Here is a 144,179-nt window from a genome sequence, read left to right as displayed (position 1 = left end):
CAGCACTAGATCAAGAGTATGCCCTGGTCTTGAAACCTTCCGTTATTCTTCGCATCTTTTCTGAGAATTTTCGAGCAGTACCTCCGTCGGCAAGTTCCTCAAGTTTCCTACTTTTTTTGTTCCCCCCTCGCTTATGTTATGGTCGACCGACACATTGCAAAGTAAGCTGTCTGCTTTCTCTCAGAAACACATGGTTTGTCAGCAAAATGAGGCTTCACAAATTATTTGTGTTTGGGAATGAAACTTGGGAAGATACCAGCCACCCAGCAAAGATCCGCTCAGTGCAGCCCAAATGACTTTTAGATATCTATTGAAGAAAATAAACTGTTCGAAAGTACTTTATTATCCTCATCTGACCATTTTTTCACACATCAATCTCATACTTCAAATTAAATTTGTTTGATCCTTAATGATATATTATTTACAACTACCGTTACAAAGTTACTATTGCACAACAATAAGCCACATTGCATTCAACATAACATTTAAGGCAAAGGTTGGCAAGTTTATGCCTCTGGTAATAAAACATAATAAAATAAAGAAACTCAACTACTGCGCAATTTACTGAAATTGATTTGAAGAAATTGTAGAAAAAAGGAAAAATACACATGTTTGGAATAATCACGTGTAACCACACAGAAACCATTCGCGTTCGCGCACTTATTTTATTTATTATGTGTCCCTGCATGGATCGTGAGAAATTTATTTTTTCTGTGGTCAACACTTGACAGTGAAGTTTCGCTCTTGATGCTGATGCCAATGAAGGTATTGATATTGTCAGTGGTCGTGTTGCTGGCATTGTTGCGCGACGCAAGCAGTTAAAGTGGCTGACTTTGCCCTTGACAAAGACCAAGAATGGTCGAAAGAGTCAAGTCAATTCAAGACGAGCGCTGCCAAACCGAAACCGAACCAAGTCAAGTCGCTCCAAGCCGAGCCGAACTGAGCTCTGGCGGTAATAAACCAAACGTTGCCGTTGTCGATGACGTTGGCGATATTGACTTGGCAGCGCAACAACAGTCAAACCAATTGGCGCGGAGCAAGCAAAACAACTGAAGGAAAAGAAAAGGAGAAAAGCAAATACACAAAGGTAGGTAGGTAACTGCACCAGGTACTAATGTGTGTAAATGCATAGAGTTGGAGCTCGGGCGCTGCCTTTTACCTCAGAATTATGGGCCAACAGGGTTAAAAAACACTTGGCGCACCTGAGAATGTTGATAGCCTCACGTACCAATAGCGTCGGCAACAAACACACTTGACAATATTGCAACAACAACAATAAGTGCAACAAGCAACAGGCAATTGCCGAGGTAGAAGTGAGTAAGAGGAGTAACAACAACATGCAACGTAAGCGCGGCACGGCCGTTGTGCCAATGTGGCGAACATTTTGTTTGGACAACGCTGGAAGCAGCAATGCCAACAAAGATAACGCGCAGCGGCAGACACTATAAAAGGGTTCTTTAGCACTTGGCGAACACACACACGCATACACACTTGCAACATGAGCGCATCTCCACGTCCACGACTTCACTTCACTTGACTTGACTTGACTCGATTTGACTCCATTCAATACTCGTGTGCATTGCGTTACGAAGCACGACATTGAATTGCTCGCGTTGTTGCCGATTACACACGCAAAAACAAGAACAACAGCGAACGTTTACAATAATTACTACGAAAATGTACAATTTCTATACACGCGCACCATGAAATCGAAAACCGCAAAGGGCAAAGTGTTGCAGACGTTTAGGGCCAAAGGTGAGCCGATCACGCGAAGGAAGCGAATGTGCGCAAGGAAGGCCATTAGGGTCCGCGCAACGCAGGATTCAACATCAATATGCGGCGCATTGTGTATGGTGGCATTTAAGGTTATGTTTGTATGTGCAGACGTGCCTCATTGTTGCAATTGCGTTCCACGTGTTTCGGCTTATTACTGGTCGTGACAAAATCAATGTAGCTTGAAGCTTTTGTCGCGTCGCGTTAAGAGCATAAATCCGCGATGTCGACAGTGACAGTGTCGCAATGTGGCGAAGATTGAACTTAATACGAGGAAGCTATTGTATTTTTTACTTTTCTTGGAATGAATTTATTAAAAGTGAGCTCACGATTATAGAGCTGCATAGCCTAGCGAAACTAGCCTAGGAATATCTTTAAAACTAAAAATATTAACTCCCGCACTCACTAATTTAAATAAAATTTAAACTGCAGCTATTGTTATCGGGTCCCTCGACCTAGAGATCCTCGAAGGAACAGACTTTTTAATAATATTGGAATACGTTTTTATCACAGCTTCCATGAGCTATGTGACTGGATTGTTCTGAAATCAGCACTAATGATTTTCAAGATATTCACCATATGGGAGGTCCAAATGTGAACTGTCATTATTTAAAGTTTTGATGCCGCAAAATTGCATTTCCTAAGTGATCAATTGGTATCACTGTAATGACTAATGTCTCACAATGTCCCGTCATTCTTCTAAAATCATTCAGCTCAAAGATTAAATTTAAACCTAAAATAAAACTCTTTGCTGCTCGTCGCACTCCCGACTTGGCTCTTACGTCACTCTTTGACGTCGTAGATAATTTCATCTATCTTGGAACCAGTTTTAACATCGACAACAATGTCAGCCTCGAAATCCAACTCAGAATAACTCTAGCCAACAGGTGCTTCTTCGGACTGAGTACGTAATTGAAAAGTAAAGTCCTCTCTCGACAAACAAGGACTAAACTCTACAAGTCCCTCATCAATCCTGTCCTGCTAAATGGTGCGGAGGCATGGACAATGAGATCATCTGATGAGTCAACATTACGAGTTTTCGAGAGAAACCTTTCTGCGGAAGACTTATGGTCCTTTGTGTATTGGCAATGGTGAATACAGCAGTCGATGGAACGATGAGCTGTACGTGATATGCGGCTAATTAACTTAGTTCAGCGAAACAAGAGACAGCGGCTGCGCTGACTAGCTCCATCTTTGAAGGTTTTCGATTCAGTACCCGCTGGTGGAAGCAAAACTCCGTTGTAGAGATCAGGTGGAGAAGGATCTGGCTGCATTTCGAATCTCTAATTGGCGCCAAATAGCGAAGAAGATTTTAAAGCAAAATAGGTCTAAGAAGCTTTCTAAATATACACCAAACTGTCAAGTTTTGAAGATCCGTTCTTTCAACGATCTTACAATCGTATTATTCGACCACCAATTGCATCTATTTTAACAAGATGGAGTAGCCCTTCCTTAGAAAGAGAGATTTTTCTACCGAAATCGTGATTCTACGCCCAAAGTGATCAGTGGTAATTAACCGGATCGCCTGCTTTAAGTTTCCATCAGGCGGGTGGGTTAAAAAGCAAGCTCAGTGATGTTTCGGTATTCTTCGGACAGAGTTTTATAAGTGTATATTAAAGATATTATCAACTAATCGGATGATATACGTTTTTTTTGAGTAAACAATTCAGACTACTCTCTCAAATTTCCATTAGAGAGGATTACACTAAGTGAATTATTATAAATTTTCGTAAGAAATGTGGTGACAAAAGCAGCAGGCAAAATATAGAAACATTTTGGGACATGAGAATGGAGGCTTTAGTCCACCGTAGCTGAAATCCGCCATCAGTGCGCTGGCATGTCCCGACAACGGACAGTGATTCATGGTTTATTAAGCGCATTATGCTGCGGGACACTTGCAACGCAGCGGCGACGACCACGACGACGACGGCGATGATGCCGATAACAATAATGACAGGAGCCAGAAGGAAAAAAGTTGCAAACGAACGACCGAAGAAATGTTACACGTGCAGTTGCAGCGAAAAAAATGGCAAGCACTACAAATTAAAAGAAATAAACTCACACAGCAATTGCTTGGTGACTCAAGGAAGTGCACGTACTAAAAACAACAAACAACAAAAGTGGCAAGAAGCATACGAACGCTCCGACAAAAGCGCGGCTGAGCACACGTGTGCGCCAACACACCAGCGTGCAGCGTGGTAAGAGACAGATGACGCTGCCACAAGTGGAGCCGAGGCCGCGGCGCATGCACACAAATAAAGCAACAACAAAAATTGCACAAACACACATATTTATGACCAAATTGGCAATGCAGCAATAAAACATTGACGACGTTGATGGCGTCTCTGACGTGTCGTCATACTCATTGTCGTCGTTGTTGCAAGTGTTGCCGGCATTGTTACGGCCATTGCCACACCGCTAAGCACTTGCTTTGCCACTTGCATGGCGGCAACAAATATTGACTGCCAAATGCTGGAATTCATGGCAATTGATTACTTAACATGTTGCAGACGAACGCAGCGGTATGTGGCCGACGACGAGCGTCGGAATGTGGCGTTAAGTTGCGGAACGGCGTCGTCGGGCAACGGGCGTCAGACGCCGCAAAATCTCTTAGTGGTGTGCTAAATGCATGTGCTAAGTAACCATCTGTCTTAGTGAGTACTTGCCACAAGTGCGCGTTCACAAATCACAGACATTTGCGGCTGACTTGGAAAGATGCCGTGACGCGCCGCAATGCATTTGCAGCTGCTGCACTTCGCGCTTCGTTGTTGTTGCTTGTGTAGATTTTCAAATGGTATTGAAACAAATCGTTTTATAATTTCCGCAAATGTAAATCTATTTATTTTGCCACGACAAACAGACAAACAGTCGAAGTGGCGAGAGACAACAGCGCATATATAATATATATACATATGAACCACATGCTTCCTTGACATAACTACAATCACTGATTTTACGAACTTCACCGCGCAGAAGCTCCCGCAGCTGCATGGCGCACAGTAGCTTGACTTGCCGCCCCTCCGTGCGGTCTACTACAGTCAAACTACCCACCCAAACCAGGTCAACTTCACCTCTTCACTAATCCGCCATAAACTCAATGCACCCTGTCACCTCTCCCTGCGCGCCTACTCTACATTTTTTGCACCCAATCAGCAACCAACTTCCCGCTCTAGCTCTAACACTCTATTGCCTTACCTTGCAGCCGGATAATTTAAAGCGTCGGTCTATTATTTTCACCTGTCAGGCCACAAATCTTTCCAGTGAGCGCGCATGCGCACCAACAAACTGGCAGCACAACAGCTCGTGTGCACCCAGAGACCCGTTCGCATAAAAAAAAACATACCTGTACACAGCTAGTGGCTTACAAAGTTGCCGGCGCTTGCTTCCTGCGCCAATTGCACGACACAGTGAGTCTACTCTGCCATAGACGCTCTTAGCGTTGCATACATAGTTATTCGCACTTTTTCTTTGCCTATTTATTGTGGCTTCTTGCTGCCTGCTCTGATTTTATGCCCCGCCAATTGGTTTTTAATCACATTTGCTGCTTTTGCCACTAATTTATGTATTACCGCGGCTCACTTGAAAGCTTTCGGTGCCTCTTGGTTCGGTGGTGGCATGGTAGCATTTGCTCGTGCCCATGCACCGTCGCCTGGCGCGCTCTCGCCACTGCAGGCAGCGTAGACATATGCGCGTCGCACAGCATTCGGCTTGAAATCTGAGCGGCCTTTATTGGCCTATAAAACATGTTGCTTGTTGATGCAAATTGTTGGTTAGCAAATGGCAAATGAATTTGTTAAATGACGCTATTTAAATAAATTATTACAATTGATTCATAATACTTGTTTAAAGTAAAGTGAAAATTATTATTTTTTACGAATTTTGTTTTATCTTAAATTACTTAATCAAATGAGGTAGGGAATTGTTGTGAGTAGAAGGAGTACTTGTAGGGGGTATCAGCATATTCTGCCCTAAAGTTGTTGGTGTCAGAAATATAGAATTTTTCCGAAAAGCTGATTGATAGTTCCTTGAATAGAGTTTTGACATAAAAGAATTGATCGCTTCATACTATATTTCCTGGAAAAAAGTTATATATAAAGTGCTTTAATATTCTCTTTAAGCATACTATTTTTATGAGCTGATGTGCGCATAATGCAAACATTGACTATGACAATTTTGGTGAGCTTTGGATTAAATGTGATCTACGAATAGTGCAGTGATCCCCAAGGAATATGGTGAGAGGATTTGCAAGTTCTCAGCGCTGAGGAAAACTTTCAATCTTGAGAGGATAGAGGTGAGGTTAGATCGTAGCGTTCATCGTCGCGGAAATGGCAGCAAAACCTAAAACCAGAATTACCAGAAACTCTTTACAAATGGATCACCAGATCACCATAAATCGACGAACCATTTTGAGCTTACCACAAATTTGTTAAAGCAATTAATATTAATCTGCACCACTTCACTTAGTTTGCTGAAGATTTGCTTTCCGAGATATTTCAATGTCAAAAAAACATTCAACAAAATATTCAGCAGCACTGCTTTTGAGTCTGTCGGACCGTTTCCAGTTAGAACACCTACAATTGCGGTACGATTGACTTTCCTTAAAGCAATTAGCTCAGAGGACTAATTGCCGTTTGTTGTGAGCCAGTAATACGTATCTTGCAGCCACTCAAGTTCTGGTTGTTGACCAGCGCTTGCCGAGCTCGTAGGAGATCAATACTTGTAGAAGCAGCACTAGAGCTTAAGTGTTGGAAAGATAAAGATAAATTTAGTCAGATCGGATAGATTAGTGATGTTAGAGGGTATATAAAACATTTCCCAAAATAGTTTTGTGGCATGTTGCTTTGTTGAAAGTGCTTGGCTTGCTTTTCATGGACGTGGCTGTAATGGAATCGATCATTTTCGATCGCCAAAAGAGATGCTAGGTTCGCCCGAATACCTTTTGCGTTTGATGGTTATTGGTTCTTCAACTTGGTTGCCGAACAGATTTGCGGCCTCTACTCGACGTCATATTTGCAAAAGAATTGGGTCTTCAGGTACTAGTCTAGCATTTACACTTTTCATATCTAAAACATTAACCAAAATGTGTTGTGTCGTTCAATACTAGATGCAGAGATCCTCTGCTATCCCTCTGATGCCAACACAACGATTTTCTAGCACTGTTTCTTTAAATTTTTCGATGTTTTCGCCATTAACAGAGGTGGATGGTTGACTTTCGTTGTTCAATAAAAGTTTTTTTTACTATTTCAGCTGCGCGCGCATTTTAAATAGACCAGTCCGAGTCAAATTTTATCAGATGGCTTCTTCCAGTCGAAAAAATTGTTACCCACGATATAGTCCAATTGAAGGTGAAAGTAAAATTATAGTATATTTTGGGGGTCCAAGTAGGCTACTGCTATTACATTATGATAAAACCAACCACTTCTAGATCTTTCAAATGAATTTCACTGAAGAGTCTCATTTTCTTTCTGCAATATATTACAATAGAGCCAAGAAACGCTGGGACTGTGTTCTGTGAAAAGATCTAAAAGTTCAGCTCAGAGTTTACTTAAAATCTACTCTAAGTAATTATGAACACAGCACAAAAGGAGGGGTGGCAACTATCTCTGAAATAATTACTTACAAAAAATAATGAGAAATTAGCGCTTTACTAGTTATTTGGTCGATTTTTTCTACAAATTTGAGAGGTACTAAGCATACTGGTAAGGTGAATGGATTTTAAGGAAAGCTTTTTGAGGATAGAAATTCATTCGAGGGTTCGTTGTGCATATCGATGTACTTCAGAGCAGAGATCGAACCTTGGTTCAGGATACTTTCTAATACTACATATATCACTACGATAGTGATATAGAAATAGTTCAGGAATTGCTATTCATGCACTCCTTCATAAAATTTCATTATTATATTGTATACTACACTATATTTTTCTAACAAAACAAACACATGCAATGAAAAAATGCTTAATGCATTTTTGTACTTGAGCATTTTGAAAAATCGCTTCACATCAACACTGGCAGTCGTGCGAATACCTTATGTCATGCGATATGCGAACAAATCGCACGCACCTGAACACTCCATCAGCGAGTCACAACAGCAACAACAAATTAATCAAAACACAAATTTGTTTAATTTATTTAAATTTGAAGTGAATCGAAAGAGAAAAATTGCCAACATTTCTCAAAACAAATCACGGGCACGACATCTTGAGACGGCAACAACAGCAACCAACAACATGCGAGTGTTGCCTGACTGTTTGCCAGTCAGAAACAACAACAGCAGCAACAAACACTGCAACGCATGTAAAAATGTGTATGTATGTGTGCATGAGCTGGCCTTTGGTGGGCGCGCAAGGCGCTGGTGAGGTTTACTCGCATTGCGCATGCGCAGCTGCTGCATTATTAACACTTCGCCGTTTGCAGTTTGGAGGCGCTGTGTCTTGGTTGCATGTGCAAATGAAATTAATTATGCAAAGTTGGCGTCGAAGTGGAATTGAAATCGCGTCGGCAAATCAATGAGTTAAATCGAAGACGAAAATGGAGAAATAAAATTCAATGCAATAACGAGCCGAAGATGAATTGCAGGCGCAAAACAGCAACAACAACAACAACGTTATTTGCATGTGTACTTTGCTTATGTTGCTGATGTTTAACGGCAGATACGACGAATGTGCGAACAAGAAAGTGGCACACACGTACTTATGAAAGAATATATATGTATATTTAATATATACACATATGTAAATCAAATATACGTCAATATATGTAAGACTTTTTACTGGACTACGTTGGAATTCACTAATTCTTGCATATATATATTATTAGTGAAGGGTTTATATTCACTTGAGTGAAACAATTTTTTAATTTATATTTTATTTGATAAATAAAAAAATACTTCCAAATCGGCGATTTACTTAAACACAATTGGATTCCCTTCGTCTCGTAGTCAATCACCAGGAGGACCTTCGAGTGAAGGAGTCTGGCGATATGCAAGATTTTTCTGCTTAAAATTATCTTAAATGCAAATGAATTCTAGTCAAAATCTATATTTTGCAAAAAAAAATTTTTTTGAAAGTTTACATTTAAGATATCTTAAATATCGAATTTATTAAAAAAGTATGTATACTTCTTATATGTATTCCGCTTTTTCTTTTCGCTGTTTGACGCCAATTCGAGATACCTTCTCGACGTCAGGGAACGCCCTGTGTTTGATGAGAGGCGTGCTTTGCTATAGAGAGGCGGGTACGTATCTTCGCAATAACCAGACAGTGGTCCGAGTTGATGTTAGGTCCTAGGAGCGTACAAACGTCAAGGACACTGGAAACGTGTCATCCATCTATCACAACATGATCGATCAGGTTGCTGGCTTTACGATCTGGAGACAGCTTGATGAATTTTCGTGTGCTGGAATCTACTACCATAGACAACAGTTTTTACATTGTGGCGAGGGCAGTTAGCATAAGCGCGCTCCAGCCGCTCATTAACCGCATCTTTGGTCATATCATCCTTCTCTTCAGTCGGGATCTGATGGAGATTGTTGCTAGACGCTCATCCATCGCAATAAATGCCAAGACTCGAGATTGAGACTTTCTCCTCAACAAAAGTGGGGTTTTTCATCCGAGGATTTTATTTCCTTTTCATTGGAAGTGGTTTCTAGGTGTCGGGTTCCAAACCCAGTACACAGCCTCGCCAGGAGAGTAGTATAAAGCTTTATACACATTTCATTAGTGAGCCGTTTGTTTCAATACCGACACCCGCTTGCAGCCGCACCTCTGGTGAACTGACGCTGCAATTAGACTTCAGTGAACCCTTAAAACGAATATGTTGGAGTGGCTCCGCTGAGGCTACTTCTCTTTTAGCCGTGATACCAGGCTCCACACGGGTTTCCAGGATGCGCGACAAGGACGCAAGAGTAAGATTTAGGTATAGTCCTACCCAAAAGTATAACTATACCCCCATTACACCCCTCCTTTTATCATTACCTGACAGATAAGAAAGTCATATGAAAATTTTAAGCCGGTCCAGCCATTGCGGAGAACACCATGGATTCTGAAAACATCGTTTCATGAAAAACGCATATAAAACTTTGGTGGCCAATTACACTTGGTTTAATAATACCCTCATATCCCCAAAACTAGTATTTGTCCGACCAACTTAAAATTTTTGAAGACTATTTTTAAAAATATTTACATTTGTTTTATTTTATTATTATTATGTATTTAGTGTTGTTGTTATATCAACTGCTTATCATGGTCACTAACTTCTGGCTAAGCAAAAATCTTATGAAAGTAGTTGTGGAGTAAAGAACGCAGCATCAAGATGATTATCAGCTGCGGCACGCAAACTTATCTACAACAACAACAGCTGAAACAAGAATTGACGTTGAAAAAATTTGCGTTTGTAATAAATTCACACCAATTTTATTTTAAGTACCCATAAAAGTTGCGAATTTAATTCATTTTGCATGCTTTTTTATGCAATATTTATTTTTTCCTTTGCTCACATGTCGATTTTTTAATTATATACATTTCGATTTCGGTTGCAACTCAATAAATTACAAAATTGTGTAAACTGTTGCAAGTTGTTGCCGCCGTATGTGCCACCGCATTCACAACCAACATACACACACTCATAAAAACACTACCACATATGTACGTATGCCATATACATACACCTCCATATACATCAATTTGTATACAAGTAATATACACATATATGTATATATAATATATACCTGTGTTGTTGCAGAAGTCATTATGCAAATCGCCATAAATCTTTTGCTTGCAAATCAGTGGTAAATTTTGAAGTCATTGGTGCAACTAATCTGCGAACCAGCGAGTGCGCGGCCAGCAGGCGTGAACGAATTCCATTAATGACACTGTCGCGCATTGCCAACTCACTGTGTACCATGCATATGTGTGTAGGTAGGTAGGCAGACAGCCGCACTGCAAATGGCATCGTTTCGTCGTCGTCGATTCGTATCGCTTTGGAATGTGAAATTTCGCACATTTGATTTACGTGCCACAAGCAGAATTTAGTGCCTGTTTTAAGTGCCATTAAAGTTAACTCGCTTGTTGCACGCAATCCGCGCGTTGCACACCTTTGCAGATGTTGTCCGCTGCTGCTGTGCTGTGCTCTGCAAAATTGCTATGCATGGTTTAATTAATTATTTAAATGTAAGTACATTTTAATAGCCATTTAGTGAGCATTTGAAGGTGTTGTAAGTCAAGTTGAATGCAAATGCATTGAGAACTGTATTTAAAATATGAATTAAATAAAAATAAAAATAAAGCTTTTAAGTTGTCGAGTATTTGTGAGATCTAGTATTTGCCTTTTAACATATTGCATATATTTTAAGTTTATTGAAAAATAAATTTGTCTCTGGGTTAGTGGACTCAAATTATTAAAGCCTTCTTATTGTTGATTCTCCAAGGTAACGTTACAATCTTCAAAAAAAATTGCTCAGAATAGACTATAGTATATAGCTGCTATAAAGAACTTTTTCCTTTTTATGCTATAAAAAACGAAATTAGCACTTTTTTGTTTATAAATAATTTACTGTTTTATTTCGAAAACAAATTTAACAGTTTTTGACAGATTATTGTGAAGCTAAAAATACACGTATTTTACTGACAAGTCTTACGTTTGTATGAAAACGTCGAATTTAAAATTTCTTATACACTCAAAGATCAAGGTTATGCATATTTTGGGGGCTATTGATTGGTCTAAACTCCTAAATATTTATTTTATTATTATAAAATTAAGATATTACAAAGAATAAATCAAATCGAAGAACTTTATGAAAACAACAATGCCAGGCATAATGAATATGCTATAATATTATTCATGAAGCCTGCATATGTCTTTATAATGTGTTCTGATGCTGATTGGATGAACTCACGTACATTTTGCCTACTTTTCATATAAAAGTATTACTTTAAAACTACTTAATCCTAATTATTTTATCTTGATTGAGCATTTTCTGTTATTGCATGCTTGAATAATTCAGCTTTTAATAAAAGAAATTTATAAAAAGGAAACAATGACATTAATAGTAGTGGAAATAGTCAAGATTACAAAGCATTTTTTTATTAAGGAGTTACATGGGTTTGCGGGCAAAAAACAAACAAAATTTTTATCTTATTAAATTCTACAACATCTCTAAAATATTCACCTGTATTTTCAAGTTGATCCGAGAAATAGTTACGGAAATACAGCCTTGAGAACTTGTAAGCTTAAGGTCAGCTATATTGTCACTTAAAGCTTTAAATGCGCTTTTCTCGAAGCTGTGTTTGCGAGATTTCTCGGGAACTACTCAACCGATCTTCATGAAATTTTAACAGGTCTTTGAGATTCAATTCTTAAAAACTTGTACAAAGAATTTATATTTCGATTACAACTATTTGCAAAAAAATTGTAGCGAAATTTTCACTGAAATTTTAGTTTTTTTGTAAAAATGTCTGCCAAAAATGCAGTTTTCACGTATTTTACTTCGTCAAAGTTCTAAGTTAAGGTTTTAACTAAAACATGCATTTTTCACTTTAGATGATCCTGTAAGGAGTTATCCAGCTAACGTGGGCTCATCTTTTTTCCGAGGGGTCACCAGAAATGGCCTGGCAATAGCCGAGTTTAAAATATTTTTCCAAAAATTTCAGAATTTCTTTGTTAATAGTGTATGTTTGTAATAATAAAAAATTCTAATAAAATGTTTCATTTTTTATATGAGAAAACATTTTTGAAAAAAAACTGTTTTTTATCGAGGAAACCCTTAATAGGGATAAAGTTTTTAGATATCAAATATTATTATTCATCTGCAGCTTCATATATGAAAATAAATAGTCATATATTATTTTATATTTTTATTTATTACTAGATAATATGAAACCTACACACATATATCATTATATAACTGGAGGGGGTACTGTTGAAATAGCACACTTTTAGGTTTATTAATAAAAATCTTTGCTGTCGCTTTCGAAATAGTCTTATTTTCAGTGAGTAAATGCATTTAAGGACTAATTCAATTGATCGATTCTAGGAACCTTAGATTCGCAGCGAATTTTCTTTTAGCTGCAATATTTAACTAACAAATAATTGCGTCTCAGGTAAAAAAAGAAACAAACGCGCACGACAAAGATTGATAAGTTTCATGTTTAACAATATGAAGGTAATCGAAAACTTCCATAAACATATACATATGTATATTCGGTATCTGAGATCTTTAAAAGTTATGGTAACATTTCTACAACTTTTAAAAATACATTAAAGGCACTACTTGGGTTATATTTTGAACTCGTTCCTTGATTGATATAATGCAAAATAAAAAAATTAGATTGATGTTAAATTTTGTATACATGGGTTATAGTCCATTTTCAGACTGTAGCAGAAGAATATCAGAAATTGGTCGAGTAGTTATAGAATTTCACCTAAAGGTGGGTGGTGCCGCGTCCAATTTTGACACCGACTTCTTAGAAATCCTTCTGTGCTGTGTTCATATGCAGAATAATATAACGGTTATATTAAAAAAGTGCGATGACTCATTAAATAAGTACGTCAAAGGGTTGAATTTCACATCTTACCAAGTTATCTTCCAAATTCATCCGTTAAAAGCGATCACTGTCAGAGAAGGCTCACGAGAAAATTTTAAGTGATAAATCTTTAGTGGTTTGTGAAATATACATATGAAACTTAATATGGGGGACGCCACGCCTAATTTTTAAACATTATCAAATCACAGATTCCTCCTTACTGCGACTGCAAATCTACCAACCTTCTGATGATGCCACGAATAAGCCAACTTTCATCAAAAACTTAATGTATGGCTTGTATGGACGAAATAATTATATAAAATTTAAATTAAAGATTTTTCATAGTTCAAGAAAATATTTTAATGTTCCATATCGTCACTTAAAATGCAAAGTAACGTATCATCAAAAAAATCGAAATTGAGTATCCTATTGACTACGATTCACAACTTCAAATTACATACATAATATTACATATGTCCAACATTTTCAGGTTCTGCGCTCATATATGAACCAGTACTAACCAATATCAAAAAATTGTTTTCACTCTTGTTCCATTTTATTTAGTGTTTCATTCACGTCACTGTAAATTTTCGAAAATGTTGTTACGTTATTTTGTATTTTAGGTGACGATATGAACTTTAAGGCACTAATATTTGAACAAGTTCGTGTCTTAAGTCTTTTATTTGCTGCGCTGCCTTTGAATCCTCTCATTGTTTCTGCTAGTATAAATATTACTGTAAAAGAAATTTCGTAGCAAACAGGCAACTTTCCAAATTATTTACGAATTTTTTGTGCTAAAAAGTTAAAGAGGCTAAAAGCACACACACACACACGGAACATTTTAAGGTCAGCGCTGCTATAAATAACAATCAGTACGAGTGTTTCGATTGTAAGCAACAAAATTTATGTGACGAATGTGAATAAAAATGCCATCAACTTGTATGTATGCTGGTATAGCTTTCCGATTCTGCACACACATGCACACATATATGTATGCGTATGCATAGTAAGTGGCCTAAAGGCGCACAAATTTGAGTGGCTCAGAGTCATTACAATAATTCATCGGCTCATAAAATTGCCAATGGGCATCTAAACAAATTCGGTGAGACACGTAATTGTGGCAAGTCACAGTGTGGGGCAGGCGAGCATATGCAATCATAAGCACACACATCGATGCAAATGTGTGCGTGTTTGGACTTTGCAGCAAAAATAAATGAAAGCAACAACAACAGCATGCTTGAAGGCATAGCAAAAGTGTTGCTCAGTGGGCAATTGTTGAAAACATTTGCAACCGTTTGACAGTGATTTAAATGCTGTTTTGTCCACCAGAATTGTTGGTGCGATACCCATGCTTGTATTATTGTTGTTGTTGTCGTCGTCTTGGTATTGCTGTCAGGATAGCTAAGCATTTACGGTTATTGTTGTGCCGTAATCCGCAATCCGCTCTCCAATTGTTGGTATTTTCTTGCGCCACGCCTTTATTGCAACGATATGAATCACAGCACTGCCCGCCAGTCCGTCCGTCCACTCGCTGGCGCTTTAATAGAATTTTTCCCGTCAATCGTTCGATTTGTTTGCGCAAACCGCTCAACTATCAGCGATCGCAACTGTAAATATATATGTTGCACCGGCAAAATAATTGCTGCTGTTGTTGTAGTTATGTTGTTGGTGGCAACGTAAGCTGATTGCGGTATAAAATTCTATTGGGAGGTGTGTCAGAACGCTTGTCACTGCCCCGTTGCTCAGTTTGATGACTGTCCATTGTCCATTGCACTGTGTTTGTTTGTATATGTGTATGTATGTTTCGATTGCATTGCAAATATAGTTGTTGTTGTTGCCATCGCCCGCTTGTTGCATGTTTCAATTAAGCGTTTCGATATGAATCGGAAATGTTGAAAATGTGTGACCGCGACGCTGACGCTGCCTCTCATGCCGACACTCGCTGCGGCCGCTTTTGCTCGTTGTAATTGCGGTGGCAACACCTGCCTTGACAGTAATTACATACACAGCGCATGCGTGCACCCAAAACAAAAACAACAAAAACGAATGCAATAAATGATTAAATTTTTCACATTGTTATGCCAATTTGGCTGCGCCGCAGCAGCGAGGCAACGCGAAACGACAAGCAATTTGTCAAATATTTAATGATTATCCTCAGATTCGTAAGCTCGTGCCTTTAATCGCAAACTTTTCTTATTTTTCATGTTTTATGCCAGCAATTTACACGCCACAACATGTGGCAACAGCACGCCCACAGTCCAGTGTCAGCCATTGGACGCTCACTCGCGCTGTGCAACGCAGGATTATCGCAATCGCATTCACAGTTACATACGAGCGCACATTCAAGACGCGACGAAGCTGTCACACCTTCTCAGTCCTGCAATTATCCTTATTCATCTGCGCGCGCTTGAAGTATGGTTGTGCTTTTGTAAATTATGGGGTTCAAAGCGCAGAAATAATCATCGTCATCATTTCCTCTGAGCATATAAATATCGCCGGTCGTTTGTCTTGTTTGCACTACAAAATGCCAACACTTAACTATACAGTGGGACGATTTTTGTCGATGGTATTTTTCGTTTTTTTTTTTTTGTTTTTGTTATTGCATTTTTCGAAAGCTGTCCACTGAGGTTATCTCGGAAAAAAGCATGATTTTTTAATTTCTACTAGAGTGTATGTGGATTTGCATTACAATTAATGATTAAGATTAAATTCATGCTCTTCATTGGTAATACAAAGCCAGGAAATTTATTTCTAATATAAATAAACTAAATCAAATCACTTAAAATCATCATCATCATATTCTAGCATATTGTATCCACAAGACACTCGGACTATCCGACAAATAGTTTGCCTTACCGGCTGATGGCGCTATTATCGTAAGAAAAATTTGCTCTCACTACATGCCCGTAGGACTAGACTCGTTGTTTTACATTAATCTAGCTTGAAATCGAGCTTATTCTCGCATTTTTTGGCCTAATAAGCCATGCATAGACCACTCTTGGTCCTTTGGGTTACGAGATGGAGTTCAATTGCTAGATACAATAGGAATAGTCATCCTTTAGAATGCTTGGGGAATTTTAACAAACTCTGCGGCTTCACTGTCGGTACCTCATCCAGTGTATCATACTGTGGAGACTCCAGATGATTACACCGTAGTAGTCTTGCCAATGCGGAACAAGTGCGCAAGATATGTTCCATTGTTGCTCTAGTGTCTTGCTCTAGACATTTCCTACAGTCTTCTCGATGTGTCATCCCCATCCTGCCGTCGTATGCCACCACCAACCAGTGGCCAGTTAGTATTCCCATCATCTTCTTACAGTCTCTTCTATCGAGTGACAATTAGAATTTTGTGTACTTCCGATATACTGTTTTTCCACATGATTTTTGCAGTTTTACACAAAGGTAGCTCATTTCATCGGGTTTTAATTTACAATGCTTCTGTCGGGATCGCCATATAGACAATGCAGGAGTTTCCCAATGTTTATCACGTTTTCGGTTGCTAGTCGAACTACATTCTTGGCAATCTTATCCACTTGGATGCTTTAGTGTCCTGGCACAAGTTGCTTACCTCTGGCAATACTTTCCACTGCTGCCCCGATTCCCACGACACTTTTGGCCGATATACGATATGAAGTTACTGCCTTGATTGCTTGACTGTCTACGTAGATGTTGACTCTGGCACTGCTTGCAGCTGCATTAGAGGCCAGCTCCGCGGCTTTCGCAATAGCAAAGACATCAGCTTGAGATATTTTAAATATACTGCAGAGGTCCGGCAACTAAAAAGGTTGCCTTATGTCAAACTCTGAACAGTATATATCCGCACCTTAAATATTCTACTGAAAATCGGCAAAATACTCCACTGTCACATTGATTTCAAGTTTTAAACAAACCAAAAATTCTAACTCAAGCTAATAATTAGGTAAACACTTATATTGTTTCGTGGAACTAATGTGCTAAACTTCCACTGAAACCACTTCTAACTCCTTAACGTACAAACGAACAAAGATTTCTATAATCGAATAGAAAGCTATTGTTGAATTATATGAATGTTGAAAGCCTTCTATTTATGTTGGGTCCTTTTCGAAGAGCTTTTATTATGTCTGCCTTGTTGTTTTTTTTATTTTTATACCAAAAAAAATTGCACACTTATATTCTTCAAAAGACAAACGCTTGTTTCATTTCTTATCTGCTTATATCTTATGCGTTTTCTTCCGCTTTTGGCTGCAGACAAACTGACGCATAATTTACCTGACTTGATTTGTCGGATTTCACACTAAATTGGTGTATATATATAAGATTTAAGAAGCGCAGTTCGGGTGTCCTTTTGATTAAGCAGATAATGCCGCCTCTCCACTTTCGTTAAAAAGCACAAAAAGAAAAACAAAAACAAAGAAGTGGAAAAACATCAAAAAGGTGGAAATTTAAGTTGAATGCCGACACTTTTTTGCTCTTTCATTGTTCTGAATTGAAGCCATTAGGTATATGTAGTATATACCATACATGGTTATACACTTAAATAAGTGTTTTGGCTTGGAGTTCTAGGAAGGACACCCGTTTTTGGTTTTTTAAGATAAAGGCTCTTTAGTTGTGACTTTAAACTTTAATCTCTCTAATTATGTTTAATGAGCCAATAACTCTGGTTATATGAGCTTATTCGATCTCGGCAAGATAACTGCAGAAAGCTATGTATGTAGAGCGATACTGCTGTGGTAAAAAAGGAAGGGGAATTTGTTAATAAAATGTAAATGCTTTATTAATTCTTCATCCCCTTCAAACTAATCTCCATACGATAAAACGCACTTATTCCAGTCCTCGAAACCGTCAGAATGGCTTTTTCCGGTATAGCCTTTAAGACCTTCATATATTTGGTTTTTATCTCCAATTGTGTCTCAAGGTGTTGACCAACAGCCTCGAGGAACCAATGCAAACTGATGACAAGGTGTATTATCGTGATGAAGAAACCGATAGTTGCTCGCCCATTATTTCGGTGTTTTCAGATGAACAGCTTGAGGAAAACTTAGCACAGCGCACAAAGACCTCGCTGGAGTCTAGCTGAGGTCCACAGGACATATGGCTGGTATGCTAGGATTAAATCCCGATAAATAAAAATTTATCATGCTACAATCTTTTGGACGTAGGTTGGAAAAAGTTAAGGGGATCGCCAAATGTGAAAACTCTTGTCTAAACATTTCAATCAATTGAACATTAGGTGTTGAATAGGCTTCCTATGAAATGCATTTTATAATTTTAGTAAGTAAAGTTCCCCTTCAAGTTATCTGAACAGCATAGAGTGAAATCTTCTTATCGTAACGTAATAAAGTAACACGACTTTTCAAAAGTTTACATGCGAAGGAAAAATAATATAATCCCAAACCACTCATATTGAAACTAAATTTGAGTTTTGGCTAAAAAGTGGTTATATATTGGTTATGTCTGATAGCGGAAGCTGAAAATTGTATGCTACCAGCTTGTTCAATAAGTTTTGTAGTTTAATAAGAAAAACACAATTTTATGATTCAAAATACACTTTATTATTCAGTATAATCTTGCTCCAACGATCCTCGAATCTGTGGATGCCATCCCTGAAGTGAGAATCCGGAAGGTCTGCAAAAGACGCTTCAACAGCCTTTATGATCTCTTCATTTGATGAAAAACGCTTGCCGCGTATAAATTTTTTTAAGTTCTGAAAACAAATGGAAGTCGCTGTGGGTCAATTTTGGTGAGTATGGTGAATACACCAACAATTCAATCTTTAATTCATGGATTTTAGCCATTGCCGAAATGCTCTTGTGACATGGTGCATTGTTCTGATGAAAAATGATTTTTTTCTTCTGCAAACCGGGTCTTTTTCACGAATTTTTTCCTTCAGCAGGTCCAAAAGTTTGCAATAATATTCAGAATTAATTGTTTTACCAGTTGGCAAGTAATCCACAAACAAAATTCCTCTCACATCCCAAAAAACTGATGTCATAACATTCTTGGTCGATTTCCGGACACGAACTCGTGTCGAAGTCGAACAACCAAGTTCACACCACTCTTTAGTATCTTGTTTTGATTCAGGATCATGGTGATAGACCCAAGTCTCATCCATAGTGATGAATCGATGCACAAAATACACTTTGTCCTTTGTAAAACGCTCCAAATGTTGCTGAGAACACAAGTATGTGTAATATGTTGTGGTGAATCGTAAGCAATGAAAAACTCAATTTCGATTTTTTTTGATGATACGTCTTTATGCATTTTAGGTGACGATATGAACAATATTTTTCATTTTTGAGACTTAGCTTTACTTAACTACTGAATTTAATTTTGGCATTGTTGACTCCCCCATAGATATTGTAGTAGTAACATTAATTTCAATCTGATCTTTGTGAAGATGATGCCATCGTATCATTAAAATAACAAAGAATTACCTAATTTCTAGTCAACACCTTTGCGGCTTCGAAGGTATCGGTTCGTAGTTCAATCAAATGAGCTATCTGAAATTTCAACACAAAATTTAATTTGTTAAAGAGGTTAAATGCAGATTTACAGAACACATCGCTAAGAAAACCAAAAAGAAAGCTTCTAAAACAAGTATCTGGAATCAACAGGATTAATGCAATGCTGTTCCAATTCCAACGTTGTGTAACATATAAAAACTAAACTAGAAATTGTACAATATCTTATGAACTTAATTCCCAATTGCAAATGTGTTCGGTTGACCCGGTTAATGGCGATTTCATTAATTCAACAAAAATCGTACGTGACTCGTCTTCCGGCATACAATGGCCAACATTACTAAGAACTGGCATTGCAACATTCGCCACAGAGAGTGCGCTGTGCCATTAGAACACTCCCAATCGCGCCGAATGCATGCGTGTGGTCAACGGACATTCTCTGGATGGTGCAGATCATTTGTAAAACTTCACCCACGCAATTGGCAATGATAATCAATTTCGAATGTGCAACAAAATCAAATGCCCACCAGCGGTTGCACCTATAAAAGGGGCACGCTGCCACGGATGGGACTCAGTTTTGTGGAACTTTCCAAAGTGTTGCAATGTGGAGCTTACTTTGCCTGCGCAATTTGACTGCATTCGGTGCATTGCTCACAGTGCTGGCGCTTGTAACTGGCGCCAATGGTGAAGATAACAACACAGCAGAGGGACTCGATCGTGAGCTATCCGACATGGTGCTCACCACAGCGTTGGGTAAAATACGTGGCACACTGTTGCCCTCGCAAATCGGTCGTAATTTTTATGCATTTCGTGGCATACCCTACGCCAAGCCACCCGTGGGTGCTTTGCGCTTCAAACCGCCCGAGCCAGTAGATCAGTGGTTTGACATTTTTGATGCAACTTTCGACGGGCCGCGTTGTCCGCAGCCCGGCCTTTACAGCGATGATGTTTCGGAGGATTGTTTGCGTGTCAATATCTATACACGTGATTTGCCTACAGAGAACGAACCGAATGTGAAAAAGCCGGTTATTGTATTTATACATCCGGGCGGTTTCTATGCGCTCTCCGGACAAAGTAAAAACTTCGCTGGACCACAATATTTTATGGATCGTAATATTTTACTCGTTACATTCAACTATCGGCTGGGTTCGCTTGGCTTCATGAGCACCGGTACGGAGGAGGCGTTGGGCAATATGGGTCTGAAGGACCAGGTGATGCTACTGCGTTGGGTGAAATTACATATATCACGTTTTGGCGGTGATCCCAACTCTGTAACTCTGCTGGGCTATGGTGCTGGTGCTATAAGTATTACACTGCATATGGTTTCGCCGATGGCCAAGAATCTTTTTCATAAAGCAATCGTTATGAGTGGTGCAGTAACGGGACAGTGGCCATTACCGGTCGAACAGTTGAACTTGGCTGTACGTCAAGCGGCCTTGCTGCATTGCACCACCGAAAATTTAACGGATATGATGAGTTGTTTGAATTCGGTACGTAGCCCGATTTTTATTCAAAGGCCCCAAAAAAAAAACTTATAAATTTTACATTTTTAGAAACACTATCTGGAGTACGCCAACACTTTGCCGCATATGTTCGAGTTCGGACGCAACAATCCGCTCATATTATGGAAACCTGTTATCGAACCGGATTATGGTCAGGAACGCTTTCTCACGGAGGATCCAGTCAGATCCTACCAGAATGGCAACTTCATGAAAATACCCATCATAACCGGCATGACAAAAGATGAGTTCGCTGGACAGGCAATATGTGTGTAGGGTTTCAAGCAATTATCGTTTAATTTATTTCCATTATCTTTTTAGCGATTCTTGAGAGCCCACGTCTCCTGAAAACCTTAGCACATAATTTTGAGCAAATTGCACCGATTTGTTTCCTATACAGCGCCAACAGTCCTCGTTCGCAGAATATTAGTATGGAGTTGAAGAACGCTTATTTCGGCAGGGAGTCCTTAGAGTACGCTGGCACACTACAACCAATGGTGGAGGTATGTGCAATTAAGTTTATGTGCATTATTATTTTCTTGAATAAAAATCCACTGCAGCTTTTCTCTGATGCTCTAACGGGTTTCGGCGTCCATCGCTTTGTACATTTGGCGGCGCGTTCGACTAAAGTCTATTACTATCGCTTCAGTTTTCAGGGCCAACGCAGTCATATTTACTACCCAACTAATAAACCCTATGGTATGCATGCAAGCAGTAAATTTGAATCTGTTAAGTGATGCATTCTTCTTTTTCTTTGTAGGTGTTGTGCATCACGATGATCTAATGTATTTATTTGTGGAACCCTCTGTTAGCCGCATGTTCACTGAGGACGATAGAGAATATCAAATTGTCGATAAGCTAACGAGAATGTTCACAGCATTCGCTTATAAAGGGTGTGTCAGCATGTGTTACTTAGCCATTTTCTTAAATAAAAAATTCCTTATTTTTCATTAGCGATCCCAACAAGCAGAGTGACGAAAAATTGCGCGATATACGTTGGCGCGCTTTTAGCTTCAAGCGTCAGCACTATTTGGATATTGGCGAGGAAATTGTACTGCGCGAGGGTCTGAATACGCATCGCTATGAGGTGTGGAAACGTTTATTTCCCTTGAATTGGAAACGCCAAAGCAAACATGATCTATTGGATTATGAGTAGAGTGTTTCTTGTTGCTTAAATGGGATTTAAATTACCATGACTTTACAATAAATTTGGATTCAGAGAGAAGAAACTATGTAACTTAATGATATCCAATATACAGTGAGCAAGTATAAACAAACCAGCTTTTTAAAAATTTAAAAAAGAGGGGGGGCGCTCTCCAAAGTATTCTGGGGGGAGACTACCATCTTTCTAATACTCTTTAGGGCCAACAATAAAATTATGTATTTAATATTGCTGATATAAGAAGTTTCGTTAGATCTTCAAGCCAAAATAATGGAGGAGTCATTGAAAAGAAACAAACATAGTATAGGGTAACAGAATCAATAAGATTGTGGTTTCACGTAAATTTTCTTAACTAGGCAAACTCGATTTTTTTTATTTAGGAGTATGTTGAAGTTGAAGAGTTTAGGTAAGCATATTTCAAACGCCCATTCCAAGGGCAAATCAGCGATATGTTGAAGAACTCGTTATAATGCGGATTATGGCTAGGCGTTCATCTACCGGGGTGAATTTTAAGATTCGGAGTCCCTCTTTCACCACGAATCCCACATCAACCAGCTGGGCAGCGGCCCTTTCCCAATTAAGGGACCGGACATTCCAGAGGCATGCCCTTAAATCGTAATCCTTAATGCTATGCACGTCATTAAAGGGGGGTCTCTCGTCCTGTTTTTTTTCCTTTTCATTGGGGGCGCTTTTTACGTACGGGCCCCAAACCCAGCGCGCAACCCTGTAGAGGGATGGTTCGCCTTCTAACTTTAGTTCCCTTTAAAACGGATGTTCTTTTCTTGAGCCATATGTAAAATAATCGTTTCTGGCCACTCTCAAGTGAATGGCACTCAGAGAACTTTCCTCACTTGCGTGAATTTCTGCACAGGACTCTATCCTCCAAACATATGGAATATTCTAATAAATAAATGAATTCGCAGACCTCAAATTCATTTTGAGGATCACTTTTAACATTATTATTTAGTTTTATTGGCGGGCAGTCATTGATTCGCTTTTTCTCTTTAGAAAACAAGCTGTATTTAATAAAAGAGAGTACGCAGATACCTATTTAAACTGATATAATCTCTTTTTGCTTCCAAGTTTCGTTTTAGACAAGTCATACTACTGCGATTGTTTACTTTAGTATCCTTGCGAAATTCACCAAGGATCGGTAGGCAATTATAAGACACCCCTCCTCGACGTACAAAAATTATGCTCTATAAGTCTTACATTGCCGTTACCCTATCCGCGCAAGCTTATATGAGAAAGCACTTGGAACATTCGTGAGAACTGTTTTCTGCAAGATATTTGCAGCCGTCCGCTTGAGTGTTGGATACCGAAGAAGATAGAAAAACAAATTGTAGGCACTATACGCGGATATAGTTAGGCACATAAAAATCCAATAACTGGACTGGTTGGACCATGTTTTAAGCATGAAAGATCATGCTCCAGCAAAAAACAGTTCCGGTTCGAGAAGAAAGGGCATCCACGCATCTAACGGTAGGACCAAATGCATTGGGGCCTGTCTGCATTTGGCGTGTAGAACTAACATAATCTCACAAAGGATAGAGGCAATTGGGGAAGTTTTGTATTCTCGTGACATACCCTCCCACGTATTTAATGTCAAAAATTACTATACAAAATGTTTTATTAAACAATAATTGTTTATTGATTTTTGTAACTTAAGACTTTGTCTAAATAACACACCACACTAGCACACAACATTATTCAGACGTACAACACTGACAAACCGTATTCACCATCTCACAACCCACAACTCACATTCCACATGACTACACCACACACCAACACCCACACACTATACAACATCCACAATGACAACGTGGATCCCATAGCTGGTCAACACTCCACACTAACATCAACACAAGAATGAATGGCAATATTCCGGCCTCTTTTTCGATTTCACTATAGCACGGAAACGACGACCTTTGCGCTGTTCGTCGTTTTTTTTATTCGTTTCTTTTAAATATTGTGAAATTCAAGCTTTTCGAGATTAAATAAAATTGCATAAATATTAATTATAATTTCTCTAGAAGAAAAAAAGGTGTTTTTTACTCTTTTCGGTGGGTAAATTAAATACACTTAAATTAAAACAAGGAATAATAAAAAAGTATATCTACGAAGAGAGAAACGAAATACATACGCGTATGTGTAGGAGAGCATATTAGCGCAAAGTTGCTCTAAGTAAAGCCATTTTGTTTGAACAGCTGTTAAAGTTTTTCCGATTCGCTGCTCGCTAACGGTTGACAAAACGAATGCAGCTGATAATAACAACTCCTCGTATAAAATATACATAAATTGCAGTCTCTCGCGCAATTAATTTGCAATATTAACCAGCTCCTTTAAATAGCATTTAATTAAACTCTTTTATAGTCAGCCAAGTGTCAATGATATCGAATTACTATCCATATAATAGGAACGTGTACATGTTTTTAAATGCCTTATTAAGCAACCAAACTACATACATATGTATTTATATAAGCAAATGTGTAACATACCGGTACATTGTTGGTATGCAAATAGCGAGACAGAATTTTACAACAATCAACCATAAATTTTGCAAGGTGTTGAATAACGCTCGTTTATCTATGAGTTCAAGCCATGCCAAACTCAACAATAACATTAAAACCGTCAACGAACGGCGACAATAAACTATGCGCCAATTAAAAATGTGTGAAGCCACGAATAACGGTAATATCCACTAATTTTTCAAAGTGACAAGCATAAATTAATTGTGGACGCCATGCGGTGAATAAAAATGCAAATTACCTCAGGCAAATATTCTACATTTACATAGGTACTTATATACAGTATAGACACATATGTAATTATATAAGTATACAGTGTTTTTATGGTGTTCACACTTGTTAGTGGCACATGCCAACGTGACACGCAAATAAACACACCCACATTTGCAAAGATTCAAATTAACCTTACGGTACCTTTGTGGCAAGGCGCCAAAATCGGTACAAATAATTTGAATACAACCCAAGCCACGCCTTCCTGCATCTCGAATGCCCTTTTATTGAAACTACAATCGCGTTTATAGTATGGCCCACAACAGCATGATTAAATGCCAAGTCGTTAGTTATGATAACGGTGCATTGCCCGCGGCAAAACGGCAATCAGGTTACGGAATATGTAGCAAAACGAAGCCGACAAGTAATTAGCTAACGTAATGCGACATTAAAACGATCAATTAATTAGTGGTTTTGCAACGACTCGGTTGTAAGGTTAATAAGGTGTTGAAATTGTAAGTGAAGGTATGTCGCCGATATATGGTAATATCGATTTTTATTGATACCCCTGTAAAAGTTAAAAGTAAACTGATACGTAATTACATGTCTTTAGTGATACATAACAATTAATCAAATGTTTAATTCGCTCACAAATTCTAAAACCATTTATGTAACCAATAAAAAAATAATATCACTGTGCAGATCTTTAATAATTAGACAGAGCATCTCAAACATTTTTATTTTTGTTCTGACAAATCCATATTTTAAATTGAACTACATCCATATATCCGACAAATTGAAGACAATTTATAGAAATGAAAATCGCAACTCCATCTGCCGAGTTGTATGGTAGTTTAGATATACTATAATATACTTGACTAATGGAAACTGACCACAAAATTTTTTTTAAGAATGTTGTGTTGCTAAAATAATTCAAGATTACTTTCGAAAGTAAATAAGGTTAAGTTTTGGCGAAAACGGAATGTTTTTCTTATTTGAGAGACATCGACCATAAAGTTTCAGTACAAAATGGACGTAAATGTATTAAAAAATTCGGGTAAGAGCATAATCCCATATGATATTCTTACTAAAAATTTCAGTTCAAGATCGCGATTTTATGAACTTTAAAATAACACCATATAGGGCACAATGGACCTCATCTATTTAACACCATTTAATGCTAGTGGCCAAGGAACCGATCTGTTGCATAGATTATGACTGGTAGCTATTGACTGCAAACCTCGCTTTGTCGAATTAATTTTTTTGGACCCAGCACTTCCTGGAGATCACCAAGCCGAAAATACTCAACTACGCAAATATTGTCCATATAGTAATATAGTCTTGTAACATGTTGGTACAGAGTATAATAATGTATAATAATTGAGTTAGATGTAGAGTTATGTATATATAAATGATCAGGATGATGAGACGAGTTACATTCCGAATGACTGTCCTCTGACGAGCTCGTAGATGAGCATAGTCGGGCATGCCCACAAAACAACATTAAATGAAAATCTATAAAGTGCCATAAGTCTCTTTAAGAGCTTTAATATACATATCTCCTAAACCACTTAAGGTACAATATCCAAATTTGTTCAAAATATATCCTATAATAACCTTTAACGACAGTGTGAAAATGAATGACCTCTCCCCATATAATGTTTCCATTAAACACTATTAAAAACGTATTCATAGACTTATCATAAATACTCTGCAGACATTTAATTTTACACCTAAGATGATACAAGAGAACTTTATGGGAGGCGAGGTCAAAAATTCGGTGAAAACCCATACCTCAGGACCTATTCCGCTGATATTGACCAAATTTGGTATATTACATTATTTTAATAATCCTAAGTTTCCGTGTGAAAACGATTGAAATCGGACTACAACCACGCCTACATTTCATATAATAAAGTTTTAAATTCCATCTGATGCTTTCACTTTCCAGCAAGCAAATCAGTCACGAATGAATTTATTGGGATAAAACTTTGCCCGAATAGTGTGGTTAAAGTGGGTCACCTTATGATCCAAAATCGGAAGCCCAGGTAATCAAAGATGGATCAAAGTTCCAATTGCGAGTTTTTTTTATCGAAAATATCCGTCAACTTGTGAGATATATTAGAGATATTCGGAGAGAATCCTTTTTTGATAATAGTATGACGATATGTCAATATGGTTTGAATCGGATTAATAATTTCTGTAGTCCGCATATATCTAATAGAAAGATTTTCAAACTTCCAGTTGACTTTATACCGCATATATCGGCAAAAAAATTTTTGAAAACTTGCCCTAGGCCTCATAAAACTTACAAACCTTTACACCTGAAGGTATTTTCCTCCCAAGTTGCAAGTGTATGAAATTTTCGGTTACAGCCAAACTTATACCATTCTTATTTGTTTTTAGATATCTTAGACTTTATAACTATTATGCCATCTGATCAAATTATACCTGCACTATAAGAAAAACAAAAAATCACATAGATGCTTTAATGCACATCTTTATAAATGCCTCAAAAATTGGATCCTTTTGGGATAATACGAGGGATAATACGAGTAATTAATTTAATTTTCTTCGGCTTGGACGATCGTCAGTACCTTCAGCGACGTACAGTACGTTCACCGATGAAGTTTTTTTTTTTTTTGAAAATAGAAAAAGTGACTGCGAGCCAAATCTTGCGAAAAGGGTGGCTCTGGTTTCGTGTTTGGCCAAAAGTCAGTCACAGTCACGTAGACGCCTCAAAATGGTCAAGTAATTTTCCTTATTGACCCTTTGACCCTGTGCCACAAGCCAAACCACAATAATTAATGTAAATGATGAACATCACAATCACCAAATTTTTGATCGACTTTGACCTGGTTTTTTCGGTTTCGGCTATTTGGTAAATTTTTGAACAGTTTCGACGTCATATTAAAACAAAAACCACGTCTTGTCTTGTATTTGTACGGAGTCGGGTTGCGCCTGCAGTTTAAAAGGACAAGTCCGAGTCAAATTTGGTCAGATGGTAGGTTATATGTTTACCAGTTTTTTATAAATTGAAAACATATTAAGGGCCTTCTTTTTCAATAATGGGTCCAAAGTTAAATATTTACATATTTTTTATAACTTGAAAACATATGATGTGCCTTACCAGCAGAATTTGGAAAAAACTAAAAATCTGAAAAGATTTTTTACCTTTTTCACATGACAACAAAAAATCTATCGCACATTTAGCCAACAGTTCATCAAACTGCTCAGGCAATGACTTCTTTACCTTAACCACTAAATTACGAGTATGTTGCACGCAATCTGCCATCTTCGCAAGCGTCGGCACAACATTGTCAGCAACAACGACGCCACACGACTAAGTATGGCTGCCATGACGTCACTGAAAATTAATTAATTCCTTCCGAACGTGCGCTATTGACAATGCCGAAGTGATTGCCGTTGGTGGCATGCCGCAAGCATGTGCACTGACATAAAAGGCGAGCATTGCTGCATACTTGCAAACACACACATACATATTTACATACCTGCATGCATATGCATAATAGTTGTTGCATAGCAGCGCTTATCTTGTTTCCTCGCTGTCGATATTTGAACCTTTTTCTGTTTATTATTGTATATTTTATTGTTTGTTGTTGTTCTCTTCGCCGCTGCCCAAATGCCGGCTAGGCGGCGACGCAACATTTTCCGTTGTTGCCCACTTTTGGCGACTTTGCTATGGCAATGTGACGACAGCAACATGAAAACAACAACATACGTTGTAACAACAACATTTGCTAACTCATACCGCTTTGTTGCTGCACGGTGGCGGCATATTTGAGCTCTGCACATTTGCCAAATGACTTGTCGCCGCTGTTGCTACCACCGTCGCTGCTGCCATTGTTGCATTGCATTGACCATCGTGGCAGCTCTTGTGCTTGTTGCTATTGTTGTTTGGTTGTTTAATTGCATTTGCGGTGCCATATTAGTGTGCGCGCAGCACTTAGCTGTCAGCAACAATTGCCTGCTCTGCTCACGAACTTGCTGCCACCACCAACACTAACACTATCACCGTTGGCGCACCAGCAGCCGGCTGCCGGTTGGCAACGCCACATGTTTGCGCTTTGTTGTTTTTGCTTGTCGAGATAATTGCGCTCTGATTGTGCCTTTGTGCCTACAACTATATATCACACACATATTTCACTGACATGTTTGCATCTGTGTGCGTGTGTTTGTGCCGGTTTGTAACTGTTTATTGTCGGCATTTGCCATTGACGCTTTGACGCTGTGTTTGTTGCTTTTGCAGAGCTTGTGCTTGCGATATTTGACAACTGAATAGGGTTTTGAATTTTTTCGCTCATTGGCAAATTATTGAGCATTGACAGCGCATTTAATTGTTGCAAGCATTTGCCATGTGGCATTGTTACTAAACTAGTCATCAGATACTAGCATAGTTTGGCATGCGGTGGCAATGTGAGAATGTTGCTGCAACAATTTGTATACAAATACACACATCAAGTCAAAGTGTAGCCACTTACAAGTGGTTAATGCCGTGTAAATGTGGCATTTCGGTTTCGACGATTTCGGTGACGTGGGCGCATATTCTTTTTTGGAAATGCTGTCGACGGAAATTTTAGCATACATATGAATATATACATATATTACCAGGGTGGGTCAATAAAAAACGAATATTTTTTTGTCGGTTCTCCACCGTAAAGTTTGTAGTTATAAGCTCTGAACAGGTATATTAATATGTAATACTCAGAAGGAAACGTCGAAGATCCTATAAATATATTATTATTAAGACAAAAAAGCACCCAGTAATTGTATGGCCAAATATGATCTGTCAACCATTTTGTTTACAGCAGCTGCTTAAGTCGGTACACCTCAGTTGCGATTTTTACAATGAATAAAAATATCGAACAAAGAATTTGTCTCAAATTTTGTATTTTAACCATATTTGGTGTGCAAAATCATTACGAATATAGGAAAAGCCTTACGGTGATTCAGTTTTAGCAAAAGCACTAGTCTACAAGTGGTACAAAGCCTTCAAAGACGAATCTTAGAAAACATGCATCGTTCTGGACAACCTCCGACCTCTTCATGAATGAAAATGAAGATATAAAAGGGGATAGGATAGGTGCTTGAAAATCGGCAGGCAAGTGTTACAGAGATGGCAAGAGCGCTCGACATTTCAAGCGAGACCGTTCGAATGATTTTGTTGAATATTATGGATATGAAAAGCATTATTGCTCGACTCGCCCCGATAAAGTTGACTTTTTTCAATAAGAGTACCGCAAATAGGTCTCCTTGGATATCCTTGATTATGCGAATTCCAATCACACATTCATGGAGAGCATTATAACTGCAGATAAAACATAGGTGTATGAGTTTGACATGCAAAAAGTCAAAATCATCGGCATAGAGGGGAAAAACAAGCCGAAACCAAAAAACCACGCTTAAGCCGTTGAAAAATCATGGTGATGCTCATTTTTTCGATGTTCGTTGTTTGGGGTATCATGAATTTGTTCCGGTGGGGCAGGCGGTCAAAAATGAGTTCTGGTTGGCCGTATTGAGGCGTTTGCGTAAGAAGCCAAAAATCTGATTTTTCGAATGCCAAGAATCGATTCTTAATCGACTTTGACTACTGAAGATCAATTCCGAAAAATCGATTATTTTACGAGAAAATTCGATTTTCGAGTAGAATCGGAATCGAGTTTACCATCCCTACTGGCAGCCATCGCGTGCACATATAATAACCTCCACACAATAACCACCACAAAAAAAAAGATTTTTTTTCCATGTAATTTATATGGAAAACAGAAAATTTGAAATAGGCACCTCTTAATATTAATATTAAGAGCTCATCTTTTGAGTGACTTTCTTTTTCACATTTTCGAAAGTTTTTAGCCTGTTTTTCAGATGAAAAAAAAAGGTTGCCTCAGAATGACACACCCTAATGAGCATAGTGTTTTCGAATTACACTTACAACTCTCGATCAAGTTCGTTTCCTAAGTCTTTTGTAGTTGTTAAGACAATTTTTGAAATTTTGGGGAAAATTAAGGTTGTGTCGTGAAGGGAATGAATTTTGAAATTCTACAAATGAAAGAATTTGTTTTTAATTCGTTATAAAACAAGTAATTAGAAAAAAGTAATTTTATACACTTGCAACTTGGAAGGAGCAAAGGAGGTGGAATAACTTCAGGTGTAGCAAAACTTTATATTAAACTAGAAAAAACGTTAACTTCGGCTGCATTGAAGCTCTAATGCCCTTAAAAGGAGCATTTCATATGGCATAAAATGGTGTAAACCGATCTTTATCTTTATATTTATCGATCAGTTCGTATGCAGCTTTATGGTATAGTGCTTCGATCTGAACAATACATTCATAGATTGCAGTAAGACTTAATTTTGACCGATAACTTTGTATGACAACTTCCGAGTAATGAGCAGTTTCTTGAAAAAATGAACATGACAATAACACTTTTGTTTACATTTTGCCGATTTCAATAAACTCTTTGTTTACATTTTATGCGGTCAGCAAACCTTTTTTCCATTTCCGAAGTCCTCTACCTTGGTTTACCCTTAGTCAAAGCAACATTCCTTCTTTTTTTTAATTATCAGGCCAATGTTCACTTTGTTAAGGACATGAAGACAATGACCATTTTGTTTACATTTAACCAAGTCAACAAGCTTTCTTTATATTATAGGGTAAAATACTATTTTGTTTAAAGGGCCAATGACCGTTTTGGTTATATTTTTAGGGATCAGTGACCTTTACTTTACATTAAGAGTTCAATGACCCTTTTGTTTATAATTTCTCGAGGTCAATTATCCTTTCATTTTCATTTAGACATTCAGTCAAGTCAACAACCACTACATTATGAGGTAAATTACCCGTTTATTTACATTTTGAGATCAATGTCCCCTTGTTTACATTTTGCCGAGGTCCCTGACCCCTTTGTTTACATTTTATAAAGTCTGCAACCCTTTTCTTTACATTGAGCCAAGTTCATAACCTTTTTTTACATTTGGCTTCAACAAGGCACCAAAGGGAACTTGGCTCACATTATTTGGAGTAAATTTGTAAATTCAAGATATCTTCACACAATTTATCATGGACAAGAGAAGACAACTTATAAATTTAATAAGTTTTAATTTTGTTTTATTTTTTTGGATTAAACTATTTTTAATATGAAAAAATTTGCAGCTATTTGCGAAATATTATAATTATTTTCTTTTTATGATTGAAAATATAAAAGTATTATTTGTTTTTAAATATTTTTTTTTATAATTTTTTTCTTCTATTTTTGTATTAATATTAATAACCTGGGCAGGGTATATTAAATTTGCCACGTAGTAATACCCAGAAGGTATTCAACTCGTCTCCTTATCAGGAACTTCTATATATGTATGTCATATATAACTCTATATCGATCTTTATCAGTTTTGGGAGATACAAACAACCATTAGAGGAACAAAACTATTATACTCAGTAACAACATGTTGCAACTTGCAAGATTATAAAAATATGAAATGAGGAAAGTTAAGTTTACAAGTCAACAAAAACAAAAATGATTTAAAGGGCCATGCAGAATTTGAATGAAGGGTGTTTTCTGACAACTTTTGTCAACAACTTTAACTCTTTCTCTGTCATAAAAAAAGAAAAGTGGCGTGATACCAAATTTCCACTTAATTATATTCCACACACACTGAAAGCAACGGCCAAGTTTTAACTAAGACGGATATAAGGCTTAAAAACGGCTTAACGTTTCATTTTTCAACACTAAATTAATTTAGGTTTTATTCTAAAGCCATTAGTGGCTATATAAAAGGATTTTCAAAGAACTCCACAGCGCTTATGCCTTTAAAGCTTTAACTAAATCCTACTAATTGAGACCAAAAGAACAATGCCTTTTTATACGAATTCGTTAAGGCTTAATAAAAAAGTGCATTTAAAGCCTGAACACGCCAAGCTGCGCATTATTGCCCGAAAGTCGTAAAATCTGCACCTTTGCCAAGGGATCAAAACTGCGCTTCAACACAATAAGCAATCGCACTAATTCATTATTGGTTTTAAAATGAGCAGCAAAAGCAGAAATTCGCCTAACTTCGAATAAGAGGATAAGTATATATGTACATATGCTTAATACATATGTATTTGTGCATAATTTGAGCTTAACCCCCGCGGCGCATGATCAAATTAAGTTGGCATGCCGAAAGCGGCTGAATGCGTCGAAACGCAATGCCGCATTGTTTTTTCACATATACTTATATATACTAAATATACTCAATGCACAGGTTGCATGGCTGCAAGCAAACAAATAACAATTTTATTAATTTTCATTATTCGACAGTTAATGCTGACGAAGGATGCTTACGGCCTCTAAAGTGGCTAAAATTGATCGCACAAAAAATAAAAAAAGCAAATAAATAAAATTATTACTCAACCGAAGCGGAGATAGTATAAGCCGCAGCTAAGTAAGTATGCAAAACGCACGGCGAACGCGCAAATGAAGGTGAAGTAGCTGCGTGGGCTGTCGGCATAAATTGCCAATCTCTCTGCCGGATTGGCGGCGCATCCTCTTGCCAGCCAACGCCAACACACAGCCTCCGCTTAATTAAGGCGCTTTGAATGGCAAACAAGTAACACAGCGGCATACACATACACACATATATAAGAGGCTGCCTTGGGCGTTCAGCTGCCGACAGCAGCTATGCCAGAAACACGACGATTTTTTGGCAACCAAAAAAATGCGAAATTGATTGAGAAAAGGAGGCTGAAATTGAAAATGCGCCAAAAAGGGTTTTGCCGATTTTTATGATGCGAGTGCAAATGCATGTCCACAACGACAACGCACACACAAACACAGCCAAACATGCATACCAGCGATTGACTTGCCATTTATTGCTGCCTTTGCTTGCCTGCAGGTGCTATTACGGCAATTCGTTGTTGTTAAAAAATATTTGCTCCGATAAAATAATCATAAAAAATTACTAAAAATTTTATTTTCTTACAAAAAAAACACATTATAAAAGGTCCATTAGCATACGCGCAGGCGCTGTTGGACATCTTTTGTGGCCGCTTTTGACCGCATTCGCTTTCATTTATTCTGACTGAATATTTTCTTATTCTATCAGCCTTTGTATTTTGTTTTTTTTTTTGTAATTTGGAACTCATTAAAATTGTGGCTCGTTTTTTTATTTCTTTGCAAATCCTCAAAAATCCTCAACACTCGGCTCATAATCAGCCGAAAGGTGTTCGCTTGCAAATTTATTGGCACAACGCGGCGTTGAAGGCATTTAGGCGGCATATTTTTGTCATTTTCGGCATCTTCTTCAAACCTTGCGTGGCTCTTTCTTTTACAATTATCATTTTGAGTTGTTTTTTTTTATTACCGCCAAATTATAAAATTCCAATTAAAGCAGGTATCCACTTTGTATCAAAGCATTTAGCCTTTTGACTTGCCACTTATGCCACATATTTAAATTAACAGCTTGGCCGGCTCTCACGTTTTAACCTCTGACCCTAGGCGGATGGATCGCCGGCAGCGTGAGTTAACGTTTTTATTGCGTTTTTAGTCAAGCTGGCAATTGCTGCAGCATTAACGCTTTTAATTGTTTCACCGTTACCTAGCCGGCCATATTCATATTCGATAATCACCACTTAACGTTTTTCAACTGACGCCGCTTTTGTATGAAGTCTGCCGATATCAAGTTTCCTAAATACATAGCTGCTGTAAAAGCAGTGTTTATGTGCTGGTCTCCACCATAAAGTGCCAGAAGCGTGATTACAGTTAATTTGCGAACTTTTGTAGTGAGCCGACAAGGTAAACGCAAACTTAAAATATGTAGTGATAAGGTAGGTGCGTGCAGTAGAGCGATACTGGTTTCGAAAATAATTCTTATCTTCAAAATATTTTCAGAACTACATTCGATTTGCTGGTTACATGTGATATGGCAAACATATTATATTATATTTTATCATTATCACTTTGGTATCGACTTCAGGTGCATTATCAGTGAACAACATATGCAAAGCTCAGTTACTAAACGACTTTCTTCCGCATCGATGTCAAAACTCAATATTTCAACGATCTTGAATAGTGAATAATAGTTGAAAATGAAATGGTTGAGTGATAAGAAATGTGGGGCATCGATTTTTTGATATTTATTTTATAGCCCTACAATTTTCGAGATCACATTACGAAGTTCTCAACATAAGAGTACACATGTATTAATTTTGAAGCACTTGTGACTCATTTGACTGAATATGTGACCTGGTCTACGGAAAGGGGGCTTAGGTGTCAAAAAAAAGGAGAACAATTAATGAGATAACGAGAAACTGACGATTATTTTTAACAGCTTTTCCCAGAAAACTAGTTTTCGCACGTTAGCTCCCTTTTCGTAGACCAGGTCACATATAATGATTTTATGATTGGAAAGGTTGTTTCTACACTTAAAACTGATAGAGATACATACATATTTCAAAATGTTGAGAATAACGAGATAATTTGAATTTCGAATGTTTATCTTTTCGTCGGTCCTTCTTGAGGCACTTATTACAATTATGTATATTAATATGATTTTAATCGGTCTACAACCATGCTCTGCCTACGATTTGTGCCCCCTAGTGTGGGAGTTTGGAGCCATATGCGGAAGTTCACGCAAGTGAGGAAAGTTCTCTGAGCGCCATTCACTTAGAAGTGGCCAGAAACGATTCTTTTACATATGGCCCAAGCAGCTCACGACTTCCGGTCTCAAACCAAGTATCCTCTTGGTAGCCAAAAAACATCCGTTTGAAGGCGAGCTAAAGTGAGAAGGCGAAACAACCCTTCTCAGGGTTTGCGTTGGGTTTGAGATGCGCCACGGAAAAAAAGAAAACAGCCTCAGATGAGAGACCTTTTGATGACGACCACTGCAATCATATTAAGGATAATAGCAGAATCAGCGAATTCTGCTCCTCCCTTCCTCAATTGCCGCCCGTAGCGAGCAAAATGTGTCAAAAGTTGAGCCCGTAGAAATCACCCATCTTCTTTTGTTTTCATTTGAATAATGTTGCCATTGCTGCATACGCATATATAGTTTTGTACACATCTAAATTTTCAATTATTATTTTTCATAATATAAAATATCAAAACTGAAATCAAACTATTAAAAATAGTTAATATATTTATAGATAATAGGATTAGACTCTGACTTTGAGATAGTTTAGAAAAATTTCATAAAAAATTGAGAACAATTTTTATAATTACAACAGTATATCGAGACAGTAACCCTGCGTTGTGAGAGAGCAATCAGCTGACACATTTCTACGGAAAAAATTCAAATCGTGGGAAATTTTACGGTATCCTACGGTAAAGTGGGCGGTAGAAGCGGTGTTGGGTCGTATCAGCTGATTCGAGCTGCGGTTGTGCGGTGTTCGCTGATTCTCTTGCCAACGAGTGCTACTTCGTTAAGTCCTCTCGCGACTAACAAAGACCAAACTCTACAAGTTACTCATCATCACCGCCCCACTATTTGGTGTACAGCCATAGACGATGACTATAGCTGATGAGTCGGTGTTACGAGTTCTCGAGAGAAAGGTTCTGCGGAAGATTTATGGTCCTTTGCGCATTGGCAATATCGTATTCGAAAGTTGAGCTGTATGAGTTATCCGACGACATTGACATATGTAGTTCAGCGAATTAAGACACAGCGGCTACACTGGCTAGGTCATGTCGTCCGAATGGACGAAAACACTCCAGCTCTGAAAGTATTCGACGCAGTACCCGCCGGGGGAAGCAGAGGAAGAGGAAGACCTCCACTCCGTTGGATGGATCAGGTGGAAAATGACCATTTTTCTTTATACTTTCTATATAGTTCTCTACACAGTGACCAACAAGTTTTTTAATCTGATCTAAAATTGAACTTTGGCAGGCTGGAAACGACCAAATTTTGGGTAAAATTAGCTTTTGTCAAGAGGTAGAGAAGTAGAAGAACTTTTTAGCGCCGTCAAAGATCGTCTGTATCTTGAAATATTTTTAATTTTTTTTCTTCAAACATTTTACTGATCACTATTTATAGCCAAAATATTAACTAAAAAGTATTGAGTTGATCAATACAAGCTGTTGAGCCATTATTCTGAAAATTCCGGTACCAATAAAACTTATCTGTATCATTTCTTTACTTTTTAAAATATTTATATATACATATACATATAATGGTTGAATGCACTAAAACAACTCTAAACGCACTTGACACTGACCAACGTTAATATTATGGCATTTGCTTTCAAGCACTTAACAAGCCTAGAAAACGATGTTAACTGATATTGATTGCAATCATGCGCACACACACATATATACAAATACATATATGCATATATACACCAAAGAAATTCTAGTATGATTGTATTGGTTATGGCGCCTTCCCGTCTGTAGAACACCTGCGCAAACTGCCACGGCGGCCCACACAATATAATCGCTTGGCGCCGATTACGTACCGCGCCGAACATTTGTCCATAGGCAGCGCGAAGGCGCATTATTGCAGCCTCCGCAAATGGCAATGCGTGATTATTTCTCACAACAGACAAGTAATTGTACAGTGTGAGACCGAAAAAAAACATTAACAACGCAGCTGCCACAGTAAAAGCTCCGGCGCCTTGCAGCAAACGCAATGCCGCAAGCCACGCTCCCAGCGTATTCTCACCAACCGAAAGGCTGAAGCGGCAGGCAAAGCCAAGAACAGACACAGGACTTTGTTGGCTTGGTGCGGCCACCTTCTACGCCTCCGGAAATGACAACAATTTCAGTGCAACGCCATAAGCTACCAAACTCTATGATGCCGGCTAAATAACTGTTGCAACAGCAATAACAGCAACAATAATAACAAGAGAATACGCCAACCGACAACATTGAAGAATTCTACATTTATAGACAAAGCATGTTGTGGCTGCATTGTCGGACGGAAAGCATTTGCAGCTTGCAGCTGCAACATCTCCAGCACCAAAAAACACCCAACAGCAACGGCAACAACAACAACAATAGTTGCAATAATAATAATGTAGAATTCGTAGAAGGTGGCTCCCCAGAAGCTACCGCTGCCGCTGCCTCCGTTACAACCAACAGCGAATGGGCGATGCATTCAACGTTGATTGTCGGGCGCAGATGTCGCCGCATTTTGTGGTTCGTTAATTTTTGCGCAATGCTGTAAGTTGCAAGTTGCACATTGCAAATTTAAAGAATTGCAGGTAAACAACAAGGAGAACAAGTAAAGCACAATCATCTCGCTGCTGCAAAATCGCTGTGCCTTGTTACAACAATTGTTTAGAATTCCGGCATGTTGTTGTTGCTGCTGTTGTTCATGAAAGTGCGCGGCGATTGCAGCTGCTGGCTGATTGTCTGCCTATAACTTTAACTAAGTGCTGGCGTAGTTGAGCGCGTACAAAATTTGCCACATAATCAAGGCCCACGCACTTGTCTTATGCTAACAAAGGCCGCTGGCTGCAACAATGCGAGGAAGACAGCGGCAAAAAAAAGGAATAATAAATAAATGAAGCGAAGCAAGCCTTTCAAAAATTACTTTAAGAGCGAATGAGTCTAAAAAAAACGGCGAAACAATGCAAAGGATCGAGACACCTTCGCAGCAACGGATCAACGGATTAACTCGGCACGTAGCCTTCTTGCCAATTTTCCTTGTTTTTGGTGTTCGTTATTGTTATCGGATATGCGCGAGATGATCACATCTATTTTTACGCTTCGCTAGCTATCTTTTGTTCGCTACGTATTTGCAAATAGTATGGTTCGAAGTAGAGGAACACTCAGATGCTTGTAATTCCCGCGATGCTCCCACTAAGATGTTATATTAAGTTTGCCACGAAACTTGTAACACCCAAAAATAAACCACGGAGACGCTATAAAGTTCATATATATAAATTATCAGCTTGATGAGCTAAAACGATTTAGCCATGTCGATCTGTCTGTCTGTCTATCCGTCTATCTGCCTATTTCTACGCGAACTAGTCCCTCAGTTTCTGAGATATCGATGTAGAATTTTTCATACATCCTTTTCTCTTCAAGAAGCTTCTCGATTTGTCAGAGTCGCCGATATCGGACCACTATAGCTTATAGCTGCCATACAAACTGAACGTTCCAAATCAAGCCCCTGTATGGACAACTTTTTTATTTGACAAAATATTTTCACGAAATTTTACATAAACAATTACCCAAGGCAACATTATAATCTTGAAACAAATTGTTCAGATCGGGCTACTATAGCATACAAAGTTTGTCCGGAAAGTAATAGAACTGATTTTCTTCCGCCGCGACTCTACTTCGGAGCGTGCGCGCACCGACTGGATTCGGTAAAGGGCGTTCCTAGCTAACGAACAAGCGGCTGTTCAGTTGTCGCCGAGCACCTGGAGAGTCAGGACAAACATTTTCGCGCGACGTGTTTTTGTGATAACCGAAAAAGCAGCTTCCGTTAGAGCACAGGTACGCGATTACATTCTGTGTGAAACTTGGTAAGTCAGCGAGAGAGACCTTTAATATGATCAAGCAGGCTTAGCCAGATGTTGCTTTAGCCAGAAGTGGTGTGTTTCGATGGTACCAGGCCTTTTTGAAAGGCCGGGAAGGAGTCGCTGATGAAGACCCTGCTGGGAGACCTGCGACTTCAACAAACACCGACAATGTGACTCGTGTACGCAAAGTTTTGAACTCAGACCGTCGCCTAAGTATTTGTTGAATTGCCCAGCTGTTAAATTTATTAAAATTATTATATATTATTCATTATTAGTTCATGACATTGTGGCGGAGCACTTCAATATGTGCAAGGTGTGCGCGAAAATGGTTCCAAAAGTGCTTACTGACGACCAGAAATTGCGGCGAGTAGAAGTGTGCCAAGAAAATTTGAACATGTGTGAAAGTGACCACCAATTTTTGTATAACGTAATCACAGGTCCCCCGGATTTTGTTTTTTTTTGTTTTCTTGTCTGTAAAGGCCGATGAAAGGGGATCCAAGCAGCATGCACCTCGGCTCTCAAGGCTATTCCGGAGATTTCTTTCCGTGACGCCTTCAATGCTTGGAAATCGCGCTTTGAAATCGAGCATATTTTGAAAGTTTTTAAAGAATTGTAAGGATTGGTTCAATACATTTTTTAAATCGACGCAGTCCTATTACTTTCCGGACAAACCCTGTATCGGCGTACGCGAGCAACTGTACAATCTTATCAAATATTGTGCCTTCTCGATTCAGCTTTACAGCTTGAAGTAGTAGATGAAAGAAGTCGAATGATAGCTAGTCGCCTTGTCTAAAACCACGTTTGATATCGAACCGCTCGGACAGGTCCTTCCCGATTCTGAAGCATGTTTTGGTATTGCTCAATGTTAGTGTATACCCTCGTATTAGTTTTGCGGGGTTATCAAATTCAGACATAGTGGCATAAAGTCAGCTGTCAAGAGCAGCTTTGAAATGGAGAAGAAGTGGTGTGTGCCGATCCTGTGCTTTGCTTTAATCTTTCACGCAATACGCTCCATAGAACCTTATATGCGATGTTGAGGAGGCTTATCCCACGGTAGTTGGCGCAGATTGCAACGTCTCCCTTTTTGTAGATTGCGCAGAGCACACTTAAATTCCAAGCGTCAGGCATCCTTCGCGCGACTACATTCTACAAAAAAGCTGATTCATGCTCCTTATCAGTTCTTTGCCGCCGTATTTGAATAGCTCGGCCCGCAATCCTTCGGCTATTCAAACTTCTTCATGACCGGACAATGGGGAGATCGTAAGATTACGAAGATACCCAAGTTTACAAAATTACATAATGTTAAAGTCAGATATTAAGTATTCAGAGTTTACTTCCAATGCCTTAAAACTATGAAAGCCACTAAGTCCGAAATCCTTATATAACAAATTTAATATACAGCCGATTCCGTTAATTTTCTGCTTAACTTCAATTCGTGTTAAACGATGAGCATTTACGCGGATCGTTAATTTAAATTGACCACATTTGAGAATTAAACGTTGAAGAGGAGGAGAAGGTGAAAAGAAGACTGGGAATAAAGAAATTTAAATTCCACTTTGATGGCCTGCACTTGCAATCAGTAAGCACGTTGGAACCCAGACAACCCGCCAGTGCACCATTACACATTCTCCGTTGCCGGGATCCTTCAGCAATTTTTCATGTGCCTCTGCCGTTATGTGAAACCTGCAATTTGGCCTCCAGGCATTTTAATGCTCTTTAACTTGATTTTAGTGCCATCGCATTTTTTATAACTTTATGTATGCATGTGTATATGTGTGTGTACCCTTTTTTGGGTTTGTTAATCACTTGTCGCTCCTAATGAGTTTTTAATCTGTGCTCATTCGTCGCTTAATGTGTAGCCAATTAAATATAAATTTTTAAATAACACTAAGCATTTAATTGGTTTGAAGCCTGCTTCGTCCATAAACAGATGCCTTGCATATAAGAGGCATGCGCAAGTTATAAGTGCTGCCCGTGTAACCTGAAACCAAATAGAACACTTGGCGAAAGCTTTCTTTCTTTCTTTACGCTTCACCTCAGCTGTCCGAAAAGTGAGACATCAAATAATTTTGAAAATATCAAATTGCAATGATTTTTTTTTGTCCTCCCAACACAACAAATTAGCACGATCTCAACCGAGTGCAAATTGTCAGCACACATGCATCAGCCTTTGTCTTGTGCCTTGTTGGTGGCAATTTAAAAATTTCGTTGGCAGGTGCACTTTGGATTTTGGTTAGCTTGCAGTTCGTAGCTGCATGCTTGTTTCACAAAAAGTCTTATATTTCCTGCACAAACTTATTTGTAGATATCCCGTAATTTAGCCTCTTCGGCTACTGTTTCGGCTAATCCAAAGAGAGTCCTGGACCCTTCTATTAGTTGTCGTGTTCGCCAGTTCAAATTCAATAATGACATCATTTCCAACAGTAGCACGCAGCTATTAAGTTTTGATTGCTATCGAATTTCCTCAAAACACACACAATATTCGGAGGCAAAGGCTAAAAAAATAAATGAAGAAATAAAACCAAAGCAAGCGTAGTGAAAGTAGGCAATTTGGTATTATTATGTTTTTGGAAGAATCATCTTTGATTTACCAAAAATTAAAGAAACCCAAATTGTTATTGTCTTTAATAATCATGATAGCTCCAGTGCTTCAGCTCTTGAAAGAAATATTAATTTGCACGTAGAGACCAAATGAAGTCGTCTACTTATAGAAATGATAACTTAAGCATTACTATACATATACATATATTTACATACATATATACATGGGCGAATCCACGGGGGGTGAGTGGTTAAATGCGGAGATTCCCAAATCTTATCCGCCGCCCGATATTTTACTGATTTTTTTGATATTGATTGATAAAATTTGTTTTGATGCAACAAAAAGTTTGTCAAGCGATTTTTACCATAAAACAAAGTTTAGATTTTTCGTACAAAATGTAGCAGAAGTTTTTTGAAGAGTCTACTTTATCACGACAGCCAAGGTCGTGAAGTCATCGAATACTTCCTCATGTGAGTTCTACATCCGCCGCTGTAAGTGGGGATAATTTCAAAAAGTTAAAGCAGCAGTGCTTGAAAATCATAATATTTGCATCAGAGAGATAGCAGAGGAACTCAACATCTCTTATGCATCGATACAACACATTTGAGTTAATGTTTTGGGTATGAATCATATCATTGTTAGACTCATACCAAAAGACCTAAGTATTGTAAAAACGATGTCGAGTAGAGGTTGCAAAAGAGATGCATGACAGCGTAGCTTAGCACCTCACACGTGGATTTATGAATATGGTCTCGAAACTGTCCAATAATCTAGCGAATGGTGCTCCAAAAGTGAACCGAGGCTTACAACTAATGTATGGACTATTGAATCACGCGTTGACATGCTTGAGTTGGCTCAGGAGCCTATTTTGAAGGCGAAATAGAGATTTATATTAAAATACGTGAAAATGTAAGTATTCCTGACAGTCCGGATCAAATTCGATCAGATGACGATATTCAACTTATATGTACATCAACAAAATCGCGCAGATCTCAAGCAAAAAAGTGAATGGCAGATGCAATTCCGTTGGTTTTATGCACACGCTTGTATATCTCCGCACTTGTGCACAAGAAACAGCAATGTTGCAAAACAAACAGTGTCTCGATGCATTGTAAGCGGTTATTTACTCGAAAGTGGGCAGCACTTGCCCCAAGCATGACAGTAAATTTGCCTTTTGTTTTCACATTATCACAATTTCGGTGGCGCCAAACGATCAACGCCGTTGATGCCTCCACAAAAGTGTAAATGCAACGTTTTGTTGCTGTCAATATTTTGTGTGTAAGCTATGATTTGAGGCACGTGTGTCAATAAATGAACGCAGAAACACTTTTGAAGTAAGAAATGAAATTTGCATTGCAAACATTTTTCCATGTAATTTGTATTTCTTCCCGAAGAGCCAACCAAAAAAGTCGGTTTTCATTCTGCAAATAAGTCGAGCATAACAAAGAACAGGTGTCACATACCCACACACACGCACGCAAACAAATTGATGTTTGTCGTTATGTTCGTATTAATGTGGAAATAAAACTTAATTACATTAAATAAAAGTCAGAAAATCTGTTGCTACTTCTGCCGGCCACGAAACGTGCCGCATCTAAAAAGAGCTGTAATCTGCTTCAACTATCTGAGAAATTGCAAATAGCCGACAAACTTGCTTATTAACAACTCTGCAAAGCAAAGAGGTAATTAATAGTTGAAACTCGAGGCGGAAAATGGTGATGATGATAACTTGATGTGCTCAGCACTAAAGTGGCGTCGGCAATGGCATGACAAACAACAATTCCAGGACTGGTTGGAAGCAAGTAGATAGCCGACTTGCATACATACAGATGTGTGTGTTCGATTGCCTTATTTCATAAATACGACTTTGTAGGCACATACGTGGGTATTTAAGCCTACATTGACGGTGGACTAGTGCAGCTTCCTGTAGGAATATTCGGACATTCACCATGCGCCACATCTTGGAAAAGACCCGTGAAAAGAGAAGCGACATACACCACCTCGTCGTCGATTTCAGTGCTGCTTTTGACAGCACGGAAAAATGTACCTTTATGCCGCTATGTCTGTATTTGGTATCCCCTCAAAACTAATGCGGCTGTGTAAACTATCATTGAGCAATGCCACAAGCTCCATCAGGATCGGGAAAGACTTCTCTGAGACGTTTGACACCAAACGATGCTGAACTGCTGAAGAAAATAAATCGAGTTGCAGAACTAAATAGAGAACGTACCAGCTTCTATAAGAGTGTAGAGCTGCTGAAGTACGCTGATGATATTGTTATCATTAGCCTCAACAACCACGCCTTTAGTTCTGTTTTACCAGACTGGATAAGGAAGCGAAGCAAATGGGACTGGAACGAGGGTAAGACGAAATATTTCCTGTAATCAAACATACCGTCGTGGCTCCCACGTCACTGTTAACAGTCATAACTTCGAAGTCGTAGATGATACCGTCTACTTTTGAACCAGCATTAATAGAAACAACAACGTCAGCTTCGAAAGCCAAGGCAGAATAACTCTTGCCAACAGGTGCTACTTCGCACTGAGTAAGCAATTAAGAAATAAAGTCCTCTCTCGACAAGCAAAGACCAATCACTACAAATCAGTCATCATCCCCGTCCTTCTCTATGGTGCAGAGGCAAGGACGATGACAACATCTGATGAGTCGGCGTTACGAGTTTTCGAGAAAAAGGTTTTGCGGAAGATTTATGGCCCTTTTGCGCATTGCCAACGGCGAATACCGCAGTCGATGGTATGATGAACTGTACGAGATATACGACGACATCTATATAATTCAGTGAATCAAAAGACAGAGGCTACGCTGGCTAGGTCATGTCGTCCGAATGGAAGAAAACACTGCGGCTCCGATAGTGTTCGACGCAGTACCCGCCGGGGGAAGCAGAGGAAGAAGAAGATCTTCTCTCCGTTGGATAGACCAGGTGGAGAAGAAATTGGCTGGTGGTGACTATCAAAGATCGAAATTACTTTTTAAGAAACCACACTCAACTCAATGTCAAATCGGCAAGTATTTTCTCAAAACCTTCAGAACTATCCGACCTTACATATTCTAGGTTCCATGACAGACAGTACCCAAGTTTTTCTTGCAGGGTTTTTTCTACTAAACACAAATGTCTGCAATCATATGTTGAACAAGTCGAAACAAGTGAGGGCTAGCAAAATCAAGTTGACGCATTCGCTGGTCAGCTAAGCCAATAAAAGCGCGCATTCACAGTCGCATTTTATCACCGAAGGGAGGCAATGAAAATTAAGTTTATGATTACAAAATAAATCCGGGGGCCATAACAACTGCTCAACGGTGGCGGCGCAACACCGGGAGCACCAGCTTAGTACAACCAGATTTTCAAGGCAAATCGAAGACAAATAACCGCTCGCACCTGGCGGAACTGTCAGCCCATAATTTGCACTTAAGTGGGGAGGGGACACGCTACCCAACCCATACAACAACTAAAACAATACAACAACGCATCTCAGCAAGCAGTGAGAAGATATTCAGTGTTTGTGGAATTTTTCCAAAGTCACCTGAGATAATATCATCGGCGGCTAGTGAATGAGATCAGCGCCACTATCACGACCGGATTGACAAATGATTATGAAAAGTTAGCTAGGACAAAGCAAGTTTTGGGCTTACCAACCGACACACACGCATAGGAACAAATAGGCGACGAGGTGGTTGGCGGTGGTCGCACAGTGTAGAGTGGCCTGTGGTGAATGTGGGGTTGCCAGCGGGAAATAATTAATATTTACTGCCGCATCCGGTCGCAAAGATGCTTTACTCAGCTCCCTTTTGCCATTCTAACAATTGCGCATGCGCACAAACACCGAGGAATTGCAGATGTGCACCTGTTTTGCTTTTAGAACCTGCTGATTGTAGTAATTTCACCAACCCTCTTCCTGGCAGGTGCAAATAGATCTACATATAAGTGCATGCATGTGTATCTTCGTGATTTAATTACATGCGTTAAGTGTGCGTATTGACTTAATAAATTCAGAGTATATTTTCTGCTACAGTGTACATTGATTCGATCCGTTAGTTTGGTAAACAGACGTTAGAAGGTCAAAAAAATAACAAGTCCTTGATGGGTAAAGCGGATTAATAGCGTAACCCGACAAAGCTCCCACTCACAGATTCCTGCTATAACCCTAACTTTCAAGCTTTATTTTTGTCTGCCAAAAATCAACAGCTAAAAATATCACTTCTGTATGTGCATATGTATAATTGAAGGATTTATTCACCATAGTTAAAATGATCCGATTCGAAGATGGAACCAAGTAAGAAGAGTTCTCTGAGCGCCATTCACTTAGAAGTGGCCAGAAACGACATACATATTTCTCAAGCAGTTCACGACTTCCGGTCTTAGATCAAGTATCCCTTGGGTAGCTAAATAGCATCCGTTTGAAGGCGAGCTAAATTGAGAAGGCAAACCATCCCTCCCCAGTGTAGCGCGCTGGGTTTGGAACCCGTTACGTAATAAACGATACCAATGAAAAGAAGAAAAATTCGAAGCACAGAGCTTAAACGATCTTCTAGATGTACAACTGCTGGCGTACGCCGATGATATTGATATTATTGGCTTCAACATCCGCACCGATAGTTCTGCTTTCTGCTGTCATCAAACGAACAGTCGTCTCAATCGCGACTTGGCTCCTACGTCACTGTTGACTGTCATAACATTGAAGTCGTAGATAACGAAACGAAGAGAAAGACCTCCACGCCGTTGGAGAGATCAGGTCGAGAAGGAACTGACTTTACCTGGGTACCTCGAAGAAACGATTGGTGGGCTGTTGTAAACTCGTCTATACCGCGTTAGCGGTGTCTACGCCATTAAAGAAAAAGAAGAATGATCCGATTTGTGTCAAATGTGAATTTAGAAAAAATGATTCTTGACAGCACAGATCCCAACTAAGGGTTGTGAAGCAGCTCGTGGTAGATGATTCCCTGCTAATCACGCCAAACATATAACAACCCCTTCCTAACTATTTATCCTGCCAGGGTTATCATTTGTGCCATCTCAGGGCGATTCGACGACAAATATTTTCGCTTGACGTTGTAGTAACTAAGCTTCAGCAGCGATTCGCAGATGGAAGCTCAGTTCCTTAAGTTTTTTTTTGCGTTAACTTGCGTGATCGAGATTCTTTTTGTATCGAGACTTATTTAAATGGTACAAAAAAATTTTTTGTGCTATGCTTGGCTCTTGGACAATGGAAAATGTGCTTAAATAGCCACAGTCAAACTCTCCGATTTCCATTATTTTATCGATTCTATCGACAATCGGCCGGAGCGTGCTGTATCTTTGAGTCTAAAAGTCCCAAAACAGAATTGAAGAAACCAAAATCGCGCAGAGCTTTTAGTACGAAAAGTTGACTTTAACTTAATTTTACCTTTCTACTGCCACATAACGTAACCGGTCGCACCTATGCAACACGAGATGCAGATTACTTTAACTTCAGAAAAAACAGTCTTTTGATATTTCCTTAATCACATTGATGATCATCACACTTTTAATGCACGGAAATGTGGGTGTCACCACGCCCATAGCTTAATTTTTAATTGATCCATTTGTAGGCCTAATATATCATCCGCACAAATTTTTATATTATTCCATATCATTCCTTTTCTAACGGCTCTTACGTTCGATATCAAAGACATATGCAAAAATTTCAGATTGATAACTCAAAAACGGTGGGGTTATTTGGCGTATAATTGTTTTTGTTACAAACTACCGTTACTCGAACATATTTGAATTGTTGGATGCTAGTCAGTACTTGCGCGAAAACCAATCTTATAACATCGCGCCACCTATCGCATAATAGTCATATTGATTTAAGCCACTAAATTCATTTTAAATAATTTAACTATGGAACTTTTGAATTACAAGTAAATATAAAATATGTATATAGATGTGGATGAAGCATATAATAAATTTTGGCAAAATAGAGCGAAAATTACATGTTAGCCATTTGTTTGCTTTATTAGGCCTTTTTAAAATGGACAAATAATCCCACATGGTTGTAAATTAACATCAAACCTAACATACATACATATTTATACAATACTATAAAATACACTGTTATTTGATTAAAATATGCCAAATGTTTTAATATTACAAAACATTTTTTTTTCAATAAACTATATGAAAAAGGAAATGCAACCATGTCCGCCATATTGATTGTCAAAAGAAAATCATCTCTAGAAAATTGCATTGCCAGCAAGTCATAACTAGATTTATTGTGAAAGAAGATTGCAAACTATTTGCATGTACGAGTGCTCTGCTAGCTTAATTAAGAATAAGTGTTGAATAAATAAGTCTGTAAAAATGCCAAATTCAAAGGAAATTGTTTCCCAACGAAAAATTGCAATTAACAGAAAGGTCCTTTTTTCATCTGTATTATAATCAAAAATGACAGATTTCAGAGACAATGTACGCCGTGCACGAAAGAATCGGAAGGAGTGAAACATTTTCAGTAGTCCTAAAAATGGCCACTTCCCTTATGGCGGTCTCTAATTTCTAGCATTCTTGATTATAATATACAAACAGAAATGTTAACTCAAACTAATATTGTTCAGTGGTATTCACTATTTGTAAGAGATTTGAATCGAATGCATATAATACTTTTTCCAAGAATTATACATACATACACATACTATGTGTTTATATGCATACATGTGCAATTATTGCTCATCAACGGAAACTTATTTTTTGGTATTACTCATAGTATTCACACGCCCAACTCAGTCGGGCAATTTTCTGTCTTCCGCTTGATATAATTTTTCAATTTCTTATACTTTATATTCGCGCGGTAAACAAAAATATTTTTAATTAGGCACCTTTTTATCCTGATACCCCTTTTCCTCCCTATCTTTCCCGACTCAACGAAAGTTTCTTTTATATACAGGGTCTTTGGACACAGTCCTACCCACATGCTGATAATTGCTACGTTTAAATACCAGTCTTTATTGTGACCCATTCACATTTTCACAGTAGTGACGATATTATGAAAACCATGAATCTATCTTGACAGTTCTTGCTCTATCAGTGGATATGAACATAGTGAAAATGAACAAGAAGAATCTCACGACAGTCGGGTCTAAGTGAACAGAATGGATTTTTATCCGGCCGAAGACTGTTACCTAGGCACGACTTCTCGAAATTATTAAATATTACAAGAAAGATCTATGGGGTAGAACCACTGAGAGCCTGTTTCGATATTTGTCACGTTATTTATATGATTCTTGGTAAGGTCTGTAAGCGGAAAATATTTCTATATATTTGTTTTCTTTCTATATATTTTATAGGCTGTGAAGAAATTCAGATCAAAGAAAGTTAATGAACGAGAACAACGTAAAATTAATATACAAAGGTTACAATATGAAAATAACAATTTAAATGAACTGATTGAAAAAGAAAAAAGGGAAATACAATTAATTAGAATTCAGCTATATTTGCATGACATAAATGAACCAAGTACAATCAGCGACGAAGAAGCTTCATAAACTCCTGCATCATGATCATCTGTTATTTATTATATTTATTTAAAATTTAAACTTACAATGGTTTGAATTGTAAATATTTTAATAAATACTTACTTTTGTATATTATATATATGTGAGCTAAGTGCAACATTATTTTTTATATTCAACCCATATTTATTTCATTTGTTTTGCTTAGGCCACTCATAAAACTATACTTTGGTATTAACACATCTGAATTATTGGATTTTTTTCTACTCATCAGTCTCATTTTTTAAATAAAAGTGACATAATTAGGACAAAATAAGAACCCATAGGAGCAGTTACATATCTAATTTTAGAATTAAAGACGATTTGTTAACTGGTCGCCTAAACACCGTAAAACATTTAAAATAAGTTTACATTAAAAACTAAAATTAACATACATATTTATTTCCTAAGAAATCAAATATTCTCCCTTCAGTGTGTGAACATAACTGTTAATACACTGCATGCATCCCTGTAAAATTTTTTGACGTTTTCTTTATTTCTGCTATTTTTCTTTGGCTTGACGTTTTCATCCTGGTATTTCACAATTGTAAGTTTTGCTGCGTATTTTCATTTGGTGTTGGTGATTTGTATTCGATTGTAAATTTATTATTTTGTCCATATTGGTTAGTGCTTTTAACGTTTTCAAATTGAAAATAGTATAACCAAAGATAAAATGCCAGCGAGGAAGAAGACTAGTGGTGGCGGTGGAAACACATCAGACGCATCCAAACATGATGATGATGCATACCGAGAAAAAAGACAAAGAAACAACGATGTAATTATTTAATAGAAATAACAATTTCAATGGAAAATACATTATTGCTAAATGGTGTGTAAATTACAGGCAGTGAAGAAAACACGACAAAAGTCTAAAGAGACTGCAACAGAACGTAAGCGCAATGTAGAGCGACTCAAAAATGATAATATTAAGTTGGAAGCCTCTATTAAAGAGGTAAAGGAACATGTAGAAACACTTAAAAGTTTGCTATTGGGCAATGTAAAGAAAGAGGAACACGAAACATTTCTGCAAAAAATACTTAATGAACCTACAGACGATGAGGATGACAGTATGGATGGCACATGACTTAATAAAATTACCATAAAAACGGCACGAAAGAGATTAAATGCTAATTGTTCGTATGCTCGGCAAGATAGTTATTTTCACATGCATCCTAATGTGATTGGAGTGCAAATTAAAGCCACTTTCATGAGTTATCAGTTGGCAATAAATTTATCTAACACTTTTCTAGATATATACAAAATATGTAAAATATATATGTATGACTATATGACTATAAATTCATTAAAATGGATGTGTTAATAGAAATATTATTAAGCACTACAGGTAAGCAGTTTATGTATTAAATATATTAAACTTACCATCAAATATGTCGAGTTTTCCTAAATGTAATGAAAATACTTCGTCCATGTTAGTTGAAATACTGATATTTAGTCAGCGTTATAATGTAATCGTATTTCTGAGCCGTTTTTAGCCGCGAAGTGTTATCGGTGCGCACTGACAATTATAGATAGTATATCACTGATAACGAACGAAAATTTAACACACACATGTTTAACGTAACGAGCGCATAATAATACTGAATTAATAGAAGCTATCCAATGTTTTGGCAGCGTTAGCACTATGTCTATTCGTTTAGCACACTTTTATATCGTTTTCTTGCTTTCTGTTCATATGTTCTTATATTTCTAAGCATATGAAAACAGAATAATCAACAATTCAGCCGTCTTACCGTACTCAATTGATTTATTGCATTTATTGTTTTGCGGTTAGGTTATTTTTTCACAGAGTTGAGCGTTGCATCTGATAAACGGCGAATAACATCTGAGCATGCATATGTATGTTACATCGAATTGCCTTGTTAATAAGGATCTATAACAAAAATTAATTAATTAATACACATAATATTTTGTTAGAACCACATACAATTTTCATTTTTATATTAAATTGTGACTTATTGACTTATAAATACAATGTTTGCCTACTTTGTGTTGGTAAACTGATTTACCAATGAGTTGGGTAGTTTTCACGTATGTATTTCTGTATATCTGCATTTGTGACTACATGAAGTCAATGATTTGTAGCACATTTGTTGCTTTTATCGCCATTATACATATATGTATGTATGTAGGTATGCCGTCGACATAAGCTTAATGAAATGCTTCTGTTAATCTGATAAATATGAATTGCTCGAATCTACTGACCATACTTTGTTATTGCAGATTTAAATCTTTTCATATGAGTATTATACTAGAACACGAATATTTTAACAATAGTTGATAGATACACTGATTTTATGGTCCGGAGAATTCAATTCGATCAAACTTGGTGCACATTTTTGTTGTGATTTCTTTTTTAACTAATGTATTCTTTTTATAACATACATATGTAATAAAATATATTTTTGTGTTAAATTAAGGTATTAAAAATATAAGTACATATTCAAAGTTGACGCTTTCTATATCCGGTCGATATGTAGGCCTAAGAAACAATACCATCAGCAGTACAACAAATTATGCATTTAGCTGATACAAAGTTGCACACAAACATTTGCAGGCATATTGCAAAAATTTGGTTGCACACTTGACATTGATTTTCACTATAAAAAACCTTGAATTAGTAAGTTATTTTTATATCTACCATTTGCACATTTTCTTTAATTTAATTTCTGTAGAGACTAGAAATGAACTGTATTTGTTTCCACCATACACTAAAAATAATGGAAAAGGAAAATCGACAAGAACGCACTCATTGGATCACCAACCGTTTGTCTATGCCAAAGCAGATGTACATACGTGTGTACTACTAACATGTAATGTGACATACAATGTTTTGAACAACTGTGCATGCATCCACATACATATGTTTATATGTATGTAAAATGCCTCTCAATTAATAAATGCACAAACAGTAGAGCGGACAACGTCAATAGCCACAACAACAACAATTACGACTTTTTGTACTCTTTGACAACGACGTTTAAAACAATAGGATATGCTACAGTAATCCCGACCCACTCCGCTTTCCTCCTCCCGCGTTTTTTATATTCTTTGTTAGTGGTTTGCAAAGTTTCCGTTCTATACTTTTGACTTGCATATACATATATGCATATGTACATACAAGAATACATATGTACATATAAGGAGTGCATTATAATATATAAATAAAAATTACTAGTTCATTAACAGCAATGGATGAATACTTACGTTTATATAGTATATAATATAAATGTTTTTATCTATTTTAAATAGCTAAAAATTGGTTTATAAAATGTTCTAGTTAGTTTGCTAGCAGTTTATTTAAGAAAATCAATTTCCGGGTACCACTGCTTGCACAATTTACCTTACAATGATTGCTTACAAATATATACATACATAGACGACGTATATGTTGCATTTCCCTGTACGAAGTGGACATAATATAATCCATTTGTTTTTATATTACTTGAAATAAAAAAATTACTTTACAAATTTTGTATATTTTTAAAAATTTTATGTAGAAAAATAAAAAATACGCGAGCTATAACTTCAATATAACTGCCTATCAAATTATAATCTTAGCCAAATGTATCGCACATTGATTAGCAACACTCAACGCTGAGTTTTAATCGATTATTCTTCACATACATTAATTATGACGAGATATTTTAAGATTTCCAAAACATCTTCGATAATTTTATCAAAACAAATAACATTAGAATTTTTTTGAGGATTATGATTATAAAACAAGAATATTGCAACTATGAGACATTTGCTTTAAAAAAAAGTAATAGTTTGTCAAGGCAAATTTATCGATAAATGACACTCATGTTGACCGATGTTGATCATGATTGTTGTGTACGAGGTAAACATAAAAAATTATACGCGAGTAGTACCAGCTCAAGTACAGGTACGCAATAGTTTCCTTCAATTGATTTGAAGTTTAAAAGTGAAATATTAAGCGGTAATAAAATTTCGTGCAAATAACTAAGTTGCAAATAACTTCAATTATATTCAATTTAAGTTTATTTGTAAAATATATGCGTGCTCGTTTGTACGTATAAAACTAGCAATATACATACGTATTTCAATGGATCGAGAGAGTATTTTGCAGAAAATTGACGACGGTGTTTATGAACTGTCACAGAAACGCATATCAATGGATTATCGAGATAGTGTTTTGCAGAAAATTGAGGATGGTGTTTATGAACTGTCAGAGAAACGTAAAGGTAAAAGCAAAACCTGGAATGTTTTCGCGCAAATAAAAAAAGAGGATGGAAGCATTTTAGATGGTTTTGTATGTTGCCGCAAATGTTTGCGCCTATACATATATAAAGGCAACTCAACGTCAAACTTGAACCGTCATAAATGCTTCACACCGCAACGTAAAGAAGCGACCATAATAAATGAAACCCCTGTGACAGTCGATAACGATCTTGAGGAGGATGTAAAAGATTGTCCGCAGTTTTTTTCTGTTTTTACACCCGATGAACCTCAAATTACCGAGGTAAATATTTCTTATTTTTGAAGATTTGAATTTAGTCATATTTTTTCGAATATTATAGGCTCGCTCACATCAACCATCACTTTGCAACAACGATACCAATCCAGACAATGCAGCTGAAAATCAGAATACGCCTAAACGAACATTGAATCACACGAAACAATTGGATAGTCTGTGTGAAATGGTAAAAATTGATCTTCAAGATGCCTCAGATGAAATTTTCTTTGAAGCTAAATGGAAAATTTTGGATGTCCTACGTGAAGTTCACCAAAAAAAGCTAAAATAATGGTTGACTTTAAGTAAGTGCAGACGGTTGTTTCATATAAAGAAAAAATTTTATAAAAGAGTTTAATGTGCTGTAAAAAGATAAAAAGAAATTATAATACTATTGGGATACTAACATTATTTATAAGTTAATAATTTAAGCATAACAATTACGTAAAACTTTATATACACAAAATGATATTTATTTGTTTGTATGATTTAGAATATTAAGTTACATGTGTTAGTGTCCCAAATAACGAAATGATTATATTTCTTCGCCTAAATTAATGTTTTATATTATTATCATTATATGTATATCATATATTACTATTTTCACAAAAATAAATTGCTTCAATTTGTGAATAATTTTTACGAATTTTTATAACACAATAAAAAATGTTGTAATTAATTTCTCTATTCAGCAGCCAAGTGCTTATATGTACATTGTTTCTTGCAAATGTATGCAAATAATCTTGTAATTACTTTTAAATAAACACTCTTGAAAAATCGTATCAAAATGTAAATATGTATGTCTCTACAGCGCATTAGTAATGTACTTAGATTAACAAGTAATACTTGCAAAATAGGTTGTGTTAACTCTGAAAATCGTTTGTAGTTAAGCTGAATTACTTGAAGTTAGAATAGAAATTTACTGGACAAGTGAACAGTAAAGATCGCGCTCTTATTAGAAAAATGGAATTGAGTTCGTTGTTTTTAAACTCGTGGTTGGTAAAAAATTGGAAAATTGCCTTGGCCGCGCTATTAGTAATAGCTTTTGTAAATTTTGTGCGCTATATAAGTAAATTGCAAAGGTATACGAAAATATATAAATTTAGTAAACACAGGAAAACATTGTTGGACGGCGAAGAATATGCGGGTGGTAAACATGTTCTTATAATAAAATAAATCGCTTATTAAAACTTATTTGAAAATTTCAGCTGATTTTAATAGCAAAGGAAATAAAAGGGCACATGATGACACTACCCCTAACAACAGCTATGTGCCAGCACTAAAAGTAGAGAAACATGTTCCATTTAATGGGGTAACAGTGACTATTTCTGGCGATCCAAAACGAATTCCGCACCTTACTTAATTTTGGTTTTCAAGCAAATATATGGTTATTTACCAAATGGCGAGCGTAAACAACATTACCACAATGAGATGTCGGTAGCAATAGCCACAGGGATTTTACTATGCGCATTACAGTCGGCTGGTTTGAATTCATTGGTTACTACTCCCTTGAATTGCGGATTTGTCCTCCGTAAGTTGCTCGCTAGACCGGAAAACGAAAAGCTGCTCTTGCTACTACCTGTAGGCTATGCCGCCGATGACTGTGTCGTGCCAGATTTGAAACGAAAAGCTCTTGAAGAAATAATGCATCTATACTAACACATTTACATAGAAATATATTAAATAATATTGAATAGAAAAAAATAATGGGTAAATGAAAAATTATTATAACTTTGAAAAGTTCAAAGACAATTTGTTTTGTTGGTTTTACTATTACTTGGTTTACATAATACTAAAAATTTAATTTGGAAAAAAATTTATAGACCATACGGCGTCAGAAAATTAAAATAACTACAGACCTATCGTTAAAAAGATAACTAAATTTACTTCCTTAACTTTTGGTTCCTATTTAACATTCTTTTTTAACATTATTTCAATTATTATTACTTTTTTGTTATTAATTAGTCAGAGTGTACGTTACTAAATTTGTAATATATAATACTACTCATATAATACTATTTTGGGGCTTACTGTAGTAATTCATTGTCAAAATCACCTGATCACATTTTTAACCGGAAGCAAAATAAATAATGAAATGATAAATGTCATTGAAAAAGAATATATGTTGACAGTGCTTCGGCTGACATTCGAAGTTGGTGTGCAACGAAGAAGTAAGCGAATGTGAGGTGAAAAGGCATTAGGCATTTTAAAAATAACTACGCAGTGTGTCGGAGTGGATGTCACGTCGTCTAGTTCGTACATCTTCGTTAGTGTAAATTTTAAAGAAAATCGGGAAATTTGTTAACAAATAGATTAATTTAATATTCTTTAACGAAAAAGCTCAATCGCGTGTGCGTAAACATGGTTTGCCAAATTTGTTACTGAGCAAAGGTCGGAATTCGTGTTCGGTGAAATCGTATTTGGTGCATAGATAATGCAAGTGAGTGTAAGAAAATAAACGAAGGCTTGGGTAAAATTAAAGCTTTAAAATTCCTTGAAGGGATTAAATATTAAAATAATAAATATTTCAAGTTTAAGAAGTAAAAATGTTTAGGCTGATAAAAGCTAAACTGAAGTGCAGTTCGAAGTGAAAAATATATAAAGTGAAATTTTCATTTTTTAATTTTTTATTGCTATTTTTTATTCTCTTTTGCGCTGTCATCACCATTTTGACAACTCTCCCATGCTTTGAAAATATTGCATATGTGTTGGAATGGCGTGGTGTTAATTTCTTTGTGTGTGGTAAGGTGGTGAATTCGCTTGCAAACGGCTGCCATCTGACGAAAGCGACAAAGCGCAAAATAGGCGCGTGTAGCTTGCAATTAAAGTTATTGAGATAATTAAATAAATGTACTTTTCGTGAAAATGAATATTTATATTTTATAGCCTTTAGTTTTGTGAAAAATCGGTGCCCCGGACTTAAAGTTAAGTCGCAAGAAGCGGCAAGAAAAGCAAGTATCTTTGCTAAATTCTAAATATTGATACTGCGAGTATGAATGTATGGATTAACTTCTCAAATAATTATAGGTGAGTTTTAATAACAGCAGCTGGATAATTACACTGTGGGTGGAGTTGTCAGTTGTGCTTATATGCATATATATGCTTGGATGTGTGTTTTGTGTTGATAAAAGGTCGAAAGAAGTAGTGAGAGAGTTTGTAATGACAAGAAAGTGACACGTCTTCCCCAATTGGAAACAATCTTCTCTGATTACCTTTTTGTATGGCATTTAAACCGAATAATCGGATTATCAAGCAGACAAACACTATTAAATAAAATGTTTATATATTTCATAAAACTATTGAAATTTAGAACGCTGAAATTTTTATTTAATTTAAGAATCTCCAACAGTATTCAGTAAAATAAGCTAAATGTTTTACAAAGTTGTTAAATAATGTGATAAACAATGTAGGCAGATGTATATAAAATTCACATATCGAAGTATTTCTTCATATTATACTCTATTTAAATTGTTCTTTACAGATTACTGGAAGTTTTGAAAAAATGGGAACAACTGCAAAAGTGCTAACAACAACAAATACTTTTATAAAATCAGTGGCAACTAATGCAGTATTTGCCTTGCAAAGGTACGCGTCAAGTTGACCGTAACTATTAAAAACATTTCAACGCGCTAGCGTAATACCCCTCCCACCGTATTTTCTTCTTTTGAATATTACCAAAAAATCTTTTTATCATCGAAAACTGAAACATGATTCTCTTTATTTTCCCCAACATTTATAAGTTCGTTGTGAATTAAATCAATCGTGGAAGATTTTATGTACATACATATTTTTAGTGCGACTAGCTTGCCATTTGGAAAATAACCATCGACTGTCAAAAAGTTGAACACGATTAAATGTCACAATTGAAAAATTAAATTCATAAAAACTTTAACCACAAATTCAGAACAATTTATACAAAACTCAAAAACTGATCTTTCCAATATACAAGTAAACAAACACATTACAACCGCATATTTTACAAGGTGTTTGGCGTAATGAGTCGTTATTATACCAACAATACTGGCGGTAGCAGTACCAAAGCCCTGAATTTAACCGCCAGTGCCACTGTTAAAAAGATGGGCACACGACGACAAGCTGAGCACGAAAGCGGTTTCTATGAACAGAGTACGGATGATACACATTTCACTGGTAGTGGTGGTGGTGGCAAGCGTACCCGTCAATCTTCTGCCGAGCAGCACATGAATGGTGGACGAAGCAAGCGTCAGAAAGTAAACATGGGTACTGCGAATTCCACAACGCTGCCAGTTGGCGCTCATATGACTATACATAGCCAAAGCAAGTACACAAGACAGGGTGCAATTACAACTAATAACAAACAAGATCAACGCAACCAATACTACATCAATAACAATAACAATGCGAGCAAACGTTATGCACAACCTCAAATGCCTCAACAACAACAACAACAATCGCAACATCAACAAGTCAGTAGCTCGACGTCAAATAAAAAGACAACAGCTAGTAACAACAATAATAATAATATTAATAATAATAAAAATAATTACTATGTGCAACTTACTGCAAAGATGAATGCATTACCAGTGGCCGAGACTATCGAAGTGCCCGACAGCAGTGATAGCGATAACGATGACAAGGCTAATAGAAAAGCTAATGGTGGGGGCGCCAGTAGTGGAATGCCAACACTTATTGTTAGTGGCAGTAGTAGCAGTAACAGTAATAGTCAGTTGGCTGCCTCCCATTCACAACAACAGCACATTCAGAACAAATACAAATATGAACAACAACACCACCAACAGCAACAACAGCAAATGAGCGTCAATGGTGCAAGTAGCAGTGGTCAGGTGTCAAGTAAAAATAGGGAAAGCAATCGCAAAGCCGAACTCGCTAACGGTAACAACAATGCGGAATTAGAACGTATGCAACGTGAAATTGAAGAAGTTACACAAGTCCACACCAAATGTAAGTACATTTTACGTATACATATTACTTAGTTTATCATGTAATTAACAAATTTGATATGAAGTCGGGGGGTAGATATCTAAAATATTAGATGTGTTTGCTGATATATTAAATTAGAATATGTTAAAAAATTAAGCAATTGTGATCATATGTACATACAAGTTAAGCAATATATAGTGCGTCTCTTTTTATAAAAACTTAACGAATTTATGGATTTGTTAGAATTTTTTTATATTTCGTTTTAATTTTGCACTTGATTTTCTGCGAATTAAGCGCATAGGCCGTCAGCATCGGGCAGCTGGCGTATTTAAGTGGCACAAGGCGATTTTAATGTCATCACGTCTATGTAGCAATTAAAAAACGACAATGCAGCATATCCATATGTATGTATGTACGACGAAACAACTTATATATAGATATTTTTATATATTCACGTAGTACATACTCAAACAAAAATTTAGAAAATAATTTTAAATTACATTATCTTAAAAAGTGACTTTTACGTGATACCAATTATGGAAAGTTTTGAAGTTCTGGGATTGACAAAGCAAAAACAATCAAAATAATTTAAACAAAAAATTAACAACTATTTAGTAGTGTAGTGATAATAATAATTTCTTTTCCAGGTGGTATTTTGTTTATCCATTTTTTTTTTCTTTTTTCATGTAATTTTTTTTTAACCTGTTTCAACAAGCAATGTCACGTGCGGTATTTCTTTGTATGTATTTACATTTACGTAGTTATTTATGTACTTGCATACGCAAGTCTGAACGTATTCGATGTTACGTACACACTTAAGTTTGTGGAGCATTCTAACAGATTTCTTATCGATGCGTGTGTGTTCATTGGCATTGAAAAATACTTACATACATATGTATGTACATATTTATTTTCAAATATAGTACCCCGGCGGAAAGTTAACTCAAATATGTACAATTCATTATTATAGAAAATCGTTGCAGTACCAGTTAAGGCTCGTCCTATTCACCCTTCAAGCGATTTTACAATATTCTGAAAGCTTTCAACTAACCAACTGATTAAAATCCCTAAAAACCACGTTCAAAATGTATCTTATTTCGGTTATATAGAGAATTTTCTAACGAATTTAGTTTTTGTCTCTATCTGTGTATCTATATATGTACATATGTATACACTTGTGAATGTATGGTAGGTTATGTATTCGTATGTGCTAACTATGATCAACATAGTACATATGTTTGTATGTACAGTACATTGTTGTTGTTGTCGTTAGTAGAAGTAGCATTTTATGCTATCTAGTTGCAGTATAAAGTGGTATGTAGCGAGTTTGTCAGTGCGTTGCTCGCTTTAATGTTGACTGCTTTTGGCTATTGTTCACTTTTATGTAGGCGGGCGGTGTTGTTGTCGGCTTTTACATATGTAAGTATGTACATACATATATGCTAAGCATTGCAAAAGTGGAGCACATGCTTGTAACCTTGACATATTTAATGCAATTTTGCATTGCAATTCGGATGTTAGTTGCACGAGTATGCCAATGCCGCTTGACAAAACATATTTCAAGAGGGGCACTTAAATAATACAGTGGTGTGAATGTAGTAGTGTGTTACATTATGTACGTACATAGATATGTATTTAGTCAAAAGGTTGACTTTCATTATGTTATGGAAAAATTATAATGAATAATAATTTATACATACATAAGTCTCTTCTTCAATAATTCTATAGCATATTTTTATTTTTGGATTTTTCCGCACTACTGGAAATGAAATATTACTAATATTTTCCGGTTAAATTGGGTTAAACAATCAAAATAACAGCTCTGAGGCGGATAAAATCCGTTTTGTTGTCTTACGTCTTTTTTGCCTTTCAGTTATTATGCCCTACCAATTTATTCTGTAGCATTAGTAATTTTACGCTTTTAATTACAATGGTTGTAACCATTTATAGATCTGGTGATTGAGCTGGCCAAGCCATTATATCGACACCATGATCTGAAAACCAAGTTTTCTTTATTCAAAAAATAGGTCCGAGACAACACCATGAAAAACAGCCACGAGAGTCGGGTCTACGTAACCCGAACGGACCGGCTTAGAGTTTAAAGGAATCCAAATTTTGAATGAAACGTTGATTATATTATTACACTAAATTATTAAATTTAATGCCTCTTCAAAAAAAATCATGCAAGTGTATATAACCGTTTTAATAAAATTTATATTTTAATTTGATTATATACAGACATATATGTATGTATATGTAAGTACTTTAATTTTTAGTAAATCAATCATGCTTAGAAAAGCAAAACAACAGGTGTTTTTGCTCATGCTAATCCGCAACTTGAGCAACACCTAAAATGAAAAAAAATCCGCTTGACAACCAATACATTTGTCCCTACATATGTATGTATGTATGTAATTTCATACACAAACATGCATTTTAGCTAAATACTATGATTCACACTGTTGACACATCAATAAAGATATACATAAATACCACTCGCACTCCCAATTAATATGAGCGTCCATTGTATACTACATGGTAAGGTGCGTCATAGGATAAGTGTGTCGTAATATCAAAATAATGAATACGTCATCGCTTGCAACAGTAGACGTCACACTCAAATGCCACACCTGCCCGTCAGCCAATACAAATATTATTTTTGCATATTCCGCGGCGTTTCTTTTCATTTTCATTACTATATGATTCCGACTCTCACCGTCGCCACGTGCTTAACCTAATTTCCCAACACACCCACCGATCGACGTATGTACATACATATGTACGTACATAGATGCATATGTATGTACATACATAACAATTTATCTACGTTGTGTGCTCGAGTACTATTTCTGTTATTTGTTTGCTCACGTTCAAGCAGACACGTAATTACATACACACCTACATTCTATGTATGTACTCGGAAGTATAAGCCATATAGCAAATGGTACACAAAGTTATCTATGCATGTATGCATATGTACATATATACTAACGTATTTGGAACAAGTTACCGCGTCCAATTCGTGTCGTGACCTATTTTATGTTTAAAGCAATCAAACTAATATTTTCACTATTTTTAATGAGAGATATTCTTTTGTATATGTCTGGCTATGTGCGTAGAAACAAATTTTTTTTAAGGCTTCTTAATGGAACTTTCTCTTTTTTTATCTAAAAAAATTCAAATATGGTATGTGCTTACATATGTATGTATAAATTAATGTTTTTCTTAGATTTTTGGTAATTTTTTAACACATTTCGAAATTAAAACAAGAAAACACGGTAACTTCGACTACTTCGCTGTAATACCCCGTGAAGTGAAGGGTTTCTTATAGCATGAAGGGTATAAGAGATCGCGTTTCGTGAAAACGATATATTTCTACAGCACTCTGCAACCAAATTAGACCAGCTCTGAACAACTCATCAAGGCACCTCATTTGTCAACCTTTTCCTCTCTACATACGAGCTTGCGTATATATGTAGGTATACGTATACTATATGTACATATTTATATTATGCTCCCCTATTCTCGTCATTCATATTTCTAAAATAGATTTCGTCACTTAAAAAAACGAAAATTTGGTGTGAATACATACATACATATATACAGATTGAGGTGCATTGAGAATTTCCGCACACAATGGTTTTCAAACACTTACTCTAAGATTAATTGCTTTTGCAACTATATGTAATACTATTTTGAAAATATCTCTATAGATATGTACTAGGTGTGACTAAACAAGAAAAAAGTTAACTTCGGCTGCACCGAAGCTAATATACCCTTCACAGGTGCATTTCATTTAGTAACTATGTGTTCAGTTTGTATTGAAGCTATATGCTATAGTAATCCGATCTGAACAATTTTTTCGGAGATTATAGTATTACCATAAGCAGTAATTCATGTAAAATTTCGTGAAGATATCACTTCAAATGCCAAAGTTTGCCATACAAGCCCTTAATTCCGGTCATTCGGTTTGTATGGCAGTTATATAGTACGCTGTAGTGCGCCATTATTATTATGAACATTATTTTTATGAATAATAACTCGTAACAAATTTCGTGAAGATATATCGTCAAATGAGGAAGTTTCCCATGCCAACATTTGATTCCGATCATTCAGTTTGTATGGCAGCTATATGCTATAGTTAACCGATCTGAACAATTTCTTCGGAGATTACATTGTTGCCATAGAAAATAATCTATGTATATCAAATTTCGTGAATATATCTTGTCAAATGCAAAAGTTTTCCATACAACCACTTGATTCCGATCGTTCAGTTTGTATGGCAGCTATATGTTATAGTGGTCCGATATCGGCAGTTGCGACAAATGAGCAGCTTCTTGAAGAGAAATGACGTTTGCAAAATTTCAAAACGATATCTTAAAAACTGAGGGATTAGTTCGTATTTATACAGACGGACGGACGGACGGATAGACGGACATAGCTAAATCGACTCAGCTCAACATACTGATCATTTATATATGTATGTATATATTTTATAGGGTCTCCGACGCCTCCTTCTGGGTGTTACAAACTTCGTGGAAAACTTAATATACCCTGTTCAGGGTGTAAAAATCTCAATCATTGTTCATTTAGACATTGATATCACCTTAACCCTTTTTGCTCGAAATTTTGAAAGAAAAATTATAATTATAATGTTGTGGTTGCTTTATCCTGGCATTTCTGAAGTAATTATGAGAAATAGTGCCGATTTGATAACTCTTGGCCGGATAAAAATCCGGATCCCTTCCCTTTACTTTAACCCTACTATCGTGAAAAGGGTTATTTTATCTCTCATAGAAAATGTTTTAAAATTTCCATCGTAAATCGTACGCAATATTTTGGAAATTCCGAACATACTCGTATACTGCTACTGATATCTTAAAAATTCCTTTTTCAAAAATCGATTCATAGCTTGTGAAGACCGTCCGTTCTTTTTCTTATACATCATGTAATGGATACGCTGAAATCCTTAAGTTTAATTTGAACCTCTATTTTCCCGCTTTCCGTATCTTGTTGCAACTAGAACATATGTATATAAGTATATTCCGAATTTAAAAAATCCGTATACTTACCAAATTTGACGCAAACAGCAAAAAAACTATTGGGGCTCGTTTAAGTTTTGGTATTTTGATAAATGCTTTACCAAGTTTACATACTTATATCTATATATCTATACATATATACTTTCTCTTCCGTGATCGCGTCTCTCACGCATGTCTATTATCTTATACATATTTACATATGGTATATGTAGATACGTATGTAAACTTCTTATTTCGTATACACTTTGCTTTGTTTGTGATTCCTCACTAGATTATCTTATGATATTTTAAGCTCACTCATGCATCTGTTTCTTCACACTCTTCGATAAGTTCATAGACATACACATCTTCGAATGCATATTTTTATACATACATACATATATACAAACGTTTATATGCCTTGGTTAAATCTATTTCTGCATTCGGTTTTTATTTCCTTCTATTTTTAGCCAATTTGGTGTTTTTGTTTACCAGTTGCACTGTTTCTACGGTGGCATTATGTACATTAGCAGACCAATACATACATATCTATGTATAATCTTTTCAGTGTGCATAGATATGGTATGTAAATATGTACATATGTGGATTTAGACATATGTACATAATGCGGGTTTTGCTGCTCTTATCAATCCAACTCTTTGTATTTTATGTGGTAACTTTGTAGATAAATATTTGCATGCATGTGAATGTGGTTTATGTACATTAAATACAAACATACATGCATATGTATAGTTTGAGTACAAATATTTTTAGTCTAGAAAATATTCAAGCAATGCTGTTAATGCTTAGCTGCTCGCGACCGGCAGTAAAAAGGCATCATAGATTATTCTAAATAAGTGTCTTTTTATTTTTTTAACCTTGAAATAGTGAGTTGATAAGGCGTTCCTTGCCTCTGAGATAACATATTTCTATCTAGTACTTACATACATGTACATATGTATATTACTAAATTTGTAATACAAATTGTTGTTTTGTTTGTGGTTGAGTTATTCATTATCAATTCTCAAATAAAATACAGATATCTTTCAACTAGCACTCTTCCAAGTGGTTTACCATTACATGACGAGATTTTTATCATTGTAAAACGATATTCGATTTAAAGAAGGTATCAAAAACTATAAATAACTAATAAATATGTAGTCGTTAGTATATGTTTAGGGATCTTAAATCAACTGAGTTAACAATTTTTTATAGTAAATATTTTTGTTGTAAATAATGAAAAGGTCTATAACTTTTGTATACAGACTTTTTGCAAATAACCCTAAAATTTATTTATATTACAATTTTATTATTTAAATTGGAATTAAATTTTATTAATAAAGAAACAAGATTTGTTGTGAAGAATGATTGACGCATAAAATATTTCAGATCGATATCTCCAAAACCAGTGCGAATATACAGACGAGCATTGGCTAAATTGACTTGGCTGTTTACGCTGTTCATTTACTATTCACCCGAATGCCTTATAGAGCCTCTGCATAACGACGTTTTCTTATACTATCCCTCTTAAGTGTATAATAATATACAAATAATGATTCATTTGAGCCATGATCGAGTCATATGTACTTACTTATAACACTAATGTACGAACGCGGTAACCTGAGTTTCCCGATGTTTAAGAAGTGACAAAGCGGTCGGTAATAAAATCATATTAATATTTCAAATGAAATAAAATAATGTTTATAAAATAACAAAAATGTTAACAGAAATGAAAGGATGTCATAAAACGTATTATTACTGGCGATGAGTCTTGGATCTATGCTTACAACCCGGAAACAGATGTGAAGCTATTCTTAAAAGAGGCTGGAATTATGGGCCGACAACTTTTAGTTTTCGTATTCGCCTAGTTTAGCTCCGTGTGACTTCTGGCTATTCACCAAACTCAAACGACCGCTCCGGGGAAACCTTTTTGAGTCAATTGAAGACATTTCACGTGAATCGCTACGCGCATTGTAGGCTGTTCCGGAAATTGACTTTAACAAGTGTTTCGAAAATTTAAAAAAGGCGATTACTTTCAGAAAGACGACATAGATTTTGAAGAATTAATTAAGAATTTTAAAATTATGAACAAAATCTTACTATATTTTATCTTATATAGAACTTCATTTAACAATATTGTTTGGTTGATTATCACAACACATTAAATAAAATTAAAACTTTATCCGGTACAAACTGATTCATTGACTATATTTGGATATTTAATATATGTATATGTACGCACAAACATACACACTTCAAATACCTCAATATACACCCACACACATATTAATACCCACATATCTACATACAAATTTAGAATAAACCCGTGCGGATGAGCCACAAAAAGGAAATATTTAAAAGATTCGGTATCAATGACACGACGAGAGCGTCCAAATGTGCGAGTGTGTCAAAACAATATACAGAAAGAGAGTCAAACGTGCAAGTGAACGAGTGCATGAACTTCGACAAGGCCACCGCAAATAATTTTGATTAATTTTTTTTCTAAGTGTAAATAATTGGCAATTTAAATAAGACAAGAAGTGTGTCGGCGACTAAATGGAGTGCAATGCTTTTATGGAAATCCATATCACTTTTTTCCGAAAGGCTTTCATTGTACTTAATATATTACGTGTGCTTTTAATATAATTCATTTGATATGACAATGTGATTTATTGCTCGAAATGAATGCTGGCTTTTATCGAGCTCATGCTATTAAAATCTTTGAATTTATAATTTATTTACGAATACGAAAAATTACATTAGAAAACAGGATCGACTTAAATTGTTTGAAATGTGCTAAGTCGTTTCATTTGTGTCCTATGGGGTGTGCTATTGTGTACGATCCAGTTCTTCGAAAGTGTTTACAAATACAGACAATAAACAATATTTAGAAAAATGTATGCGGTTCAATAACCGCAAGCAATCGTTTCATTTAGCCACCAATCACTGTCTGTGCGGTCGCTAACAATGCGCATTTTAATTCACCACAATCATCTTTTTCGTAGAGAGGCGAGAGCGCCGATTTTGTCACAGTAAAATAATTTTTTTATATTGGAAGTTTTACGACATATTTCGCCTTGGTTAAAAGTGGAAAATTTTTTATTGTGTATATGTATAATCCTAATTAGCTTTTTATAGTGAAATGAGTGGTGTCACGGAAAATAATAATGGAAGAGTAGTAAATAAAAAGTTTTTATGAAAAAAAAACAAATTTTTTAATTAAAGACGATTTTTTTATGCTTGTGATATAATTGACATTTAACATAACATTTTGAAGTAGGTTAAGATCAATCATATGAATATTGAACGTGAAATAATACATCACGCAATATAATAGGTGAAAGCCATATTATGTTTACTTGTTTATTTTTTTGATATGTGGCAACTCTATTCCTTGCTATGTTCGAATATAATATTTTAAAATAAAAGAAATTTTTTTTTGGAAGGCCTTCCGACGTATTTAGTAATAATTGCGAGTTTTTTTCGATAGGTGGTAACTCTATCATAAATATATTATTTCTGAAATAAAGATTTGCAGTACATATGTTTTCTGTTATATATCACCTTAATTGCATTATAAATCAGTGAAATTCCTCTTAACCAGGCACTCACCGTCACAGGGTTCTTGTCTGGCTAACAGAACTGTAGCATATGTATGTAGATTACCAAAATAGTGTCCGTGTCTGGTCATTGGAACCTTTTCATATCCGGTTATAGGAATCTGTTTTCTTTCAAAATATTAAATGAAAACGTATGTATGTATATATTCCGGGTACCGGTGGAAACCCTAAAATAAAGTATACTTTTTCGAATTTTTAACACTTTATTTTAGAACAAAAAGATTAAATATAAACTGCGATCCACCCATTAAGGTCGATGGTTTTTAGCATCGCTCGCGAGAGAATCAGAAAAATAAATATTATCTTTTTTTTTGCAAAAACACCGAAACTATGCATGTATACTCTCTTGTTATTTTTGTTGTTTTACATATAGTGAAACTACATACATACATATGTATATGTGTATGTTTGCATGCAACTCAAAGTCATCTGTTTGCACACATGTTGCAAAATCAGCAGACAATCAGAAATATATTTACACTCGCATGCATATAAATAGTAAAGTCACGCGAAGAGCAGCAACTGTTCGCGCTATCACATATTTGTTTTTGTATTTGTATGTTTTACATAACAACAAGTCACTAGTATCCACAAGTCATCAGGGCAAAAAATCACAGTGAACTGTCTTTTGAGTTAACGGTAGTGTGTTTTCATGAATTTATATATTTTTAAAACAATTTTTTTATTAAGTTGGCCTTACCATCCTTTATTAAATAGTTAGTAAAATTTAATGTTAAATCATTTGGCTTGCAAACGAAAATAATCCAAGCCATAACGAACTTTAGTTGGTCCTTTCAAATATCTATATGCATTTATTACCTAGTGCCATAGATTTCTGCTAAACCTTGCAAATTCTCTCGAAGTTGTTATTTGTCTCTGTCGCTCTATCTCTCATAAATGATAAATGGTTCCAACTGTTTGCGGCGTTGGGTGGGAAGATAAGCAGTAACAGGCATGTGGAGATAATATTCCAGTATTTCGTCTCTTCTTCTTCTCTAAGCACTCACTTTTTGCCTTTATTATTTTCTGCTTCTTTTCCCGTGTCATTTCATGACAGTTGGCTTCTTAAATATTTCTTTCATCAAAGTGATTTGTCTGCTAATCTCCCGCTCGTCCATGGCAGGTGGTATTCTTGTGTCTTTTATGTACCCATTATGATACTCTCTTTAAAAAGTGTAATTGAAACCAGTTGGAAACATCAGCCTATGTTTGGTTGCTCCAATTTCAGCGCAATATGTCCAGTGCACCATAGCACTTATACATATTTCCCATTAAATCCTGTCTCCAAATTACTTTCATATTTCCTTCGTTCTCTTCCTCGAGCTGAACGTAATGCTGCACTTAGGTCAACGTCCTGTAACACAGCGAAGATTTTCGTTAAATACTTAATAAGTAGAATTAAAAGGTTGAGAACATAGAGCTTAATTATGAAAGTCAATTTTAATATTGTTTGTTTTCCAAACTTGTGTGTGTGTGTACTGCGTTTTGGGCCGTAGGCTCAATTCCTCCAACCAGTCAGTGACAATTTTTGGCAGCCAATCAGCCAAAAACCGACATGCTCGATTGAATAATGTTTATATTTTACGTTTCACGATATATAATCCGAGTTCGGAAGTTGGGAATTCTAATCCTAATAATTTGAGTTCCTGGTCGTATACTAAACTAAGGTCAATATCATTTTTCGTTCGACATATACATATGGTGTAATAAGTGATCGAAAACTTATACGCCTATTCGAAGCGTAAGCTGGAAATTTTGATTTTGTTATAATTCTTTGCTAAATGTTTCACTGAGCTTCTCTGCTGTGTATTTTAAATTTGTTGTTCATATTGAGGGTTCTAATAGCTTTCATGGACCAGTTTTTTCCTTGCCGTTTCTAAAGTTTCTCACTTCGTCGGTATATAAAAGCTATATGCTATTGCAGCTATAAGTTTTACAGAAAATCCACTATAACAAGCCATTTTTACATTAGCTCTATTTACAGGAACTGGTCCATTAGTTTTTGATATATCGACCTGAAATTTTGCACATGTTCTTTTCAACCCAAGAAGCTGTTCATTTGTCGGAATCGCCGATATAGGATCAATATTTTTATTTTTAAGCTTTTCTGAGAAGCATTTTCGTGCCGTTTCGCAAATTTCTCATTGCTTTTACTAATCATTCTCCGTTCTAAAATTTTTTAGAAAAATATTAAATTACGTTATACATTTTTTACCAGCATATTTTGAGTGTACTTTCATATAGTACATAAATTCATATATGTATGTATGTTCTATGTGATTGTTTAACTTGAAGTTGTTTTCCCTACTAAGGTGCTTTAAAGTCTACTGACTAAAAAATGGACGCAAGCAATTATAATATCTGTGGTACATTGACTTTACTGCGGCTCCATGTTAATGACCTTTGCATGAGTCAGATGTTTCAGATGTTTGTATGCACGCGATTGTATCGTCCTTACTCATTTTACCGTTCACGGCACGCCAAGGCTATTGCCGTACTACTTCGGCTGTTTCTTCGGCAGCCAATCAACCAATGACCATGAGTTTTACTGTGCAAATTTTTCATCACTAAATTTGCATCCTTATGTGTGCGTGACTCTCAAGCTTTTAAAGGTGAAAAATAGAAATTGAGTACACTGTCAGAAAATGAAAGTAAAAATGTTAAATCATACTCAAGCCAGCTTCTGGCTCTTAATCGGCGAAATTTGCGACAGCAACCATTAACATACATATGGATGTATTAACATCCGTATATGTATGTATATATTAACTTACCTCAAATTGACAAGTTGTGAATAACAGATATGCATATGTGTCGACTTATTTTGGTTTTGTCTGTCTGTACGCGCCGTGGAAAATATGGAGCATGCAGTGTTTTCTCTCTCACAAGTTGAATGTCACATGCAGACAGTGTCCTTGAGATATTGCCGTGGACTTTTCTGTCAATTGATCAACAACAAACACACCGAAAATTCATGATAACGCCACAATAGTTGGAGACAAACTACATGTGCGAGCCTGTGTACCATATACATATGTATGTACATATGTATGTACATTATATAGTTCTATTAACGAGTATATACATACATACATAAATACAAGCAAACATATAGCAGTCATATCGTGCTGAGCTCACTCCCAATGCACCTACATTCTTCGCCTACTATACTTCAAAAATAAATTGCCTTGATTTGACCTTTGGCGATGCAGACGACGACTATCATAAATAAATAAATAAACGCTTGTGCATTTGTTGTTGGCCCATCTATCATAGTAGGTATGTTGGTGTATATTTCTCCAAAGGATTTAGTGGAATGTAGGCGCTTACAATCGTATACATACATACATACCTTGATACTTGTAGATTTTAATTTTATATGAAAGCTTTGTACATTTCGTCCCACACGCAGCCAAGTCGCTTGACATTTCTTTCTATGGTGGATATGGCGGCTCGCTTTAATGCATTTATTACTAAAAATATCTTCTTTATTTTTAATCGGTGCATAATAGTACCTACGCGTTAGCATTGAAAAACAGCAGTCACTTGGCACTGCAGGCTCATTTGGGGCTGGGCGTGTTTATCTATGTATGTGTAAGTGGCTAGCATGTCGGTAGGAAAAAGTGGTGAAGGTAGAGAAGGGTTGGGACATTACAAATTTATGTTTATTTTTTATCTTTTATAAGAAAAAAGTGCATCAAATCCTTTCTTGGAAATATCAATCTAGGATTCTCGTATGGATCTTCCAATATTTATATACGAACAATAAGAACCCCTGAGTATATTTTCTTAATATATTTTATTGTTGTTCGCTAGAAATAGCTACTAGATCAAGAATTTTAAGCTCCGAAAAAAAATAGGTTAGGTCGATATAGATCACGCCTCACCATATGGCAAAAAGCAGTGCAGATCACTTTTCCGCCTAATAGAGCAGCCTTTGCCGTATTCGCAGAAGCTTTGTCGGGATAATGCCACCATTCTGAGTGTTTTTTGGTCTCTGGTGTAGATTCATTCGGGCGGCGAGGCTTAGTACTTATAGGATCGCTCTTTTAGTTTATCTTATAACTTGGTAGTATTATAAATTATTATATTCTCTTGAAGTCAGATACAGAGAATGTGGTAAATGGGGAAGCAATTTCGATAGATTTGAGTCTCGTGGAATGTATCAATTGTAAATTCATCGGCATTCTCTTTGCACAGAGCTTTCACACACTATGTAAGGCTTCTCGGAAGAGATTTCGACATATGTAGTTTTGATAGATTCGAGGCTCGGTGCAATGTCTCAATTGTAAATTCGTCGGCATTCTCTTTGCACAGAGCTTTCGCACACTTTTACCATGTGCAGATGGGTAAATCTAAAATTATAGTGATGACTTAAAGTCAAGTTTAAAAAACTACATAGTCCCACTCAGTTTAAAAATCTAAATACGAGCCTACTGAAAAATAGTATTAATTTAAATAAAAATGTGTAACTGAAAGAATTTTAATTGTATTAGATCCTGATATAATTAATTGTAGCTACTTGTTTGTATACTCATTTCCGTTCTCTCTACCTCGGTTACACATGCCTTCATCTCCCCATCTGAGCATAGCATAGAATTTATCGATTACAACACAAACTCAACGCACTTTAATACGATTATTTACCACACTTAAGTTATAATGTTAAATATCTCCCCCTTTTTCACAGTTCACTTACATATTGTTTGGTGTAACTCCTTTATTAAATTACATAACTTTTTTCTATCTTTTCATAGGTACAGCAACGGAAGAGGAAAAAGTGAATTTGTCACATTTCAAGCTGATACGTGTACTCGGAACTGGGGGTAAGTTATCAACATACAATCTACATATTTTCATACATACATATTGATGGTGTGTAAATTATAGAAATATGTACATACATACATATGTATATGGGTGAAAATATGCTGAAGCAAATAGAGGTTAGATACAGCATAGGATAATTAAATAGTTGTGTTTCAATTGCTTTGGTTTGGGTAATGCCTGCTCGTGTCAATTGATTAATAAATTCGTTAGTCTTCTATTTGATTATATCCTAAACAGTGTATATTACGTTTGCCAAGAAGTTTGTAATACCTAAAAAGAAACATAGAGACTATAAAATATACATTGTGACAATAAAGTACCACGAAATTGTAATTTAAAAATTTTCCGAGTAAATGAAATTTTAGAAAATGAATTTTAGAATATTTTAATAAGTTGCTAGGACTGTCCTTAATTACTAAATTACCAAATATGAGCGCGTTTTCAGCAGCTGCTTAAGTCGGTACATCTCTGTAGTGCGTTGCGATTTTAACAATGGATAAAAATATCGAAGAAAGAATTTGACTCAAATTTTGAATTTCTAACCGAATTTCGAGTACAGAGTCGTTGCAAATGTTGAAAAGGGTTTACGAAGATTCAGTTTTGGCAAAATCATAAGCCTACGAGTGGTACAAAGCCTTCAAAAACGGGAGACCGCAAAATCGTTGAAGACATGCCTCGTTCTGGACGACCTTCGACCTTTTCAACTGATAAAAATATTTAAAAATTGAAGGATATGGTGCTTGAAATCGTCAGGCAATTTCTAGAGAGAAGACAAGAGAACTCGACATCTCTCGCTAGTCCGTTCGATTGATATTGGCGGATATTTTGGGTATGAAACACGTTCTTGCTCGACTTTTCCCGATAAAGCTGATTTTTTTCAAAAATAGTATCGTAATCCCACATTCATGGCATGATGAGACATGGTTTTATGAGTTTGACATGCACACAAGTCAGCAATTATCGGAATGAAGGGAAAAAACGAGCCGAAACCAAAAAACCCACACCAAAGCAGCTCAAAAATCAAATAGATGCTCATTGTTTTTTTTTTCAATATTCGTGGTTTGGTGTGTCATGAATTTGTTCCGGAGGGGCAGACGATCTATAGGGAGTTCTATTTGGCGGTATTGAGGCGTAGAAGAACAATAATGGCCGAATTTAAAGCCAAAGAAGCAATAAATACCATCGATTAACCACCGTATTCACCAGAGTTTTTGTTAGTAATTTAGAATATCAATCAAAATGGTTGGTTAAAAAATGTCTCTAAAAAGTGATTACTTCATAACATAACAGTTATGTTTAGTTGCCCATCACTGTCGCTACATACATATGTATATACCTACGCAGTCGAATTGCCCACGTTTCTTAGTATTATATAGTATTATTAGCAGTACAATACAAATATATTTACTATATTTTTGTGTTACACAAGCCCTACGAATGCACTTTGTTGATATTTTGCATATTTTTTCTTTCAGCTTACGGTAAAGTGTTTCTCGTGCGTAAGATTGGTGGCGATGATGATATGACATTGTATGCCATGAAGGTGTTAAAGAAGGATACAGTGGTGCAGAAAAAGAAGACAGCCGAACATACCACAACCGAACGACAAGTGAGTGTATTGTACCTATATAAATATGTACTCAGTGCGTTATTAGTTGATAAAAGAATATTTAAAAAACACATAAATAAGTGGAATGATTTCTCAAAAAAGTGATTCTTTCATCAGCAGTTACATATTAATGTCTCTGTCTTAAAATATATTTAAAAAATAAATTTTAAATGGGTATACAAATGAGATGTACTTGTGGAAACGGGAAACTTTGCAAACCAGAATCGAAGATAATTCTATAATTATTGTTTAACACGATTTACACAAACATTTGTATAAACATATGTATGTACAAACTTTTAATATTCATAAGCATTTATAGTACGTCTATTCTCTTATTAAATGTAAAAACTTTTGAATTCAAAGAGTGAACATAACCTCAAAATGGTTTACCTTTATTAAAATAACAAATTTGAAAGAGTTTAATTTCCCGATATTTGTCCATTGAAAGTATGATGGGCGTTTTTTTATCTATGTATGTATATACTTTCTACTTTTTAGTTCTATACGTACTTTCATATTTCATATATTACCACACATACATACATACATATGTACATACATAAGTTATAACAGTACTTTAAACCAAAATTTCAAGTCAAATTCTGTGTGCTGCTCATGTTTTCGTTGTTTTACTTTTTATATACATATGTATGTACAATATTTCATATATGCACAGTCATATTTTACTGCCTTTGCTGGCAATTCCAGTTATGCCAACAAGACTCTTTCCCCCATTTCAGTTACACGATCTTCATTTCTCTTGGGTATTCTTGAGCTTTGCTTATTTCTCCTTATTTCTCTTCTGGTTTAATGTGATTTCGGTTTGCTTGTTTGCCATACTTTGGCTTTTCACTACTTTGATTTTGTGCTTTTTTACGCATTTTTGTGTTGTCTTTGGATTCCGGTTGAGTTATATTGAGTCCCGTTACCTTTTACCGGTATTTATTATAATTGAACGTAAAAGTGTGGCACACTGCTCCAACATACGTCAGAGTAGAGGTTCACAACTTGGTGGATGTATACTATACATATGTATGTATGAGTGATTGTGTGATAACATGCCGGTTCTTATGGTCTTCGTTTTCAGTCAAGTGAACACATAAAAACGCCAATTGGCTAAAACTGTTACCAAGCAATATAGTATACTACATGTGTACATGCTTACAAACTGTTGAGATGAAATGAGTGTGGCAAGTGCGCCTTCTTTCTCATCATGTTGTAACAATTTTCACTGAAACTCTCTTTTTTGTGTAGCCATGTATGATTAAGCAGTTGGTCTTTGAGTATTTCACAATTTGTACTAAAATTATTTCAAGGGATTAAGTTCTTTCTTCGGTTTAGTTGTCATGTCATGTCAAAAAAATCATGTTTTTCGTGATTTTTTTTTTTTTTTGAAGAGGCATTCTTTATTTAATAATTTAAAATAATATATGTATATTTATAGAGTTTAGCGTAATTTAATAATCGGCGATACATTTTGAATAATTTTGGATTTCCTTAACCCTGTAACTGATCTCCAGCAGGTCCTCGGAAAAAAACTCTCTGATGGTAAAAAAAAATCTGCTTAAAATTATCTAAAATCCAAAAAAAAATATTCTTACAAAAGATGAATATGAGTTATGGACCATTTTTTTTTTTAGAAAAAAGGTACTCAGAGTGACTTAAAAAAAATATTTTCAGAAATCTTTGCTCTATTGTTAGCTGACAAATACATATGTACATATGTATATCGAGTAAAAATTTGAAGTCGACAGGCCGGTCGGTTCAGAAAAATTTTCCTCACCGACTTTGAAAACAATGCTTTGGAAAAATCACTTCTAAAGTTTTGGTAGTGGATATAACCTCCTAAGTTCTTTTCTAAATCTAATTAGCTTTGACTAAACGATAAATGGTTTGAATGCAAACTACTGTGCATTGGTATATTGGCTAATGGTATCTAAATTCTGCCAAACTTACTTCTTACAAATTTTTATCTATGAAAATTTGACACTTTGCTCTCTCAATTTTTGAGTGGAGAATACTTTTCAAAATTCTCCAAACGACATTTTTCAAAATTCACATTGTCGAAAGTGCTTATTGTTGGAGGGCTTGTGTTACTCAAGTAATAGCCTTCGTCTCTTGGATATTTCGACCCTTTTGGCACCGTAATCTATCATTTACTGTAAAAATTATTGCGGACCTTGAAAAGTGTTGTTTACTCTCATATTTCTAGATATTAAAATATCTAACAGAAAGAATATTGCACATATTTTAATCACCTACCACAAGCGCATATATGTACATATGTACTATATTAAAAAAAAGATCTGCGAAAACATGAAGTGATAAATGTATAATTATAGCTAAACGTGTTAGCATAATCAGATACTTAACGTTTATATGCTATTTTACTTAACACATTGTTTTGCTCACACTTATCCATCAATATATTTTCATATATGTACATATGTATACATAAGCTTGTGGATAAATATAAGCTATTAATCAGATTCTGATAGGCTGTGATATTGAGTTCTGTCGCTTTTAAGGTTAACATGTTATATACATACGTATACACTTGTTTGCTTATACATTTGTATATTTAAATACATACTATGTATATGTATAGTATGTACAGACACGTGTTAAAGCATTGGAACAAAGTTTTGATAGGCATTATTTCAAGTTGACCCACATTTCGGTGAGTTTTACCGCTGGCGGCGTTTATACAAATGCATACATACATATGTATGTACATTTTTGTGTATATGCCCAATTATAACCAACACATGCATTGAACGCCGGCAATAGCAACAGTCATTTACAACAATAACAGCAAAAAAAGTACAAAAATACATTTCTACGTTTGTATGTATTAAGTAAAAGTATGATTGTTGGCGCAAAGCTGGAAGAGAAATAGATCTAATCTACGAAATAAAAAATTGTGTCTGTGTAGACACACAAACATTCATACACAAGTTTAAACATACATTGTAGATATAGTTAGATATGTACATATGTATGTATAAGAAACTGTTGAGAGAACAGTAAGCAACAGCAATCAAGTTAACAAACAAACAGTTAGCACGTTTAAGCTACGAATCGAGTCTAAAACGTAGACTGTAAACTGCAAATGAGCGATAAGCAAGAGTTGCGATAAAAACGATGAAGTAACTTGTTCACATTGCCGTTATGACCTGTGGCTGTGTTGGTGCATCTTCTCGAACTCTGAGAGCGTTATTTTCCCAAACTTTTGCTGGCATTTTTTTATAATTGTATACATATACATACATATGTACATATGTAAGTATGTATGTAGTAGCGTATTCGTTTTGATTAGCTTTGTCGTTGTGTTGGCGCCTGCAAGAGTGTAGCGTAATGTGCGATGGAGAAAATAAAGCGACCGTGTTGACAGCTTTTACTTATTTTGCAAGTAATAATTACAGTAATGTGCTAACTTCGTAACTAGCAACTAATTTGCAGAACATTTACATATACATATATGTATTTAAATATATGTATGTATGTACATACATATGCATATGGCTATATATCGACATACATACTTAAATGCACATGCCGCTGGCATCAACAGTAAACTGGAAAAATTTGTAACAATGCTGTAATTATAAAGCTTCTAAATACAAACAAATATTTTATAAACATGTACATATCTACAATCATATGTACACGTGTAAAGAAATAAAAATACCGGTTGATCAATATTCATTCGGACTGACCAAAAAATAGATTTTCAGCTATTTTAATACAAATCTTTATTATTGCTTCTCAGCCAATACAAGCTGTTATAGCCTCGGCTTGCTTGGTCTTCAGTGCCTTCATCGAATTTAGGGTTTTCAGGCTCGGCTAATTTTTAAAGCACCATTTGCTAGATTGTCGGGCAGTTTCGACGTCATATTTATAAATCCACGTCTCCACCAGTAATGAGGCACTTGATTAATGTTTTCAACTATGTTGTCAAGGTCCTCTACTCGACTTCACTTGCAAAAGGTTACAGGGTTTGTCCGGAAGCACTCTCAGAGTGATTTCCAAGCATTGAAGGCATCACGGAAGTCATTCTCAGGAATAGCCTTGAGAGCCGAGGTGTATGCTGCTTCGATCCCTGTCGTCTCAAAATTCTTGCCATCGTCCATTTCAGGCAAATAAAAAAGTCCGAAAGCCACATCTGGGATGTAGGGCGGGTGCGGAAGCGTTGGGATACCGGCTTTGGTTAGGTAGCTGTTCACAAGAAGGGCCAATCGGATGCGATGTCTTGTCGGACCCGATTGACCCTTCGTTGGGTCTTTTGAGGACTTCTACGTAAAACTTTGCGTTGACGGTTTGTTCAGGAGGAATAAATTCATCGTGAACTATGTCTTTGATGTCAAAAAAGACAATGAGCATAGTTTTCACTTTGGATTTGCTCATTCACCAGGGACCTCTTCCCGAAATCTGGGTAAGCCTGCTTGATCATATCAAACGTCTCTGTCGCAGATTTACCGAGTTTCACACAGAATTAAATCGAGTACCCCTGTTCTAATGAACGCTCCATTTTCCATTTTCACCACTCACAGAAACACGTCGCGTGAAAATGTTTGTCCTGACTCTCCAGGTGTTCGGAGACAGTGTTTTGTCACAATATAGTAAAGGCTTTCTAAATTTTTATATAGCACATATAAATTACGTACGCATATACATACATATGTATCTTTAAGGTCTGGTTTTTAAAAATAATAAAAAACCGTATTTATCGCTCTCGTATTGCAGTGTATAGCATACAAAATCCGCACGAAAATTAATACAAAGCGTTGATAAGAGAATATAAGAGAGTTACGAGTTAATTGATCACTCAGATAACAGTGATAATTATACTTCAAGCTTGTTAATGGCGTTCTGTAGACTTTTGATTATAAATTAAATTAACACTAGAGAAAAAGTATAGTATATAGTATAGTGTACAACTTTCGCAATATATAAGTATTTTTGTATATAGTCTTCACACACTGAGAATTTGTCTCTTTAGCAACTGAAAGTATTACTGATTATTTTGAGACGGGCTTTAATTAAAATAAGTCATAAATATACATATATTTTTTTAAATTTTTATGTTATGTTTTTTATTAATCTGAATATTTGTTACTTTATTATTTGTTTTGTTTTTTTATATATAATTTATTTAATTATTTATTTTTTGTTTTTTTTGTTTTATTTTAATAATTTTGCTTTTAATCTTTCCACTTGAACGCCTGATTACCACAAAAATACATATATATTTTTTTAAATGGCTTAAAATGTAAAATTACCCTTAAAATACATTTTTGTTTTATAAAATTTTGTTATTATATTATTTTTATCACAGAGCCTCTAAGTATGTTCAACCGCATTTGCTCCAATATCAGCTGATTTGTTCTTTTTCCGATTGTTGCGTTCCACTTACACAGTAACCCAGATTTGTAGTGTTCTGTTGGCCTGCACACCGGCAATTTGCCGGGAATTTCTTTAATACCAATGCAGTGCAACACTACAACTTGGCGGCAAATATTTACAGATGGCTTTCCGCATAACCTCCCGCACTGCTTTTAACCACTTGTGAATTCTTGCGCCAACAAATAGTGCATATACATATGTATGTATGTATGTATTTGTGTGTGTATGCGACTGCTATACTTATGTAATTATGTAAATCCACCATGAATATACATACATTCACACATATTTTTCTTACTACAACCGATAAAGCGACGAGTATCTCGACTTCGATTTTATTTTCGCAATTCAGTTGCCTATGTATAATTTGTTTGTACACAGATAAGTATGTTTGCGTATAGCTGTACTTTTTTATTCCACCGTTCCTCAGACTATAATTCATGCAATAATTATAGATGCATATGTACATACATACATGTATGTATGTATATAAACACATACACATGCCATATACTATATGGTACATAGTTGCATATATAAGTGCATACTTCAGTCTGTATTATTTTTAATGAGCGTCGGAGAGTATGAGTACTTGCTTACACTGAGGAACCTAGTAAAGATATACAAATCGATTTCATGAGTATTTGGGTGTCTAGCTGTCAAATAATTTCTTTGTAACTTCGTCAATTTTTTGCATTTATAAAGTAGAATAGATGACTTTTTCGGATGACCGTTGATGGATATTTGATCGTGCTTCATCCCTTTTTGGCGATATCGTCCAACCGCTTCCAAAAAATTTATTTAATAAGAAAGCTTCTCAAGTTATACTCGTAAGATTGTGATTTAACGCTGTCTACCTAGGAGAGAATATTAAAGAAAACTTAAAAAAATGGGGATTTTTACCACGGGAAAAATAATTGAATTGCGAGTTTGCTTGAAATTTTGCGTTTCCAATGGAATCACGACTATGGAATCGTTAAAAATATTTTAGAAACATTTAGAGGCGCAACTTTATCACGAACACAAGAATTTGAGGGGCACAAAGCATTCAGTGAAAGGCGTGAAGACATCGAAGACTCATGCGAGACGTCTATTAATCTCTATTAATGACTATAAAATTGGAAATGTTAAAGAAACACTGCTTGAAAACCGTTGTATTGGCATCAGAGAGATAGCAGACGATCTCAAACACCTCTTATGGGGTTACATTTATTTTCTCAAGTAAACAACAGCCTTTTCAATAATTTTTTTCTCATATGAAAAATGAAATATTTTATTAGAATTTTTTATTGTTACAAGCATACACTATTAACAAAGAAATTCTGAAATTTTTGAAAAAAAATAAAAATATTTTAAGCTCGGCCACTGCGACGCCATTTTCGGGACCCTTCGGAAAAAGATGCGCCCGCGTTGGCAAAGAAACTTCTTACAGGATCATCTAAAGTGAAAAAAGTACGTTTTAGTTAAAGCCTTAACTTAGAACTTGAACGCAGGAAAAAACCTTAAAATTGGATTTTTGGAAGATATTTTTTACAAAAAATGAAAATTTCGCGACTTTTCAAATAGTTGTAATCGAAAAAAATCCTTCGTCAAGTCTTTAAGAATTGTAGCTCAAAGACCTACATATATAAAATTTCATGAATATCACACAGTTTCGAGAAAAACGAGTTTAAAGATTGCGCGCTTAGCCTAGCTAGTCTCGAGCGCACAAGTTCTCAAAGCTGTATCTATCCGAAACTATTACTCGGATAACGTAAAAATTTAGGACAATATTCTAGAGGTGTTTTTAAATTTAATAAAGTTCTTAAAAATCGAATGGCGCTCTAAAAATAAGCAGAAACCAAAAACAAAATTCGCTGAAGGACATTCTAGCCGGGACGTATGCTAGATTTATCTCAGGAACCTATTTTGAAGGCTATTCTAAGGAATGTAGACGTAAAAATTGTATGTTATTTTTTGTAAATCCGTGTCAAATTTGATCAGATGGTATATCGAAGTATCCGTTTTTCATATTATATCTTATCTTAAATAATTTAAATTACTTATAATTCCAATGTACCTTTTATACATTCATACATATAGTATGTATGGCATAAATCATACAAAGTAATAACTCAAACCAAATCATTAAAAAGCACGACAAACTTATGAGTGCATATGTATGTATTGGTATACCGTCACACAAGCATTGCAATCCAAGTAAAAGTGAAATGCAAACCGCGCAACCATAAATGAAACTGCGGAGAGTTAGAAAATCAAAGAAATCTTAGCATTTGTGGTTATATACCGTTATTCGTACATAAAACAGATTCACTTTCACTTCGTTTGATGCGTTACCTTCGGAGTCCTCGTATTACCAGGTTGCGCTTGAGTTAGACACTTGCATGTGTGTGTATGTAAATTGTTCGCGTTGGCAACGTGTTTTTCGGCCGGCACTTTGGTTGCTTGGAGTTGTGGTTACTGGCTTAACAAGTGACACACATACCAACTCCCTCACTGACTTGTGCTTTTGCAGAAATTTTGCTTCAGTGATTTGTTTTCATTTTTTATTTAGAAACATAATGTGCGTGTATGGGTGTTGATAGATGTTGCGTAGATATCGGAATAGTTTTTACATATTCAAAAGTGGTGTATTGAAATCTATGTATGTGGCCACATATTTGAATATGTAAATTTGCATTTGCGTATGTGATGGTCTATAGTTATACATATACTACATACATATTTATTGTGCGCTTCTTTTGATTTTGTCCTAGTTTTCAGCGTTAAAAATTAAGAGTCAGAAATATTTAAGATTACGGACGTACTTTGTTTCATTTGTGGAAGCTTGAGTTGCGAATCTAGCTAATAATCACACTTTAAATCTTGTACTTCTGGAATTTCAATGGACATATTTCGATATTGTCTAGATTTCGGGTGATACTAGTGAGAAGCTGTTATTTCTTCTAAACTTAACCTATTTCTTTGAAAATATTAGTTTTCGGGTTCCTCACATCTCTTCACATACATGTTTATACCCTGAACAGAGTATATTAAGTTTGTTACGAAGTTTCTAACTCCACGATGGAAAAGTCGGATACCCTATAAGTACATATACTAGAATACTTATAGGCGTCAATCCGAAAATACGCGAACTAGTCCCTCAAGTTTTGAGATACTGAACTGACATTTTGCATATGTTCTTTTCTCCCCAAGAAGCTGCTCATTTGTCGACCGCCGATATTGCATCACTATAGCATATACTAAGCTTCCATACAAACTGACCGATCAAACTCAAGTCCTTGTATGGAAAACTTTGTAATTGTACAAGATATCTTCACAAAAACTGGAAATTTTCCAAAGCAACGCTAACATCTCCGAACAAATTTCACAGATGGGACCACTATAACATTTACTTGCCATAACTTAACATAACTTGTAAACTGAAGTTGAAGTTTTTGTTTATTTTAGTTTCTAGTAATTCAAAAAATCCCCTTTCAACGGCAAGTTGTCAGCTCACACATTTCCGCATCCATATTGTCTCTTATAAAATATTTATTGACAATACAAATATGTACATACATACATACATATGTATGTACATAAGTCACTATATGTTTATGCTTTGTATGCACAAGGCACAAGTATCGTTCATCCAAAAAGGGGATTCCCAACTTTATAAATAACTGCTTGGTAATTGATTACTCGTCTTTCTTTTGCATACAGTTCGTTGGAAAAGAATACTTACCTATAGTTATGCACTAGAAGTCTTATTAATATTCTTACACATATTTTGAGGTTTTGATTTCTTTATTATTACATATAAACAATAAAAAATCAATTGAAAGCGCACGCTAATAAGTATGCGTTACCGACATTGCATATAGTATATTTGTTTTTAATTTTTTTGTTTTTGTATTTCGAGAAATGCAAACAAGTCCTTGTAAATGTTGAATTCACATTGAAGCTAAAAATAATCCAAGTATACAGCAACAACAATGCCTAAATATATAAGCCCCAATAGCAGTAGCTACTAAAACAAACGCTGTGTCGGCCGAGCCACACGAATCTGAAGTAACAAGGTTTACCATATACTATGTACATATGTATGTAAGTGTCTTATATACTTACATTCATGTGTATGTGCATATGTATGTATCTACGTAGAATTGCAGCGCTTACACGGTGTCGTTGGCCATCGGCTCCAAATGTAATAATTGTTTTTTCTTTATTGCAACGCGACAAAGCTATTGATAAATAACAAAAATATACATATATTTAATACGCTACCTGTTGTGATTAATTGTTTAGCCATGTCATCGGCAGCTCAATAGATTTTCACTGCAGCCATCGTATTATATTATTAGCTCTTCTCACTCGGGAATCTTTGTGCACGATGAGACATACCTACATATGTACATATATGTATGTACATATATACATATGCATGCACGTGACACATGTTAAAAACACAAATCAAAGCGACTTGTGTTGATGGAAAAAACCAAGGTGCTGAGAATTTCATAATAATCCGAACGATACGATGGACACATTATTGGGCACTATATTGACATCAATATATCATCACTGTGTTTGCTGTCAGAATTTTGTGAGATTCTGTTTAGATGGGGATTTTTTTACGCTTAACAATACTAAATTTGAATTTCTTGTTGCTTAAGCGTTTAGGCTAATCTAGAGTTTAGAACATGTAGAAAAAATGGGAAGTATTCCTTTAGAAGGTGAAAACTCAATAAACATTTAAAATATTCATTAGAAAATTTAGTATGTAATTTTTAATGGCATAAACCTTAAAGAACGAAGTATAAAAAATAAAATATAATTTTTAGCAAAAAATAATCAATTTTTTGAGAGAACGAAGTATTCTATTACTCATTTATTATTACCTTTTGAGAGGCTTATCTGTATGCTAATAACTCTCAAAAACAATATATGATTTTACCCGATTTGCATACGGAAATGACGCCTTATAATCTACAAAAGAATTTCAATGTTTTCAATAAAAAGCTGAAAAGATTCCTCGAATACCCTTATACTCGTAGTGTACAGACAACCAAATAGTCGTACTATTATGTCAATTCCAGCGACTTCTCTTTGAAAGAGATAAGAAAGCTGAATTTAAAATTAAAATTCAGTATAAAAGCATGCATAAGTGTACGAATAAGTGGGCATAAAAAGATGGAAGTGAAAGTAAAGCACGAATTCAGCAAAATGGAAAGCAGAATGAATTGAAAATACAACATCTTTCCCACTTTATTGCTAGCTATCAACGCTGTGCTAACGTACTCAATATGCTATGATATTTAGGAGTGTAAATTTGTATATTTAACTGAATGCATGCAAGTGCATATGTATGCATGTATGTGTAAATTTTTGTATACAAACTTACATATTAAGTTTGGAGAAGCTTCTCGAAGGAAAATGGGGCATATCGAAATCAGCTGATTGCAAAAAATATGCTGATATTGGCTACGAGTGTGCTTTTTCTCATTTTTAAGTCATGAATTCTAAATGTATCCTTAAGGAACCCGCTTTGAAGAGTGTGTAGTCCTCGATTTGTTTGTTAACTTCGAGAAGCACAATAAAAAGGGCGAAAAGCTTGGTCAATTAAACTCAAAATAACATATTCTTATTGCTCACTTATTTTTTGAAAATAAGTAGCTCTAGTTTTTCATTGCCCCTTAATAGTCGTTTCGTAACTGTGCTATATTCAAACCAAGCTCTCTTTTTCTGGCGAGTTGTATATTTTGAACTGAAATTTTTTCCATTCCATTTCGAAATTTTGTGTTTTCGAATATTGTGTACTTTAGCATAAATGCATGTTTATAGTTTTTTCTTCAAACATTTTCTTGGTCACTGTGCGTTGTTGTTAATTGCAACATCGGTGTTGTTGTTGTTGTGCTTTTGTTATGCTTTCGTTGACATCGTTCATCATTCACAACAAAACGCACGTACCTCGATCCAAAATACATATACATATACATACATATATATATAATATATACTAAATACACAAAAAACGCACACATAATATATAGAGAATATGCATGCTTTTATGCACATAAAAAAAGAGTGAGCGTGCGTGAATAGAATATTTAGAATTGCAGCCGATGTAGTGTACGATTGGTTACCAATACGAAAACGAAATATTCTTCTCAATATTTTAGAGGTTTATTAACACAGCTGAGGTGCACCATATGTGTTTGTATTTACACATCTCGATGAATATACATACATATTATTATATATAAATCATGCAACGTGATACTGTAGAGTCAAAAGCACGTCGCAAAATAAATACGGTTACTTATGTGTGTAGCATGCAGAGCAATCTACAGGTGGTAAATTGGTGAACTATTTCATTTGGAACAGTAACTAGTTTGCAACTAAAGCATTGAACGAAACAGTTATGCACTGGATATATCACTGATATTGAATGTTGTTATAGAAATGGTTACAAGAGTTTCCTCGTGTAAAAAACAACCTTTTTTCAAAAATTTTTTTCTCTTGAAAAATTAAATATTAGAATTTTTTATTGTTACAAACAAACATTATTAACAAAGAAATTCCGAATTTTTTGGAAAAAAATATTTTAAACTCGCCATAGCGACGCCATTTCCGGTGACCCCTCGGAAAAAAGATGCGCCCGCGTTGACAGGATAACTCCTTACAGGACCATCTAAACTGAAAAAAGTACATGTTTTAGTTAAAACCTTAACTTAGAACTTGGACGAAGGAAAAAATTAAAAATAGATTTTTGGCAGATATTTTTACAAAAAAATTAAAATTTCAGAGAAAATATCTCAAATATCACAAGTTCTCAAAGCGAAACTATTACTCGGATCAACTTGAAAATTTAGGACAATATTGTAGAGGTGTTGTAGAATTTAATAAGGCAGTATAAGGTTCTTCATTGCTGCAGTGATTTCGGCATTCTCCATAAATAAAGCATATAAACCAAATTCACTGCTAGAAAATATTATCCTTAAAATGACTAGCGGTCGCAATAAATTTACTCAAATTTGGTAGTTTTCGCTTGCAAAAAATAGAAAAACTGGTGGTAAATTGTATGAACAACTATATGCAGAAGATTCAGGAAATTTGATGATTATCGGATCATTTAACTCCGACATTTTTGGCAGCTCTTAAAAATTTGTATTTATTAAGAAGCTTCCTTTATTGCATCAATATGAAAAAATAATACATTTCAATATCTTTTGAATATTTTCAGGTTCTCGAGGCTATACAACAAAGTCCATTCCTAGTTGGCATGCATTATGCATTCCAAACGGATTCGAAATTATATTTAATTTTGGGTAAGCTGTTATAACACTTTTGTCCAGACTTAACAAGAATATTGTCTAAATTTTATATACTTGCGCTTAATAGATTACGTCAGTGGCGGCGAACTCTTTACGCATCTCTATACGGCCGAGCATTTTTCGGTGGCAACCGTACGCATTTACATTGCCGAAGTGGTGCTCGCTTTGGAGCATCTGCACAAATTGGGTATTATATACCGCGATATAAAACTCGAAAATATTTTACTAGATGGACAGGGACACATAGTGTTGGCTGATTTTGGTTTATCAAAGATATTCGAACCCGATTCGGATCATCGTGCGCACAGCTTCTGTGGCACATTAGAATACATGGCACCAGGTACCAATACATAAAACTATTTTGTTTTTTAAACATTTTTTTTATACATTTCTTCGTTGTAGAAATCATACGCGCTGGTGCTACTGGACATGATCTCGCTGCCGATTGGTGGTCTGTGGGCGTGCTCACATATGAATTGCTCACTGGCGCCTCGCCTTTTACCGTTGTCGAACAACAAAACTCTCAAGTCGACATTTCACGCCGCATACAAAAAGTCGACCCAGTGCTGCCAGCCACATTGAATGATACAGTCAAAGACTTTATACTGAAAATGCTACATAAGGATCCCAAGAAGCGTTTAGGTGAGTTTTATAAAAAAATGTAAACTAAAATTTAAAATACATATATAATCTTAAAGTATAGTTAGCGTTGAACAAGTAAGACAATGGTATATAAAAAAACAACCGCAATTTCAATTTTGAAGTTGATTTTATTAAATTTAATATTTTTCTAATTTTAATGTGAAATAATTACATATTTTCAGGCGGTAACAGTAAAAATGCTGCTGAAATCAAAAAGCATCCCTTCTTCAAAGGTATCGACTGGGATGAGTTGAAGAGTAAAAGACGAAAAGCGCCCTTCAAGCCCAATCTAGATAGCGAGGATGACACACAAAATTTCAGCGAGGAATTTACCAAACAACCAGTGATTGATTCCCCAGCTCCGGTTCCTGTTAATACGCATAGATTGTTCCGTGGCTACTCATATGTGGCGCCACAACACTTGAAATCGCGCAAAGCGCTGCAAAACGTCTATGACGTTGAGTATTGCAAAGATCCGTTGGTGGTAAGGGCCCATATGCTTAAATTCGTATATTTCAAATTTATTCACTACGCACAATTTTTTTTTTAGAATCCAACAAATAGTCCGCCCACGCTTCAATTAGGTGGCGTTTTGAGCAATGGCAGCTTCGGCAGTTGCTACACACTAACTGACACCGAAAAGCATTGTAATTACGTGGCTAAAGTAGTGTCTGAGAAATTATATCGCCCTGCCGAAGTAGATGCCCTGAGATCTTGTAATCATCAGAATATCTGTAAATATATTGATACATACCGTAATGGCTCGAGCATTTGGATTGTGATGGAGCATGTGGCCGGCGGTGAATTGCAACAGTTGGTACATGCGTCTGGCGGTCTCTCTGAGTCACAATGCTGTGATATTTTCCTACAAATTTGTGATGCTGTGCAATATTTGCACTCGAAGAATTTCATACATGGCGATATAAAACCGGAAAATATATTATTTACCGATACGCAAATGAGACGTATCAAATTGGTCGATTTCGGTTCCGCCAGGTGAGTTTACGAAGATATTTGTAATGATTTTTACGAAGATACATACTTACATATTTTTCTTTATGTTAACCAACCAATGATTTGCGTTCGTTTCAGCTACAACTCCAGGGCCGACACTTGGCAAGATGCGTCCCGTTATACACTCGATTATGCACCGCCAGAAAGTCTTACAGATCCACAATGCACAACGTACTCCAAAGCCTATGACGTGTGGTGTCTCGGCGCAACACTATACGCCATGTATATGGGTCATCCCCCGTTCAGGCGTAGTCAGAATGAGCAAATTCATGACCGTGTCGTGAGGCAGCGTATAATGGATGGTGAAATGCAAACTAAAACGCCACGTTGGAAGAATGCCAAACTTGCAATGAGGCAACTAATTGTAGACTTCTGTTTGCAACGGGAATCCGTGAAACGTGCGTCAATTGAGGGATTGCTGGGACATCAGTTCTTGTTCGCGAAATTCGATGAACTACAAAAGGTGCTGTGCCGTTTGAATCGCCAACGATCAGAAGAAGTTGAACACTCTGCTGATGAGGAGGATGATGCGGAGGAAGTGGTTGACACAGAAAGGGGTGAGGAAGTGGCGGTATCCGAGCTGACGGAAGAATGCGCTGTCGTGACGAATGTAGATGAACTCGTAGGCTATGATATGAGCGTAGATGGTGCTGATGCAAATGTTGTGTATGAAGATATTGAGGGTGTTAGTGCTGAACGAAATGAAATGGTTGAGACGGAGGAGGAAGTAGCAGGCGAAATAGAAGAACAGCAACCAGCGGTGCTGGAAGCCGATGAACTAGACAACTATAATGAATGGCAACAACAGCAGGCACAACAACAAGCCAGCTCGTCGCACGAATCCGATACACAATCGACACACAACCGTCTCGAGTCTGAAGGCGATACAACAAGCGGCCTAGGACGCAGTAAATCGTCTGACCACACATTGATCGAACGCCAAACATTAAGTGTAAATAGTTTGAATGGACTAGAAGCAAGTGGAGAACAAATTGAGTGCGGTGAACTCATTGAACTTGAGTGTGTTACTAGCGAAAAGACTGTAAGCGCCGACGAGCTGAACGATAGCATGCTAGAGGATGAAGTGGAAGTGAATGGATTTGCTGGTTTCGACGAAGACGAAATTATCGAACGTAAAATTAACTATATTGATATACTATTAGCACAGATTGAGCAGAATAAGATTGCTACAGTTGATATTGACGAGAATCAATCAACAGAAAATGTGGCAGCACCAATGAAGACTGAACCAGTCGTTGAAAAGACAAATGGAGATATAAGTGCAATTAAGAAAAACGCTGGTACTAAAGCTAAGAAAGCGTTTAGTGAACTGAAAACTAATTATATGGCTCACGAAACCAATAAGACGAATAATAATAAAATGGCCAAACCGTTGGAGACAAATGAACAAACACAAGACCTACGTAAGAATAATACAATAAAGCAACGAAATGTAAAACAATTGCGTACGCGTAAGCAATTGGCAAATAAGAAAACTAAGACTGACGCTAGGAGTAAAGAAGCAGCAGTGGACACAGTAAAACAGGAAAGTGAATTAGAATTAATGCCAAACACTGACGTAGCAGAAGAGAATAAGCGTGCTGAAAAAGACAGCATAAGCAGCAAACCTGAGTTGACATTAGCAGCCGAATCGAAAACCATACGATCACGCCGCAACCGACGTAGTATACGCTTGCCCACATACGATGATGAAAACAACTGGCTCGGTGTATCAACGCAAATGCGTGCGAAATATGCACAACGCTTCAAAGCACGTTATCGCTTTTTCACGCTTTTGCTATTTAGCACACAAAATGCTTTACGCTATTTCAAAATCGAACGTCGCTACTATGAATATCAAACACCACAGACGAGTGAAGCTCAGGAACAGGAAGAGGACACGGCAATCGCTAATAATACACATACACATGACATAAAAAGGGAAAACAATGAAGGCGAACAAAGTGATAGGCGTGCCAATATCAGTACGGACACTAAAGAAATGCTTCCAAAGCAACAAAATGGTGAAATCATTACACCCATATCAAAAGCAACCTTCAAGGCCATGACTAATACGGAAAGACAGGCGCGACACAAAAACAGCCAAAGTGGGAGTCTGAATGCCAAGCATGAAAATAACATTAAGGATGTTGTACCGTCGACAGCGGTGCATTTAGTACCAGTTGGCACGCTACGTACGTTGCGTCAACGTCACGTATATAAATGATTGGCACATCTTATGCGCATTATGGTGGAACTAGAATTCATAGTGGGCTATAGATGTGGTCAAAATTACTACATATTTACTTTTCACATCTTTATAAGTTATTTTTGTAAATTCAGTTATGTTTTCATTCAAAAGCCAGCGGGAATAATAGGCTATTGCAGCTTTGCGTGTAACGAAGAGGAGTACATATTAAATGCGTTAAAAACTGTTTTTTTTTTTTTGTATAAAAGCTCTATAAACTTTAGTATTATGCAAACGTCATTTAAAATGGTTATACGCATTTGAATTTTTATTTACAGTTAATTAATTTGTTTTTTTGCTGAGAATTTAATTGGTTATTAGTTATGCGTTCACTATATTGAGGGCAGGGTTGTGAGTTTTTCAATTCAAAAATAAATTTTTGGATTCAAAATTAGAATTTTTATTTTTAATCCCAAAATCGGTATCAAAAATTTAAATTTTAATCCATGATTGTAAATTTAAAATTTAATTTTTTAATTTAATAGTGAAAATTGAAATTGAAATTTGGCATTTGAGGTTAAAAATAAATTTTTAATCCGGTATTTTTACGATTAAAATTACCGTATTTCAGATTATTTTTTTTTCCAACCTGTTATTTGGGATTAATTTTCTATAATCCGTTATTTGTGTTTAAAAATTGAAAACTTATTTTTAATAAATATTTTCAATGTAATGAAAAATAATTTATTCAGATGCTAATACCATTTTTTTTTAATTCAATATTTGCAACCCTGATTGAGTCACACCTTAAAGTTCGCCGTTTTAAACCGAATTGGTTTGGTAAGTTGTTGCATTGCTTCAATTGTGGTAAATTAGTTCAACTGAGTGTAGTGTTTGGAAGTAAAAACTCAGCTATAAATATAAAACCACAAAAACAAACTACACAAATCTCAATTATAAATTCGATTGTTTTTCTTTTTTAATTTTTTTACTTGAATATCATTGAACCAGTTTTTTCTCCTCAACGCATTTAAGTACTATTCTTATTACACGCCTAGTGTCTACTTTTTATGTATGTATAAACTAACTGTCATAATATTTTACTGCAAGTACTAAAACGGTAATTAGTATTTAATATAATGAATACAGCGTTGAAAGCTTATTGTACCTATAGTTCAATTTAAACGATATTTAAAGATGTGAGCAATAAATATAATAATAAAATAATTATAATAATACCGAAAAAACGTGAAAAAAACAAAAGTTATGATAATGACTGCTATTAAATAAATAAGGAACAAATGCATAATTTTTTTAGTAATAGTTAATTGAGATGAATGCGTTTATACAAATTTTTATCTCAATGAAATATTTGCACGAGACCAAAAATAAAATGCGAAAACAGAATGAAGTTATAAATATGCATATAAAAACAAAAAAAAAACTAAACAGCTGAAGTGGAAAATTCGCTAAATAATATGAATGGCGCCAGCATAGCCAACAAAAAAACAACAAAATCTATTTGTTTACTATAATTTCCATTAATGTTTAAAAAACAAGCAAATGTATACAATTTGCTCCTCATTTTAGAAATATACGCAGTATATATACATACGTGAAACATAAAACAAAAAAATTAGAAACATAACATTTTAGCAAAACCAAACAGTTTTACGTGTCTACAACACAAAAAACACTAAACAAAGCAAACGGAATAGACACATATAATTATATGCGTAATATTAGTTGTATATCCAAAACAAAAAATTAATATTCATTATTACATAACAAAATTAATAATAAAAGAGAAAATTGAATATATTTAGCAAACGATTATAACGTTATTTAAATTATGCTCACCAAACAGATACGTATGTACTAAGTCTAAGTGAAGTGTACTTTTCGAGTTGTCTTAAATCAAAACATGTAATGGAGTTAATTTAAATAAAAATTGTAAATATTATTATTCTAGTGCGTGTTGAAGCGTATAAACAACATTTTCATATGAAATTTAAAATAATCATGTTTTTATAAGAAAGCTAAAAAGAGAACAAAAGTAAAGATATGTTTAGTTCACGCCACAGAAAATGCTGCGAATTTATAATGCTAGCTCATATTGTTGTATACAATGAGTATAAATTAATACACTTTTAAAAATAAACGTACTTTTTTTAATTTCTATTATTTTTTTAATTTTTATGTTTTTTTAAATTTTTTATTACTTTTTTAATTAATTTTTAATAATTATTATATTTTTAATTAATTCTTTATTTTATAATTTTTTAATCTTTTATTTTTTTCTATATTCTTTTATATTTTAACATTTTTTTTTATTTCGAACTTAGTCGATGTATATTTTTATTGACCATGTAAAACTGTCAATCATAAAAATATGACAAAGTGAAAGTTGTGTGAAGTTTTACTATGAAAAAAATTACATTTAAAGTATTTCTTCATAAAAATTAATTAAACAAAAAATAGCAGCATATATTTCAAGTGTAAACTTTATTGTTACTCTCTGTTGAAAATTTGCAATCTTATAATTTACACTTTTTGTTGAATTAAAAACGGCAAATATGATTTCGCAACACACACCTGTATGCCACAATTCTACCCAAAGATCAAATCATTGAGAAGAGGTATAAAAGCCTTATATATGGCGCTGATGCTAAAAACGAACGATTCAGTTGCTCACATTAAGTTTTTTTTTTGGCTTAAATCAGTTATAATAAATATTGGCAAATCCATATAAAGCTCTAAAACTGTAATAACTCAATTGGCACAAACTGGCGCGTTCGCTTGACTGCATTTTCCATTTATTATATATTTGCACAGTTAATTTTTTTACAGCTTAATACAAGCATCTAAACACCAATACAATTAAATGTCTATTCCTTACATACGTACTTTGAAAAATAAAATAAAAAATAACAGAATATTTGCACTATTATGTGAAGCTTTGTATAATACATACACATGTATAACTATGTATGCATAGTTTCATTACTGTTTATGTTAAGTCAAACACAGAAGAAATATAATTTTTGAACACTTCAAGTATCGTTCTGAAGTCTAAAAATCGAGTCTCGCAAGTGAAATTAAAAAAAAAAATATAAATATATAAAACAGTTTTAAGTAACTAAAATATTAACAAAGCCAGTGTATTTGCGTCCACGGGTCGTAAATATACATACATAAAATAATAATTTCCTAGCTCAAATCACGTAAATTTATTTAGTCTAGTTAATTTTTTTTGTTTTTGTTTATATACTAAGCATAAATTCTAGTAAAATATTAAAAGAAATTACCAAAATATGCACGCATATATATTACTACTGAATTACAACAACAATAACTTACCCAAGGGTAATAATGTTTATTTTTTTGTTTCAATTTGCTTATTATTAATATTATTATTATTATTAATCTTTTCAGTTACAAGAATACTTTTGTTTATATTCATATAAGTTGAATTTAGCTACATTTGTTCGTTTTTAGCTTTAATATATAAATTCGTTTGTAATTTTTCTTCTATTTAAGTATGTTGGCATTACATTTAACACAATTTAACTAATTAATTAAAAGAAATACTTTTAACGCCAATTATCTTACTCAACTACACAATATATGTATATCTAATATGAGCATAATGATTAAAAAATAATATATTTTATTTTACTTTACTTTAAATTACTTGCAAGCGCGAAAAAAACTACAACGCATTACTTAATAATAAATTTTGTTTTGAAAAATTTTAATCTTGTGTTTATTTCATTTATTTTCATATTATGTGCTTAAGTTTGCCTGACTTTTGTCTTTAATAGTATGTATTTATAAATATTTCATATGATCTTTCGTTATTTCAACTCAATGCTTATTAGAAGGTGGATATATTTTCATAAAATTACAAAGCGCCTAAAAGATGGTAACAAAAAAGCGCGACTGCCTACGAGTGTTCTGCATATTCGTATATTACGAAAGGAGTGAAAATGTACTTATTTTGCTTTATGCAGCAAATTGAAAAAATATTTCGATAATCTAACCCTAAGTAACCATTAAGAGGTATATGCACTTGCAAGTCAGAAACAACGCGATATGTATTTTAAATTAGTTAAAATTCGTATTTCTTTTCCAAATAACTTTGCTTCAATCATTAGCTCACAAATATATCTAAGAAGGTGGTGTGAAAATTTCAAGTCGATCGGTTTCGCCGTTTCGGCGAAATTTTACTCATCGACATTGTAAGCATCTTTTCAAGAAAACCGCCTTTAAAGTTTAGGGAACTGATTACACTAAGTTAAAACAATAAAAAGTAGATACCAAGTCAAATGCGAAAGTTTTCCATACACGAACTTGATTCCGATCGTTCAGTTTGTATGGCAGCTATATGTTATAGTGGTCCGATATCGGCAGTTCCGACAAATGAGCAGCTTCTTGAAGAGAAAATGATGTTTGCAAAATTTCAAAACGACATCTTAAATACTGTGGGACTAGTTCGTATATATACAGACAGACAGACGGACATGGCTAAATCGACTCAGCTCAACATACTGATCATTTATATTTATACTTTATAGGGTCTCCGACGCTTCCATGTGGGTGTTACAAACTTCGTGACAAACTTAATATACCAGGGTATAAAAAATCTTAGAAATAGGCTATTTATTTTCTCCAAAATTATTTGCCGAATGGCTGTGAAATATTCTCAAATTCACACATTAGTTATACATATATTAAAGCGTGCTGATTTACAGGAAGCCAAAAAAAAAAACAAAAATTTTTACAAAAAATTTACCGAGAGTCAAATTGTCAGCTTCTGAGATATCCGAATGAAATTTAATACTTAGATGTGTTTTGATTTATTGAAATTCAGAGCTGGATAAAACCTCTCAAAAACAACCCTGCGCTTATTTCTGCTCTATGAAAATGTTTTGTGCAATGTGAATTAATTTTTCTAATTTTTAGAAGTACTGAAAAAATATTCGAATTCGACTAAATGTACATCAAAAAAAGTTAAATAATAAAATTATAAAAAAAAATTTTTTTGAGTTACCTTATTTTTAAAATGAACTACGATTTATTCACTTAATACAATAATAAAAAAAATTTTTGAGTGTAAAATTAAAAATTTATAAAAAATAACCTTATGTTACATTGTTGCCAAAATAGGATACACAGCCATTATAGGGAAAAATGTATATAAATACAAGCCTACAATTTTTCTTTGCATGAATAAAAGTAAACAGTGAATATACATATATCAGTAATATATTAAATTAAATAAATTAAAAATATATATTATATATTAAAAATAAGATATAGTATATGCATAATATATAAACAAATAGTAGCATAAAAATATAATTAAGTAAAATATGAATATTTATAAAACGAACAGTAATCAAAATCTGTGTAAATCTGAAAATATATATTTTTTTAAATATTAAAGAGTAAATACAGTAAGGCCGTAAAGTCCCCACAAATAACCTACAAATAAAATGAATTATTGATTACTGAATACTTGAATTTCCTTTAAGGTTTCCATTTTTATGCATGTATGAGGAGAAAAAGCCGACGTCGAAAGAACATTAGATATCAAAGAACCATTATGCATAGCTTAACTACCATTACGCAGTTTTTTAAGAATATATAAATGCATATCGGAGTTTAAAAATAATTAATAAAACATGTCTTAAGCAAAAAAATACAACTTTGTGAAACTTCAAAAATATGAATAAAAATATAAAAATAAATTTTTGTGTAAAAACAAAAAATATTTGTACAGATATGCATACATACATACATATGTACAATTATATTATGTATCTATGTATTTAAGTAAACAAAGGTAAAGCAAAACATTTAAAATTAATGATGCCTTTAAATAAAAGTTGCCTTATATCAGAGACAAAAATGGAAAATAATTAAAATAACAAAATAAACAGAAATAAAAATGCCACAGTGCAGCATTTGTGCAAACTTTTTTAATACTAATATCAAAAAGAAATGAAAAAATAATAAATAAAAATAAATTATATACGAAATAAAAAACATACGTTTATGAAATTTATCATTTAAAATATTTTTAAAATTATAAATTGGCTAAAATAATAATGCTTTATTTGTATAAACGGCCAGCGTTGCTAGTTTTTTGTTTCAAAATTTTTTCATTAAAAACTAAATTGGAAATACAATTTGAAAATGTTATTTTTTAATGCATTAATTGCAAACCTAAATTTGAATACCAAACATCTTGGATTAAAAACTGATATATATGTATATATATAATAATTTCAGTGCGTAAGTTTTCCCACTGTTCGGTAAGAACAGTATTCAAGATGATGGTTCTGTGCTGGCTCTGTATTAAAATGGTACTAAAACTTTTTTATTTTTCATTTTTAATTCAAAGCTTGGGATTATTTTTTCAATATTTTTAATTTTCTTTCTTGGAATTACAGTTTTTTTTTATTTTTCAATTATTATATTATAGATTTTTGGAATTACAAAATAAAAAAGACAGGCCTAGGCCTCTCAATGACGTACGAGTGAGGTTATATCTCAAGTTCCATGTTTCAAATTATATTTGCAAAAAATATTTTTAAACATTATTTTTACATTTTTTGCAAATTTTTCATTTCTAATCTTTCCAGAAACTATTAATATTATTCGTTAAAAAGAATTAAAACTTTACAAATAATAATAATAAAAATATATGTTAAGAAAAAACAAAATTTTAAAAATTTCCTCGTAAAATCCGGAACACGTTTTAATACATTTTTTAATGCTAATTTCCAAATTATTAAAAAAAAATAATACTAAAAAATTTTTAAATTTATTAAAAACTCCCGAAATTTCATTTTAATCCTGATTCCCAAAATATTAAAAATAATTTTAATTTATTTTGAAACTCTTAAAATACGTTTGAATATTTTTTTAATTCTGATTTCCAAAATATGAAAAAAAAAATTCATTAAAAAATCGGCGGCATGTCTTAATATCTTTTAAAATTCTAATTCCCAAGATTTAAAAAAAAATTCATTTTAAAACTCCCGAAGCATATTTTAATATTTTCTTTATTCTGATTCCCAATATATTAAAAAAAAATATAATAAAATTTAATTTAAAATATCCCGGAACTCATTTTAACATTTTGTTAAGCTGGTTCCCAAAATATTAAAAAAAAATTTAAATTCATTTGAGAACTCCCGAAACACATTTTAATAAATATTTTTAATTCTGATTCCCAACATATTAAAAAAAATTTAATTCATTTTAAAACTCCCGAAACCAGTTTTAAATTTTTTTTTTTAATTCTGATTCCCGAAATATTAAAAAAAAAACATTCATTCATTTTAAAAATCCCGAAGCCCACTTTAAAATTTTTTTATTCTGTTTCCCAAAATATTAAAACAGATCGGAAAATTTTTAATTCATTTAAAAAAATATTTTTTAAAATTTAATTTTTTTAAATAAATTTAACTATTTTTTTAACTCTGCTTCACATGTATTAATATGGTATGTTTGCTAGTAATTCACAACTAACAACTTGTAACGTAAGTTAAGATTTCATTCAATAACATACATATGTGTGAAAAAATTTCCTTTGCCTTAAAACTAAAAAAAATATAATAATAATTCTAATAAGTATGATTAAGCTCAAAACATACTACAAATATGGAGGGAAAACATGCAAGAAAAAAGGGCAATACAACTAGGTGCAAGTACATATGTATGTATAACTTTTATATAGTTTGAACAAATATTATGTGTTGTAAGAGAGATAGCCAAAGAGAGAGAAGAAATGATCGAATATGAAAGAGCTTGTACACGTATAGTTAGTTATTTATGTGTATGTATATATACATATATATCTATGTACTTTTAGTATATGTGGGTAAACAAAATATACTATATACTCATACTAAAATAAGCAACCATGACTATATTTCATGAAATCGGTTAAGATCCAATAGAGTTAAAAATAATATATATTTAGTATTAAATATAAAAGTAGTGCAAAGTATTGATAACAACTTTTTCTAGTAAGCAATTGAGTCGAATATAAATTAGTTATAAAAGTAAATTAGTTAAAATTAAGAAATATATATATATAAATTATATACAATAAAAGCAAATTGAAATTGTTATAAAATTGTATGTAAGTATGTATATTGCATGTAGAAAAAAATTATAAATAATATCAAATTAACACCGACAACAAAAATAACTGATTCGGAAACTTTTATTAATTCCAAAATGCAGAAGCGGGATTTTTTTTTGGGAAATAACGAACAATTTGTTTGGTGCAGTGTTCCCGCTGCCTTGGGCAATAATTCTTGCAAAATTCCGTGAAATTAAAATGTTTCCATACAAGGACTAGATTTGGACTGCTTATTTTGTATGGCAGCTACATATATGCTATAGCGATCCGATATCGGCGGTTCCGACAGCTTCTGATGAACAACTTCTTGAACAGAAAAGGTCAAGTGCAAAATTTCAGATCGATAAGATATCGGTATTAGTTCAGATATATACAGAGACATGGCTAAACTGAGTTAGCTCGTAACGCTGATCATTTTATCTCCAACATTTCTTTCTAAGTGTTAAAACTTCATGGTAAACATAATATACTCTGTTCAGGGCATAACAAATGAAAAACTGGGGTGAAGACGTGCATGTCCGACTATAATTTAGTTGCTATATTCTATATCGCTTACCTCTTTATGCGCTTCCCATTAAAATGTTTATCAGTGCTAAAAATGCGTTTTGAGTTTTGTTTTAATTTATGACTATTGTGTTTTATTGATTTCTTATAAAATTAACAACTTGAACTAAGTGTCTAATTTTATTTATTTTCTCTTTTTGTTAGTATTTTTTTTACTCACGCCACCTTTCTTCGAACGCTTTGTGTATGATTTCGAGTTGGAGTGTCGTTTCTCCTCCCATTTCAATTGTTTCGCCGATGATTTATCCTTATTGAAAATTGCTTGCGAAGTGCCTTGTCCTTTTGTCTTACCCGTCTCTTCTAACAGTTCAGCGAAATCATCGGCAGCCGCGAACAGTGAACTCATATCTGCAAACGAAAAGCGAGCCATTTAATAAAAAATTGCAAATACTTTTATTATTTTACTTACCATCACTGTGTTTAAGTTTCTTTGCGAAACTCTTCTCATTCAAAGCTAGTGTACGCTTTTGCGATTTTTTGCCCTTCGAAGCAGCAAAACCGCTATCATCATCATCGTCATCTTCTGTGCCACTCATATCCTCCGGCATGCTGTCAACTTCTTCTTCATCACTAAGATCAGCTGGCGCATCTTCATCGTTTAGTGATATTGAACCATCGTCATCATCTTCATCTTCGTCATAATTTTCATTAATTGAGCCGTCCTCATCGTCAGATACATCACTGCCACCGGCGAAATCAGTTTCTTCAATATCATCATCGCCCCAATCCGCATCAATGTCTTCTACAGCATCGTCATCGTCATCTTTGTTTGCACCCTTCTTCTTCTTCTTGCTTTTGTCCTGTGACTTCAATTCGCCACCTAATTCCTTTAAGAAGTCCAGCTCTTCTTCTTCAGCATCCTCAGCGTCTGCTGCCGCTTTGGCTTTCTTGCCAAAGTAACTGCCAAGATACTCCTCAAATTCATCATCGCCCACTTCGCCTTCCTTTAGTAGCTCATCATCATCCTCGTTCTCAACATCATCAGCCTTCTTTTTGGTTTTATTCGATGCTGCTTGTGTGCGTTTTTGTTCAAGGAAATTGAAAATATACATCTCGTCTTCAGTGCAGTTCGATTTTGTCAAACTTTTTATTGGTTTCCCACGCGTTCCGAACGCCACATAGCGCTTATGCGATATTACAGGTGCCTCATCCTTTTGGTTATCCAACTTTTTGGGGTTTTTGAAGGCAAAACGTTCCAGAAAATGTGGTAAACCGAAATCCCGAAGGGGATCGCCATAATAGTCAATTCTCTTTTCTGCAATTGAAAATCAAAGAAATTACTAACATTTTTCATATAAATTTTTGGTTTGAAGTGGACACTTACGATTCAGTATATTATCGGCGAATACTTGTATTGTGGGATGGTAATGTTCGCGCAACAGCAATAATTCATCACGTAATGCAAACTCTGCGCCGGCAAAAGCAGGCGCCCGGTGATATGGATCATATTTGTTGGGCGCCATATCACGTACTTTTTGCTCAGAAGCCGTTGAAGCCACTTTTGCGTGATGCCACGACGAAGTCGTCGAGGGATTTTTCTCAGCATCGTCGGTTTTAATTTTTTCTGCAGCTTCTTCTTCATCGCGGATATCCTCATACTTTTCCTCACCGTCGCTATCAAATTTGGACAATTCCGCATCAGTAGCGTGAACTTGAAGAGCTTTTGGCAAATCACTGGCAGATTTTCCGTCATTACCAAAATGACCTATGCCACCGGCCAACTCTTTACGGCTGCGCAGCAATTTATGTACTACAATTAGACAACCAGCAGCTGTGTTTGCTGGCATATAGAGCGCACATTGTAGCAAACGCTTGATAAACGCTTGTGCACGAGGCAAATTTGAGTCTATATGTATGGCACGATGAATGATATGCAGCAATTGTGCGGCGGTTTTAACACCAATATTCACTAATTCCAAGTCATTCATTTTCTTATAGAGTGCATTGTAGAAACGGTCTGATTTTTCGGTTTTCACAGTCAGCAATTGTAAAAGTAAACCCAGCGTCTGTACTGCAACGTGTATGTCTGCCAAATGCACCAGACGATAGATGGTATCTTGCATATCCTTGCTGAGTATTTCCGTAGAGCCTTCTCCGGGTTTTGCCTCTATGATGGCCTTTTGTAAGCATCGTAAAATTGCTTGCATGGTACGATTATTTACAGCGCCCTTCTTTACAAGTACTTTGAACAGCGCGAAGCACACGTTTACTAATTTCGAGCAAACTTCAGGCCGACCTGCCGGCGCAATACTGGCCAGAAAGCAAAGAGCAAAATGTTGAGCACGATCAGAAATGTTGTTACGGAAAAGCAGCTTCTCAGATTCGGCAACAATTACACCGCACATATTGGGATGTCGATGGGCAACTTCTGTAAGATGATGCAATGCTTTAGAGGCGATTTTAGCAGTGGGGTCACCCAGTTTGTTGATCAGCAATGTTAGTAACATTTGTTCTTTTTCTGGTGCGAAAGATAACAATTGCGATGCCGCTACAATGCCTGCATTTTTATTATGTTCTTGACCCGTTTGTAATGCCTGTTGCAGATTTTTTAGAAACTCTAAAAAAGTTGTTATTGTAATATTAACTCAATTTTATTTGGTATGTACTCACCAAAATAGTGCTCCTTTAACTCATTCTCGAAGTGCCAGTAAGCATATATACGCTGTTGTTTCTCTTTGCTTAATTCTGTATTTTTGCGCACCAATTTCCAGTCAGCACCACGCATTTGTAGTGATAACAGTTTACGATGCGGCGGCAGCAAAACTTTTTTCCACAAATCAACCAATATAGTGACCACTTCGTTTGATGACTTATTCGACATTTTGGTAAAACCAATTAAAATACCCAGAGCCTCCAAATTTCCTAACGGATTACTTGTGACTAATAAGGCACCGGCATTGGCTCGATCTTTGGCTGTGCCTTTACGTAGAGCAGTTTGCAACCAACGCGCATCTGAGGCATTATCTATTGAAGGGTGAAATATTTATATTATTCTCGGTACTTTAAAAGGATAATACTATTTACGTTTTAAAAATGTTGGCATTTCAGCATCGAAAGCGTTCTGGCATATGTTGTGTAATTCCAATTGTTCTTGATCTTTCATGTCCAGCACCTCCTCTGATGAAGGATAATCAGGAAACTACATAATAAATCAACAGTATATTCAAGTAAATATGTACGTAGTTTTACAGTACTTATTAAATACTTACCACATTGAACCACTTTTTATTTGTGTCCAACTCGTCTTTTTCATCTTTCTTTTTTTGACGCCGCTTTTCGCGTTTGGCAAAGTAATCATCCTCGTCTTCAACTGCTTCAAGCAATTCTTGTGCCCCTTCATCGTCAAATTTTACATCGAGTTCCGAATCACCTATTTTAAACTTTTTCGTTTTTTCCTTTTTTTCGGCATTTAGTTTTTTAACAGCGGTCTCATCCAAGACTTCTCCATCGTCGCCAAATACAATTTTTTTATTTTTTGGCTGCGTCGTGACACTAACTGCAGAGGCTGTGTTTGGCGCCATTTGTTAATTATTAATACAATTTTTTAAATAGAAACTTTTTAAAAAATTATTCACTATTTACGCGTATAATACAAAACATAAAATAATACACGTGCAATGAAGCTAAATGTCAAAATCAGGGACAGTGTGTTATTTACTCATTTCGATAGGGGGATCTTTTTTATATGCAATTATGAGAGGATTATTTTAGGTATTGCGTATTTATTTATGAATATTTATTATTATTTATAGACACAATATAATAAATGTGATCCAAAATATGATATTTAATTACAAACAAACGTATACATAAATTTCTAGTATCGATTTATTTTGAGTCATTTTATACCAATGTTTGTGACATGAGATTCGTAATTAGGAACTAATTGGGATATTAAAAATGTTTTCATCACTTTTGATGCGCATTTCGTATATTTATAAATAAATCGGAATTAAATTGTTATTAAAAATATTCGAACTCGATAGGTGGAGAAGCGAACGTCACAAAAGTATCAGTCTGTAGTAAGAAAAAATGCAACCCTACGAAACCGCAAAAATGTTAGTATAACAACAGAAAAGTCGAAAAACAACTATGTGCAGCTATATTTTTGGATTTAGATGTGTGTTCCTATAAATATTGAGTGCTGTTAATTTTACTGTATAAGAATTAAAGTTTAAATAATCCATCATTAAATATCGGTCCGTAAATTAAAAGCAGATAGCACAATAGTCGTATATAATCAAATATATAGAGAGTTAAATCACTTTATCGAAAATGAATGAAGCAGCATTGGCCAGCATGATTTACAACGACCCCATAGGCATCTATGAGCAGCCCAGGTAAATTGTTTGAAATTAAAAATTATATATATATATATAATTTGGCAGTAATGTTATCTTTAAAGGCCGCGTTTCATATTTAAAATGCCGCGTGTTGTGCCCGACCAAAAGGCAAAATTTGAAAGCGATGAACTATTCCGTCGCTTAAGCCGGGAGAGTGAAATCCGTTATACTGGGTATCGCGAACGGGCTCAAGAAGAACGCCAAATGCGTTTCCACAATGGTTGTCGTGAGGGTCATACTGAAATCTCATTTGTGGCATCGGGTACGAATCTACAACTGGTTTTTAACGCAACCCAAAACCCATATTTACATGATAAGGAATGCGATTTTGATAAAGAACATGGAAAGGTTTATATAAAATCGTACTTTATAATGAACGGCGTGTGTGTGCGTTTTCGTGGTTGGCTAGATTTGGAACGTTTGGATGGATCGGGCTGTCTGGAGTTCGATGAACGACGTGCAATGCACGAAGATCAAATATTGCGCGAACAAATCGAACGATATAATTTGAGGCTTCGCGAATTCGAGGATTCCAAACGAGCATATCGTGATAGCCGACCAGAAGTTGATATGGAAGCTGTACGCCGCGGTGTACCCTCAGGTGGTATTGGAGTTGGTGCCAGTATGTGGAGACGTTAACTTCGGGGAGAAAGAAAAGCGGGGTAAACTTTAGAATAGAATTACTCTGATACGGGGTAAAGGCTGATATAGAAGGGTCTTTCTGTTTAATTTTTTAATTCTTTCGCAAAATAAAAGAAAAAAGTGCATTGTGTAAGTGTAAAATTTATTATATACCGAAAAGTTACATATTTTAATTTGTAAAATCAAGGACCTCCTTTATCGGCCCCTAGTTGTATTCACGCCGAATTTTTATTCTACATATGCTAATTAGTTTATTATTTTAATTGTAAGCATAAATAATGGCGGTTTTCTCAAAATTAAGTATTATTTTGTGCAAAATATGTATTACGTCCAATACTAATAATTGTATTAATTTTATATCCATTAAATTTCCACCTGGTAAAAAGGTATTACTATACTCCATGTGTTTTCCTGACTAGTTGACGAATACACATCAGACTACATGTATATGAAACAGATAGTTATTAGATCGTCATTGCAAAGGTTTTCTAAGTCAATTTCCATCTGTCTATATATGTATACGCGACTAGTCCCTCAGTTTTTGCGATATCGATCTGGAATTTTGCGCACATCTTTATCAAATTTTAAACATAATTCGAAGGAACTCTTCTATCAACGAAGTCATAGTCCAAATTATTTTGCTAGAAAAACCCTATTCACATTCATTATTTATATAAATTTTCTCACGTGTGGTTAAACAAGTTTGCGGTTGAACAGTTAAAACAATGGCACGGTAAATTAGAGCTTACAATGAAAAATATTACATTTATTATTTTAAAAATCAAGTTATATTTTTAAATATACGTAATTTTATTGAACTTTTTTTTTGGTTAGGAATATAATATAATTGGCAAAACACATTTTCGTAATATAGATTTGTGTAAAATTATCAACTAAACTTATTGAATTGATTGCCAGCAATTGACATTCCGCTTAAAGCCACTATAGGCAATCTACTCACAAATAACTTTTTGCTAACATTTAACGAAATTGCAAATTCGATATGCGTAAGCCAATACTATCTTTGCCGATTTGACTCACTTCGCAGACCGTGCACAAGTTGCCCTTATATTGTGGATCGAAAGCAGCACTACAGAAGGGACATGTCACTTCTGGCTTGCCGCGATACAGCGGCTTATAGCTTATGCCACAAATATTGAATGGATTGAATTCTTCATATTGCAGTTGGTGTTCATCAACGGGATTGACTTCGCATGCTTGTAATATTTTGCGCACTTGTTGCGCCACTTCCGGGCGTGGTCCCAGCTCAAGCAATCGACGTGCAAATGATGCAGCGGTCTTATAGTTCTTGAGTTTGAAGAACATATTTAATGCTGTGCGCAACGTAAGAATCTGGTGGACAGGTTGTAGTTTGCAGTGTGTAAAGTAAGCCGCCATTTCGCAAAGTCGCTTCTGCTCCTCCAACGTAGATTTTGGCATACCTTTGCGTTCGGTCTCCATCTTTAAACCGAGTATGTATTCGGAACAGATTTTCAACAATTGCTGGGTTTCAGCAATATCTTGCTTTGTTTCCACCACCAACAGTGGGATGTGCAGTAATATGGAATGGAATTTCTCTATAGCTTCGGTAAATTTGCCGCCTGTAGTTAATTGGTAACCGGCCTGCAGACGCTGCACCAAATCATTTAATTTTACACCCAAAGCTGGTCGTTGATTCTTAGGATTGGTCTCGCCGCTGTTACGCAGTGGATATGCGGTTAATGACTGCAAATTAGGCATAGCTGTAAAACTGGTGCGTGCACATGTGTAATTCTGCAGAAAGAGGGTTTTGAATGGCTTGAAGTTAATAACACCTAATTGGTCGTTTAGTAAGCGGAATGCCGATTCAAATGAACCAGACTTAACGTGGTCCAATACAAGTGGTGAATGGTTAGCCCAATGTTGTGCGGCCGAAAGCCCTTTATTTGGTGCAGCATAGAAACCGTTGTCCAAAGCTGAGGCTTTAATTTTCGATGCAAGTTCTTCGGGTACCACCAAATCATCATCGCCAACATCCCAGCCGGCGCCCTCATCGCCTACACCTTCAGTGCCGGGTTCATCTAAAGCATCATGCATTTCATCATCACCATCGTCACCGAGACCCAAATCAGCGTCAGCGCCCCAGCCGTCACCTGCGCCAACATCATCCAAGACAGCGGCGTCAGCATTGGCATTAAGCGCTTGTCTAGCTGTGGCACTGGTACCAGCACGTGTTATCATTGCACCCTCAAAGAAGCCCTTTGAGACAGTCAACAATGGCCAGTTGCTTTCTACTTGCTGTATGGGTACCGGTGGCTGTAATAATGTTGCATTTGGGTTGACAACAGGCAACTCATTGCCTTCCTGTGTGATAACATTTTCCAACTGCTCAGCTTGTTCTTGTAAACCATGAGTTGCTGCCGTGAGGTAGGCCAATGACAGTTGTCCGCAATTTTTCAGTATGCTTACACGTTCCTTAACATCGCCTAGGAGCAAGGCACCCTGGTATTGAGCTGACACATCTTTGCGGATTTCTGCGATCTTATTCATTTTCTTGAGCTTTTCCAGATTACCCGTGATTAGATAGAGGAAGCTGAGCTTATCAAAGTTCTTTGTGCGTTGGTAGCACATTTCGACCACTTGATGATTTCCCTAAAATAATTGGATATAATAATTTTATTGTATACAGTATGTGTATGTATATAATTTATAAATTTGTATCCTTACCTGCAGCAATGCAGCTTGACCTAGACGATCCCAACAGTCTTTGTCGTCTAGTGCCTTGGCAGCTTCCAAAGCGATTTCAATATTACCACATTCTAAAGCCAGCCCAAAACGCGTTTTCTCATCTTTTACGAAATGTAGCGCAACTTCGGGATATCCCTTTTGCTGCAGATAGGCAATAATGCTCTGACCCACTAGTCGTGCATTGCGGACCATATGCAAAACTTCGTCGTATTTACGATTAATGAGCGCCAACTTGAATTTGTATTCCGTTGAATCGATGTGTAGTACACGTGTTCGGCACTCGCGATCCAGACAGAACACCTGATTGCCTTTAACACGTGTCAAATAAATAGGCAAGTCCAGGGTGCGAATGATACCATGATCGCCGTTGGTAATGGCGTATTTTATGTGATTGCTTGTAGTGTATATAAATACACCCGAATCATCCCAAGCGCCAGACTTGACGCGACAATTCTCCTGAATTGTGCACAAATATTGCAAACGACGGTCACAAATAGTCACAGAGTGCTTGCAGAGCAACGCGACCAATGACATGTCAGCGGACCACACAACATAACGACACTTAGCCAATTTAATGCAGCCCACGGATACTAAACGTTGTACTTCATAGAGCGTAACATATTCTGGGTCACGTATCAATAACATGCCTGTACCAGCATAAAATATCTCTTCACAGAAAGTTGGAATTTTTTTAGTAACTTCATTTTTGAAGTTCTTAATTACCAACTGTTGATTGCGATCGAGTACAGCGAAACGATTGCGCGCTACCCAGATAGCGGTGATGCCAGATGAACGTTTTGATTCGGTCTCATTCTGAGATTCAGAATCTTTGGGTATTTGATATAAATCGTAGGTGCTATTTTCAAGATTGTTGGTTCGTGTGCAAATGAGCACGGCATTCAATGCAGGATTATAAGACATGCTGTGTACTGGTGATTTAGCACCCCCACGTAATTGCATTACAACGGTGTCTTTAGTAGTTGTGAAATCAAGTTTGCGCAGGAAACGGTCCTTCACATAATAAAGTAAGTTACCATGAACGGCGTAGGCTGGACGTTCGCGTTCCAATTTGAATACCAACATGCCTAATAAGAAAAAAAAAATTATGTAAATGTGCGCATAATAATAAATTGCTATATTCAGTGTACCAACCGCCATCATGGCCAGCAGCAAACAGATTTAATGTGGGATGAGCTGTGAGTATCCAAAAGCGTTCACCGTCACGTCGGAAAGTATACAAGCATTGGCGCTTTGTCATATCCCATACTCGAATGCTACGATCTTCTCCGTTCGAAAGTATTACATCTTGCCTAGGATGGAATAATACACAGGAAACATTGTTGTAGTGACCTCGGCATGTATCGACTTCCCAAGCTTTATATTCGTTCATACGCCATAACTTGACAAGACGATCGTCAGCGCCTGAAACAATGAGTGGCAAAGTGGGATGAAAACTTGCCCAATTCACGCCCCGGTCGTGACCCTCAAGCACATGTTTGACAACAGCATCAGCTTGTCCAAAGAGATCGGTTGCACCAGGATGACCCTTCAAATGGTCTTCCAATCCACCGGGTCCAGGTGCAACATTTTTCTTACGTAGCCCGGAAATATCCCACACTCGTACAGTTTGATCCAAAGAAGCGGAGACTATTTGATCTTCTGTCGGATGGAACTGAGCACTCATAACATAATGATTATGTCCAGTAAGCACACAAATACAATTTCTGGATTGCCAGTTCCATATGCGAATCGTTTGATCATCTGATGAACTTAAAATCCATGGATATTCATGATGGAATGCAACTGTACGTACGTAGTCCAAATGAGCCAAAAGAGTGAAAATGCATCGACGTTGTTTGTAATTCCATACTTTAATTTTATAATCATCGCCTCCAGATACAAAGAGTGGCATTTGTTGATGAAAGGCGACACTTCGCACCGGTCCATCGTGCTCATCGAATTTCTCAAGCAGTGTGTGCATGCGGTAATCCCAAAGTTGAATTACACCAGTGTGTAAACTGGCAAGAATCCATGGTCGTTTTGGGTGGAAGGATAAACCTTTAACACGTGCTGACTTTGATTCAAAGTTGGTCAGCATTTTGGAATATATAAATCGTTCCGAACTTTTCGAAGCAGTGATGGTTAGGATTCACTACTCTTGTGTTACTTGCTGTCGTGTGTTTTTGATTTTATCGTAAATATAACTACTTAAAGTTCCAAAATATTGCTTTCATGTAGCAATTAAGTATAGTAACTTTTAGAGTCACAAGTGATTCCACTAAAATACTGAATACTTGGTAAAATTATAAAAATTATTGGAATATGTGCAAAATTCTATTTTTGCTGAAAAAGTGACACGTCAAGTTATCAATCGTCTACTACTCAACGTTTTACATCTATTACAATATTTCAAGAATCAGCTGTAAGAAAAAAAATAAAAAATTTTAGCGTACTCTTTTGGTTTTATTTAAGAAATAATATTTTATTTTTGAATATAAAATACTTTAAATTAACAAATACGGTGATGATTTCTACAATTGGTTATAAAATTAAATTAATACAATTTTGTCAAAAATTATAGTTAAAGAAAACCTATTCGAACTGATATTAATGTTTGAATTGGCAACTCTTACAAAATATTTTTGTTTTGTTTCTGCCGGATAAGTTCACATATTTCACCCATTTAGATTCTCAACAATTATTTTGATCAATTGAAAAATAATCTGAGTGCTAAACAAGTTATTAAATATAGGATAATGTTGGCAATTAACGCATAATAAAACGTAATAATGACTTTAGCACATCGTGCATTGTTTACTTGGTTCATTGTGCTAGTCTTTCTCATTTTGCTATGTCTCCGATTGGATCCACGAACACACTGGAGCTGGTTTGTTACTTTCATTCCGCTATGGGTATTTGACGGAATATTAATAATTTACGTGGTTATAAAAATCATACGCAAATGGAGAAATTTAAAACGACTCAAGGAGTTGCTCATTTATTACCAATGGTACATTTGTGGTGTGTTGCTGAAAATCGCTTCTCAGCTTATGATTTGTTTGCGTTTAGAATACCCGCAGTGGGAGATATCAATATTTGTGACAATGATACCCATATGGATACTGCTTTCTGCATCAATTGTTTACGTGTTTGGTCGACTGAACAAAATTGAATCTTGGTGAAAATTACACTTTCATTTTTATACAATCTATTTGTTTAAAAAATGTAAATTAACACATTTATGTACTAAATATAGTTAAGAATTAAAGAATACATTCTAAAACCCGTATTTGCTTTGGGTTGCCTTCCGAGTTTGACGATTCGCAGACCACATTGCTTGTAATTCAGCTTCGTTGGCTTTCGCTTTGTGTGCCAGATAGGTGATTTGATGTTTTCGCCTAGTACCAGCTACCGGTTCTTCATCAACTAAAACACCAGTTGGTTGGTAGGCAGTAGAAGACGCTAAAGCTGTACGCATCCATTCTTCTCTGCTTGGTAGTACTTCGGCGCTTGAGATATCCACAACCTGTATGTTTTCTTCTCTTTTTCTTCGTTTGGAACTAGTGCCTGTCAGTGCTTGCAAAGCAGTCTTATCCAAAACAGGCTGCTCAGTTCGTTTTTCTGCCAACCGCCTCTCGTTTTCTACTTCTACATTTTCTTCCCCAGATTGTTTGTTTTCTGTAAACTTTCTTAAGAATTCTGTCGTTACGTTTGCCATTTTAACAGCACGTTCCGCGACCATAGCATTAATTTCGTTAATGCTAACTTCCGGTAGTTTGTCTTCGGAATTGAGGGAGAAGAAATCACCGGGTTCATCGCCACTGTCGTCACTGTCACTGCAGTTGACCAACGATATTTTTGCTTTATCGGTGGGTTTGTGCTTCTTTATTGGTTTTTTTATACCATCAACACCTTCGGTGTTACATGCGGGACGTCGAGTTTTTACAGCATCCGGAATAAATGGGTTGTTTGTAAGTGATGGAGTTTTTTTCACCTGAGGTGTAATATCATTTGACGCGATGCTAGGAGCAGCCTTAGCAAAATTCTGCTCTGACTTCGCTTGTGGTAGCATGCTTAATAAACTAGACTTTTTCTGTCCTTCGGGTAATTGCTTGATTTTCCCTTTTCTAGCAATATCTTTTTCAACGTCACTAAAATCTTTCAATGATGGAATTGTAATTTTAACAGGACCTTTACTGGGTGCCACATGCACAGGTTTAGGTTTAACTTCTTCAGACGATGCTACCGCCTTTTTATGTAAAAATTCATCGTCTTCTTCTTCGATAGTTGCATTATTTTCAACGGTGTTTTTGGGTAATGGAAGTTTTGCAAAAATTGGCGTTAGGTCGAACTCTTCTTCTGGTGCTTTAACTTCAATTATATTTTTTGGTTGGGGCAATAAAAGACTTTGAGATATTTTACTTTTTGAAATTGCTGTATATTCGGTTGGCGCATAATCATCTTCGTCGTCGCTTATTGTGCCTGTGCCGAGATTACCATTGACCACAGGTGTCACCGATACAACTCGTCCTTTGGTTTTAGTGTGGGAAGAGGAAACTTCTTCTTCTTCGGAATGGTCAGAATCCTCATCACTGCTGGCCGCGTAAGCAACTAAAGACATTTCTGAATAAATAAAAAACGTTATAATTGGAAAATTTACACAAAGCAATTAAGAACAAATTGCTTACAACGACAAATTTTAGCAGAATGAACAGCTGGTGGTTCATGTATACAGATATGCATTTCTAAAATGTGTTTGCGCAACGTTGGTAATAAAAAACAGTATTAAAAATTTATTTAAATCTAGATATAAAATTATAATCGAAATCTTCAGCACATTTACCAATGCTTTACATAAATTCCACAAATTTGATAGAAATAACACAAACTAAAACTTTCAAAAAAACTAAATTTGGATTAAAAAGTTTAAAAGTGGAAACACATTATAAGTTTGTCCATTACTCAAGTTCTTAATTACCAAATTTATAACATTCATTGACTCCAAAACGGAAAAGGAAGTTGTTAACTACTAGTACTGACGGAATTCATTATACTTTAGATGTCTAGGAATTTAGTTGTATTTATTTCTATAATTTATGATTTCTTAACTCTAAGGATCTGCTTGTCCACATAAAAGATGTTTTGTGTTCACTATTTTTCTTTTTTCTTATTATCTGCAAAAACAGTCACTGACGATTTTGCATGTGTATGAATATGTGTGTCAATCGATTTACAGGAAGCTGCAAACATCGCGAAGATGGCTTCGTTAGAAAACAACCACCGCAATAGCGTCTGTCTATATAGTCAACAGCATTGCCTATATTACCATCCACCGCCCTTCGTAGAGCCAAGAAACATTTAGTTTCGTTACCAGCAATTTGCCACTTTTGGCGAGCTACCGACTGACCGACCGTTTCAGTCATTTTCGAACATGAGCGCCGTGGGTTTCAATAAAAATAAACGCGCCGGGCCGGTTGTTGTCTAAACACCAAAAGAAAAATACAAATAAGAGTAAAATAAAATATGTATTTAAAATACAAAATAAGAAGAAAGTGAAAATATAGCATATATGAAATTTTTGTTTGAACAAAATTTTTGAACGATTAACACTAAAAATAGACCAAACGGTTGTCTATTTATTACGTGTATAAGGGATTTGCAGTGCGGCGCTTTGTGGGAATAGCAACAACACCAGTTTATACATACATTTGCAAATGCATACATATGTATGTATGTATGTATAAGCAAAATTTGTGCTAACAAAAAATTGAATTTAATGAACTTGTGTCATTTATACACATTTGTATGTATATTTAGTTGATTAGATTGAAAATTTTAAAAACGCTATTATATAGATATATGTATGTAAATTAAGTAAAGAAAAAGCACATTATTGAAATATAAATACTTATACATATAATTCTCAAAATGACCACATCGAATACGATAGTTTTGAAGAGTCTTTCCATACTGCTCGGATTATTCTTCATCTTTGTGGGATTACTTAAGTTGACACCAGCTATTAGCAAGGATCTATTCAAGGACTTGGTAAGCATTAAATTAAATTTAGTTAAGTTTAGTTAACACATATGTATGTGTATTCTTAGAATGTATATAGGTGAAACCATGTATCTTTTTCTTAAATGAAAAATCAATGATTCTGTTGATACATAAAGCCTTCATAATTATATGCATACATGTGTCTTACATGTATTTATGTATATCTGAGAGATACTAATATATGATTTTGTATGCTTATCGATGTACACATAAAACTGCTGTACATTTGTAAAGTATATTGCATATGCAATCCATATGGATGTACCAGGAATTATTGATTTTTTCTATTTGAATGCCTTCCAAAAATTAAAGACAAGATATTTGGGTCTGATTAATAAAACAAATTAACTTCGAAGCTAAAATACCCTTCACGAAAAAAATAGTTTCCATAAAATAACTTCATTATGATCGTTCTATCGACTATGTCCATAACAAAAAAAACTTTATAATTAACTCATCTTGTGACCGAATTTGAAAAATTCTCACTGGACGATTTATGAGGTTTTATGCATGTATGTAAATAATGAAGCATGTTTTCCTCTATTTTCTACGTTTTGCACAAGAGAGTTGTACTATACTATTTCGTGATCGTAAACGGAAATTGAGAAAACAAATGGTATATCATTTATTCGTTATGATTACAAAGGTTTTAAGATAAAATTTCTTAAATCATACATTGGTGTCCAGCATTTAAATACCACAGCTTGGTTTCTCACAACTTTTGCGATTTGGCTATTATGTCATATTTTATAAATATATTTCTGCTTTATTGAGCGATAAGTGAATATTCATGAATGTATTCGAATGAGTTAAACATTTTTCATCCTCTTCTGTTTGATTTATTGTCCATTTCCATGTTCCAATAATACCTATTATTGATCATGAAATACAACTTCCAGCTGAGCACATACTCAACCATTTATTTATTTACCTAGTTTGAGGCACTTGAAAATTTCTAAGTAGCCGAAAACATGTAGTACACCGACTTTAATTTATGTTATTGAACTCATGAAGCGCTCAACGTAATTGTACAATTAATTTTCTGTGTAAACAAAGTTTTATTGAAACACTTTTACTTGGCGGCACGAAATAAAGCTAATAAACATTTTTTTCCCGCAAAATAAACGCTATCGAAGAATATGGAATTGCAAAACGAAAATTACGAGCGGATAATAGATAAATGTCAGTATAGATATATATGTATTTCGCATCAAATACTGTATATATGTATGTACATAGTTTATAATAAAAAAAAGGTGAAAATTGAATGTTTATAGCTGTTAATATTTACACCAAATTTAAGTACGAATAATTTTACATTATTGCTTGTATATTAGTTTTCGGATATATATTTCAAAATCCTGAATACAAAAACCGCATACAACTTATTTATTACTTATAATTTATTTATTTATAATCTAAGTGGTGTATGTGGAGGAAGAAACCAGCTCATCATTTTCTGCTTTTGGCAGCTGCCTTAGCGATATTTTCCGCTCAAAATTGTGACGCTTGTCCATGACGTACATATACATATGTACATATGTATACAATTTTATAGTATAAGCAAAATAAGTATTTTTCTGAAAAAAAAATAACATAATGCATAAAAAATATGATGTAAAACATTTTTTCTTCGTTTGAGTTTTCAAAAACTGTTTTTGCAAATTATGACAGGTTTTTATAGCCCCAGAAACAATGCTGTCCTCATAGATTCTAAATCGAGGTCATTATCATGACGCCTCTCTCTACATTGTAAAAAAATTGTAAATATACACGTTGTATATATGTGTAAGTATATACATATGTCTGAATTTATATGCTTACTTCCGATTTTACTTGCTGAAACAAAAGTATTTCCTCAAGCACAAGTAACAACACATGGCATAAATTTAAATACGTATTTCAAAGATGTGAAATATTCATACAAATATACGCAATAGATAACTACATAAGTGTATGTACATCCATACGTAACGTTTGTAAATGTTTACGTTGAATACATATAAAATTATATGTATGTAAAAGAGAAAACATTCTTAACGTAAATACATATTTCAATATAAAAAGTGCAATAATTTGTAAATATATTCTTATACCTCCATATCATAGAAATATAAAATATTTTGTTTTGAACTTGAAATTTTGATGGTCTTTTGCAATGCCAATTCTTACAGTGTGAAAGCGAAAAGCGCTAATAAATTTCATAATAAAATTTTTTACATACATATATACATATCTACATATGTATGCAGATTTAAATCGTAAATACATGTGTGTAGGCAAAAACAATTTTGAACAAAAATCATATACGAAAATACTTTGTTTGCTCTCTCTGATATGTTTTATATACAAGTTATCTCTAAAACTTAAAATATACGTATTTTTTTGTGCTGAGTAAAATGATTGTAAATACAAATTGTTGAAACAAAGAGTGACAACATTTAAATAATGAAATTTTCGTTTTTTATACGCTAAACAAGATTTATTAAGTTTACCTCGAAGTTTTTACATCCAGAATGGAAACGTCGAAAATAAAATTATAAACGTCACGTGCTGAGTCGGTTTAACCATGTTTGTCTGCCCATCTGTATATAAGCAAACTAGGCCCTCAGTTTTTGATATATATTTCCGAAATTTTACAAAGGTATTTTTCTCCATATGAAGCTGCTCATTTGTCGAAACCATTGATATCGATCCACTATAACATATAGTTGCCATATAGACTGAGCGATCAAAATCAATTTACAAACCATTTTATACCCTTTTGGCTATAAAATATGCACCTGTGAGGTTTCAAAAACTGAGAAGTCAACGTTTTCTTCTTGTTTTTTGTTGAGAAAATTTAATAGAATTTCAAATTGTTAACAAAAAGTTAGAAATTTATTACTATTATGTTTTTAAATAATCAAGTTTTATATATTTTTTTTAATATTTAAGGTTATTGTTAATTTGTATTGTATTTGTTTATATTTTACAGCGAACAGAATATGTTAAATATGCCAAAGTTTTTCCGCTGGCCACAATGTTTGGCTTCAAATTGCCCTCGAAGTGGTATCGTCGAACTGTTGGTATCCTGGAAATAACTTGCGGGCTGGCTATGGCACTTATTCCATATCGTAAGTTAAAAATAAACGCATACATAATGACTTATCGAAACACTTTAAGTAATTAAATAACATTTTAAATAAATGAATAAATGAAATTGCAGATAAAGTAAAAAATGCTGCCAATGTAACTCTGTTGCTATTAATGATTTTGGGTGTCTACCAACATTGGATGGTCAGTGATCCATTCGAACGATCTGGACCGGCGCTCGTATTTACATTCATGCTAGGCGGACGACTTGTTGTATGGTATCAGGTATATAAAACTCAAATAAAGAGATTCGAATTGTACACTAGAACATTATATTCAAATTACAGACAAGTCGGAAAGACAGTGAATTAGCAGCTGCCACACAACCACAAACGAATGGCGTGAAACAGGATTAAGAACTCAATAAGACATCGTAGAAAGCAGATATTCACAATCAATCCATTTTAATAAAATATAACGCATAATTATCTATGAGAAAAAAGGTCTCGCACATCACAGCTCATCACATCAGACTTAAGATAAACATACACACATAAGTGCAATTTGCACATCAAAGCAATCAATTCAATTACAACAATGATTAAAGTGACAAACATTAATAACCATTCATAACATCATACATAAGAAATCTCGTAAACATCTCTAATTCAACATTCTCATAACTGCACAGTCACCATTTTGTATCATAAATTAATGTTTTCTTTGAAATTAAAAGTAAAACCCGTTGTAAATCCAAAAGTCTACCATGAAATGTGCTCAACACACTGTCAGTAAATATATACACATAATTATCATATAATGAACGTTTTTAACCGCACAATTTAATGAATATTGAAATAAACTAATTCATAAATGTGATGTAGTGGAACTTCATCTATCATTTAAAATTTTATTCATCGATTTTTGTTTTCAAATGAAATTCGCACGCAATTTTAATAAAAATTTCAAACTGAAAACCATTTTTTTTTGGTGATAATGTGAAGTTATTTGCAGTAAGTACAATAAAAATTAGTAAAATTTGTCCAAATGCGATGGTATGGACGCTTCCCTATAAATCTGTGTAGCAGAAATGTATTCAATAGCTTATTTAACTTCATTTCGCTTACATCTATTTTTTGTAGTAAAAATTGAGCATTAAAAGCTTTGAATTTTATTTTAGTATTTGTAACTTATTCCATACAATAATTGGTTTTTAGTACTTACTACAGCGGTATTATATAAACATATTTAGTGAATTTCGTTAGCTATATGACATATAAGCACAGCACAACTACATGTATATATTAATTGTAAAGCGGTAATACCTTTTTTGCAATAATTTAACTATCTTCACCCGTTGTTAAAAGTTTTAAAGCTTTTTGCAAATTATCAATAGCTGTTTTCACATCATCGAAATTGAGAGCAGTGCCAGCGAATTTCGTATATTTTTGCGCTTTCATTATTTGTTCTGGTGTTAATTGCAAATCGGCGACTGGTGTTGGAGGTATGTATATTCGACTTGGCTGCGCTTGCGGTACATAAGGCTCGAAACCACCAGGTTTCTCTTCATCGACTGGTGGGCTTGGTAATTTGTTGGGATTATTCAGAACCTCATCAACGGTAGGTGGAGGGCTTTGCGGTGGTGAAGGATCTGGTATCGGTACTGGACCAACTTCTTCCTCGGCTGGTGGATCTTGTGGTATAGCAGTGATTTCAGGATCACCTTCACCATCAGCTGAACCTCCACCATCACCATTTCCACCTATGGCACCACCTTCAGCTGCGAATTCATCATCACCATCTGGCATTGGACCGGGTATGGGGGTCTCGCCATTTTTAAGGCAATTATGAATGTATGCTGCCTTCCATTTGGCATATTTCCGATTGTGTATAGATTCCTCGGAGAGTTCACCAAATGTTTGCAGTACATCGTAGATAACACCACTGGAGTAGAATGCTTTTACCACATTTCTATAAAAGTAATATTGAATTGAATAAAGCTTTGTTTAAAAATTTCCTTAATTATATTACTGCACTACTTGAACTCACTTGCCAAAATTTGAGTCACGGTCTTGTTTATCAGCATAAAGGAATAATTTTAAAGCATAATTTTCTAAATGTGCCTGTGCCGCTACCTCGTTAGTAATTGCTTCATTTTCCGTTTGCTGCTTCTTCATATTTTCCAACCAATCCATTATTGCTAGAATCAAAACAAAAGTGAGTCACTTTTACGTCAATATTTGATCTCCTCTACACCCCTTGCACAAAATTTACGCACCCAATAGTAATTTGGTTTCATCTGGTTGCTGCTTTGATATTTTTAATCCAATTTGTAGAGCGTAGAGCCGCGCCCAATACGCCACAACAATATCACGCGAATCATGCTCCTGTGCGATCTTGAGGAAATGCTGGATTTGTTTTAAAGATGCTGGACACGGTGGAAATTCCATAATTTTTTGTAGATCTTAATTGCAATAATCGAATTGGACAAAACAAATGCAGCAGCTATGAAATCAGCTCTATGAAATGTCAGTAAAGCGACATCTATAGGTGAATAGACTAGTGTGGAAAAAAGTTGCCGTGTATCTTTTTAACATTTGAAGCATAATTCTAAAGAAAATGATTTCGATAATAAAAATAACACAATAATATGCTTTTAATATTGTTATTGTAATTAACTGGCCTGGGTTGTAAGCCTAAGATCCAAAGCAGGATTTTAACAGGGAGTGCTTACTTCGGTCATTTATGGACCAAGGCTTTTGAGTATATAAGGCCAAAAATTTGAATATCCAACGTACATATTTTTAAATTACAAGCCAGCTATTAAAAAAAAGAGGGTTGTATGTACTTACCATTCATGTTTGCCCTACTATCTGTGTACTGTTAATATCTCACGCTGTTTATAAACTTCCCACTAAAAGTTCTCATATAAATCAAGTAAATTGTTTTTTGTAGTGGAAATATAAAGAACAATGAAAAATCACACAATAACACTAGTTTTATTTTCTTTATTAACGATCAAGTAGAAGCGAATTATAAAGTTTAAAATGGACAAAAAACTTTGCGAAGATATCGTATTCGAAGTGTGACATCGCCGGTTTATAAGACGTAAACATGATATATTATTATAGTTGTATATATATGTATATTATTATAGAATGAACTACGTATGGATGCTTTATTGTGTAGATGTAAAATTTTTCTGCATTAATAATTTAAATACATTTAAACTTTCTATTACGATTTAAAAGATACAAAACAATTTACACATAGGTATGCTTTTCGAAAATTTGGAATGATTATTAGGTATTAATTACTTGTATATTTGTACAATATTGTTTTTAAGGCACTATTTGTTGATACATATATACAAAAAAGGCTATATATGTCGATTTTTACTTTGTGCGCCTCCAATGCTTTAACAATTTTGTGTTGCAAAATATTAAAATGATTTGTGCTTATTCAACCGTCTACTTACTGTATGTCTATATTTAATTATATGCCTATGAATATGTTGTGCGAACATAAAAAAGCAATGAAAGTTTATGCAATTTTTGTAGGAGAACGACGCACACAATTCGCGTATACTTCTTAATTACTTCATTCTTAGATACATATACTACATTTAACAATTTTTACTTAAGGCACTTTGTTATTTAATATTCGTGGACGATAATAGAGAGATATGTATTGTTCTAAAAGCAATTCGTGATGTTACCACTAATGCATGTTTGCTTACATGTGTTTTCATACTACATTCATTATTCCAATGTGAATTTCCAAATTATAATTGTGCAAATACACACAATCAGTACAAACGGCTAACGCTATTTTCGTTTTTTATTTTAAAATTATATTTGCAAGTTGAGATTCTAGTTAAAATTCGTTGTTGGACACAAATGCAAAAGTTTTTCTTCTTTAAGGCAGTCTTAAGTGACTATAAATATACTGCAAGTTAATATGTACGTAAATGCATGTCATAAGTACCAACTGCGTTTTTGGCCATTTGTGCTGAATTATGAGAGCTTTTTATAACTATACGATTTAACCTTGTGTGAATTGCATAAACTTACGACTATTATTTCGCGTTTTATTGCTTCGAGCTCTTCAAAAAAGTTGAAGTTATATATGTAAAAAAACTTTCAACTTAGAACTGGTCGTTATTTCCTTTAAATGGACGGAATTTAGGCACATGCAATGCTGCATGCTTAGATTTCGTGATTAAATAATATAGAATGTTTGAAGTCGTGTCTTTTTTATCCTTAAAATACTTTTACACTTCTTTCGTAAAACTTGTAGAACTATGTTGCATTTTTCCGCGCAATCGTTTTCTTTCGCGACTGCTCCTGTGCATTAGCAAACTAAGTTCCTCTGTCGAAAGATGACTCCACCACTAGGCTTTGCCTTGCACTAACTCAAAACGTGTTTGAGATTCTTTGAATTGTTTGCGCTTTTTCGCTTGTACGTTTTGTTCAGTAAGGAATAGAATTCCTGTCACTAAAGAAAATACTGTTCCAACGCACGCTAGCACAAATGACCAACCGAACCAATTGTTGGCGTGCTCCGGCATCCAGCCATTACGATTGCCAAAACACGCAAAAACAATAACAGCAATAGCTGCACTCACACCTGTGCCCAACATTACATACCCTATTAACTTTATAAGAGTTACAAAGTGTTTTTGGTCCGGTCCAGCGCAGAGGAAGAATACCAAGACGCCTACGCATGATACTAGCGCTCCAATAAATGCAAGTGTGTAGAAAAATTGTGTTGCAATCATGAATGCAGGCAGTAAAAATCCTCGAATCTCATCGTAGCCCGTTGTGAAGGGGTCATACACCCAGCGACAGCCGACGAAGAAACGGCGTTGACTATCGTCATTCACATCGGGTAGTGATCGAAAACAATGTACCCATAATCCTAGACGATTCAGTTTAGCACCAGTTATCCGGTCATCACTTGCCAGCCAATTGGGTGTGGCGAATGAGATGACAATCGCAACGAATGCAATCACAAACACACCAACGCCACAGGTGCCTGCCAATGTACGACGCTTCATTGATGGTACAACTACTTTGTAGTGTGTGGTCGGCAATTGTTCTTGTGAGTCCTGGCGTGCGATATGCGAAGATTTTTGCATGCTTTAGCTTGCAAACCGAAAAATTGTTTTGATTAATGCACTGTTGGTATTTTCTTTTTGGGAGTGGTGGATTGTGTTGCTACCAATTGGCAGCTGTCAAAAAGCATTCATGTGGTTGCATTTACCACAGAGTTGCTTTGCACAAACATAACAATTACATTTTTTAATTAAAAATAAATAATTATTTAATAATTAATTTATTGAGTTTGTCGAAATACTACTTAAAAATTTTTATAACGAATATGTTTAAAAAATTTATAGTACATTATGAAACTGTATTTATAAATATTTTTTTCTTGATCCAAACATAAATTAATTTCTGTTTGTTGAAGTTAGCATACAATCTGTCTGAAAGGTTTGTGTATTTGCTAAAAAGCAAATTTTTCCAATTTTCTTAGCTAATATAGTTTTACAAGCACTTTTACCGAAGCTATTTCCTGAGACTAGTATTATATTTAAAATATTTGTTTTAAGCTAAAAGTAATTTTACTTAAATAAAAAGTTAGTAACGATTTTTTGAAATTAGATGTTCACAGTTTGCCATTAGTTATGGTCAACGCTGACGTCATTATTGAAGTATTAATGGCCACTGCGAAAGGGTTTTTGTAACACACATAATGGTATACATATACAGTATGTATATATGCGGATGTTGTGTCTTCTATTTCCGCCTGTTGCCAAAAAATCAAATTGTGATTAATACCTTTTTAAATTGAAAATGTCTTTTTCACACAAAAACTTTGTAGTTGTAGGAGCGTTTGTTATATAATTCAGTAGCTGAATGCTTAAATATTTTTCAAAATCAATTTCATAATGTTTTTTTTTTAAGAAATGCATATAAGTTTTTTTTCAACGGTTGATAACCGGATGTTAATTTATTTATTTGAGACACAAAAAATGAGTTAATAAACTTGGGAGTGTCAACGTCGATCGAGTTGTTGTCGAGAACGCCCTCGTAGAGTTTTATTTCGACAGCGTGTTAGAATTAATACCGAAAGCTCTCTAATAAGTCATTTTTGTAGATACAGAATTGAAATATTTACCACATTCACAATTTATCTTATTTAATTTCAGGTTTTGAAGCTAAACAGTACCGATTAATTATGGAATTTGTCGTGAAGCGTGCTAAAATAGCTTGATGCTTATTTTATTATACTTCCTTGAGCTACTAAATGGGCATACATATGTATTTGTGTCTATTTAATATTTAAAATGTGCAAATTACAAACAAACTGACGTGTTTCATGCCCAGCATACTGATCATTGCCGCAGCAGCTAGAGTGATGCTGATCTTGTTTCTCATTGGCTAATCGTAACATGTCTGAAATGGCTCATACTGCTACCGCTCCTTCGTTACCATGCTGCCTGTTTTAATACGCTGCTGCGGGTGGCTTACTTGTTAAGCTTTATGCCGCGCTTACTACACACCTTTTTTCGGACAAACGTCAATTTTAAAATTTATGTTCTTCGCACCTGTTGCTTTCGATATTTGTGCAGAGATTAGTCAACAAATTCAACCAATTAGAATACTAAGTTGACTTTGATTAATGGTACAGCTTCAATTATGAATAAGTGGTGCGCTTGTGAAGCTATAAATAAGTTTAGTATGTTTTTACACAAATATGTACGTTGTATATACACATGTGTGGATGTAAACATATAAAAAATATGTCTACGAAATATAGTTTCGTTTCAGAAATCAATCTTCCGTTTATCAAAAATGAAGTAACTTGACAAAGCAAAGAAAACGTATACCTTGCATAAGAATATGTAATCGGAATAAAATGTTGTTTTTGTAACTGTATAAATAGTTCTTCAATTAGTTTAAGGGTTTCCAACCACTTGTGAATTTCAAAAATTGTTTTTATATTTTTGCACATATTTTGAATGAACATAAATTTGAAAGAAAATGGCTTGAAGTTTGATTAGAAATGCGAAAAGAATTTTTCGACTACCAACATTATCAACAAATTTGTAGTTGGTCCGGTGAATAGTATAGAAGACATGAGCATATTTGTTAGAATTTTTTCACTTAGTATAACGGGGTTTTCAATAGGGACGCTACAAAAATAAACCGATAGGGACAGCAAACGACGCCGTATTTTTTCTCGCTCTTTTGCCATTTCTCTTCAGAAACGTTTGCCATTTCATCATGGAAAGATGTACGATCCAAAAACGAGTCGAAATTATTCAAATTTACTACCGAAATTCGAAGTCAGTGGCCTCAAATTTAAGAGCGCTACGTGCAATTTATGGTCGTCATAATCGTCCTGTCGGATCAACAATTGAGCATCTAGTGGAAAAATTTGAACCCACAGGCAAAGCACAAATTGTGCCCGTGCCAGTGAGACAAAGAAGTGCCCTTAGTGTCGAGAATATTCCGGCCGCTGGCGCATCAATTGAATAAGAACCAAACCAGCCTTTCACACGTCGTACTCCAGCGTTGGTCATCTCTGTGACGTCGTTGTGGCGAATTTTACGAAAAGATCTTCGCCCACATCCTAACAAGTCGCAAGTGCTGAACCCGTTTGACCACCAGAATCGTCGTATGTTCGTGGATTGGGCTGAACAACAACTTAAAAATGATCCGGATTTTCAACGAAAAATCATCTTCAGTGATGGGACTCAATTCTAGCTGAATGACTTCGTCAATAAGCCAAATTTATTATTGGTTAGGCAGCAATCCACACGTACTCCATGAATTACCAGCATTCCGAAAAAGTTACGGTGTGGTGCGGCTTATGGGCCGGCGGTGTCATTGGGCCGTACTTCTTCCGTGATGATCAAGACCGGCACATTACTGTGAATGAGAGTCGCTACCACTGAATGATAACCGACTATTTTTAGCTCGAATCGGATGATATGGACTTGGCCAATATGTGGTTTCAACATAACGGCGCCACAAGCCACACAGCGAATGTCACAATCAATTTATTGAAAACCAAGTTTCTTGAATTTGTTATCTCACGAAATGGCCAAGTGAATTGCCCAGCTTGGTCGTGCGATTCGACGCCGTTAGATTATTTCCTGTGGGACTACATCAAGTCTATGGTCTATGGCAACAAGCCAGCGACGATTGATGAACTTCGTACGAATATCGAACATTAAATTGCAGCAGTATCGGCTATCTGGACTTCTGCAAGCGTGCCCGCGGTGGCCATGCAAAAAACAAAAAACGACTTCCATACGTAATGACATCGATGTACTTTCACAAGATTAAAGAATTTCATTGATATCCCAAACAATTTTTTCGTTATTAAAAAAAACTTTTGCAGTGCTCTTATTGAAAAAACCGTTAATTGGCTCCTAAAACTTTAAAGACTATTTTTCGAAACTCCGCTTTTAGAGGTGGCAAGGAAAATCTCTAGTTCTTCATTACCTGTACTCACCTATTGTAATAACTTTTTTTATTCTGGGAAGAGGTTTTCCTGAAGATTGGCTACAAGATCAAGGGAATTCAAAATTTTTCAAAAGCAATCGCATATCATTTATGTATTAGACAAAATAATTCTTTAAGAAACATTTATAAAAATCGCGCTTTTTCTGACTTACAAGTGGATATAACCCGGCTCAGGGAACTAATAAAAAGAGATAGATACATATATGTATATCTGAAGTTTGTATTGTGACCTGTGATCTATTGCCTTCTTCTCTTTCCAATGTGTTATCCAGCACCAATACTCTAATAAAATCAAGCACTGAGCTTCAAATATTTTCGGACTTGATGACCTGAGAAATCAACCTCTTCTTCTAGTGAGAATCAAATGTATTGTGTTGATCCGTGATCTGACATCTTTATGCTAACACGATATTTTTGACTTAACATAGAAAAAAACATCGTTGTAAACAGGTTACTTGCGTAATTTTCTAAGATCTCACGATGCTTATAGAATATTTTCCCATAAAGTACGGCACCCAAAATACTACTAATACTGACTGAGAAAATTAAATGGACCAGTCCAGATTAAGTTCGATCAGATGTTGCATATACAAGTATGTATTGTCTCATAATCATATTAAAAAAATACTGAACCTTTTGTAAAAAACAGTTTAAACGCTCAAAATTAATTTTTGATTCTCGAAATCCGAATTGCAAATACACGTGTAACGTGCCAGATGACCTCAAATAAATTAACAAATTTTATGACAATATCTATGGTCTCTTTTCTGCATTCGAAATGAAATTCATTTGTGTTTTTATTTTTAGTTTATTTAAATTTACAGTAACCACATTCTATCTACGAGAGTGCTAAGTGGTCTCGTTCATTCGCTTTCATCTTTTGTGCGAAACAATAGGCTCGAAACTAGTCGCTATGTAAATTTTTATTCCATTTAAAATCGAATGGAATTTTTTTTTTTTTAGTTTTCAGACCACTTTTATTGCTAACTAAAATTGAACCATAAATAAATGTCACGAAAGAAGTGTAAGGTAAAAAGTTATCAAAAAAAAAGAAAGCAAACAAAGCAAAGTTGTGTGTCATTCGAACTTCAAACATCACGTAAATGTTCGGGCATTGAACCTGATATTCTATTGACCTTGAGATTTTGAAATTTCATACTTTTCTCCCTTTTGTCCTATCTACGAAAATATGTGTACGTGAGCAAATCGGGTATTTTAGATTATTAATAGGACGTCTCATATCTAGAACAACATCGATACTCGCCTGTGGTATGGATGCAGAGCATAACATAACGGGTTTAAATATGCGTCAAAATGTTTAAAGCCTTATCCATTAATTATGTTGGAATTTAGTTAAAATTGTAACAAAACTATACTAAAATAGTTACTGAATATATTTACTAGGATTGGTGCTCAGAAGCTGACAAACTTAAGATTAATAAGAGTTAATAAGAGTTCCAGTAGTTGAGAAACCAACCAAAACAAGTAAGGAAGGGCTAAGTTCGTGTTTAACCGAACATTTTATACTCTTGCAAGAATCAAAACCAGGGAAATACCTTAAGGTGTAAAACGTCAACCAGAGGATTGCAATCTTATTTATATACATATGCTATATATAACTCATATACTGGCCGACATATTCGGCATAAGGAATAATGTAAGAACAACGAAAATCATTATACTATACATAGTACAGTTGGGGTAGTTGGGGTAGTACCGACCCGATTCTAATTATTAACTATTACCATGCCACACACAAAAAGAATGTTCCTTGGGTTTCATCAAAGATAACAGTCGTGTCAAGCTGTCAAGTTATTTTTGTTTAGTATTGTTTGGCATTTCATCATGGAAAGATTTGCGACTGAAAAAGAGTACATGAAGACCGTGGAGAGTCTATTCGGCGTCGAAGACGTATGGAACGAAAGCTTACAAAATACAGCTTGTGCAAGAACTGAAGCCGCTCGATTATCCAAAGAGACATCGCTTCATTCTATGGGCTCTTGAAAAATCTTCCAAGAAGTTCCGACGTTTTTGAGCCAAATATTGTTCAGCCATGAGGTCCATTTCTGGCTCAATGGATATATGTATAAACAAGAAAAATTTCCGCATTTGGGACGAAGATAAACCTGAAGAGATTTAAGAGTTGCTATTTCATACAGGAAAAACAACGGTTTGGTGTGCGATCGTTATCGCGCCATGAAAACCGGCTATTTGATATCTGAAATTGAATTGTGTTTTAATTCAAACGTTCTAAATTTATTATTTTGTCCAAACTGGCTATAATTGCAAATGATATAAAAAACGCTAATTCTGTCTTTGGAAAAATAGTGAGACTCATTTAGTGTCTTCAATTGACTTAAAACGGTTTCCCTGGAGCGGTTGTTTGAGTTTGCTGAGTAGCCAAAAGTCAAACGGAACAACCACCGCATTCGTCTGATTTAGATTGGTAAACAATTTGACGAAGAATTAATGCAGCTTGCGACGGATCATATCGTGATGCAATAACCAAAAGTTGTCGTTCCATAACTCCGGCCTCTTTCTACGCGCAAATAGTATTCTTTCTTGAAAAATTGGCCAGTTGGAAGGAATTCGGAGTGCACCACACCTGGATAATTGAAGTAAATTGTCAACATAACCTTGATTTTTGACCTGAATCGACTTGGTTTTTCGGCTTGGCTCACTTTTGCCACCATATTCGGCCGATTAATCGTCTGTTTCCGGGTCGTCCGGGTTCATGACATCCTGATAGTCGGAAAGTATTGTTTCACAAACGTTAACGTGACGTTTTTCGAAAAATTTGAGTGATTTTGGAATCAAACATGCTTTCATTTTTCTTAGGCCCAAATAATATTTCAAAATGCTTTTCCCTGATCTCTTCTTGATGGCCTCTTAGAATACTTTGTACCAATCAAAAACACTAGCTCGCGAAAAACAATTATCGCCGAAGGCCTTTTCCAAAATTCGAAACGTTTCGCCATCAGAAATTTATTTCCGCACACATTAGGGCTTGTCCGGAAAGTAATAGGATTGATTTTCTTCCGCCGAGCCTGTACTTCGGAGCGTGCGCACACCGACTAGATTCGGTAGAGGGCGTTCCTAGCTAACGAACGAGCGTCTGGTCAGTTGTCTCCGAGCACTTGGAGAGTCAGGACAAACATTTTCGACGTGTTTCTGTGAGTGGTGTAAGCCGAAAATGTAGCGTCCGTTACAGCACATCCAAATCCTAAGTGAACACGATGCTCATTGTCTTTTTTCCCATCAAGGGCATCGCCCACTATAAATTTTTTCCTCCTGGACAAACCGTCAACGCCAAGTTTTACGTGGAAGTCCTCAAGCGACTCAAAGGAAGGCTCAATCGGGTCCGACAAGACAACGCGGCCGATTGAAAGTTGCACCACGTCAAAGCCCCGGCTCACACCGCCTTTCTTGTGAACAGCACTTAACGAAGGCCGGCATCCCAACGCTTCTGCAGGCGTCCTACAGCCCAGATATGGCACACCGGATTTTTTTCTTTTCTTGCCTGATAAGGCCGATGAAAGGCCAGCATTTTGAGACGACAGAGGGGATCTAAGCAGTATGCACCTCGGCTCTCAAGCCTATTCGGGAGAATGCCTTCCGTGACGCCTTCAATGCTTGGAAATTACGCTGACAGCGCTGCATCGACGCAGAAGGAGCCTTTTTTGAATGTTTGTAAAGAATTGTAACGATTGGTTCAATAATTTTTTTTAAGCGGCTCAGTCCTATTACTTATAAACCATACCAACCTAGAAACATAATTATTTCGTCGAATGGGTTTTCGCGCGAAATTTTAGTTAAAATAGCTTACTATTTTTTGCCTATAGTAGTACACCACTACTTTTAATAAACTGTACCTGGCCGAACTAGTTTTGTCTTTCGGATTATTTTTATTTCACAGTGAACTTTTCCAGCACTGTGGTGCACTTTATACTTCACTTAATACTTGTAGTTATGTATAGTATCAAGCTTTTCTTTTAGTTATATATATCGTTTTGGATAGTCTTATCCTCATATAATAGAATAGTCCCTTTTTGTCATAATACTCTAAAGCGCTGCCCTTTTTTGTAATCTTGAAATATTTTCAGTAACCACCCAGAGAGCTGCAGCCTCGTGCCCACCCTATACGTACTCATATGTATGTCGGATACACATGAATACACATGCATGAGTCAGCTAATAGTCGACATAATTGCAACTTTGTTTATGTAAATATGTGTGATTTTTTCTGTAAATTGCCTTTGTCGGTTTATTCATTAATTTTTAACATTTAAGTACAGTTATTGACAGACAAGCGAATTGTTATTATCTATGCGTTAATTGCTGTAATGTTCGATAATTTTTGCATTGAAAATGGTAATGATTTATGTTTTGAATATTTTCAAAATAATTTTTAACGCGCCTATTTCATTTGAAATATCACTGATGATCATAATTACAATATTAAATAATTATTTTGAATTATAAAACTGTTTTTCATTTTAAAATTTATTCAAACATATTAAGAAATCTGCAAAACCACCTACAATCAGCAATTGCAATAAGAAAACTTGAAGAAAATCGAATTAATTATACCTCAAAATTATCCACGTACATTCTACCTTAGTAAAGCTATTTTCTCAATCAGATCATGATCCCCTAATATTTGTAACGAAACAATGATAAATGACTGCACGGACGGTCGTTATGCAGCTGATTCCACCTTCAGCCAATTACTCTGCAAGAGTGCCACAATGTGAAGATAGGAAATTATCATAATGCGAAATCTATAGCGTTTGGCAATTCGTTGCCACAAAATAAATTGTTATAAAATAAAGTGAGATACAAAGATGAAAGCCACAGTAAGTATGCAAAGCAGCGTCGGCAATGCTCGTAATTATGTACATATGTATGTACTTGTATTTAAATATAAAAATAATTTTGTGGGAGGAAAGCGAAATTCATTCATTATGGTGACTCACAGATATTTCCTTTTTTTCTTAAAAACTGAAATTAGAAATATTTTTGTGTCAAAATGTGCATAAGTCTATTTATGTATCTCTTTGAATTACAGTGCATATAAATTGTTCGATTTAAATGTGGTTTGTGGTTAATGCGATGAGTTGTCATTGTTGATCTGAATTTAAATATGTGATATATTTATTTGTTGGCGGTTAGCTATTAACTCGAAGGTTAGCTGTGGTAAACTCAAAATTGTAGCATTTTTGTGTTATGCCGGCTATAAAAAATTAAAAAACCTCACCGGAAAATATTTTAGAATTAAACGTTCAATTCAGTAACTCCCTTTAGATGCCGCTTTCACTTGTGGCGAATTCCAAATAGGTGAGACCAGAGTATCATTTAATTTTAATTAGACAAAAAAGTTTTATAATTTTATAATTTTTAGAATATCAATTAAAAGGTATACCATAGCAAAAGACATTTTTTTTTGGAAAATGTCGTTTTTTTTATTCAACAAAGTTCTACATATTTAAGTGTAATACACTGATTATAGCGACTCTACAACTTTTCGATAACATCGTTTTTAGTATGATTTGTTCTTTGCTTCGAAATTGGCCTCAGTTTCGGCAATCACCTCATCATTCGACGAAAATTTTTTTCGAGCGAGCATTCTTTTGGAACATGACAACAGGCAATAGTCGCTGGGGGCCAGATCTAAAGAATACTATGGATGCGGAAGCAATTAGCAGCAAAGTTCATGGATTTTCGCCACCGTTTTCACTGACTTATGACACGATGCATTGTACTGGAGAAACAGCGCTTTTTTCTTCAAATGCGGCCGTTTTTCCGGCAATGTCGTCCTTGAAACGGTCTAATAAATGTCGCTTTTGGTGGCTCTGCCTTTTTCAAGGTAGTCAATAAAACTATTCCATGGGCATCCTTAATTACAGGGAGCCATAACTTTTCTGGCCGACTGTTGCGTTTTTACTCGCTTTGAAGCGAGTTCATCGTATGCAGTCTTCTCAGATGACTGTCGATAGAATTTCTTTAGAGTCTCTAGTATCTCGAACGACTTGGCCTTATAATCGTCCAAAATTGTTTTGTAGTCTTTTTTGATCTTTTTACCGGTAACAACTTTTTTTTGGACTTCCGCCTTTCACTGTCTTCGGTGGTCATTTCACCACGTCTATACTCAGTTTACCAATCCTGGATGGTTGATTTTCCTGTGGCAGTGTCCGGATACTCGTCATCAAGCTAAATTTTTGTTCAACTGTATTTTTAATATTGAAAAGGTTAAAGAAACAGTGCTTGAAAATTCTCGCGTTGGGGTTAAGAGATAGCAAAAGATCGCAACATCTCTTAAGGATCAACTCATACCAAAAGTCCTGAATCTTATGAAACTATGAAGAATAAAGGAAAAAACAGTGGTCTGATCTGAACAATTTGTTTATTGTTAATTCGATATCGGCAGTTCCGACAAATTTGCAGCTTCTTGGGGAGAAATGGTTGTATGCAAAGTTTAGGAACGACATCTCAAAGTCAAAGGGACTAGTTCGCGTATATACGGATAGACAGACGGACAAGGCTAAATCAACTCAGATCGTGACGCTGATCTTTTGTTTTTATATTTTAAAAGGTCTCCGATGTGTCCTTCTGGGTGTTACAAATTTCGTGATAAACCTAATACACCCTGTTCAGGATATAAAACACAATGGTTTCCTAATCAAGTAGGCACACTTCTATGAATTATCTTTCTTACAAGACGCCAATGCCAAACTCATGTTCCGACGTTTTAGAGCGTCAAAACTGTTGAAAACGTTGAATGGAAAAAATGGTGTTGCGTAATCGCACAATACATAGAAGTTTCTTCTGTTTTCCTCAAAGTGCCTGACTTTTGAAATTTTGCTTTCAGAGCTGCAGAAACCTATGAGAGAACGTGGAATAAAAACGGAAGTACTCAAATCTACTAAAACTACTAACTACTAAAAGATGCCTACTAGAAATACATAAGCTTGCAACATTTGAGAAACCTACTATTCAGAGCAAAAATTTTTAACTGAAAAGCTTCTTTGCAATAAATGAATATGAACGTATTTATATACATATAAAGACATAGACAAGTGTTGCAGATTATATATATAGTCAGTTAAATTGGTTTTTCATAATAAATCACACTAGAAATTTGGTATTTAATTAAGTACTTATTGTCTCTAGTGGTTACCTGTAGTTGGTAATCAGAAGTTGAAAAGAGTTGCTTAGATATTTGTAAAAAAAGTAACAAAAATAAAAAAATTTGACAACTATTCAAAATAGATTTGCATGTTTCATTAACTAAAAATAATTATGCTCACACAACTGGTGGTAGGGTATAGAAAATTTAAGAAAATCTGCGATTTCATTTGCATAAAATTATACCAAATGTTCAAAGCGAGTCTCGGAGTTGTATTAGTTTATTGGAACCCAACCTTTAGCTTTGCATTTGGTGTATGCATAAATATATATATATATATATGTCCATATATGTATATAATATTATATGTACATATATGTATATAATATTTATTGATTTTTCTGCTTGTTTTATCAACCTGTTCTAAACTAATTGTAAATTTTAACTAATTATATTGAACGATTGACAGGCAAAACAAAACTAGCGAACAAAAAATCTAACAGCAGACAAAAGATGCTGTCATCATCATCTCAAAATGAAACTAAAAGTTTAGAAAACAACATTTTTTAAAGACAACAACTTTTTTCTTCATTTCTTAGCACAAAAGTAGGAATTTAATTTACTTTTAAAGCTAAGCAACTTCACTTTCGTTGCCATAGCGCCGATTGTTGTTTGATAAGTTCGTTTTCATTAGTTGGAGTTTTTAAGATAATAATTTTTTATTTTATCAAAATATTTTATTTTATTGTAAATTTATTTTATATTTAAATTATTTTGTACGCGAATAACAGCGTTGCTGGGAGAATGACGATTTGAAAGTTAAATTCTGCCTGCTTTTACACAAGGAAGGGGTTAAAATGTTCACTTTTCTTACTATTCGCATCTATTTATTTCCATTGTAACATAAGTACATCCTTGCCATCTAACTGTTTTTTTCTATTCTCAATCAATTTGTGGATTTTCAAAGAAATAATAAAGTGAAATGTCACAACATGTCATTTTGTGTATCAACACCTCATTTCAACACAATAAGATGGAACGAAATACAACAAAAACATAATTTCTTTCATAAAAAATTCCACCAAACTTTGCGCCGCATTAAAAAATGTAGTTCGACTCACAGCGAAAAGGCATGCGGGGATATTAGTCAATCGCAAACAGAGCGCAAGCCCACTCTCACCTCCTCCCCAAAGCTATTAAACTCACATCAGCGAACCAATGAAAATGTAGGAATAAGTATAACAGAACTTAACTTAACATGCATACGTATGTGTAGTGCAATAAACACTCCAAATGCGAAATATAAGATTTAAATTTTGGAATATATAAAAGTATATGTGATCGCTCTAAAAATGTACATATAAGGCAAAGAGATGATATATTTATCTCTTGGCTTAGTAATTGAGATTTATAGCACACACCATCTATGTATGTATGTTATATGTACATAAACGTTCTATTAAGCACCTACTTGTACATTAAAACTTGAAAATAACGGTGAAACAAGTTTCCTACTGGGCTTTGGCCTAATCAAGTTCGTTTTTTTCCAGCAAAAGTTTCCGAAATTTTTTATTCAAGTTCTAAACAAGCTGTCACCTCACGTATTTGGTGAGCTTTTACTTTTTTATTGCGTCCTTGAAAAAGTCCAACATAATTTAAATTCAAACTGAACTCTTTTCTTCTTGTCAAAAAAGTTTGCTAATGTTTTATTGATACTGATAACCTGTAAGCCAGAACACCCAAGACACTCTTTTTACTAAAAGCATTTAAATACTGTGCAGAAATAATTTCGGTTTTGTTTTGTGCTAAATATTAGAAGTATTAAGCATTTCGCGGTAAGTTTAATCCTTTTAAAATTCCTTCAAACAGAGCAAACTATAAAATTCTGATAGTAGTCTAAATGCGAGACTAATTTATGTTGATTTAAATAGCATCTATTGGGTAGTCGAAAATTTCTTTTCGTACTTCTAATCAAAATTCAACTTATTTTTATATATTTATATTGGACTATATTAAACCTAATATGTACCATTTTCGTGGACCACTTTTTGCCATTTTTCTGCTAGAGATATTATTCCATCAGTGTAAAACTATTCTGTAATTTTCACAGGCTTCTCTTGAATCCAACTTTATTCCATTAAGGAAGTTCCGCATTGACCGAAACAAAAAGTAGTCCGATGGTGCAAGAGCAGGACTATATGGAAGATGCATCAAAACTTCTCAGCCAAGCTCACCCTAGTTTTTGCCGACTCATCAAAGATGTGTATGGTCTAGCGTTGTCCTGATGGAAGACGAAGCCCTTCCTGTTGATCAGTTCTGGCCGATTTTTTCCATTGCTTGCTTAAATCTTATCAGTTGTTGACAATAAAATGTAGATTCACTCATTCGACCAGGCTGGAGCAGCTCATAGTGGATGATTCGTTTCCAATCTCACAAAACACTCAGCATAACTTTTCGAGGCGTCAATCTTGGCTTTGCGACCATTTGTTGAGCTTCTCCACGCTTGGACCATGATCTTTTTCGCACATTATTGTCGTATTTGATCCACTTTTTGCCTCCTGTTACGATTCGCTTCAGAAATGGTTCGATTTCATTTCGTTTCAGCAAAGAATCGCAGATGTTAATTCGGTACATTAAATTTTAAACAGAAAATTCATGTGGTACTCAAACATCGAGCTTCTTTTTGTAGCCAGCCCTTTTCAAATGGTTCAAACCCGTTTGATGATGAATGTTAAGTTCCCTAACGATATCATATGTGACGGTCCTGGTCAATCTCTTCCAGAATTTCATCGACTTTTTCAACGTTAGATCGATCAGAGCGAGCTGCATCTTTCTCATCGAAATTTCCAGAACGGAATTGAGCGAAACATTGTTGTGCTACACGAACAGCAGCGTTTCCGTAAACTTTACAAATTTCGTTGTTAATCAACGTTAATTGTCATCTTATTCTAATAATAATGTGATCTCGTGCTTAAAATCGATGAAATTAGTTAAGTACTAATCCAAACCTCCGTATTTCTAATATTTCTAATATACCATTATAATTGTTGTTACTCTGACTGACTTTAGATAACCTATCGATTAACACTTTACTATATACTTTTAGTAGTAATAGAAATAAAGACCTTTTCTCAAAACCAACTCAGTTCAGCTCAATTTAATATAATTACTTTCAAGCCGAAAACTTTAAAATTCTAAAAGGAAAGGATCTCAGAGCTCTCAATACGGCCATAGTATAAATACCGAGAGTGCTGAGCGTAATATACTCAAAATTTATACATTTAACAGTTTTTTTTTTGTATACTTAAAATACTATTCATCTAGATACTCAAATAAGTTTTTCTTAAAACTTGATTTTTTTCTAAAACGTATCTATTTTGTAGCAATATATTAAGTTGAATTATGCACATACCTAATTTCGTGTTAGCATATAAATGGCTCATATAAAATTGTGTCTAAACAAAATTAGCAACTATATATATAACTATAAAAATGTTTTGATAAATTTCGAACAAAACTTGAAATGTATATTTGCTGATAGCCATCGAAATTATACTTGAAACGTGGCGATACTTGTACTAAAGAAAGAATAAACAAATTTTGTGCGTTGAAAAATGAATGCACATATATAACTACCTAGTACATATGTATGTATATACAGGTTTCTGTATATACATAGAATTAGCTTATGTTACAATCAACTGTTAAGAGAGTGTCAATAACTTCTTTACAAATACAGTTGACCAAATCAGATCAAAGCTTATGTTTCTAAGCAGCACTTGGGGTCGTTGTTCTTTAGTTGGACACAATAATATTCAACCTTAAACTTTAATGTGTTTTTTTGATACTTAACAGTTAACATGGCCAACGATATGGTACTGATGATGTTACTGAATGAGGACTAATAAGTTCTTAGAACTGGACAGAACTCTGTTTTCCAATAATTTAAATATATTTTCTAAGGTAAATGAAGAAGTAACAGCAGCATAGTGAAAGAAATATTCTACAAAAATCTCTCTTTGACTATAGGTTATAAGATAGTATTAGAACTCACCAATCAGATAATCTATGGATAACAGTTTTAGCCTTGGTTAGTAAATGGTTAGTAATTGGCTAAAAGGTAACAAATTTGTGACAAAATGGTAAAGCATATTAAGTCGACTTAAGTTATCGCGAACTATATTTTTTACTGTCTCAATTTACGTAAAATTAGGGATAATGTATGAGTATAAGCTATTTTACTCAGCTGTGCATTATTTGTTAAATTAAATCATTTGTTTCGTTTTTCAGTAAAATGACTACGGCACTCAAAACTAATTAATAATGAATTGAACATAAAAAGTCTGCTTATCTTCACACTATCGGAGAATGAAGAGCTAAAAGAAATATTAATATAAAGTGAATTAGTAAGGAAGTTCTGGGTACGGATGAAAACGAAAAGTACACGAGTATGTCCTATTCTCGAGTTCTTTATGTCATCTGAGCAAATTTGATTCGGACTGGTCCATTTGAGTTGCCCAATCAAAGCGAATGAAGTTTAATCTCTAGATCTCAATTAGTGACAGAAACAGTGACAGATGTTTGTTTATGATGCGAAAAGTTTATGTGGCGCTTTTTACCATGGAAAAAAATTATCAACGAGCTTAATTATGTAAATAATTTCGTGTTCCCAATGGAATACGGATATGAAATCGTCGAACATATTGCAGAAGTGTTTAGGGAGTATACTTTATCTAGATTACAATTATTTGTTTGGAACGTAATATTCAGGGAAGGTCGTGAAGTCATCGAAAACCTACCTTATGCGTGTCGCCCATTCATCTCTCTTAAAGACGATGACATCGAAAATGTTAAAGAAACAATGCTTGAGAATCCACGTGTTGAAATCAGGAAGATAGCAGAGTATCTCCAGATCTCTTATGTATCGACTCAACACATTTTGGGTTATTGTTTTTTGTATAAAGCATATCAATGCTAAACTCGTACTAAAAGACTTGAACCTTTTGCAAAAAAGGGCGTAGATTACTGAGGCCGAGATTTGAGTTTACGAATGTGAAGTCGAAACTGTCCAACAAATTGGCGAATGGCGTCCAAAATTGAGGCCAAACTGCAAAAAAGCAAAATTCGTTGAAAATAATGAAAACTATCCCAGCTGAGACTTATAAAAAGTGAGTGGAAAATTGGGCCAAACGTTGGTATGTTTCCATTAGTTCAAATAGAGCCTATTTTGAAGGTTATAATAAATAAATACAATAAAATACTTTTTTTTGTCAGTCCGGGTCAAATTTGATCAATAAATCTTAGCTGGGCGTTTAATTCGACTTTCAATATTTTCTTATTTGAAACATGTTTCTTTAAATATCTAAAAGAATTTTTCGCGTATAACTGTACTGAGAGAAGTACTTTTGTCTACCGATAAGCTTAAGGGAAACGCTCGCTTTCAATTTGGTCATAAACTCTAAACACTACACTATGACGTATTCATAAAAGTTAAAAAAACTCAGCCAGCTTAATGTAGGCGTGTTCTATTACGTAATTTCAAACTACCGTTATTCAATCAATATATTGCTCATGGGTATAAAAATTAGTAAAACATTAAAAAAACAATAAAATAGTTAACTCTTTGCTAAGCTTTTTTTTCCATACACCAGTTAGCGGCATTTTTCAATGTCAACTTCTTAAAGCTTCTGCTAACTAAAAACCTGGCCAATACATAGCTGACCAGTTGATTTCCTGTACCGATAAGAATTAAGTTTGGGCGTTTAACTCGCTAAATACACACATTCCTCATTTTTGTTTTAAAAAATTTTCATTAAGCAACATTAAAGGCGATGTTTCCGTTTTTTCTAACTGCACATATTTAAATACATGTGTATATAAAATATTGATATATACAAGCAACTAAAAGTAAATTTGATGTATTAGCTTCTAGGGTATTTACAATCAACAGTTGCGATAAAAAATTTAGATATAATTTTGAACGAATATATTTGCATAAAATCTATAACTTATATGTATATAAACACACTTTATTTATATAAAATATTAAAAAAAAATAAAATTTATGTGAATTAATTTATTTAGTATATAAAAAAGCCTAACTTTATATTTATATATTTATTCATTAATATGCATATATTTTATCTCACCATTAGACTACTCGTCTCCTTATTTGGCGCAATCCTAAAAGGAAAGCTCGACATCTATATAACATACACACATACACAATCTGTTTTACAAACTTTTTTCCAAAACAAGTTTTATAGTCTCACCACATAAATAATATTATTAAATATTTAATGAAATAAGCCTAATGAATCATCAGTTTGGTATTTATTTGCATAAAATTTGGCATTGAAAATCGTTTCGAAATTGGTTATATCGAAAATGTGTATTTCATGTTGTGTTTCTGAAATTACATATTTTGTGTTCTTCATTAATTTATTGGCAATTTTTCAATGTCTTTTTTCTGTATAGATTGGTTTGGCATACTAACTGAAATTATCGGAAGGCTAAAGTGGAAGTAGAATGCAAAATATCTGGAGAAAAAATAGCAAAGAGAGAATAGCATAATGGGTGCTAAGGCAGGAAAGAGTAGTGGTTATAAAGGGTGCGTTTTTAAATATAAATATAGGCAGTGCGTAGAGAAACCTTATTCGGGCGAGACTTCGAAAAGATTTTCCAAAAACGACTACCCAAATCACTTAAGAGACAATATTCTTATTTGTAAGAAGCTAACTTTTTCGATTTAAGCCCTCAGTAGCTTAAGGCGTGGTAGTGTTAATTCGTGTAATACAAAGCTCATTTTTATGACTTTTTTGATGAACAAGTTAAAATAAAGTATTTTCGTATTTTGTCAATAGATGTCTTTACAGATTTTAAGCTTCTTTTAACCAAAAATAAAAAAAACCAAATTCGAGGAAGTTGAAAAAAAGTTACAGCTGTTCAAAAATGAGTGAAAATAATGAAGAAATTCGCTAAATTTTGAAATTTTTGTATAAAAAAGGAAGAATGCCACGCAAATCATCAATGGAATTTGTTAAGTTTACGGAGACGATGCTGTATCAGTTCGTGTAGTACAACTATGGTTCGCTCGCTTTCATTTTGGAAGTTTCAAAATTTCGATTTTCACTTTTACACTGATGGAATAATGTCTCTAGCGAAAAAATGGCAAAAAGTGGTCGATCGTGGTACATATCTGTTTATTTATTTATTGGTATAAATAATAAAAAATAAATTGAAGTTTCAATAGAAATACGAAAAGTATTTTTCGACTACCAAATATTACAGCTAGTTCAAGTTATTGACAGCTTACTTTAGTTTGAAATATGAACAATCCCAATTCGTAAATGGAATGCTGTCTTTCTACTACACTTTTGGGAATATAATATTATAATACATAATACTTTACACATACGTGTATTGGAAAGTATGCTTGTAGTAGATTTGGATTGTGCCGGGAACATGTTTTTGGTGGATTTTCCACTCACACAAAAATCAAGCTGATCAGCAGTCAGTACAAGGCTGACAGATGATAGCATGAGTAAAGGCACTCTTATGGTCAAGGCTAATAGCGAAAGTGGATTTTATGAAATTTTGCAAAAGTTATAGATTCCTTTAATCTACAAATATCAAGATGCAAGTAGCTCCAGATGTACTTATAAGTTTTTTGAGATTATCAAGCACTTTTTGGACGTAATCTGGAAAACTCATACAAATAATTTTAAATAACAAGAGCCAAGAACACACATTTTTACAACATATTTTATACCAGCTGATCAAATTTGACCCGGACTGAAAAAATACTACATTTTCATGCATTTTAATACACATATTTATTACTATTTTCAGCCAATACTAGTCGGCTAACGCTAAATCATATCGATTTCATATATTTGTTATAAGCCTCGGCTATGATGGCCTTCAGTGCTTCCAGCAAATTTTAGTCTTTCGTTTTGACTCATTTTTGAAACGCCATACTCTAGTTTGTTGCCATTCGACGTCACATTCGTGCACCCACGTCTTATCAGCAACAATGAAGCGATTGACGTCGGGTTTGCGAATAATTTAGACCTTTTAGTATGAGTCTAGCATTGACACGCTTCATACCAAAACATTACCAAAATGTGCTAAGTCGATCCAAAAGAGGTATTGAGATCCTCTGCTATCTCTCTGATGCAAATACGACGATTTTACAGCAATCTCCTTTTATGATACAACAAAACAACAAAGTTTTAACGAGTCGCCACTTTAAATGACTCAGCCCGAGTCAAATTTGATCAGATGGCATAGCATAACTCAATTCAGTTTTGATGGTAAATCCGTGTCTTACTTTCAGCTTCTGAACAATTTGCCATTAAATTCCAAATAATAAAATAGTTTGCATTACTGCTTGGGAATTCTTATGTATCTTAAAAACGGCAATTAACGACTTTTACAAAGCAATATAAACGGATAAATTAAGAGCCGGTACACTTCTTCGGACAGTTGACTATTTTTAATGCATAATTTGCAAATGATTCTCTTGCTTTCGTTTGCCAGCAATTTAGCGGGTAGAAAGCAAAAGTGCCAACTCAGCTCATTTATTTCACTTCATTGGCATGAAAAGCAAAAGCGATAGAATTTATGCAGAAAAAAACATAGCAAAAAGATGAAAAAAAGTTGTTGCGCTTGTCACACCGTCAGCCAGCAGCAAGCAACAGTCCAGTAACTATTAACATAAAACAGCGACTGAACAGAGTTTTGGAAAGATTTTAATTTCTAAATTTTAACTATCTACAAGTTCTAATCAAACCCGTTCAAAGAATGCTTCGCCTGTTGTTTGTCTAGCTGCTGACGTCACTGTCGCTTAGCTGCCTTCGCATTTGACGTGGCACGGGCTGACTCCGCTGGATTGCTTTACACGGGGCGCAGAGTAGAGGAGCCAGCTCTTTTGTTCTTTTATGCTTTGATAACATCAGCTATAAAAATTGTTAGTTTTTGTCTTTAATTCTTAAATATTTATTGTATATTTTGGAGCTATTGTTATATATAAATATACAAGTATAATAATACATAACTAAAAATATAATTTTTCCTTAAATAAAATAAAACAAAATAACTTGACGCACACATTTATATTTATTCGTCAACCAGTTGTGAGGAAGTTGTGGTGTAAAAGACGAGCGTAGAATTAAGTGATGGTATGACTTTATTTGGCATCTAAAATTTTGTCGTCTGAGTAATTGCAGTTCGCTGCTTAAGTCTTTTGTTATTTTATTTGGTGTTGTGGTTGGTATGCTTTCCTATACATATACATTGTTTTTGGTGTTATTTGTCGGCTTTCAATGGTAATTAAGCGTTCATTTATTTATATTTTTTATTGGCGAATTTACTTTAGCGCATATATTGTTTGTTGTTTTCTAACTGTATATTTGAAGATGACGACAAGCTATGAGTAAGTCTGTGGAATTATTATGCATGCTTTTAACGTACTGCTGCTAAATGAAATTGTTGCTTTACGGCAATTTTTTTTAATATGTAAAAATATTTTTGATCAAGTCTACACTTGATCGCTGAGTAAGAATTTCGTTAACAATTAACAGTTTTTTTAATGATTTTTATTAAAGTGAAATATTGAAAATTTTTTCTTATTGCGTTTAAGACTGTTGTTTCATCATTGGATATTATTTATTTGAGTTTATTTTAAGTTCAAATAATATAAAGGGTGGACTTTTATATTTTACTACATTAAGCTTCTTAAGTCTAAATACAATATCCACTTCCAAATTATCTCAAATCAAAAAACCTAAAATTTTGTTATACCCTAGATCGCTATAAACGAACGAGTTAAAATTTTAATTTTTGACAAAATGGTGGCTTCTTAATAAAGGGTATATTTTCGTGAAAAAATTACCTTTGAGAGTGGCTTAAGTGGTTACATGGGTTTCCTAGGGTAAAAACAGACTTTTTTCAAAATTTGTTTATCATATAAAAAATTAAATATTTCATTAGAGTATTTTATTGTTACAAACACTCATTATTAACAAAGAAATTCTGAAATTTTTGGAAAAGAAATATTTTTAACTCGACCATTGCGACGTTATTTTGGTCACCCCTCGGAAAAAAGATGCGACCGGTTGGGCAGGATAACTCCTTACAAGATCATCTAAAGTGAAAAATGCGTGTTTTAGTTAAAAAATTAACTTAGAACTTGGAAGAAAGAAAACAACTGAAAATTAGATTTATGGCCTTTATTTTTACAAAAAAATGAAAATTTCAGTACAAATTTCGCAACATTTTATTTTTCAAATTGTTGTAATTGAAAAAAAATCCTTCGTCCAGGTTTTTAAGAATTGTATCTTAAAGATCTGTGTAAAATTTCATGAATATTGGTTTGAATAGTTCTCGAGAAATCTTGCCAACTTCAAAAACACATTTTCGAGAAAAACGCGTTTTAGGAAGGCGCACTTAGTCTAGCTAGCCTCCAGAGCACAAGTTCTCAAGGCTGTATCTCCGAAAATATTACTCGGATTAATTTTTTGACACTCCTAAACCCATCTAATCCCTTAAGGACTCGGAAAACAGTTTTTCGAGAAAAAGTCATTTAAGCTTTGGAAGCCGAGTACACTAAGTTAAAAAATTATTCAAAAACGCTCATATCTCCAAAACTATTTTTTAAAATTCACTTCTCATCATAATTCTCAAATATATTGGGCACTGGCCAAATAAACTGAAAATCTTTTGGTTCTAAAAGAATTTAAGGCGAATTCAAATTGGCTACATTGATTATTTGACTTTATATACTTTACCTTTTTAACTGATTTTATTCCGCATATAGGCTAATATATATCTTAATAAACAGTTATCTAAATCTTTGTGCCTAAAATTGAAAAAATTGGGTCAATACTATCCTTGTATGTATTAAATGAACAATGAATAAAATGCTTGGTTACACCCGAACTTAATGCTTCCTAACTTTTTCTTTCTTGGAAAGGAGAATTGATTTCAATTTTAGTTATTTTTGTATAGGCCGGAACATGCAAATGCAAAATCAAGCTATTTTTATTGCTAAATGCGGGTCAGAATATTTATTATTGCATAGTAATTCCCGACCGATTCCGGTTCTACGGATTGGTCGTATCCGTCTTTAATTAAAAACTATTTTAGACGAAATCAAACTTGTGAATTTTGGAATGTTATACAATATAATTTATTACAGTCACAGAACTGTTGTATTCTACGCGAATCAAAAATAGATTTCCGGTAACGAATCGTCACTAAGTTTCGCGAAACCGTAAATCTGCTCGTAAACACTTAAAAGGCTTTGTTCACCACACCCACAATTAATATTTGATGTTAAATAAAATTCTTATCAACCATTTAATGAATGTAAACGAATTACAATGTGTTGTTGCCCGTCTACAGCAAACAAAAACAACAACTACTTAACTAATAAATAAAGCACATAGTTACAGCAACAATTGGAAAAATCACCGCGCTTGTAAGCAACTACAAACACTTTAGCTATCGTTCCGTTAATTGGAAAGGTGCTTAGGCTTAGCAGGTAAGCAAATATGAAGCGATTATGAGCCTATTTCAAACCATTTCATATTTTTTATATATTACAGCATGGAGTGCGTATAGAAAATTTAACTACAATTTAATGCGTTTTTAATTTATGACATCATAGCGCTTTAAAACGGATCACGGATCAGAAGGCACTAAGTTGAATCAGTCTTTAATTTTTTCCGCATAAAAATTGTTCTCATAACGACGCAAATTCTAAAATTATGAGCAGAAATATGAAAAAGCTGTACAAGAACATTTTGATTTACTACCGTAATTAATGTGGTATTTAATACACATAAAGAGATTAAGATTTGAAAACACACAGGTAAACGTTCTAAGAATACAGGGTGCGATTAAAGTGAAAAGGAAAGAAAAAACGATAACTTCTGTTTGCATAAAATGCCACAAAAGAAGTTTATTTTGATTTTGATATGTCTGTCATACAACTATATGCTTTAGTAGTCCGATCTGAACAATATCTTGGAATATCGTACAGTTGTCTTCGATAATAGTCTGTGTCAAATTTTGTGAATATATTTTGTCAAACAAAAAAGTTTTCCATATAAGAACATGATTTTGATCGGTCAGTTTGTATGGCAGCTACATGTTATAATGATCCGATCTAAAAAATATTTTCGCAGTTTGTAATGTTGTTTTGGACAGA

At 34.9% G+C, this 144,179-nt stretch overlaps 13 protein-coding genes and 1 long non-coding RNA gene across 38 annotated transcripts; 8 read left to right on the top strand and 6 right to left on the bottom strand.

Annotated features, from left to right (window-relative positions):
- Positions 1-20,336: 20,336 nt before the first annotated feature.
- Positions 20,337-22,389, top strand: LOC120778569 (venom carboxylesterase-6). The gene is made up of 6 exons (XM_040110434.1): positions 20,337-21,224; positions 21,288-21,501; positions 21,555-21,736; positions 21,794-21,932; positions 21,994-22,126; positions 22,188-22,389. The coding sequence occupies exons 1-6, from the start codon at positions 20,337-20,339 to the stop codon at positions 22,387-22,389; spliced, it is 1,758 nt and encodes a 585-aa protein (XP_039966368.1).
- A 27,394-nt stretch (positions 22,390-49,783) lies between these two features.
- On the bottom strand, positions 49,784-53,140 carry LOC120777195. Of its 14 annotated transcripts, none has more exons than XR_005705484.1 (3): positions 53,054-53,140; positions 51,041-51,551; positions 49,784-50,352 (listed from the first exon to the last, which is right to left on the bottom strand). It is a non-coding gene; the product is annotated as an uncharacterized LOC120777195 (long non-coding RNA). The 14 variants fall into 14 exon arrangements; XR_005705494.1 differs by having other exon boundaries at positions 53,063-53,084; XR_005705489.1 differs by lacking the exon at positions 53,054-53,140 and adding an exon at positions 53,022-53,040.
- LOC120777193 (CCAAT/enhancer-binding protein gamma) lies at positions 50,315-50,959 on the top strand. The gene is made up of 2 exons (XM_040108362.1): positions 50,315-50,435; positions 50,505-50,959. Exons 1-2 carry the CDS (start codon positions 50,334-50,336, stop codon positions 50,742-50,744), a joined length of 342 nt encoding a protein of 113 aa, XP_039964296.1. The 5' UTR covers positions 50,315-50,333; the 3' UTR covers positions 50,745-50,959.
- Positions 53,141-53,531: 391 nt separating the features above from the next.
- LOC120777192 (transposable element Hobo transposase) lies at positions 53,532-54,494 on the top strand. Its single transcript, XM_040108361.1, has 2 exons — positions 53,532-54,164; positions 54,223-54,494. Exons 1-2 carry the CDS (start codon positions 53,748-53,750, stop codon positions 54,445-54,447), a joined length of 642 nt encoding a protein of 213 aa, XP_039964295.1. The 5' UTR covers positions 53,532-53,747; the 3' UTR covers positions 54,448-54,494.
- A 264-nt stretch (positions 54,495-54,758) lies between these two features.
- LOC120777194 lies at positions 54,759-55,897 on the top strand. Its single transcript, XM_040108363.1, is given in 3 exon segments — positions 54,759-55,305; positions 55,364-55,497; positions 55,500-55,897. Coding segments are annotated over 3 exon segments (636 nt in total). The 5' UTR covers positions 54,759-55,118; the 3' UTR covers positions 55,815-55,897.
- Positions 55,898-56,364: 467 nt separating this feature from the next.
- Positions 56,365-90,849, top strand: LOC120777356 (chromosomal serine/threonine-protein kinase JIL-1). 12 transcript variants are annotated; one of them, XM_040108620.1, is made up of 12 exons: positions 56,365-56,625; positions 56,903-57,182; positions 57,637-57,740; positions 57,950-59,096; positions 72,474-72,542; positions 74,022-74,155; positions 86,793-86,877; positions 86,951-87,223; positions 87,286-87,525; positions 87,708-88,009; positions 88,076-88,521; positions 88,618-90,849. In XM_040108620.1, the coding sequence occupies exons 4-12, from the start codon at positions 58,151-58,153 to the stop codon at positions 90,764-90,766; spliced, it is 4,644 nt and encodes a 1,547-aa protein (XP_039964554.1). In that variant the 5' UTR covers positions 56,365-56,625; positions 56,903-57,182; positions 57,637-57,740; positions 57,950-58,150; the 3' UTR covers positions 90,767-90,849. The 12 variants fall into 12 exon arrangements, with proteins under 12 accessions (XP_039964554.1, XP_039964551.1, XP_039964553.1 ...); XM_040108617.1 differs by having other exon boundaries at positions 57,896-59,096; XM_040108619.1 differs by having other exon boundaries at positions 56,365-56,595; positions 57,049-57,182; positions 57,637-59,096.
- An 8,649-nt stretch (positions 90,850-99,498) lies between these two features.
- Positions 99,499-103,039, bottom strand: LOC120777793 (uncharacterized protein F23B12.7). Its single transcript, XM_040109324.1, has 6 exons — positions 102,662-103,039; positions 102,477-102,591; positions 102,063-102,416; positions 100,777-102,009; positions 99,862-100,707; positions 99,499-99,800 (listed from the first exon to the last, which is right to left on the bottom strand). The coding sequence occupies exons 1-6, from the start codon at positions 102,971-102,973 to the stop codon at positions 99,577-99,579; spliced, it is 3,084 nt and encodes a 1,027-aa protein (XP_039965258.1). The 5' UTR covers positions 102,974-103,039; the 3' UTR covers positions 99,499-99,576.
- A 503-nt stretch (positions 103,040-103,542) lies between these two features.
- On the top strand, positions 103,543-104,834 carry LOC120778594 (protein big brother). Its single transcript, XM_040110465.1, has 2 exons — positions 103,543-103,792; positions 103,858-104,834. The coding sequence occupies exons 1-2, from the start codon at positions 103,728-103,730 to the stop codon at positions 104,432-104,434; spliced, it is 642 nt and encodes a 213-aa protein (XP_039966399.1). The 5' UTR covers positions 103,543-103,727; the 3' UTR covers positions 104,435-104,834.
- Positions 104,835-105,250: 416 nt separating this feature from the next.
- LOC120777105 (coatomer subunit alpha) lies at positions 105,251-109,520 on the bottom strand. Its single transcript, XM_040108241.1, has 3 exons — positions 108,317-109,520; positions 107,144-108,249; positions 105,251-107,068 (listed from the first exon to the last, which is right to left on the bottom strand). The coding sequence occupies exons 1-3, from the start codon at positions 109,260-109,262 to the stop codon at positions 105,419-105,421; spliced, it is 3,702 nt and encodes a 1,233-aa protein (XP_039964175.1). The 5' UTR covers positions 109,263-109,520; the 3' UTR covers positions 105,251-105,418.
- A 305-nt stretch (positions 109,521-109,825) lies between these two features.
- LOC120776759 (transmembrane protein 60) lies at positions 109,826-110,447 on the top strand. The gene has a single exon (XM_040107720.1). The coding sequence runs from the start codon at positions 109,954-109,956 to the stop codon at positions 110,344-110,346; it is 393 nt and encodes a 130-aa protein (XP_039963654.1). The 5' UTR covers positions 109,826-109,953; the 3' UTR covers positions 110,347-110,447.
- LOC120776755 (proline-rich protein PRCC) lies at positions 110,350-114,377 on the bottom strand. Its single transcript, XM_040107717.1, has 3 exons — positions 114,156-114,377; positions 112,143-112,645; positions 110,350-111,787 (listed from the first exon to the last, which is right to left on the bottom strand). The coding sequence occupies exon 3, from the start codon at positions 111,783-111,785 to the stop codon at positions 110,442-110,444; it is 1,344 nt and encodes a 447-aa protein (XP_039963651.1). The 5' UTR covers positions 111,786-111,787; positions 112,143-112,645; positions 114,156-114,377; the 3' UTR covers positions 110,350-110,441.
- Positions 113,020-117,212, top strand: LOC120776757 (transmembrane protein 35A). The gene is made up of 4 exons (XM_040107719.1): positions 113,020-113,212; positions 116,202-116,340; positions 116,433-116,584; positions 116,647-117,212. The coding sequence occupies exons 1-4, from the start codon at positions 113,093-113,095 to the stop codon at positions 116,713-116,715; spliced, it is 480 nt and encodes a 159-aa protein (XP_039963653.1). The 5' UTR covers positions 113,020-113,092; the 3' UTR covers positions 116,716-117,212.
- A 242-nt stretch (positions 117,213-117,454) lies between these two features.
- LOC120776756 (vacuolar protein sorting-associated protein VTA1 homolog) lies at positions 117,455-118,821 on the bottom strand. The gene is made up of 3 exons (XM_040107718.1): positions 118,578-118,821; positions 118,349-118,499; positions 117,455-118,270 (listed from the first exon to the last, which is right to left on the bottom strand). Exons 1-3 carry the CDS (start codon positions 118,747-118,749, stop codon positions 117,640-117,642), a joined length of 954 nt encoding a protein of 317 aa, XP_039963652.1. The 5' UTR covers positions 118,750-118,821; the 3' UTR covers positions 117,455-117,639.
- Positions 118,822-119,287: 466 nt separating this feature from the next.
- LOC120778175 (transmembrane protein 182) lies at positions 119,288-121,524 on the bottom strand. The gene has a single exon (XM_040109910.1). It carries the CDS (start codon positions 121,437-121,439, stop codon positions 120,693-120,695), a length of 747 nt encoding a protein of 248 aa, XP_039965844.1. The 5' UTR covers positions 121,440-121,524; the 3' UTR covers positions 119,288-120,692.
- Between the last annotated feature and the right edge of the window lie 22,655 nt (positions 121,525-144,179).

Source organism: Bactrocera tryoni, chromosome 5 (genome assembly GCF_016617805.1).
Source record: "Bactrocera tryoni isolate S06 chromosome 5, CSIRO_BtryS06_freeze2, whole genome shotgun sequence".
Classification (NCBI taxonomy): domain Eukaryota; kingdom Metazoa; phylum Arthropoda; class Insecta; order Diptera; family Tephritidae; genus Bactrocera; species Bactrocera tryoni.
This window is presented reverse-complemented; position numbering and strand designations above follow the sequence as displayed.

Coding starts and splice junctions, on each gene's coding strand:
- LOC120778569 (XM_040110434.1), top strand. CDS start 20,337: ATGTGGAGCTTACTTTGCCTGCGCAATTTGACTGCATTCGGTGCATTG. Junction 21,225..21,287: donor TGATGAGTTGTTTGAATTCG/GTACGTAGCCCG, acceptor TTACATTTTTAG/AAACACTATCTGGAGTACGC. Junction 21,502..21,554: donor GTTCGCTGGACAGGCAATAT/GTGTGTAGGGTT, acceptor TTATCTTTTTAG/CGATTCTTGAGAGCCCACGT.
- LOC120777193 (XM_040108362.1), top strand. CDS start 50,334: ATGCCAGCGAGGAAGAAGACTAGTGGTGGCGGTGGAAACACATCAGAC. Junction 50,436..50,504: donor AAAGACAAAGAAACAACGAT/GTAATTATTTAA, acceptor TGTAAATTACAG/GCAGTGAAGAAAACACGACA.
- LOC120777192 (XM_040108361.1), top strand. CDS start 53,748: ATGGATCGAGAGAGTATTTTGCAGAAAATTGACGACGGTGTTTATGAA. Junction 54,165..54,222: donor ATGAACCTCAAATTACCGAG/GTAAATATTTCT, acceptor CGAATATTATAG/GCTCGCTCACATCAACCATC.
- LOC120777356 (XM_040108624.1), top strand. CDS start 58,151: ATGAGTCGTTATTATACCAACAATACTGGCGGTAGCAGTACCAAAGCC. Junction 87,526..87,707: donor GGATCCCAAGAAGCGTTTAG/GTGAGTTTTATA, acceptor ACATATTTTCAG/GCGGTAACAGTAAAAATGCT. Junction 88,522..88,617: donor GTCGATTTCGGTTCCGCCAG/GTGAGTTTACGA, acceptor CGTTCGTTTCAG/CTACAACTCCAGGGCCGACA.
- LOC120777793 (XM_040109324.1), bottom strand. CDS start 102,973: ATGGCGCCAAACACAGCCTCTGCAGTTAGTGTCACGACGCAGCCAAAA. Junction 102,010..102,062: donor GTTAAAGGAGCACTATTTTG/GTGAGTACATAC, acceptor CAACTTTTTTAG/AGTTTCTAAAAAATCTGCAA. Junction 99,801..99,861: donor GAAACTTAAACACAGTGATG/GTAAGTAAAATA, acceptor TTTCGTTTGCAG/ATATGAGTTCACTGTTCGCG.
- LOC120778594 (XM_040110465.1), top strand. CDS start 103,728: ATGAATGAAGCAGCATTGGCCAGCATGATTTACAACGACCCCATAGGC. Junction 103,793..103,857: donor GGCATCTATGAGCAGCCCAG/GTAAATTGTTTG, acceptor TTATCTTTAAAG/GCCGCGTTTCATATTTAAAA.
- LOC120777105 (XM_040108241.1), bottom strand. CDS start 109,262: ATGCTGACCAACTTTGAATCAAAGTCAGCACGTGTTAAAGGTTTATCC. Junction 108,250..108,316: donor TGCTGCTGGCCATGATGGCG/GTTGGTACACTG, acceptor TTTTCTTATTAG/GCATGTTGGTATTCAAATTG. Junction 107,069..107,143: donor GTCAAGCTGCATTGCTGCAG/GTAAGGATACAA, acceptor CAATTATTTTAG/GGAAATCATCAAGTGGTCGA.
- LOC120776759 (XM_040107720.1), top strand. CDS start 109,954: ATGACTTTAGCACATCGTGCATTGTTTACTTGGTTCATTGTGCTAGTC.
- LOC120776755 (XM_040107717.1), bottom strand. CDS start 111,785: ATGTCTTTAGTTGCTTACGCGGCCAGCAGTGATGAGGATTCTGACCAT.
- LOC120776757 (XM_040107719.1), top strand. CDS start 113,093: ATGACCACATCGAATACGATAGTTTTGAAGAGTCTTTCCATACTGCTC. Junction 113,213..116,201: donor AGGATCTATTCAAGGACTTG/GTAAGCATTAAA, acceptor TATATTTTACAG/CGAACAGAATATGTTAAATA. Junction 116,341..116,432: donor TATGGCACTTATTCCATATC/GTAAGTTAAAAA, acceptor ATGAAATTGCAG/ATAAAGTAAAAAATGCTGCC.
- LOC120776756 (XM_040107718.1), bottom strand. CDS start 118,749: ATGGAATTTCCACCGTGTCCAGCATCTTTAAAACAAATCCAGCATTTC. Junction 118,500..118,577: donor TGAAACCAAATTACTATTGG/GTGCGTAAATTT, acceptor TTTTGATTCTAG/CAATAATGGATTGGTTGGAA. Junction 118,271..118,348: donor CGTGACTCAAATTTTGGCAA/GTGAGTTCAAGT, acceptor TTACTTTTATAG/AAATGTGGTAAAAGCATTCT.
- LOC120778175 (XM_040109910.1), bottom strand. CDS start 121,439: ATGCAAAAATCTTCGCATATCGCACGCCAGGACTCACAAGAACAATTG.